At 46.1% G+C, this 128,889-nt stretch overlaps 4 protein-coding genes across 5 annotated transcripts; all 4 read right to left on the bottom strand.

Annotated features, from left to right (window-relative positions):
- Positions 1-34,244: 34,244 nt before the first annotated feature.
- On the bottom strand, positions 34,245-54,260 carry LOC142824858 (protein maestro-like). The gene is made up of 10 exons (XM_075916647.1): positions 54,046-54,260; positions 49,861-49,998; positions 49,541-49,652; positions 43,666-43,812; positions 42,483-42,665; positions 41,443-41,598; positions 40,276-40,410; positions 37,978-38,080; positions 36,939-37,004; positions 34,245-34,844 (listed from the first exon to the last, which is right to left on the bottom strand). The coding sequence occupies exons 1-10, from the start codon at positions 54,255-54,257 to the stop codon at positions 34,771-34,773; spliced, it is 1,326 nt and encodes a 441-aa protein (XP_075772762.1). The 5' UTR covers positions 54,258-54,260; the 3' UTR covers positions 34,245-34,770.
- A 398-nt stretch (positions 54,261-54,658) lies between these two features.
- Positions 54,659-77,771, bottom strand: LOC142824857 (maestro heat-like repeat-containing protein family member 2B). Of its 2 annotated transcripts, XM_075916646.1 has the most exons (15): positions 76,436-77,771; positions 72,897-73,004; positions 72,440-72,559; positions 72,056-72,178; positions 70,744-70,896; positions 69,107-69,229; positions 68,613-68,692; positions 68,018-68,153; positions 67,753-67,848; positions 66,799-66,903; positions 61,970-62,093; positions 60,467-60,576; positions 58,220-58,372; positions 56,388-56,542; positions 54,659-54,848 (listed from the first exon to the last, which is right to left on the bottom strand). In XM_075916646.1, exons 1-15 carry the CDS (start codon positions 76,460-76,462, stop codon positions 54,677-54,679), a joined length of 1,785 nt encoding a protein of 594 aa, XP_075772761.1. In that variant the 5' UTR covers positions 76,463-77,771; the 3' UTR covers positions 54,659-54,676. The 2 variants fall into 2 exon arrangements, with proteins under 2 accessions (XP_075772761.1, XP_075772760.1); XM_075916645.1 differs by lacking the exon at positions 76,436-77,771 and having other exon boundaries at positions 72,897-73,491.
- A 6,006-nt stretch (positions 77,772-83,777) lies between these two features.
- LOC142824852 (maestro heat-like repeat-containing protein family member 1) lies at positions 83,778-85,886 on the bottom strand. Its single transcript, XM_075916640.1, has 4 exons — positions 85,602-85,886; positions 84,789-84,933; positions 84,285-84,325; positions 83,778-83,960 (listed from the first exon to the last, which is right to left on the bottom strand). The coding sequence occupies exons 1-4, from the start codon at positions 85,653-85,655 to the stop codon at positions 83,778-83,780; spliced, it is 423 nt and encodes a 140-aa protein (XP_075772755.1). The 5' UTR covers positions 85,656-85,886.
- Positions 85,887-89,483: 3,597 nt separating this feature from the next.
- Positions 89,484-96,763, bottom strand: LOC142824851 (maestro heat-like repeat-containing protein family member 2B). Its single transcript, XM_075916639.1, has 5 exons — positions 96,617-96,763; positions 95,539-95,682; positions 90,481-90,573; positions 89,720-89,789; positions 89,484-89,605 (listed from the first exon to the last, which is right to left on the bottom strand). Exons 1-5 carry the CDS (start codon positions 96,698-96,700, stop codon positions 89,484-89,486), a joined length of 513 nt encoding a protein of 170 aa, XP_075772754.1. The 5' UTR covers positions 96,701-96,763.
- Positions 96,764-128,889: the final 32,126 nt, after the last annotated feature.

Raw genomic sequence — 128,889 nt, 5'->3', positions numbered from 1 at the left:
CAGCCACAGCTCCTTTTGCTATGACTGGCTAACCAGAGCCAAAGGGACCTGCAAGGCTCCGTGGCCTCAGTGCTGGTAAATTGTAGGGTAAACTGAGGCAGCCCTAAATGTGCTAGTAGGCCTCTAAACAGCATAACTCCATTCTAGGATTAAGGCCTGGGAACACCACAGTCAGGATAAGAACTGCAGACAGTAAAAGACCCTGGGCACCATAGCAACCACGTTCTAAAACACTCGAACTGGGTCTCAGTTGGTAACGTAACACATTTTGCTTGAGATAACATTCATAACATTTGCTTAAACTGTCTTGCTTCACTCCTAGATAATAAGCCTGAGAACCAAGTGCTGCACCAACTCAAGGCCATACCCGCCTCCTATAGCAACATCATCATCTATGGAGACTAAAATGTTATTACTGTTTTGCTGACATGTTTTGGCATTTGAACAATAACCACCTGTATATTAATTAACGAGCTGTTACTTTGCAATGGGAGGAGATATTATGTAATCTTGAGTAGTTCTATTGGCTTATGTGCTCATTTCGTCTTGCTGCTAGACCTATCAAATCATTTTTCCTCCGTCCACCTGCTGACTATATAATCTATTGTATTGTGTTAATTAACCAGTGTTCACCAGGGTAACCCCAGCGTGTCACGCCATCAGCTGATGTATAATAAATCCTCTGCTTGTTTTCACCTGCATCCAGAGTGTCCTGGCTTATTTCCAACATAAATAAACACACCGGCGCGTCCAGTTAGCAACTTTCTCAAAGTGGTTTCACGGATCACTTTGAGAAACACTGATCTAAGGTATTGATCAAATTCCCCCCAGGGATTTCCCTCTTGTTGCTCCTGTAATTCTACTCTAATTTTCCATATCTGATTCTCCCCAAAGAACTAGTCCTCTATTAAAGATACCTTTTGAACCTAAGTATCAGAGGGGTAGCCGTGTTAGTCTGAATCTGCAAAAGCGACGAGGAGTCCTGTGGCACCTTATAGACTAACTGAAGTGTAGGAGCATAAGCTTTCGTGGGCAAAGACCCACTTCGTCATTCTGCTCTCTTGGAATTCACACCTCCAGATCAGCTGCTAGAAGTGGGCCTCATCCTCCTTGATTGGATCCACCTGGTCATCTCCAGCCTGATCCTGGCCTGCATATTTATTCCTGCCTCTGGAAATTTCCACTACATGCATCTGACGAAGTGGGTCTTTGCCCATGCAAGCTTATGCTCCTACACTTCAGTTAGTCTATAAGGTGCCACAGGACTCCTCGTCTCTTTTGAACCTAGTTGCCTTTTGTCACCTGCCCCTACTCAACTTAGTTTAAAGCCCTTCTAATAAGATTGGTGAGTCACTGCATTAAGATATCCTTCCCTTTTGTGGTCAGATCCACCCCATCTCTTCCCAGCAAACCTCCTTCCTGCAACAGTATGCCATGACTAAGGAAGTCAAAACCTCCCATCCATCCATCTTCATCACACTATTATGTGGACATGCTTACCATTTAGTGTAAAAAGCAGAAAAAACACTCAGTGCAGGAAACAAGGGGACTGAAACTGAAGCTGTCAAGTTCACATGCTTCCATTTTCACTAACTGATACATCTGGATCTCTCAAGCTAGTGGGGATGTCCAAGGCAGAAAAATATTTCTGTAGATCAGCATGTGATTATTTGTATTGCGGTACTGCCTCATAGTCCCAGTCATAGGCCAGAATCTCATTGCCTTACGACCTGTACAAACTCAGAATAAGATGATCCTTAACTGTCATTAAGTAATATTTATTCACAGCACAACAGAGAAGATAATTAAGCAAGAAGATAAGCCTACTTTGACCAGGTACCAACATGAAACTAGTGTAATACTACTACATATTTAGGAAACTTTCTCCCTGATTCAGGGTCTGTCGTGGCTAAGCCCCAGTTCCATACCATTGTGCAAACTGGGGTCTTATACAACTGCGCTAGCTAGAAAGTGTACAGCAGTACAGTTCAAGAGTACTCCATATTTAATACATGCACAGGAGGTCACTTCCACAAGAAGCTAAGGGCATGGTCATCACAGAGAGACTTCCTGTCTCTGCTAGTTTTATGCATCCCTCACTGTCTACGCCTGCTCCATAAGTTCAGGCCTTTCAAAAACACCGCATCATGTACAGGTAACTGTAACAATGCTTGTTCGTTGTATCTGTTCACATGAGGGCAAGGCATCCAATATCAGTCCACTATGGGTGGATCAGCAATAGGAATAATGTTTGTGCATGTGACAAATAACCCCAGGACCACAGAACAGATTAAGGACACCAATATGTGTAGCAAAGTCATCACAAACACCATGCAGACGTCAGGGAACTCATAAGTTAGCATATAACCTTAATTCAGATCTTGGTGCAATAGTATATCCTCAAAAGGAAACTTTACTTATTAATTGGTTGTATTTTACTTATCAGTTGGTTGTATTTTACAAGATAAAAAGCTGAATCGTTGGTTGAATGTTAGTTTATTTGCCCCAGGGCCAGATTTTTACAAAAACAAGTCATGTGCACATACACAACTAAGAGTTCTGCAGCAACGCACACTGTCCTGCAGCAATTAGTAGTGGGATCCTGCCCTTAGCAAGTCCTGGGCTTACAATTCACATGCTTATCTCACTAATAGGTATCAATTGATCAGCCTGTACTGAATATGGCTTGACAATTTGCCATCACTCAAAACACATTACAGTCAGAGAGGATGATAAATATACCATTTATTCGCCATTATGTACAAAGTCCAACATGTCCAAGGAGGCAAGAAAACAAAACTGGTGAATACAGAAAAAACATTACAGCCTCTCTCCGAGTTACAGACCAAACACTTGGCTGTAACTCGATCAGTTTGTAACTTGGACCCCATTGAGTTACACGTGACCGCGCTGTTTGTAAGCGCGGGTCACATTCGTAACACGGGGACCGCCTTTACGACTGCTCCATGGGAGCTTTGGTCGTAAGTGCGAACGGTCGTAACTCGACCATTTGCAACTCGGGGAGCAGCTGTACTGCAAAAAATAGACTAATAGCAAGAAGCTTTTGTACAATGTGCAGTAAGATGCACACCTTAATCCCGCTCAGTGTTTGACTGACTCTAATTCAACCTAAGTTTTGTCAGAGTAGGGTATGAGGCCCAGATCTTCAAAGGTATTTAGACTAATTTCCATTGAAACCAATGGGAGCCAGAAATCTCAGTACCTGGGAGGATCTGAGCAAGGACGGCAGAATTTGATGCAACAACAATATGCATTTCTAGAGAGATTTTCCTTTTTAAATAATTTTACTAACTCTCTGATTCAAATATAAGCCATTATTAGCCAATAATTATATTTTTTCTATCCCTATTAGAGCACAGACAAATAGGAGAGTGGAAATAACATGATTTATTTAAAAGATTTTAACCAGGTTCTTTCATGGAAAAAAATTAAAAATCCAGCATTGTACAGATCACTCTGCTGAGATGTGAGCCAAATGACTTAAAGCAGAATTCCAATATTACTTCTCTTTTTTGAAAGTTTTCTCACAAACTCCTCAAAATATCTGCCTCCACCTAGTGGTGTGGGTTTGTTATTTATATTCCCTGTTGTAGAAATACATCAAATTATACTCCGCATGATTCTATGATTCTATCTGTAGGGACAGGGACAGGGACCGGGATAATCCTGGGAAGAGGCTCTTTTTTCCTTCACTACTCTATAGAGGTTCTTATACTGCTTGTTGTCAGCAAGACATGACAAGTCATTCTTCCGCTCTACTCTGCGCTGGTTAGGCCTCAGTTGGAGTATTGTGTCCAGTTCTGGGCACCACATTTCAAGAAAGATGTGGAGAAACTGGAGAGGGGCCAGAGAAGAGCAACAAGAATGATTAAAGGTCTAGAGAACATGACCTATGAAGGAAAGCTGAAAGAATTGGGTTTGTTTAGTTTAGAAAAGAGAAGACTGAGGGGGAACATGATAGCCGTTTTCAGGTATCTAAAAGGGTGTCATAAGGAGGAGGGAGAAAACTTGTTCATCTTGGCCTCTGAGGATAGAACAAGAAGCAATGGGCTTAAACTGCAGCAAGGGAGATTTAGGTTGGACATTAGGAAAAAGTTCCTAACTATCAGGGTAGTCAAACACTAGGGCTGTGTCTAGAATGCATCCTTTTTCCGTAAAAGGGATGCAAATTAGACACATCGCAATTGCAAATGAGGTGGGGATTTAAATCCCCCCTGCTTCATTTGCATAAACATGGCTGCTGCTTTTTTCCGGCTCGGAGCTTTGCCGGAGAAAAGCGCCAGTCTAGACGCGGATCTTTCGGAAAATAAAGCCTTTTCCAAAAGATCCCTTATACCTCTTTAAAAAAGGAATAAGGGATCTTTCGGAAAAGGCTTTATTTTCCGAAAGATCCCCGTCTAGACTGGCGCTTTTTTCGGCAAAGCTCCGAGCCAGAAAAAAGCGGCAGCCATGTTTATGCAAATGAAGCGGAGGTATTTAAATCCTCGCTTCATTTGCAATTGCGATGTGTCTAATTTGCATCCCCTTTACAGAAAAAGGATGCAGTCTAGACACAGCCTGGAAGAAATTGCCCAGGGAGGTTGTGGAATCCCCATCTCTGGAGATATTTAAGAGTAGGTTAAATGAATGTCTATCAGGGATGGTCTAGACAGTATTTGGTCTTTCCATGAGGGTAGGGGCCTGGATTCGATGACCTCTCGCGGTCCCTTCCAGTCCTAGTATTCTACGATTCTATGATTCTTTTCATCCATAAACATTTTTACAGACAAAGGGAACGTGATGCAATTGACCTGGCCTTGGGATCCCCTCCTGGAGGCCCTATGGTCTGACCATACCCTAGAGACACAATAGAAAAGTCCTCCAGACAGACTGGAGTGGCTGTGGGAGAAGCAACCAATCAGGGCCAGGAAAGTTCTATAAAAGCAGCTGAAAGACCAGTATCAGTCAGTGTCTCTGGAAGCCACAAGGTATGCAGAACCAGGAGACAGGCTGCCTGAGAGAGTGGCAGCACTGCAGACAGCTCCTTAGCTATGTCGAGACTGCAGGCTTCTTTCGAAAGAGCCGCTTTCGAAAGAGCGCGTCTAGACTACAATACGCGGATCGAAAAATCGATCCGCTTTTTCGAAAAAGAGCATCCAGACTGCTGGATGCTCTTTCGAAATTGAAAGCCACCCGGAACTGCTTCTGCCAGGGCATGGGGGCAGCATTTCCTTCTGGGTGCTGCCTGCCTGCCCTTTGCAGAGACGCGTGGTGAGAGGGACACTCCTGAACACCTGTTGCTCTGCTCCTGCAGCTGCCTTTGCTGTCCCTCGAGGAAGTAAGCAAGGCATTGCAGTGCTGGTTTGGAGTGCTCAGCTTCCTGGGACACCCCAGCAGCTTTTTTCTTTTGAGGTTTTTCGCTTTGAGACCCTTTTTTTTGGCATGGAGCCAGAGCTGCCCCTGGGCAGGCGATGGCCCCACACCACCATACTGCAGCTGTTGCTGCATCTGCATGACACTGTCATGAGGCTACTTCCCGAGCTGGACCCAGACCAGAGGTACGAGGGGCTCCTCCGTCAAGCAGCCGCACTGCCCTTGCCTCCAAACTTTTTCGTGGACAGGCGTGTTTGGAGGTTTGACACCAGCTCTGACTGGTGGGACCGGCTCGTGATGGAGATCTGGGATGACCAAGACTGGCTACGCAACTTCCGGATGCGAAAGACCACTTTCCAGGAGCTGTGTACCTGGCTCGCCCCTGCTCTGCAACGGCAAGACACCCACCTGCAGCCCGCCATCCCCCTGGAAAAGAGGATCGCCATTGCCCTCTGGAAGCTGGCAACCCCCGACAGCTACCGCTCCGTGGGACACCAATTTGGCGTGGGCAGGTCTACCGTAGGATCCATCCTGATGGAGGTAAATCATTGTCTGGGGACAGTCACAGTTTGGGGTGGGGGGAAGGGAGACTGTCAGGAAGGGCCAAGTGGAGTGGGAGTGGGAGGGAGCTCCTCCACTCACCCTGAATTGTTGGGGGGGGGGGTTCTGAGGAGGGGATTCCCGGGGTGTTTGAGAGGGAAGGTGGGCGGTGGGTTCTCCTCCTAAGAGATAAGGCACCCCTTCTAACATTTTGTTGTCTGTCTAGTTCTGCAGGTGGTGAGGGCCATCAATTCAGAGCTGCTCAACAGGCTCATCTGTCTACCAGATCTGGACAGCGTCATGGCCGGCTTTGCTGCCCTCGGCTTCCCGAATTGCGGAGGAGCGCTCGATGGGACACACATTGCAATCCGTGCACCGCCCCATCGAGCAGCCCAATTCATCAACAGAAAGGGCTACTTTTCTATGGTCCTCCAGGCCCTGGTCGACCATCGTGGCCAGTTTTCGGACATTTGTGTTGGGTGGTCAGGGCGGGCACACGATGCCCGGATCTTCAGGAACTCGTACCTCTACCGGAGGCTTCAGGCAGGAACATTTTTCCCGCATCGTGAGTTTGCGGTTGGGGATGTGCACATGCCGGTGTGCATAGTGGCTGATGCCGCCTATCCCCTGATGCCGTGGCTGATGAAGCCCTACACCGGCCACCTGGATGCGAGCAAGGAGCAGTTTAATGCTCACCTTAACCGGGTTCGCAACCAGGTGGAATGTGCGTTCGGACGTTTAAAAGGCAGATTCCGGTGCTTGCTCACACGCCTCGACATGGGGGAGAGCAACATCCCTGAGGTGGTGGCCGCGTGTTGCGTTCTCCATAACCTGGTGGAGAGGAAAGGGGATGCCTTCCTACCAGGGTGGGGTAGAGGTGCTGATGGCCAGGAGAGGCACTTTGCCCAGCCCCGGACAGCTGCCATCCGCCAGGCTCACCGGTCTGCTGTTGGCATCCAGGAGGCCCTCCGGGAGCAATTCTCCAGTGGAGGCCACTGACTCTACTGAGGGGCTTCTGCCTGGGGACTGGGCCCTGGCCCAATAGAAGCTTCCCTCCACAACCCATCTCCTGACCCTGTTTGGACACATCAGTAACACCAGGGTGTGTTGCAAAATAAAATGTTATGTTTAATTTTTGTACATATTCTCAAACAATAGTATAAATGTAGCAAACATAACAAATTTTTTTTTTCATTTTTGTTGTTGAAAACACTATTTACAATAAAGAAACATTTTGTTGAACCCTTTGTTTGTGCTTTACCTGGGGTGATGGGGGTGCTTGAAACCTGGAGGGGGGAAGGGGACTGGAAACCTGGAGGGGGGAAGGGGATCAGGTTGCACGGTGCTTGCCAGATTTCCCTCTCCTGCCTGGGCCTCGTGTTTGGGGTGCTCCACGGCTACGGGATCGGGTGGTGCACCTGTCGGTTGGCTGGCTGGGGTGCTCTTGGGACGTGGAAGCCTGGGGGAGAGGAGGGCCAGGGGGAGAGAGGGGCTGGGGAACTGGGGGGGCTGGGGGAGAGGGAGGTCCAAGGAGGGAAAGGGATGCTGTTGTGGAAGGGGGGTTTGGTGGGGTGGGGTCATGGGGTGCTGGAGGAGCAGGACCAGGCACAGGAGCAGGCAAGCCGCAGACCTCCCTGAGCGTGGCACACAGGGACGTGCACTGCAGGACCAGCTCGTCCATGAGCCGGTCACGCCAGCGATCCTCTGCCTCCGCCCTCTCTCTGAGGATGGAGTTCAGCTCCTGCACGGCCTCCACGTGCTGCCTGAGGATGTCCGCATAGACACGCCTGTGTCTGCGGCTCCCATGTCCCCGAGATGGAGATGGAGATGGAGGTGGGGCTGGGGTGCTGCGGCCCTCTTCCACGGCTGGTCCGGCTGTGGAGGAAAAAAAGAACACACAATCAGTCCTAAAAACTGGACTCTGTAGCACTTAAAATACTAACAGGATGGTTTATTAGGGGATGAGCTTTCCTGGGCCAGACCCACTTCCTCAGATCAGAGTAACACGGCTACATTTCTATCACAATCAGTCATGTGTGCAACAGCTGTCCAAAAGGGCATGCCCTCTCCCTTGAGACAGGGGAATCAGACATTCTGAAGGTTACACTGTGTGTGTGTGACCTGGGCATCAGCCTGAGCATGACAGGTTTCCCTTGTGCATCACCCACTGTGCACCCACCTACCTCCCCCCCCCCCCGGGTGTTACACAACCTCACTGCACTCACCTGCTGCTTCCTCTCCTGCGCCAGATGACGCCTGGGAGGCCTCTGGGGTCTGGGTGACTGGCTCCAGGGTGAGGGTCGCCGTCTCCTCACTGTCCTCCTCCTCTGGGACCATGTCCCCATCTCCAGACTGCTCTGGGTCCTGCTCGGGAGCGTCCACCATGGGGTCTGCCAATCCAGACTGTACGAACCGCCGTGGTGTGCGTGCTTCTCCACTGCCACCCAGGATCTGGTTCAGCTCGGGGTAGTAGGGGCAGTAGTGGGGGGCTGCCCCAGAACGGGAGCTCTCCTCCCTGGCTTTGACGTACCCCTGGCGCAGCTCTTTTACTTTGGAGCGCACCTGGTCCTGGGTGCGGGGGTAGTGGCCCTTCTGGGCCAGGGCTTCAGCCATGCGGCCATAAATATCTGCGTTTCGCCGCCGGCTTTTGAGGGCCTGTAAGGCCTCCTCCTCTCCCCAGAGCTCCAGCAGGCTCTTGATCTCTGCGCCAGACCAGGATGGTGCCCGGCGTTTGGAGCCCTTGGCTGGGTCCCCAGAAGGCTCTCTGGAAGGGCCAGGACGCTCTTGGGGCTGGGACATGCTGCAGCAAAGTAGCCATGTGCTCTGGCTCCTTCTCTGCAACAAGTGGCTGTGAGGGTGCCTGTCCCTTTAAGGAATGGCTGCAGCCAGGAACCACAGACATGCAACCCATGGCCCAGATTGTCCACCAGGGCTTCTTCCTGGAGGCCAATACTTTCGAAAAAAAGGGCTCCCCCCGTCCACACTCACTTACTTTCGACGGATCTCCCTCGAAAAAGGCGTTCTTCCTCGTAGAATTCGGTGTACCGCCGTTGAAAGAAAAGCCGCATTCTTTCGATTTACTTTCGAAAGAACGCGGCTTGAGTCTGGACGCAGGGGAAGTTCTTTCGAAAAAAGGCTACTTTTTTCGAAAAAACCCCTGAGTCTGGACACAGCTCTTGTGAAGAGCTATTAGCGAGTGCTGGACTGTGATGGGACTTTGAAATAAAGCCCTGAGGTAAGGGCAAAAATGCTGTATTTTGGTGGGGTAGCTCTGGGGACACCACTCTCTTTGAGTGGGGAACAAACTTGAAAGGACATAAGAAAGCTAACCAAGATAGGCGCCGATTAGATGTGTACCCTGGAAGGGGTTTTGATGAGCACACACAATGAGTGAGACTCGGCCAGAGACTGTGTCACCGAAGTCAGACAAGAGAGTGCAGGCACATGTGCTTAGCCAGAAGGGGTATGCTGCTCTGTTACAGAGAGCAGTCCAATATTGTCATTAATTCCTGTTCATGGCTTGTTCCTTCATTAAAACCAGTTGTGTCTCTGCATATGATGTCCTTTGTGGACCCCGGGTGAGGTGAAGGGACATGGCTTCGCACATAAGGGGTGTGGCACTCCCTGCCTCCGAGCTACCCAAAGTGTGTGGTGCTCCAGCAGCAATTTATAGGGTCTTGGGCTCTGGCTGCTGCTGCATTAGCAGCAGCCTTTATTGGAAAACTTGAAAGCCCCAAGCCCTCTCTATCCCTTCCCGCAAATCCCACTCCTGCTTCACCCCACTGGGTACTGAGACTAGGGCCAGGACACTCTGCTTCCCGGCCACCACAATAGTGAAGTAGAGCAACACAGCTGGGAGATGGTGGAGCACAGTAGGCTGTTGGTTGTTCCAGGTCCCACCACTGTGGTGTGTGCTTGGGGGCATGACCCCCTCTGACTGCCCTGTGCTAGATTTTCCCAGATAATTACCTGGGCACCATGGGTCCCATCCATCTGATGGTTGAGGCATCCACTGTGGGGCCTGGACAGCTCGGAGAGGCCTATATAACCGTGTCTCTCATGGGCCAATACAAACTGCCTCCTGTGTTGCATCATTTAATGAAGCATCTCTTGTACACAGGCAAGACTAGGAAGAGCTGACAATTACGCTTACCATTTTTCCCAACTGGATGGACTGGACGCCATTTACAGCAATGGTGTCCCATCCCTCTGGTCAGGAAAGATGATAACCCTAAGCTGACTCAATGCAATGGTAGCCACGTCAGGTGACAGAACAGTAGCACAAAAGAGTGGCAGGGGAAACTCAAAACAATATTTTTTTTAAAAAAAGAGAAAATTGAAAGTTTCAGCAACAAGACAAAAAACAGGAGAAAATGACTCAAGTGGAGAATTAGGTGGGAGTGAGGGAGTGTCATGTCTTTCTTAGTATACCTGCGGGGCAGGAAACCCTATTCAGACCTAAAGGGCAGACACCAAGTCTAAGGGCCCTATGCCCAGAACCTCAGAGGTATTTAGGCTCTTAGGGTATGCCTACACTGCAGTGTTTTTCCAGAATAACTGCCGTTAGTCCAGAAAAAAAGACTTGCGTCCATACTGCTATTGCATTCTTCTGACAAAAAGTTGAAAGAACGGAGGGGTTCTTTCACGAGGAAGACGTCTTTGTCTGAAAGAGCAGAAGAGGGAGTTCTTTTGAAAGAAGAGGCCTCCAGGAAATAGCACAGGTGCCCTGGTGGCCACTCCGTCCAAACTAATCAGAACTCTATAGTCCCTGTCTCCGGCCAGCTCTTAAAGCTGCAGGCACCTGGGACAACACTTGTGGCAGGGGGCTGGCCCAGAGAGCTGCACCTCACTGCGTGGCTGTGACTGCCACACTAATTGGGACCCATGGCCCAGCCACAAGCCTCCTGAGACCTCTCTGGCCCTCACAGGGAGCATGACCAGGGCTCCCAGGACTCAGCCAGAGGCCCAAAGAGGTTTGTGCCATCGTGGTCCGGGGCAGAGATCCTGGCCTTCCTGTAGGTGTGGGGTGACCAGGAGACCCTGCAGGATCTCGGCTCCCAGTGCACAACGCCGACATATACGGTCGAATGGCCAAGGCTCTGGCCACAAGAGGCCACCACTTCCAGAACCTCATACAAGTATGGAGCAAAGTGAAGGAGCTCTGCCAGGGCTATGCGAGGGCAAGGGAGCACAGCTCTCTCTCTGGGGCAGGACCCCACTCCTAGCCCTACTACGCTGAGCTCCACCACATCCTGGGGGGTGGTTCAGCCCCTTCCTCACCCTTGGTGGTGGACTTGGGGCTGGAGACGCTCATCTTTGCCAACCCAGGGCTCCCAGGCCAGGAGGAGGAAGAATCCGACGACGAGCTGGAGGAGGAGGAGGAGATGGCCAGCACAGTCACCCTCACCCTCAAGCCCGTACCCCAGGGCCTGGATGTCTTACACGCATTCTCTTAGGATGGGGAGGAATCATCAGGTGAGTGCTCTGTTTTTCACACACACAGGGCAGGGAAGGCGGGCGCAGAGGGGATGGGATGCAATCATCGCTTGGTCATCTTGGCCTGGATATTGTGCTACACTCCGTGCACATGGAACTACATGCAGTGCCAGTCTGCAACATGCAGCCCCAGGAGGCAGCCCCAAAGCACCTCCAGGCAGGGCCAGCCCGAGCCCTTTGGCACCCTGGGCCCAGGCATGCGGCGCCACCCCCAGGCGCAGGGTGCATGCGTGGGCCTGCCCCCGAGGGCGCTCGGCGCATGCGCGAGCTGGTCAAGGCCACTGGCGCGCAGCCCGGGGCCGCCCCCAGGATGCACAGCACATGCGCTGCCCAGCCTGGTCCGGCCAGCGCTGCTGGCACGCACGCCGGGCCGTGCAGGGCCCCGCAGCCATGGGTGGAAGGGTGCCGTTGGCCAGCGCCGCGGGGCCGGCGCTGCGGGATCCGGGCACGTGGCTCCTGATGGCAGCTGTAAGGGACGCCATGCACCCCTTACAGCTGCCATCAGGCGCCCCTCATCGGCTGGCGCCTTGGGCAGCTGCCCGGCTCACCCATGCCTCCATCCGGCCCTGTCCCCAGGGTCCTGTTCACGGGCTCTGGGGAGGCCACACACACATCTGACCCCTGTGGGAGATGCCCTCCCACCACTAACCACTGCTGGAAGCAGGCTGGGGACAAGTGCACACACATGGCTGCACACAGACTTAGGAGTGCCGCACACGGGAATGCCTGCACACTTGAGGCACCATCCACTTCCACGGACAGCGCTGGCAGGTGTGCGTGCAGCCCCCATGGAAGAGCAGACTGCTCCAGGCCCCTCTCCTGCCCATGGCATCCCACTGTAGCCGACCACTTCCCTTGCCCTGCCTGTCTGTGGGATGAGGATGGGGGGGAGCAAGAAGCATGGTCCCCTGGGCACCTCAGGGCCTCTGTGAGGCAGGGCCGATGTCCAGGCCACACATAGCCTTGCTCCAGGAACATTCCTGCCCTCTAGCCTGAGGACTCTTGTTCTCAGCTCACAGAGGAGGGCACGGACTCAGGGACAGTGTCTGCATGGATGACTGACCGCCTCTTCCTCTTTATTCTCCACAGCCAGACTAGCATCACTAATGGGCGATCACCGCCAGCTGAGGCAGCCGCCTGACCCTGGGGGAGCTACAAGTGCAGGAGGGTCCAGGGGGACCTGATGAGACAGCACGTGGTCATCCTCCAAGGCATGCAACGGATCCTGGCCCAGAAGGACCAGGAGGACGCTCAGGGGCCGTGTCTACATTTGCGAGATTTTGCGCAAAAACTTGCCGCCTGTCTACACTGGCCGCGAGTTCTTGCGCAAGAACTATGATGCGCCCGCTCAGGAATAAGCCCTCTTGAAGAAGTGTTCTTGCGCAAGAGGCCAGTGTAGACAGGCAACATGAATTTCTTGTACAAGAAATCTCGATGGCTAAAATGGCCATCGGAGCTTTCTTGCGCAAGAGAGCGTCTACACCGGCACGGATGCTTTTGCGCAAAAGCACATCTCTTGCACAAAAGTACATGCCAGTGTAGACGCTCTCTTGCACAAATACTTTAATGCAGAAACTCTTGCGTTAAAAGTATTTGTGCAAAATCTTGCCAATGTAGATGTAGCCAGGGTGTGTCTAGACTACAGGGTTTTTTCCAAAAAAGTGGCCTTTTTTTGAAAAAACTTCCCCTGCATCTAAACTGCTGCCATGTTCTTTTGAAAGTAAATCGAAAGACCATGGCTGGTTTTTTAACTATGGAAAACCTCGTTTTACGAGGAATAACGCCTTTTTTCAAAAGTGCTCTTTCAAAAAAAGGAACTATGTATTGCAAACTGTGCTTTCTCGAAAGAGAGCATCCAGACTGTCTCGGTGCTCTCTTTTGAAAAAGTGGCTTGCTTTTTCAAAAGTACCGGTTGTAGTCTAGATGCTCTTTCGAAAGAGGCTTGCAGTCTAGATGGGACCCAAATATGGGCTCAGATGGTGCAGCAGAGCCAAAGCATGTGTGCTACCATATATGAAATGATGGCACACCCAGCTCCTGTCCCTGTCCCTGTCCCCGCTGCTCCCACTGCCCTCCCTGCTCCAGCTTCTCCTGTTGTCCCAGGCCCCACCCACCCCCCGAGGTTGCCGAGGTCCTGAGACCTGAGGTGGCACTTCCAGCTGCACCACGCACCACTCCCAGCCCTGAGTCCCCCTCCTCCTTGGCCCTATCCAGGGAAGAAAAGGAGGAGTTGCACTATATGTAAGAGAGCACTATGACTGCTCTGAACTCCAGTATAAAGAGGGAGAAAAACCTGTTGAGAGTCTATGGGTTAAGTTTAAAGGAGCAAACAACAGCAGTGATGTTGTGGTTGGTGTCTGCTACAAGCCACCGAATCAGGTGGATGAGGTAGATGAGGCTTTCTTCGGACACCTGAGAGAAGCTTCCAGATCTCAGGCCCTGGTTCTTGTGGGGGACTTTAATCACCCTGACATCTGTTGGGAAACCAATATGGCAGTACACAGGCAATTCAGGAAGTTTTTGGACAATATTGGGGATAACTTCTTGACACAAGTGCTGAAGGATCCAACCAGGGGCCATGCTCAGCTTGACCGTCTGCTCACAAACAGGGAGAAACTAATAGGGGAAGTAGAGGTGGGTGACAACCTTGGAGGCAGTGATAATGAGATGGTAGATTTCAGGATCCTGACCAAAGGAAGAAAAGAGAGTAGTAAAATACACACCTTGGACTTCAAAAAAGCAGATTTTGACTCCCTCAGAGACCTGATGGGCAAAATCCCCTGGGATGCTAACATGAAGGGGAAAGGAGTCCAGTACAGCTGGCAGTATTTTAAAGAAGCCTTATTGAAGGCACAGAAAGTAACCATCCCGACACGTAGCAAGAGAGGCAAACATGGTAGGAGACCGGATTGGCTTACAGGGGAAATCCTTGGTAAACTTAAGCCCAAAAAGGAAGCTTACAAAAAGTGGAAACTTGGACAAATGACCAGGGAGAGCTATAAATGTATAGCTCAAGAATGCCGGGGGGTTATCAGGAAGGCGAAAGCGGAAATGGAATTGCGATTGGCTAAGGATGTGAAGGATAACAAGAAAGGTTTCTATAGGCATGTTAATAATAAGAAAGTGATCAGACAGGGTGTGCGGCCCCTACTGGATGAAGGAGGTAACCTAGTGACAGATGATGTGGGAAAAGCTGAAGTACTCAATGCTTTCTTTGCCTCTGTATTCACGGACAAGGTGGGCTCCCGGACTAATGCGCTAAATGACACAAGATGGGATGAAGATGGACAGCCCTTGGTGGGTAAAGAACAGGTTAGGAACTATTTAGAAAAGCTAAACGTACACAAATCCATGGGTCCAGACTTAATGCATCCGAGGGTACCGAAGGAGTTGGCAAATGTCATTGAGGAGTCTTTGGCCATTATCTTTGAAAAGTCGTGGAGGTCGGGAGAAATCCCGGATGATTGGAAAAAGGCAAATGTAGTGCCCATCTTCAAAAAAGGGAAGAAGGACGATCCAGGGAACTATAGGCTGGTCAGTCTTACCTCGGTTCCTGGAAAAATCATGGAAGGGATCCTTAAGGAATCCATTTGGAGATACTTGGAAGAGAGGAAACTGATTAGGAATAGTCAGCATGGATTCACAAAGGGCAAGTCATGCCTGACCAATCTGATTAGCTTCTATGATGAGGTAACTGGCTCTGTGGACGTGGGAAAGTCAGTGGATGTGATATACTTGACTTTAGCAAGGCTTTTGATACCGTCTCCCACAATATTCTTGCCAGCAAGTTAAGGGAATGTGGATTGGATAAATGGACGGTAAGACGGATAGAAAGATGGCTAGAAGGCCGGGCCCAGCGGGTAGTGATCAATGGCTCAATGTCAGGATGGTGGTTGGTTTCTAGCGGAGTGCCCCAAGGTTTGGTTCTAGGACCGGTTTTGCTCAATATCTTTATTAATGACCTGGATGAGGGGATGGATTGCACCCTCAGCAAGTTTGCAGATGTTACTAAACTAGGGGGAGAAGTAGATACGCTTGAGGGCAGAGAGAGGGTCCAGAGTGACTTAAACAAATTGGAGGATTGGGCCACAAGAAATCTGATGAGGTTCAACAAGACGGAAGAATCCAAAGCATAGTTACAAGCTGGGGACCAACCAGTTAAGTAGTAGTTCTGCAGAAAAGGACCTGGGGGTTACAGTGGATAAGAAGCTGGATATGAGTCAACAGTGTTCCCTTGTAGCCAAAAAGGCTAATGGCATATTAGGTTGCAATAAGAGGAGCATTGCCAGCAGATCCAGAGATGTCATTATTCCCCTTTATTCGGCTTTGGTGAGGCCACATGTGGAGTATTGTGTCCAATTCTGGGCCCCCCACTACAAAAAGGATGTGGACGCATTGGAGAGAGTCCAGCAGAGGGCAACCAAAATGATTAGGGGGCTGGAACATATGACTTATGAGGAGAGGATGAGGGAGTTGGGTCTGTTTACTCTGCAGAAGATAGGAGTGAGGGGGGATTTGATAGCAGCCTTCAACTTCCTGAAGGGAGGTTCCAAAGAGGCTGGAGAGAGGCTGTTCTCAGTAGTGACAGATGGCAGAACAAGGAGCAATGGTCTCAAGCTGTGGTGGGAGAGGTCCAGGTTGGATATTAGGAAAAACTATTTCACTAGGAGGGCAGTGAAGCCTGGAAGGGTATGTCTACACTAGACGTTAATTCGAACTAACTTAGTTCGAATTAGTTAATTCGAACTAAGCTAATTCGAACTAACTGATCTAGACTAAAAAACTAGTTCGAATTAGCATTTTGCTAATTCGAACTAGCATGTCCACATTAAGTGGAGCCTGAACCGGGCTTAAGGATGGCCGGAAGCAGTGCTGGCAGGGCATCAGAGGAGGAATTAGAGTGTGGAGATGCTTTCTCAGGCTAGCCGAGGGCTGTGCTTAAAGGGTCCCTACCTCCACGCCGGACAGACAGTTCTCAGGAGTGCCCCGCTTGCAGAGCAGTCCTGGCTTGGATTGCGTGGACTACCCACACTGAGCACATCACAGCACTCGGCCATCAGACCAGCTGCACTTGCCGCAGGCTGCCATCTGGGGGGGAGGGGGCAATTGGGGGGCTGCAGGAGAGCTTCCACCCCCAGAAGCCCGCAGAGCCAGCCCAGTCCTCCCCATCGGGGGCTCGTGCCCCATTCCTCCCTCACCTCCTTCCACTTACCCCTCCCTAGCCCCTCTTCTTGATGTACAAAATAAAGGACACGTGTCTTCCAAAATGGAATCTGTCTTTATTGAACAAAAGTGGGGGAGACCAGGAAAAGGAGGTGGGAGAGGGGAAGAGAGAGGGTGGGAGAGTGGAGGGCAACTACAATGATTAAGGGTTTGGAAAAGTCCCATATGAAGAGAGGCTAAAGAGACTGGAACTTTTCAGCTTAGAAAAGAGGAGAGGGAGGGGGGACAGGATAGAGGTCTCTAAAAGCAGGAGTGATGTGGAGAGGGTGCATACAGAAAAGTTCTTCATTAGTTCCCATACTAGAAGGACTAGAGGACACCAAAGGAAAGGAATGGGTAGCAGGCTTCAAACTAGTAACACAAAGTTGTTCTTCACAAAGCAGAGTCAACCTGTGGAACTCCTTGCTGCAGGAGGCTGTGAAGGCTACAACTAGAACAGAGTTTAAAGAGAAGTGAGATAAAGTGATGGAGGTTGGGTCCATGGAGTGATATTAGCCAGGGGGTAGGAGTGGTGTCCCTGCCCCAAGTTTGTGGAAGGCTGGAGATGGATGGCAGGAGAAAAATGGCTTGGTCATTGTTTCGGTCCATCTCCTCCAGGGTCCCTAATGTTGGCCACTGTCGGCAGACAGGCTATTGGGCTAGATGGACCTTTGGTCTGACCTAGTACGGCCATTGTGGGCTCAGGGTCAGGGGTCTCAGTGGACCACCTTGATTTTCATGCACACCTGCTCCTGGGTGGCCAGGCTGGCAGCTCTCATGCCCTAGACGGCCACTGTCCTGTGCCTAGTGCGGAGATCGTGGACGAGGTCCACGATGTCCGCACTAGCCTAGGCAGGTGCCCGCCTCTTGCGGTCCCGGGCAAGCTCCTTTGGAGCCGCCAGCCTGGTCCTGGGAAGAGGGGGAGGGCTGGGGGGCTCGATCCGTGCCAGGTGCAGGGTCTGCTAGCTGTGTGCTGGCAGGCTTGCACCTGGCACGGGCACCGTAGCCAGCCCGTACCCATTTAAAGAGTCCGGGGCCGGGAGGGGGGCAGACGAGTTTCCCTGGTGTTGGCCAGAGTGGCCACCAGGGAAAGCTGGGGAGGGCTAGCCTCCCACTAGTTCGAATTAAGGGGCTACACACCCCTTAATTCGAACTAGCTAGTTCGAGCTAGGCTTAATCCTCGTAAAATGAGGGTTTCCTAGTTCGAACTAAGCGCTCCGCTAGTTCGATTTAAATTCGAACTAACGGAGCGCTAGTGTAGCGCCTATGAAAGTTAGTTCAAACTAAAGTCCATTAGTTTGAACTAACTTTGTAGTGTAGACATACCCTTAGAGTTCTTTGAAGAGGTTAACAAACATGCGGACAAGGGGGATCCAGTAGATATAGTATACTTGGATTTTCAGAAAGCCTTTGACAAGGTCCCTCACCAAAGGCTCTTGGGTAAATTACATGGCCATGGGATAAGAGGGAAGGTCCTTTCTTGGATTGCGAACTAGTTAAAAGACAGGAAACAAAGGGTAGGAATAAATGGTAAATAAATGTTAGTTTGTGAGGTGCCACAAGATTCCTTGTTGTTTCTGCAGATACAGACTAACATAGTTACCTCTCTGAATCTTTATTTTGTAATTTATTTTTAATTACATTGGTGAAATTCCTAATGTGACTCTATAAAGACTAAGAAAATGCTTGCAACTATTAAAATATGCCAGTTACTTGCTGTTTGATGCACAAAGCTATTTTTAAAAAATTCCAGAATGTAATAGGTACTTTCCAGGCAGAAAAGAAAGAATCATCCCTGCTCCAAACAGCTAACAGTCTAAGCTTAGGTTATTGGACAAATAGACATTGAATTATAGATTCTTTACCATTCCTGCCAATCCTTTTTTGTGTGACTATTCTTTCTGCTTCCAAATCAAATTTAATACAACAAAAATTGCTTTCCAGAAAAAAAAATCGTATATAACGCTGGTATGGGTCTGTCACCATGAAATAAAGAGATTAGATGTCTATGTAGATCAGGGTCTTGCCTTGATCTGGCCCCAAGACTCAGGGTTCCCATCTTCCTTTTTTTTTTTTTTTTTTTTTTTTTTGCTTCTCTCTTGTGTGTAGTTCCCAGCTGGCTTTTCTGTGGGTCAATGGCCCCAACCCAACTGTAGATGATCAAGGAAGTACAAAATGAAATAGATAAAATATCAGATCTAGGTATAACGTAGGTAACATTTTCAGGAATGCACATCCTGTTGTGGTTTATTGCTTAATTTGATTATTGCAAAAAGATACTGCTGTATTTAGGCATTTTGTTTTATAGACAAAACTCACTTGCACTGCCATACCTCCATTAACAACAAATGACTGCAAATACGATAAGAAGATTGTGAATCCATAGGGTGAAAGACATTCTGCCCTATTGCTTAATTAGTGAGGGCTCAAGTGTTTCTCCAGTGTCATAGTAACAGGAGTGGTCTCAGAGAAGATTTTGGGGCCTTATTGCAATAGAATGTGCAGAAAGAGGATTTAGGGGAGGCTAGAGGATTTAGGGGAGAAGGTGGCCTCCTTACTAGCCCCCAAACTAGGCAAAGGACAAGCACACTGGCCCATATTCTCAAGATATTTAGGCACCTAATTCCCATTGAAATCCAAGGGGAGTTTGGCACTTAAATATCTTACACAAGCAGGGACAGTGCCTCCAAGCCTTCTTGAGGGAAGGTGACTACTAAACACCTTTCTAGAAGATGAGGCATGTAATGTAGTAAATAATGATGGTGAGAGACCAGCATTGCACAACATCTTGGCTGCATCTAGACTGGAAAGTTTTTCCACAAAACCATGTGCTTTTATGCAAAAACTTGCCAGCTGTCTACACTGGCCGCTTGATTTTGCGCAAAAGCACTGACGTCCTACAGTCCGAAATCAGTGCTTCTTGCACAAATGCTTTGATGTTCCCATTTGGGCAAAAGCCCTTTTCCGGAAATGTTTTTGCGCAAAAGGGCCAGTGTAGACAGCTAAAAACTGTTTTGAGCAATAAAGCCCCGATGGTAAAAATGGTGATCGGGGCTTTCTTGCACAAATCCGCATCTAGATTGGTACGGATGCTTTTCCGCAAAAAGTGCTTTTGTGGAAAAGCGTCCGTGCCAATCTAGACGCTCTTTTCCACAAATGCTTTTAACGGAAAAACTTTTCCGTTAAAAGCATTTGCAGAAAATCATGCCAGTCTAGACGTAGCCCTTCAGCAAAGGATTCAAATCAGTCTTGAGCTTAATTTAGTTAGAGCACAATGACACTCTCTGGTTCTGCTGGCAAAACAGACTATAAAGTTGACACCCTGTTACTTGTCACCTACAGAATCGAACAACAGTAGAACCTCAGAGTTACGGGCACAGTCTGGGAATGGAGATTATAACTGAAATATTCGTACTACTGAACAAAACAATATGGTTGTTCTTTCAAAAATGTACAACTGAGCACAGACCAGTATAACTTTGAAAATTTACTAGACAGAAGAAAAATGCTGCTTTTAATCATCTTAATGCACATGAACAAGCACAGAAACAATTTCCTTACCTTCTCATTTTCTTAAATTTCCCCCCTTTATTGTTTTAGTCCTAAACATTTTTCATGGTACTAGACTGTATTTTTTTTTGGGGGGGTGGTTTTTTGGGGTTTTTTTTTGTCCCTTCTGCTGCCTGATTGAACAGTTTCAGTTCCAAATGAGGTCTGGGGTTTGACTGGTAAGTTTGTAATTCTGGTGTTTGTAACTCTGAGGTTCTACTGTATTTCTAATTGTTAGATAGCTAGAAATGGGCATATCTGCTGAAAGAATGTGAGTTTGAGAAGACAGCTGTCTGAAAGCAGCAGTCCTTTCCCTCCCTGAGAATCCTTTGGTGTACAGTGAAAGTCAGTGTTAAGTTAATTTTTTTCCCCCAACATTACTATGAGGTGGTTTACACTAGAATATTAGATCAGTTTCACTACTTCAGACAGAGGTGTGAAGAATCCACACTTCTGAGTGGAGTGAGGTGACAGAACTAGCTACTGCCTCATGGGAGGGAGGATCACCTACTTTGGCACGGTAATCCCTTTGGTTGGCATAAGTAGTATCTACACTTACCTGCTACAACGGGTCTCCTGCAGTGGTGCCACTATAGTTTAAATGTAGACAAACTATTTAAAAGTGCCTCCACACTCATCTGTTCTGTCAATCTGTCCAGTCAAAGCAATAGTCACTTCCTTACTTCCCAAAATACATTTTTACCATCTTTAACACCAGGTACCACTGCAAAACCAATACAGATATGGGAGAGTCTAATGTGGCTGCCCCGGCTCATCCACTTCTAATGGAGCAGTTAATTAAGTTTCCTGTGCACGTGCTTAGCTTTTCCTTCCCAGCTCCAATAAAGACAATGAGCTTCTGTGGGTGTAACTGAACACACATAATGAAAACAATGGTATTGAATAAGTGTAGCAGAGTTATCATCAGACCTGCAAAGTCTTTATTACTGGAGACAATGAGCAAACTAGAAAGAACATAACCTGAGTTCCTATTCCAGGATAGAATTTGTATGGATGGCAATTAGGAAATAATATATGTACTCATAATTGGCATAAAACCGACATGAAAAACTTTTATTATTAACAACAGCATCCCAGTAATGCCTAGAGACCCCAGATAAGATCAGAGACTCATTCAGATAGGAATTGTGCAAATATGGAAACTACACCTCGCCTGAGGAACTTTCAATCTAAATAGATCAGCAGAAGTGAGGGAGAAAAGAAGCAATTTGATCCCTATTTTACAAATGAGGAACTGAGGCAGAGTCATTTAAGTAACTTAGTCTAGGTCACACAGGAACTTTGTAGCAAACCCAGGCATCAAACCCGGAAGGCCAGGAACAATGATTTAACCACATGCTCAGACTTCTTAGGTAGATTCACCATACTGAAAAAATGACCCCTCCCACGTCATTTATTTTAAACATAGATTTTGTTCAGTTCCATAAAATCTATGTGGGTTCTTGAAAGTCATGAGCTTCCAAAGGCTACTTCTACACTGTTCGTTTTTTGCAGAAAAGGAAATGCAAGTGAAGTGCTCATTAGCAAATCTTGCACTCTCATTTGCACATTCTCTTCCGATCCTTTTTGTGGAAGAGGTTTTTGAAAAAAAAACAAAAAACCCCACAGTGAATAGGAATAAGGGTTCTTGCGTAAAAGGTTTTTTTTTTTTTCCAAAAAATGGCCCCATTTACACTGCATTTTTTCCATAAAAACCTCTTCCGCATATGCAAATGAGAGTGTAAGATTTGCTAATGCACACTTCATTTGCATTTCCACTTCTGCAAAAAACGAATAGTGTAGACGTAGCCAAAAGGAAGCTTAAAAACCTGTTAAAAAGGGAAGAATCCTACGCACTGGGGTTATAATAGAGGAGATGTTTGCAACAAAGGGAGACAGTTTACATAGAAGCTGAAGTTAACCTATGGAATTCACTCTTGCAAGAAATAAGTCTGATCACAGACTTCTCCCCACTTGCAGCAAGAAATGCAAACTCATTTATTTGACTGAGCTGCTTGTGACAGATGCAATAATCACAAACAACAAAAAACCCATAAGCCAACTAAACATTTTCTCCTAAAAAAAAGAAAGAAACATTTTGCATACTGTGATAAGGATTAGAAAAACAAACAGAGTAATGAATAAGTGGCACCCCGTGTGAAGTTAATGCATGGGAAATCTTGTGGGGGTTGCCTCTGCTGAAATAAACTTGGTTAAGAATAGTTAGAGAGCACAAAAGCAAAAGTGAGTAAAAAAATTAACAGAATAAGTTCTTCATTTCAGCCTATGGAGGAAGTTCTGAAAATGAGTCACTTTAAACAGGACTCTTGAGTTAAACAGTACTTCAGCCTCTGTTTCAAATATTGCCAGCGCCTGCCTTTAAATATGGGACATTTGAGCCTACCGTAGGTGTGAAAGTAAAGTTCCTGCACCAGGGTTTTTCTAACTAACCTGACAGGTGTAAAAGGCGTGGTCAGGTAGAAAGTACTACCACTCCTTTCCTAAACTATCACTACACAAATCCCAACTGCAGGAATCAAATTTTCCCCCTTTAACATGGAAACTCAGGTCATTCAAGTAGCAGACTGGCAACCGTCCTCCACAGCACCTCAGAGCTATTCAGAGCACACAGGCAGGCGTAAGGGCAGGCAGCCCAGAATGAAGCACTAATAGAGCCAATAGCAGCCTCTGTCCTCATCAGGTCTGGGGTACAGGTTGGAGGAAGTGTCTTACAATCACCTGTATGTAACTGCCTCTCTGTCCATGCCTGCGTACTAACCAGACAAGTGGATCTCTCCTGGTGGTGCAGAGGTGAGCCCTTCCTCTTCAGTTTTCACAGCCAGAGAATGCACTCTCCTGGTCAACGAGAGGACCACATGTACTTTGCCCCGGGGGGCTGTGGAGCAAGTTCTTCAGCCGTCACCTAGGACTTTGTGTGGAAATGCTGGGGGAGAAGGACCCACTAGCAGTCCTTCTGGGATTTGGCTTCACATTGTGCTTTTCACAAGGAACCCATTCTGGAAACCATTCAGCATCTAGTTTAAGGCTAGTTTTTGCCCTCCTCTTATGTGGCCGTGCAAGAGACAGTAAGACCCTGTCTACTCTCAAATGGCCATGGAAAGGGCCACACAGAATGGCAGCCTCTATGCTGAGGGAAGTGCAAGGGCTAATGCAAAGATGATTTCCCCACAAACCTCAGGGAAAAATTCAGCAGAGGTGGGATAGGGAGAAAGTGAACTCATGCTTCCCTCCTCCCTGCATGTACCAGCAAATAAAGCCTACAGTACAGGGCAAAGAGGCTGCACCCCTTAAAGGGGTACGGTGCATCAGTGCTGCGTCTGAAGTGGTGCAGCTTCATTTGGCACCTAGTGTGTATAAGACCTGCTCCAAAGCTTACTGAAGACAATGGAAGTTTTTCTGTTTACTTCAGTGAACTTTGGAGCAGGCCTATAAAATGGATGAGCCTCATTTCAGGAAAGATCATAAGCATTCAATGAGTCTACCCTACCATTACTTAATTGTACGGGGTCCTAACTTACCACTTACCAGGCCCAAAGATGGAATGAAGACCAAACTGAGGGACACACAAATATTATTCATGTAGAACACTTACAATGTTGTGAGATTACTGTAATCAGCTCTACATCTAATCTCCCTCTTATGACTCTGCATTTGTAATCTTCGTCATCTCCAGCAATAAAAGTGGAAGGACAGAAAATTTGCCATTTGATGGGTATAAAGGCGAGATTGGAAGGTGAATGACAATTTTGCTCCGTGTAAAACTTCCAGCAGGCTCAGAATGTAGGAGCAGACTCTGAATATAATCTTCATAAATGGTCAATTTTTCATAAATAAAAATGTGAACTGTAGCTTTTCCTGGTGAATTTAATAAATGCAGATATGAAAAATATATTTGTCAGACTGAATACTCAGACAGCATAGCAAAAAGGATTGAATGTCTTAGCTATCAAAAGTCTTGTAATAACAGATGTACAGTATAATAAAGTTCACAAGTGGGCTAACAGAAACGTTTCTCATGATTTCATGACTTTTTATGGTAATTCTTTCTTCCGAGCATCAGCCAATACACTTGAGTCACTCTTGAACTCTTCATTAAGGACAGGGTCAAGTGTTGCCTAAAATACATGTATTCAGAACTTGTCTCAGTTCTCTCATCCAACACAATGACCAGTGAATATTCAACAGTGAATCACTAGATTCTACTTCACTTTTTCACATATCTGAAGAAGATTAAAAACACTGAATGACAAAATATAGAATGTATTGTATCAGAAATTATAGATACTTCCTAGTTCAATGGGAAAATGCTGATAGGCACTTTTGCCTACAGCACTAAAATTCCCTGCTCAGTCAGTGGGACTATTCAACAAGCATTGTTTCTCATAGAATGATTACTTACCAGCATAAAGATCCTAGGTATGAAGCTTTAGATGGCAAGGTCATGAGGTATTTTTATATAGGATTAAGATGCTTCATTGTGTGGAAAATAAATATTACAAAATAAATATTACAGAACAGCTTTTAGTCTAACATGCTATCGCTTTCAATAACTTTCATCTCCGAGGTTGAAATTTCCCAATTTGGGGCCAGACTTTCTATTGCCCTCAGTTTCCATTAAGTACAGCAGAGTGAGGGGTGCTAGTGAGCTGGTTGTGACTCCCTGATTCTCTGGTTCAGCTTTGGCCCTTGCCCCTGTAAGAGAATCCTAGATGCTGCTCTAATTAGTGTGGGCTAGTCATGGGCTTCATTGACCTTGGAATTTTTCTGATTTGTATGAGGAACAAGATCATTTCCCTGAATGACATTTCCTCAGAATGACAAGAGCACAACGTGGCTTACATCTGTCTTTTAAGTATCACCCATTTTCAGCTGTGCCAAAGCACAGCTCAGCCACAGGCATCTTTGTATTAGCTTCAGTCAGAATAAAATGGGGCCCTAGGGTCCCTCTTCTGCAGTTAAATACACGCTTAACTTTATGCATGTGAGTAGTTCCATGGTGAAATACAACAGATACCTCTTACGCAGTCACAGTGCCGGATACTGCTGGGAGGAGGGCTATTTCTCCTTGTGCTGCAGCTTAGCTCCATTGTCACTAAGCTGTGCACCCAAAATGCAACAGTACGCTGATATTTGGCTGAAGTACCCTATGAAAGAAATTCATCCATTGCTTGCTGTAGCATTCCATGGAGCGCAAATGAGGCCTGCTGCTCACTGAAATCCACCATAACTGAGTACGGCTCCTTACTCTTCCGTAGAAGCATCTGGGATTTTTTTCCACATAGGATCATTCTAGCTCCTTTATTTTATACTAAATAATCCTTTTTAAAGACTGATTCATCAGAGCTCATCAGATTTGAGGTCAAAAAACTTTAAGGGACTCCATAATCTTTCCACATATAGAAGTGGCCAGATTCAGAGCTTAGTTAAATCTGGACAAACCTTATTAGCATCACTAAATTTCCTCTGGATTTTCAGAATTTGTACTAGAATGCTTAAATAGAAACTTTCACACGGGCAGGTATTACAAAGCATGTAGTTTTCAGTGATTTCGCTCGCACGGCACTTACACTTATGTAGTCACGTCCTCTGCAGTCAATCAACACATGTAGACTAGATATCAAGCCAGAAGTGTGCTGCAATGTGCATTAATGGCACCAAGGTAATGTTGGAAAGCTGAGATTGGTCAGCAAGCAAATGTGTTGACTGAGGTTAAGAAAACTACCATCCCTCTGCCCCTGTGGTTTTTGCACCTGAATCATATGAAAGGAAGATAAAGAAAGTTGGCTGCTCTTAAATATCTCCAGAGATGGAGATTCCACAACCTCCCTAGGCAATTTATTCCAGTGTTTAACCACCCTGACAGTTAGGAAGTTTTCCTAATGTCTAACCTAAACTTTCTTTGCTGCAGGTTAAGCCCATTGTGTCTTCTCCTAGGCTACGTCTACACTGGCCCCTTTTCCGAAAGGGGCATGGTAATTTCAGAGATCATAACAGGGAAATCCGCGGGGGATTTAAATATCCCCCGCGGCATCTAAATAAAAATGTCCGCCGCTTTTTTCTGGCTTTTTTTGCCTCATTAGAGACAAACACAAATACAACAGAGCTTCTTTCCACTGTAGTCCAACGCAAGGGGGACTATTTTGGATTACAGTTTTATTTTAGGCTTCCAAGAAGTCTGAAAGGGGGAGAATGTGTGTGTATACGCACACATGCACATACTTTAGTTCCTCTCTCACTACAACTACAGGGCACCCCTCTTTCACAAAAGCCTATGCAACTGAAGCACCGATTAGCATATTGTCATGCTTCATTTGCATAATTCATTAGTGGCCATTTTTGCGCAAGAGTCTTTGTGCAAAAAAGAGCCATCTACACAGCTCCTTTTTGCACAAAAACACACTCTTGCGCAAGAGCTATTCTTTCTGAAAAAATTGAGAAGAATGGCTCTTGTGAAAGAGGGTGTTTTTGCCCAAAAAGGAGCTGTGTAGAGGGCTAGGCTACTTTTTGTGCAAAAGCCTCTTGCGCAAAAATGTCCCCTGATTAATTATGCAAATGAAGCAGGGAAATATGCTAGTTTGCATAGGCTTTTGTGCTAAAGAGATGCAGTGTAGACATACAAGTGTTAGTCCTCCTCTTAAGTGCTGTTTACACTAGTTTTTTATTTTGATAAAGCTATGTCCCTCGGTCGGCCGTGTGAAAAATCCTGACCCTTGAGAGTCATCTATACTAGCCAGTGTAGACTAGTGCTAGGTCAAGAGGAGACTTCTCCCATTGACCTAGCTACCCCTTCTTGGGGAGGTGATGTACCTCCACCAAGGAGAGAACTCCTATTACTGTGGGCGCTACTTATGCTGAAGTGCTACAGTGGTGCAGCTGTAGCATTCTGAGTGTAGCCAAACCCTTAAAGATTCATCCCCAAACATCCAATAGTATAATAATGTTGTACTGTCTTCCTGGGTTATGAATTTTTGACAACTGTCCTGCAAATCCTTGAATTCCAGCAAGAAATTGTAGCCCTTCCTATAGGCAGAAGAGGAGAGTCAACCTTTTCCATCCAACCTCCAGCTGAAGATCCAGACACCTCAGCCACTCTTACGGGAGATTCTAACAGAAGACACATTAAATTAGTTTACCAAATGAGAGGCTCAGTTTTTCAAAGCAGTGGTTCCCTAAAATCATGCACTTGAAGTAGTACAGATAGTGCAGGTAGCATAATCTATCCTTATTATTGCCCAATGCTGTCAATTCTAGGACCTTGCCTTCAGACGCTTATAACTTTGCAAAACTTAAGCCAGACATTTTCTCACTTGGTTTCAGCCTCAGGCTGAAATTTTGGAAAGTTTCAGAGAAGATGATTCAGCCATTGCTGAGAAAATGCCCTTCATGAGACAGAAGTCCATGGGAAAAAATAGTTTGCAATCATGGAATTAAAAACTGGACCATAATGTGCACACACATGGGAGCTGAGTTCATTGAACAGGCAATCTTAAGTGTGACATTTCCTACCTTTTGAATGTTTGACTTTGCAACCTTAACATCATTTTAGTCTCATTTTAATATATTATTATCTACAATGAATAAAAGCAAATTCTAAACTTCAAGATATGTAACTGTGTTTAAAATGAATCATTGTGTTAATTGATGACATATTAATTTCCTTTCCTATGCAGCACACGGCGACCAGTCTCCCTTTGATGGAAGGGGGGGGGGGAGGGGGGGAGTACTGGCTCATGCCTTTGCACCAAGCCCAGGGATAGGAGGAGATGCTCATTTTGATGAAGCTGATAAATGGTCACAAAATCATATAGGTAAAGTATTTCCTGTGCCCTTCGCAACAAATTCAGCTCCTTCTACACAAAGCCCTGGCGTTTTCTTCCTATAACTGTTCGTCCCTCTCTCTTATATATAATGTAACATACTTACCTTTGCCTGCCATAGCATATATATAAGGTCTGTATTCTGTGGAGCTTAAATCACATTACAAAAGTGGGAGAGCAATATTATCCTGGTGTTTTTGTAAGTTAGACACAACTTTAAGTGATTTGCCTATGGTCAAAAGGTGGGCCATTAACAAAAGGAGAGTCAGGAATAGATTGCAGGTTTCCTGACTTCCCATTCATGGCCTCTGAAAAATACTTACTAAAACATGGGAGAGCAGATAAACTTAAATTAAACCTATAGGATTTCATCACAATGAAAAGATGTGAATTCTTCTGCTTGTGATTCTCTGTTCCATTGTATGTTAACAATTCTTTTCCTCTTTTTTATATATGAAAAATTTAGGAACAAATTTGTTCCTTGTTGCTGCTCATGAATTTGGCCATTCTTTGGGACTGGGTCATACAAATGTTCAAGGTGCTCTGACGTACCCTATTTATCGCTACTGGGATCCAAACACCTGTAAGCTCCTTTTCCTCCTCCGTGTCTTGGCCAAACCCACATACGGCCAGACCTTCAAATATGTTCAAACCATGTTCATATATGTTATGGACTGTTATAAAGAGAATGTGATCAACTGTTCTCCATGTGGACTGAAAGTAGGAGAAGTAGCAATCAGCTTAATCTGCAGCAAGGGAGATTTAGGTTCAATATTAGGAGAAACTTTCTAAGTAACTATAAAAACAGTTAAGCTACGGAGTAGGCTTCAAAGGGAGGTTCTGGAATCTCCATCACTGCAGGTTTTTAAGAACCAGTTAGACAAAAGTGTGTAGGAATACTTGGTCCTGCCTCAGCACAGGGAGCTGGACTAGGGGGTCTTTCTAGGTCACTTCCACCCTGCATTTCTATGATTCTCTGTAGAGCTTAACTGGTGATCATCACAGCGAAACTGACCCTCCAGCCTTCACCCAGCTCCCGTCCAATGTGAATTATTAACAAATGAGCTGGTCCCTGATATAGAGAAGTCATAAGACCAGTGAGCCTAGCAGCCCTGTCAGTGATATCTCAGGACAGCCATTCCCTCATAGAACAGTGGGGGAAGCTAGGGGATCCAATCGTTCCTCCCTGATAAAGGTCTGCAAAGCACAAACAGGGACTTAGCTTAAAAAAGCAGAGATGCCTTCCCTCAATCACTATTACAGGCACCTATCCTAAGTCTGTAAGTAAACACATGGGCTACGTCTACATTGGCCCCTTTTCTGGAAGGGGCATGTTAATTTCAGAGGTCGTAATAGGGAAATCCGCGGGGGATTTAAATATCCCCCGCGGCATTTAAATAAAAATGTCCGCTGCTTTTTTCCAGCTTTTAGAAAAGACGGAAAAGAGCGTCTACACTGGCCCCGAACCTCCAGAAAAAACACCCTTTTCCGGAGGATCTTATTCCTACTTATTCAAAGTAGCATCTACACAGCCAAACTGCTATTTCGAAATTAATTTGAAATAGCGGAGCACTTATTCCAAATTTGGTAAACCTCATTCCATGAGGAATAAAGCCAAATTCAAAATAGCTATTTCGAAATAAGTGCTGTGTAAACACATCAAAATAGGGGGCCTCCAGCCTTCCCAGGGTGCCCTGGTGGCCACTCCAGCCTCAACCAAGATCACTCCTCTCCTTCCTCCCTCCCCGGAGCCTTTAGGGGTTGACTCTGGCCACAGTGTCTGTGCCAGTTCCAAGCCTGCCAGGCCAGAGCCAGCAGTCACTACCCCTGACCCATTGGCCCCCAAACATGAGCCAGCAAAGACTGGCAGCCAGCCCTCCACCACTCGCCAGGAGCAGTCTGCCAGCTCCCAGGAGCCTGACAGGGGCTGGAGAAGGCGGGCGCCTTCCTGGTCCAGGGTGGAGATCATGGACCTTATTCAGGTTTGGGGGGATTGGCCCCAATGTCCATGATCTCTGCGCTAGAGAGAGGAATGCGGCCATCAATGGCAGGATAGCTGCCAGCGTGGCACTAAAGGCCACATGTGAACCCAGGAGCAAGTTTGCGTGAAAATCAAGTTGGTCTGGAGAGCCCCCCCAACCCTGAGCCTTGACCTTCCCCTTCCCTTTCTTCCCCTTGCTTCCTCCCCCCAAGTTTTCACCCTCCCCTCTCCCCCCCTCTCTTCTCCCCTCTCCCACCTCCGTTCCCCAGTCTCACCAGAGTTTCATTCTCCCCCCTCTCCCCCGGGGTTTTGTTAAATAAAGATAGTTTGTGTTCATGAAAATACGTGTATTTTATTTGACATCAGGAAGGGGGGTTAGGGAGAGGTCAGTGGAAGGACGTGAGGGAGGAATGAGGCACAAGCCCCCAGTGGGGCAGACCAGAGAGGCTCTGAGGGCTCCTCAGGATGGAAGCTCACCCGCAGGGCCTCCTGGATACTGACAGCCCCCTGATGGACCTCTCAGATGGCAGCCTGCAGAAAGTTCAGACAGGTCCGCAGCAATGCGTCCATGAAAAGCACCAGAGTGCCCAGAGGCAGCTCTGGCTTCATGTTGCAGAGTGCTGTGATGTCCCGAGTGAAGGCAACCAGAGCACACAGAGACAAAATGGTTTCCTGTCCCTCATGGAGGTAGGCAAGCAAGCAGGGAAACCTGAGAACTGGCTGTCCAGGGGGGTGCCTTTAAGCACAGGCCTCAGACAGCCTCAGGCAGCAGCCACACGAAGTAACTCCTGACCTGATGCCCTGCCGGACCTGGTTCTGTCCGGCCTTAAATGCGATTCACCGTCCACTCAGTGTGGACGCGCTATTTCAAAATAGCAAAAGGCTATTTCAAAATGCATTTTGTGTGTAGACGCGCTATTTCGAAATAAGATATTTTGAAATAATGCTGTAGTGTAGACATACTCTGAAAGAAGAAATCAGGCCCCTGAGTAATTGAAACAGATACTTCAAAGAGTTTAATTGGAAACATGTGCACAGTAAATACAAACACTATATTATTTACAGGGGAGGGTTATTTACAGGTGACTGTTTGTGACACACAGCATGGCCAACACCTGAGAAATAAACTTAAAGAGTCATCAGCATTTGTACAATGCCCCTTAATAAATATAATAACATGGGTTGGGATTAAGCTGCTGGATATGGAATGGAAAACAATCTCCAAAACAGGAAACACCACAAGATTAGGGGAACTCCTATTACCTAATATAGTGAATTATCAGAAAGTGTCAATTCAACAGGGGAAAACACTGATCCCCTTCCCATATTCAGCCATCACAGGAAGATTCTCTCCCCACTGAGAACCACAGACAATGATATCCCAGACCCCCTCAGCCTTTTACCCTCCTTTGCTAACTGTTGTCTGGTGACTCCTCATAGGCCCAGAACCCAGGAGGGCAAGAGTAAAGTGCTGAGAGAGACTAGAAACCTAACTATTCAGGAAACTTTTTCTATAAGGTGGAGGATCATAGCCTCTAAATTTGGAGGACGAATGATATGTGCACAGTAAAAACAAACACTATATTATTTACAGGGGAGGGTTATTTACAGGTGACTGTTTGTGACACACAGCATGGCCAGCACCTGAGAAATAAACTTAAAGAGTCATCAGCATTTGTACAATGCCCCTTAATAAATATAATAACATGGGTTGGGATTAAGCTGCTGGATATGGAATGGAAAACAATCTCCAAAACAGGAAACACCACAAGATTAGGGGAACTCCTATTACCTAATATAGTGAATTATCAGAAAGTGTCAATTCAACAGGGGAAAACACTGATCCCCTTCCCATATTCAGCCATCACAGGAAGATTCTCTCCCCACTGAGAACCACAGACAATGATATCCCAGACCCCCTCAGCCTTTTACCCTCCTTTGCTTACTGTTGTCTGGTGACTCCTCATAGGCCCAGAACCCAGGAGGGCAAGAGTAAAGTGCTGAGAGAGACTAGAAACCTAACTATTCAGGAAACTTTTGCTATGAGGTGGAGGATCATAGCCTCTAAATTTGGAGGACGAATGATATCTGCTGAGTACCTTCTTTGAAGGGCAGAGTGTTCTGAACTCCCAATAACATCAGAGGGAGTTTGAGGACACTCAGCAACTTATGGGACTGGACAATACAAGCACAGTTAAAGGCCCTGGATATCTAAAGGAAATCACCAAAATCCACAGTTAGATGTTTAAATGCCAATTAAAGCCACCCTTAGTGAATTCCTCCCGCATGTGTAATCCCCTAAGTAGTATAAGGGCCCTACCATCAATCAAATGTTAGCCCTGCCCCCTGCCCCCGGAAGTCCCGCCCCCTGACCGCCAGAATTCCCTTCTCCCCTGTCACCGGAAGTCCGGCCACTGGATGGTAGTACATCCGGGTCAAGAGGGACAGCTGACCGGGTGTCATGTGACCCCCGTTAGGCCCGTCCCCTGTCACCGGAAGTCCCGCCCTTGGGGGTAATACATCCGGGGTCAAGAGGGGCAGGTGAGCGGAAGTAAGGAGTGTCATGTGACCCCTCTAAGGACTTGCCCCACCTCCCTCTACCAATCAGGAAGGGTTTTTCCCCTGTAGGACCGCCCCGCGAACCGCTTTGACCAATCGGGGGGGCAGTTCTGGGATCCGATGACTCGCCGAGCAGTGGGTCGTGTGACCCCTCTAAGAACTTGCCCCGCTGCCCTCTACCAATCAGGAGGGGGTTTTTCCCTGTAGGACCGCCCCGCGAACTCCTTTGACCAATTGGGGGGCAGTTTTGGGACCGGATGACCCGCCCAGCAGTGGGTTGTGTGACCCCTCTAAGAACTCACCCCGCCTCCCTCTACCAATCAGGAGGGTTTTTTCCCTGTAGGACCGCCCCACGAATTGCTTTGACCAATCCGGAGAGTGCAGTTCCGGGACCCGTTGACCAGACCGGAGGCGGGTCGTGTGACCCCTCTAAGAGCTTCCCGTGACACCCTTTGCCAATCAGAGCATAGAACTTCCCCGTAAGTTCTAGCACCACACAAAAGAGGCCCTCTTGTTCCAAGAGCACGTGTTTCAGAGAGCGTGCAAACGCTGAGCGGAAACATGGCTTCTTTCACCAACTTTGTTTTGGTGCCGAGAAGAAAGCGCTACATCAGCGACAGTTCCGAGGAGGAAGGAGAAGTTGAAGGGAGCCCTTTGGCCCAGCCGCTGATGGATACACCAATATCTGACGCCGAAACCCAACCGCTCACGATGCAGCCAGACAAGCTAGATGGCCTGGAGGAAGAAGGTGCCCATGGCTCCCAGGAGTCGGACAAGACGCATGGAAAAGAAGCCAAATAGGTAAATGAAAGATCGAAGTTGGGGCATCATGGGGTTAGGAAACCGGGATTTTGAAAACTTTAAAAAAAAAATGACCAGAGCGTCTTACATTATTTCTTTCTGGCAATCTTTTGACAGCTTGATGATGCCTTTCTAGCTGACCGTCAGACCCGGGACAGCATTGCATCGGACGAGGAAGACGAACCGGGCCCACCTTGTTTTTGCTCAATACTGATACAAAGCATTGAAGAGAACGCCAAGGATGATACTGGTGTATCCAATAGCAGAGGGGGCAAAGGGCCCCTTTTCGCCTCTCCCTTGTCCTCGGAACTGTTGCTGATGTGGCGCTTTCTTCTCATGTGGTGGAAGGCCCTCGTCACCAAAACAAACTCCAAACTTCTGGTGGGGGTGGTGAAGGAGTCCATGTTTCCGCTCAGCGTTTGCACGCTCTCTGAAACACGCGCTCTTGGAACAAGATGGCCTCTTTTGTGTGGCGCTAGAACTTATGGGGAAGTGCTATGCTCTGATTGACAGAGGGTGTCACGGGAAGCTCTTAGAGGGGTCACACGACCAGCTTCCGGTCTGGTCAACGGGTCCCAGAACTGCACCCCCCAAATGGTGAAAGCGATTTGTGGGGCGGTCCTACAGGGAAAAAAACCTTCCTGATTGGTAGAGGGAGGGAGGGTGAGTTCTTAGAGGGGTCACACAACCCACTGCTGGGCGGGTCATCCGGTCCCGGAACTGCCCCCCGATTGGTCAAAGCAGTTCACGAGGCGGTCCTACAGGGAAAAAACCCCTCCTGATTGGTGGAGGGAGGTGGGGCGAGTTCTTAGAGGGGTCACATGACCCACTTCTGGGCGGGTCATCCGGTCCCGGAATTGCCCCCCCATTGGTCAAAGCGGTTCGCGGGGCGGTCCTACGGGGAAAGCCCTTCCTGATTGGTAGAGGGAGGTGGGGCAAGTCCTTAGAGGGGTCACATGACACCCCTTACTTCCGGTCACCTGCCCCTCTTGACCCCGGATGTATTACCCCCAAGGGCGGGACTTCCGGTGACAGGGGACGGGCCTAACGGGGGTCACATGACATCCTTTTTACTTCCGGTCACCTGTCCCTCTCGACCCGGATGTACTACCCTCCAGGGGCGGGACTGCCGGTGACAAGGGAGAAGGGACTTCCGGGGAGTCGGGGGGGGGGGGACTTCCGGATTCAGGGGGCGGAGCTAATGTTTGATTGATGGTAGGGCCCTTATACTACTCCCTTACCCCATAGAGAGCTAGCAGATATATCGTTCAGTCACTGTAGCTGGCCGCATACCACCAAGCTGAAACAGAAGCTGGCACAGACAGAGCACATTGTTCTCCAGCAATCCCCAGTGAAGCAATTGATGTGACAAGGTAGCAGGAGCTCTTCGTTCTATTTGTCTGTGCTTCAGTCCCCGAGCACTCATCCAGGTCAGATGTCTCTTAGGACCTGAGTTGCCACCAGCTGGACAATGGGACTTGGGTCATTCTGTAGGACCTGGAGAGCTGGAATTACAGAGAATATGACTCACTTTTCATATAGTCACCTATGCCTGCAGTAGCTGGAGATTTAGTACCAGTGAGTACCAAGCTACAGCAGCTCTCTGTCCAAACAAAGCTTTAGGTTCCTCCATTGGGATCCTTCCAAGCTCCAAACTGAGATGGAGGAGGGGGGAGAGGGGAGACCCTGACCCTACCAGAAACTCATCCAATTGGAAGGTGCTCCATTGACTCAATAGCTTCTGCTTTTAAGTTATTTTACATCTCCTGACAGAAATAAATCTGATGGTGTGGAGTTTGGGGTAGCAAAAAGTGGCTCCCAGGGAGCCGATGGAGCCCAAAGAGTGGATCACACAGGTTGGGAAGAGGCATTGCCAGGATAGCCAGGAGATGCACTGACTTATATCACACTGGCTGCAGTTTCCTCCAGGTACGTCTACACCACAAAGTTAATTCAAAATAACAGCTGTTATTTTGAATTAACTTTAATAGCATCTATACATGCAAACCGCTATTTCGAAATTAATTCGAAATAGCAGAGCGCTTAATTCAAATTTGGTAAACCTCATTCTACGAGGAGTAACACCAAATTTGAAATAGCTATTTCAAATTAAGTGCTGTGTAGACAATTAATTCAAAATAGGGGGCCTCCAGCCCTTCCCAGGGAGCCCTGGTGGCCACTCTGGGCACAACCAGGAAAACTTCCTCTCCTCTCCCCCTGGCCCCAGAGCCATTAAAGGAATAGACCCTGGCCCGTGCCAGATCCAAGCCTACCAGCCAAGAGCCAGCAGTGGCCACCGGGGCCCCTGAGCCAGTAGCCACAAAACGTGAGCCAGCAAGGCACTGGCAGCCAACCCTCCACTGCTCCTCAGGAGCAGTCTGCCAGCACCCAGGAGCCTGACAGGGGCTGGAGAAGGCGGGTGCCTTCCTGGTCCAGGGTGGAGATCATGGACCTTATTCAGGTTTGGGAGGGATGCCCCAGCATCCATGATCTCCGCACTAGACAGAGGAACACGGCCGTCAATGGCAGGATAGCTGCCAGCCTGGCCACCAAAGGCCACATGCGAACCCAGGAGCAGGTTTGCATGACAATCAAGTTGGTGCGGTGAGACCCCCAACCTTGGGCCCTGATCTTCCCTTCTCCTTTCTTCCCTTTGCTTCTCCCTTCCAACTTCCTCCTCCCAGGTTTCACCCTCCCCTCTCCCACCCACTCTATTCCTCTCTCCCACCTCCTTTTCCCAGTCTCCCCAGAGGTTCACCCTGTTGTTCAATAAACCCAGTTTCTATTTTTGAACATACATGTCTTTTATTTGACATCAGGAAGGGAGGCTAGGGAGGAGTAAGTAGATGGACGTGAGGGAGGAATGGGGCACGAGCCCCCGGTGGGGAGGACCGGGGTGGCTCTGAGGGCTCCTCGGGGTGGACACTCTCCTGCAGGGCCTCCTGGATCCTGACAGCCCCCCGATGGACTCCCCGGACGGTAGCCTGCAGCAAGTGCAGCTGGGCTGATGGCAACAACCCTACGAGACGCACCGGTGTGCCCAGGGGCAGCTCTGGCTCCATGTGGCCGAGTGCTGTGGTGTCCCGAGTGCAGGCACTCAGGGCACTCCAAGACAGGACTGCTTTGCTGTCCCTCATCGGGGTAGACAAGCGAGCGGGGAACCCAAGAACTGTCTGTTCGGGGTGGGGGTAGGGTCCCGTGAAGCACGGAGCTCAGTTAGCCTGAGGCAGCAGCCCCACACACTATGTCCTAACCCGATGCCCTGCCAGCACTGGTTCCGGCCAGCCTGAACTTCGGTTCAGGGTCCACTCAGTGTAGACACGCTATTTCAAAATAACAAAATGCTATTTTGAAATAGGTTTTGTGTATAGATGCATAATTCGAATTAGCTTATTTCAAATTAACTATTTCGAATTAAGTTAACTTGAATTAACGCTGTAGTGTAGACGTACCTCTTTCAGAGCAGACTAAAGCTGAATCTGTCCTTTGATGTGTGGCTGATGCACTTCACACCTGTGGTATCAGTTACTGCTTGCTTGTCAGCTAAATTTCTTTATAACTCACTAATGAATAGGATTTCACCTGTATTTGTTACTTACAGGTCAACAGATGTTCCATGTCCAGCCATTTCATATTCTTGGTGTCCGTATGTTCCAGGATGATGCCTAAATAAGCAGTGTAAAATAAACATCAATAAAAAACCTTCTCTTGTTAAGTGCAAGGTGATAACATTGGCCCTTTGGCTTCTATTGTGAGTCTAAGGTGAGCTGTAGGCAAGACAATACTAGAAAAGTTTAGCGTCCACACTGAAGAGAATAAGAGAAAAAAATTAAGAATGTTTACATAAAACCTCATTTGCTTTAAACAATCTATGTTCCTCTTGCCACTGCTGTCAGTTATTGGAGATATACTAGGATAGTGTATTAATCTAGTGGTGTGAACAAAGGGGCTGGGGCCAGGAATAAGTGCGTACTAAGCAAGGATCTCACCTGGATAAATTAATTAGGCCACACTGCTTGCCTGGCTTGCATGGGTGTGCTAAGGAAAGGATGGCACAGGGCCAAAGGGGAGGAATCTAGTGCTTCCTGGGCAAGGCAATCAGGAACCTGCAACAGCAGGCACTGTGTGGCGGTGGGCTGCCTACCTCCCAGTGATGAAGCACCAGTAAGGAACAGTGAACAACACTGAGCTTAGGTCTATAGTTTGAGTCCACACTAACTCTGACTACTAAAAATAGAGTGCAGGTAAGATGACAGAAGCAGTCGGAGGAGCTAGCCACCTTGAGAACAGACTTTTGGGTTTGGATGGGATCATCCTTGGAATAGTTAACCCCTCCTGCTACTCCTGCCACAGCTACTCTATTTTTAGCACACTAGTTTGATCGGAGAATAAACATACCCTACGTGACAGTGTGCCAGCCTCTGCTACTAAATGACTGCGCCATCTCAAAGCATTCAATTGCAAATTACAAATTCCTCCTAACACCACACTGAAGAAGTAGGAGAACATTAACATCTCCATTTATGCATGAGAAGTCACAGCACGGAGAGATTAATAGTAGCTCAGTGCTGCACACAGGGACTTTTTCTGTCTACCTCAAAGGGAATACTAAAAGGGACACGGCACACTTTCTCTCACCAGCTAACTTGGCTGCAGCTGCCCGGATCTCTTCCCAGCTGCTGCGGAAGTATCTGATGGTGCTTTTGTAAAAGTTCTCCAGTAGCTCAGCCTTCTCTTTGGCCTAGAGAAAATCAGGGACACATGAGCTCTCTCTGGCTAGAAATGCCCTTTGACTGCCAACACATGCCTTTACAAACCACAAGTAAACAGTCTGTGTTCCTCTTGCCACTGCTGTCAGTTATTGGATTCACTCAGACTTTTTTTTTAATTTAAACAAGTAAATAGAAGAAACGACAGGAGGCTGTGTAGAAGTGGGGAAAGTGGGAATCTATGGCAGATTTACATTCCTCTCACCCTCAGTCCTGTATCCCACTCTAATAGGGTACGTCTACACTCCAATGTTAATTCGAACTAACTTAGTTCGAATTACTTAATTCGAACTAAGCTAATTCAAACTAACGGATCTAGACTAAAAAACTAGTTCGAATTAGCATTTTACTAATTCGAACTAGCATGTCCACATTAAGTGGACCCTGAACCGGGCTTAAGGATGGCCGGAAGCAGTGCCGGCAGGGCATCAGAGGAGGACTTAGAGTGTGGAGATGCTGTCTCAGGCTAGCCGAGGGCTGTGCTTAAAGGGTCCCAACCCCCACCCCGGACAGACAGTTCTCAGGGGTGCCCCGCTTGCAAAGCAGTCTTGGCTTGGAGTGCCCGGAGTACCCACACTGGGCACATCACAGCACTTGGCCATCAGACCGGCTGCACTTGCCGCAGCCTGCCATCTGGGGAGATGGGGCAATTGGGGGGCTGCAGGAGAGCTTCCACCCCAAAAGCCCGCAGAGCCAGCCCAGTCCTCCCCATCGGGGGTGCGTACCCCATTCCTCCCTCAACTCCTTCCCCTTACCCTTCCCTAGCCCCTCTTCTTGATGTACAAAATAAAGGACAATTGTGTTCAAAAATGGAATCTGTCTTTATTGAACAAAACTGGGGGAGACTGGGAAAAGGGGGTGGGAGAGGGGAGGGCAACTAAAATGATCAGGGGTTGGGAACAGGTCTCATATGAAGAGAGGCTAAAGAGACTGGGACTGTTCAGCTTAGAAAAGAGGAGACGGAGGGGGGACAGGATAGAGGTCTCTAAAAGCAGGAGTTGGGTGGAGAGGGTGCATACAGAAAAGTTCTTCATTAGTTCCCATAAAGAAGGACTAGAGGACACCAAAGGAAAGGAATGGGTAACAGGCTTCAAACTAGTAACAGAAAGTTGTTCTTCACAAAGCACAGAGTCAACCTGTGGAACTCCTTGCTGCAGGAGGCTGTGAAGGCTACAACTAGAACAGAGTTTAAAGGGAAGTGAGATCAAGCCATGGAGGTTGGGTCCATGGAGTGGTATTAGCCAGGGGGTAGGAGAGGTGTCCCTGCCCAAAGTTTGTGGAAGGCTGGAGAGGGATGGCACGAGACAAATGGCTTGGTCACTGTTTTCGGTCCATCCCCTCCAGGGTCCCTAGGGTTGGCCGCTGTCGGCAGACAGGCTACGGGATAGATGAACCTTTGGTCTGACCCAGGATGGCCATTGTATGCTCAGGGCTCAGGGTCGTGGGGTCTCAGTGGACCACCTTGATTTTCATGCACTCCTGCTCCTGGGTGGCCAGGCTGGCAGCTCTCCTGCCCTAGCCGGCCACCTTCCTGTGCCTAGTGCGGAGATCGTGGACGAGGTCCACGATGTCCGCACTAGCCCAGGAGGGAGCCCGCCTTTTGCGGTCCCGGGCAAGCTCCCAGGACCCGCCAGCCTGGTCCCGGGAAGAGGGGGAGGGCTGGGGGGCATCGGGTGGGTGGCTCGATCCGCACCAGGTGCAGGATCTGCTGTCTGGGTGCTGGCAGGCTTGCACCTGGCACGGGCACCGTAGCCATCCCATGCCCCTTTAAGGGGTCCGGGGCCGGGAGGGGGGCATAGAGTTTCCCTGGTGTTGGCCGGAGTGGCCACCAGGGAAACCTGGGGAGGGCTAGCCTCCCACTAGTTCGCATTAAGGGGCTACACAGCCCTTAATTCGAACTAGTAAGTTTGAACTAGGCTTAATCCTCGTGGAATGAGGATTACCTAGTTCGAACTAAGCGCTCCGCTAGTTCGAATTAAATTCAAACTAACGGAGCGCTAGTGTAGCGCCTATGAAAGTTAGTTCGAACTAACGTCCGTTAGTTCAAACTAACTTTGTAGCGTAGACATACCCATAGATACTTACATTGCCCATCACACATTCCCCCTGCTTCTACATCACAAGCCTATGCTGTCAATAATCTCATATAATTCTATAGGTCACTCACAAGGTGTCTGCAGATATCCATCTGGAGCTCCTCAGGGTTCAGCTCGGTTCTCCAACTAAGATGCTCATTAAGTATAGTTTGGAGCCTCTTCAGTCCCAAAAATGGGGCACAGAGATGAAATGTAGCTCTGCACTCCTGAAAAAGAGGGTTGCACCAGTGAATTGTTCCATAACACGTATTGTGCTCATTCAAATGGAACTCATGTCCTTGACTGCTCATCTACCCCAAGAATAAAAGGGATTCCCCTGAAGTAATAGACAGAAAATATGCCAGCATGACTTTAATAGGGGGAAAGGGATTCTACTTCTGGAGTATTGCATCCAATTCTGGGCACCCCATTACTTAAAAAATGTTGATACATTGGAGAAAGTCCAACGGAGGGCAACAAAAATGATTAGGAGGCTGGAACACATGATTTACAAGGAGAGGCTGAGGGATTTGGGATAATTTAGTCTTCAGAAGAGAAGAGTGAGGGGAGCTTTGATAGAAGGCTTTAACTACCTGAAGGGGGATTTCAAAGAGGATGGAGAGAGGCTGTTCTCAGTGGTACTAGATGACTGAATGAGGAGCAATGGTCTCAAGTTACAGTGGGGGAGGTCTAGGTTGGATAGTCGGAAAAACTATTTTACTAGGAAGGTGGTGAAGCACTGGAATGGGTTACCTAGGGAGGCAACGGAACCTCTAAATCTAGAGTTTTCAAGTCCTAGCTTGACAAAGCCCTGGCTGGGATTGTTTAGTTGTGGCTGGTCCTGTTTTGGGCAGGAGGTTGGACTCAGTGACCTCCTGAGGTCTCCTCCAAACCTATGGTTCTATGATTTTATAATACTGAAAACTGGAGATAGCAGCAATGTTTTTTCAGAACAGATGTAGCTATGAAAGCTGCTTCACTAGGCATAGCTGTGATCTTTCCTCTGTTGTGGGGAGGCAGGAACGTGGGGTGCAGAGATAGGCAGGAATGAACTCTTGGGATCAGACCCATGACCTATCCTGAACTCCAGTGAGACAACCCTGGCTGCTAAGGACCAGCCTGTCTGGGATTGACTCAAAAGGAGGGCAATGAACTGAGGGAAGAATTTAGGTCTCCACTGCAGGAAGGAATAGCAGAGCTCCCCTGGCAACAGGAGGAAGATTCTTTTTGCTTAGTATTTAAGTCACTGTCATTCTTACCATTGAAACTTCAGGGCTTGGATCTTGCAGGTGCAGCAGAAGCGTGACCCAGCTCTGTCTAACCTGCTTGGCAAAATAGTCCTTCCATTTTCTCTTTGCAGAGCCGGCCAGGATACCAAACAGGACAAAGGCCAATGCACGAAGAGTGTTGTCCTTCTATAGCCAAGAAAGCCACACAGGTTGGTAACGAAGAGATAACCACATCATGTATCTAGCACAGCTGTCTCTTCTACATTAGAGTAGAGTGATTCCAACTACAGAAGTTTAGAAGAACTGGAATTAATCAAGTTTGGGCCAAATGTGTTGATTCTTCAAAATACTTTGAAGACAGTTCAATTTTGACAAAATTCTTCCAGAAGCCAAGTAGGGGTACTTGGTCAGCTTCTTGGTGACCCATCTAGCAGGCTAACTGAGATCTTGGGCTTCCTGGCCCTCACCTTCAGAACAGCCTGTTTGGCAGGCTGACAAGGAGCCAGGAAATGTGTACCCTGGCACCTCTAATTCCCAGTGCTTCCAGGTTCCCTGTCTCCAGCATAGTCTGCCAGTAGACTGCCCTCAGGCAAGGCTCCCAGTAGAGCTGGGTTGAGAATAGTATTACTGTTTCACAAAGAGATTTGAAATTTGGGCTGGGGGGTGTGTCCCCCAAATAGGAACAAAACCAAAATTTGAAATCTCAAACTTCTCTGCAAAATGGAATAATTTCAACCAGGTGACATAAAAATCGTATGGAGCAGGCCCAAAACAGTCCATTACACCCTGTATGCCCATTTTCCTTGTTATGCAGCTACCTAATCTAGTATTCATACTTCCTTTGCCATTCTCATTGGAAATAAAGATGAACAGAAGGGTGAGACTGAAGGAGCAGGGATGGCATCCTCATTTTCTTAATTCTCTGCTCCGCCATAAAACACATCTCTTCCCTAAGGCCTAAAATCACTTCATTCTGACATGAACAATGCCCAGTGAGGACACATCATGCATTGTAAATGGAGCCTCATCAATGTCAGCTGAACTGGGGTTGAAGGCTTCTGTTCACGTACATTATCGAAGTACTTCCGGATCTGTATGGTGAGGTCTCTGAAGGAAGAACCTATGTCCTTCCCTTTCAGCTCCTTCAGGACTTTGGCCAGTGCCTTCATGCATTCGATAATGATTTCAAAACTGAAAGTCTCTTCTAAAGTCCTGATCAGTGTCTCCAGAAGAAACTTCTTGTACTTTTTCACCTGTTCAGACATATGACATTAAAAAACACTTTCCACTAACCACATTTCTAATATGTTTTTTTAGCAATTATGAAGCAGTGGGAATTTCATCTGCCCCCTAGTGACCTATAGCTATATTTTACATCAGGTACTAGCTACAATAAGCCAAACTCTGTGCCATATTACACCTATGTAATCCTATTAGATTTCTAATTACTTAGATTTGAAGGCCAAAAGGGACCATTGTGACCTCCTTCACAACACAGAACCTCCCCAAAATAATGTCTGTTTGACTAGAGCACCTCTTTTAGAAAAACAGCCCATCTTGTTTTTAAAGTTGCTACTGATAGAGAACCCACCACAACCCTTGGTAAATGGTTCCAATGATTAAAATTACCATTAAAATGTATGCCTTACTATCAGTCTGAATTAGTTTAGCTTCATTCCTCCCCCCCCCCCCCCCCCATTGAATCTAAAGGCACATTTTCTAGCCCTTTGAAAATTCTTGTGACTCTTCTCCAATTTATCAGCATCCTTCTTGAATTGCAGGCATGATCTTGACATAGTATTCTAACAGTTCTCACACCAGTGCCATAAGCAGAGGTAAAATAACTTCTTTATTCTTATTCAGAATCCCTCTGTCTATGCCTCCGAGGATCACCTCAGCTCTTTTGGTCACAGCTTTGTACTGGGCGCTTACGTTCAGCTGATTATCTATCATGATTTGAGTTTTTTAGTGTCTCTGTTTCCTGGAATAGAATCTCTCATCTTGGAAGTATGGCCTACACTCTTCATTCCTAGGAGTATACATTTACATATGATCATATTAAGTACATATTGTTTCCTTATGCCCAGCTTACCAAGGGAACCAACCTGCTGTGTATTGACTGCAAAGAGGTTACAGGGGTATGAGAGAGCAGAAGTTGGCCTAGTGCATTGTGCATGGCCTCTGTAAATCCTGAGCAATTGTTTCCTTTAGTTTCTCTAGTTATGCTGCATTGTATTCAGTATTCTATCTTACCTTCTCAGGTGCCCCATAGACTACATTTCCCAGGCCTCTTACAGCCATTCGACGGACAATCCAGTAGTTGTCCTCTAACCTTTCTTCTAAGATGTGTAAGACAGACTTAAGCAACTTCTTCTCCCTGAGTATGGGATCAGTCATTAGCTGAAATAAAATCAACATGTCCATTAGCTCTAATATGTTCATTAAGATAGCGAATATAATTTGAGGAGACACGTAATACACTGTAATTTATTATTCTATATGAATGAGTACTGTGTTAAAAACATGGATTTTTCCTTTTAGGCACTATAATGGGTGATTGCTCATCCCTTGAGAGCCTCTCAGTGACTGCATTTGATACCACAGTCCTTTTCTCGCCCAGGTGCATCCTGCCAGTCGATCTTAGTGAGTCTTCCATGGCTCAGCCCTCTGGCCAAGTCCCAAAGTCCAAACAAATGCCTTTTAGGTCCTGTTGCCCTCACTAGGGTCTTCAGCCCCAACTCTGGACCCTTTATATTCTGTTCTTTGTTCAACCTCTCCATAAGCCCTGTCCCCTTCATCGGGTTTATGCCACTGGGGAACCTGGGCCTGCCCACTACTCTTGGTTCCAACCTAGAAATAGCAGCGAGTCATTGCTTCATTTCAGTTCATTGCTACTTTTTCCTTGGGTTCTTCCTATGGGGCCACTTTCAGTTTCTCCCTCAAATTATATGTTTAAGGCTCGTAAGGACTCTCTCTCTGCAAATTCAGCTTCAGAAAATGCTGCCTGAAATAAACCCCTGTGAATTGGTTTGGCCAGAGAATAGCATCCTTTCTTGGCCCTCCACTTCCTGAAAGAAACTGACCTAATAAAGCCCTGTAGCTCCATATATCTGAGCCAGCTGGGCTCTGATTGGCAGCTTTCATGAGGCCTCTCTAGGCAGACCTTGAAAACCCACGTTTGTGACTCCTTTCCTAGGTGGGGTGTAGAAAGATTTTGGGGCACAAACAGATTCCTAGAACCACCAGATGAGCCTCTAAAATAGCGACTTAGCGTAAATGTGAAATATGACACAGACGTTATAGCAAGGCTGTGGAGAGGGAGGATGCTCCAGTAGTTAGCAGCCTAGGACTTAGGAGGTTCCAGTTCAATTTCCTGCACCCTCAAAGACTTCCTAGATGATGTTGGGCAAGTCACTTAGGCCTTCTGTGCATCAGTTTCCTCTTTGCAAAATGGGACTAATAGTGTTTCCCTGCCTCACAGGGGTATTGTAGGGATACATACTTTTAAAGAGTTTTGAGGCACTCAGATACTACATTATCATTTTGAAGTACTCAGATAATACAAGTTTCTAAAAGGATGTTTTAAGGAAGATGGAGAAAAATTGTTCTCCTTGGCCTCTAAGGATAGGATAAGAAGCAATGAGCTTAAATTACATCAAGGGAGGTTTAGGTTGGACAGCAGGAAAAACGTCCTGCCTGTCAGGGTGGTTAAACCCTGCAATAAATTGCCTCAGGAGGTTGTGGAATCTGCATCACTAGAAATATTTAAGAGCAGGTTAGACAAACACCTGTCAGGGATGATCTAGACTGTGCTTGGTCCTGCCGTGATGGCTGGGGATTGGACTCGAAGACCTCTCAAGATCCCTTCCAGTTCGAATGTTCTATGAATCTATTATTCTACATTAATGAGAATCTAAGATAGATGTTAATGTATTTGTATGTTGCTTATTTTATAGTATTAGGACACTAGATTCATTTAGAAGATTTGCTGAGCTAGACCAAAATCAGGAGCTGTTGGTTAGTATTAGCCCTAGGAATTGTCAGAAAAGGTCTAGTAACTCAAATTCTATGGCTACATCTACATTGGCATGATTTTGCGCAAAAGCAGCTGCCTGTCTACACTGGCGGGGAGTTCTTGCGCAAGAACACTGACATTCTAATGTCTAAAATCAGTGCTTCTTGCGCAAAAACTATGATGCTCCTGCTCAGGAAAAAGCCCTCCTGTGCAACTGTTCTTGCGCAAGAGGCCAGTGTAGACAGGCCACATTAATTTCTTGTGCAAGAAAGCCCAATGGCTAAAATGGCCATCGGAGCTTTCTTGCGCAAGAGAGCGTCTACACTGGCACGGATGATTTTGCACAAAAGCGCCTCTTAGCGCAACAGCACATGCCAGTGTAGACGCTCTCTTGCGCAAATATTCTAACGCAAAAACTCTCACGTTAAAAGTATGGGTATGTCTACACTACAAAGTTAATTCGAACTAACAGCCGTTAGTTCGAATTAACTTTAATAGCGGCTATACATACAAACTGCTAGTTCGAATTTCAATCGAACTAGCGGAGCGCTTAATTCGAACTAGGTAAACCTCATTCTACGAGGAGTAACGCCTCGTTCGAATTAAGTAGTTCAAATTAAGGGCTGTGTAGCCACTTAATTCGAACTAGTTGGAGGCTAACCCTAATCAGGTTGCCCTGATGGCCACTCTGGGCCAAACCAGGGAAACTTTTCTGCCCCTCTCTCAGCCCCAGAGCCCTTAAAGGGGCACGGTTTGGCTACAGTGCCTGTGCCAGTTGCAAGCCTGCCAGCACCCAGCCAGCAGACCCTGCACCTGGCATGGCATGAGCCAGCCACCCGCTGCCACCCAGCCCTCCGCCTCTTCCCAGGACCAGGTTGGCGGCTCCTAGGAGCCTGCCCAGGGCCACAAGAGGCAGGCGCCCGCGTGGTCTAGTGCGGAGATCGTGGACATTATCGAGGTTTGGGGGGGAGGCCTCCAGCGTCCACGACCTCCACACTAGGCACAGGAATGCAGCCGTCTAGGGCAGGATAGCTGCCAGCCTGGCCACCAAAGGCCACATCCAAATCCAGGAGCAGGTTTGCATGAAAATCAAGTTGTTCCAGTGAGACCCCCGACCCTGAGCCCTGCGCTTAGAACATAAGAACATAAGAATGGCCGTACTGAGTCAGACCAAAGGTCCATCTAGTCCAGTAGCCTGTCTGCCGACAGCGGCCAACACCAGGTACCCCAGAGGGGATGGACCGAAGACAATGACCAAGCGATTTGTCTCGTGCCATCCATCTTCAGCCTTCCACAAACAGAGGCCAGGGACACCATTCCTACCCCCTGGCTAATAGCACTCCACGGACCCAACCTCCATGAATTTATCTAACTTCTCTTTAAACTCTGTTATAGTTCTAGGCTTCACAGCCTCCTGTGGCAAGGAGTTCCACAGGTTGACTATAAGAAGAACTTTGTGTGAAGAAGAACTTTCTTTTATTAGTTTTAAACCTGATGTCCATTCATTTCATTTGGTGTCCTCTAGTCCTTATATTATGGGAACTAATGAAGAACTTTTCTTTATGCACCCTCTCCACACCACTCATGATTTTATAGACCTCTATCATATCCCCCCTCAGTCTCCTCTTTTCTAAGCTGAAAAGTCCCAGTCTCTTTAGCCTCTCTTCATATGGGACCTGTTCCAAACCCCTAATCATTGTACTTGCCCTTTTCTGAACCCTTTCCAAGGCCATATCTTTTTTGAGGTGAGAAGACCACATCTGTACACAGTTCTGAAGATATGGCGTACCATAGTTTTATACTTCCCCTCCTCCTTCTTCCCCTGGCTTCCCCCTTCCAGCTCCCTCCTCCCAGGTTTCCACCTCCCCTCTCCCACCCTCTTTCTTCCCCTCTCCCACCTCCTTTTCCCAGTCCCCCAGAGGTTAACTCACCCCCCCCCCCCCGCCTCCAGTTTTGTTAAATAAAGAGGGTATGTCTACACTACAAAGTTAGTTCGAACTAACGGACGTTAGTTCGAACTAACTTTAATAGGTGCTACACTAGCGCTCCGCTAGTTCGAATTTGAATCGAACTAGCGGAGCGCTTAGTTCGAACTAGGTAAACCTCATTTTACGAGGACTAACGCCTAGTTCGAACTAGCTAGTTCGAACTAAGGGCTGTGTAGCCCTTTAGTTCGAACTAGTGGGAGGCTAGCCCTCCCCAGGTTTCCCTGGTGGCCACTCTGGCCAACACCAGGGAAACTCTATGCCCCCCTCCCAGCCTCGGCCCCCTTAAAGGGGCACGGGCTGGCTACGGTGCCCGTGCCAGGTGCAAGCCTGCCAGCACCCAGCTAGCAGACCCTGCACCTGGCACGGCACAGAGCCACCCACCCGATGTCCCCCAGCCCACCCCCTCTTGCCGGGACCAGGCTGGCGGCTCCTGGGAGCATGCCCTGGACCGCAAGAGGCGGGCACCTTCCTGGGCTAGTGCGGACATCGTGGACCTCGTCCACGATCTCCGCACTAGGCACAGGAAAGTGGCCGTCTAGGGCAGGAGAGCTGCCAGTCTGGCCACCCAGGAGCAGGTGTGCATGAAAATCAAGGGGGTCCACTGAGACCCCCGACACTGAGCCCTGAGCTTACAATGGCCGTTCTGGGTCAGACCAAAGGTCCATCTAGCCCAGTAGCCTGTCTGCCAACAGCGGCCAACCCTAGGGACCCTGGAGGGGATGGACCGAAGACAGTGACCAAGCCATTTGTCTCGTGCCATCCCTCTCCAGCCTTCCACAAACTTTGGGCAGGGACACCACTCCTACCCCCTGGCTAATATCACTCCATGGACCCACCTCCATGACTTGATCTCACTTCCCTTTCAACTCTGTTCTAGTTCTAGCCTTCACAGCCTCCTGCAGCAAGGAGTTCTGCAGGTTAACTATTTGCTTTGTGAAGAACAACTTTCTCTTACTAGTTTCAAGCCTGCTACCCATTCCTTTCCTTTGGTGTCCTCTAGTCCTTCTTTATGGGAACTCAGGAAGAACTTTTCTGAATGCACCCTCTCCACCCAACTCCTGCTTTTAGAGACCTCTATCCTGTCCCCGCTCCGTCTCCTCTTTTCTAAGCTGAACAGTCCCAGTCTCTGTAGCCTTTCTTCATCTGGGACCTGTTCCCAACCCCTGATCGTGTTAGTTGCCCTCCCTTGTCCCAGCCTTTCTCTTCCCCTCTCCCACCTCCTTTTCCCAGTCTCCCCAGTTTTATTCAATAAAGACAGAGTCAATGTTGGAAGAAACGGTATCTTTATTTTGTACATCAATAAGAAGGGGGGCTAGGGAAGGGTAAGTGGAAGGAGGTGAGGGAGGAATGGGGTAACGAGCCCCCGATGGGGAGGACTGGGCTGGCTCTGCGGGCTTCTAGGGGTGGAAGCTCTCCTGCAGCCCCCCAATTGCCCCCTCTGCCCAGATGGCAGCCTGCGGCAAGTGCAGCCGGGCTGATGGCCGAGTGGTGTGATGTGCCCAGTGTGGGTACTCCGGGCAATCCAAGCCAGGACTGCTTTGCAAGTAGGGTACCCCTCAGAACTGTCTGTCCGGGGTGGGGGTCGGGACCCTTTAAGCACAGCCCTCGGCTAGCCTGAGGAAGCAGCTCCACACCTTAAGTCCTAACCTGATGCCCTGACGGCACTGGTTCTGGCCAGCCTTAACTTCGGTTCAGGGTCCACTCAATGTGGACATGCTATTTCGAATTAGCAAAATGCTAATTCGAATTAGTTTTTAGGTCTAGATGCACTCATTTGAATGAGCTTATTTCAAATTAACTAATTCGAATTAAGTTAAATTGAATTAGTGCTGTAGGTTAGACATACCTTATTTGCGCAAAATCTTGCCAATGTAGACGTAGCCTATCTATATCTTTCTCACTCTCTCTTAACCAGCAACTAGAATAGGCAGCTAGGCCAGGCTAGTATAGACCCCAAAAATAACAAAGAGAAAATGATTAAGAAAGGTGTAATGAAGTTCCTTGTGAGATTTCCTTACAAAGGACACATTCTACTATCTAAAATGAATTCCTATGAAGTGAACTGTACAACTCCTCAGAGAAAGGTAAACAACAGATAACAGCCTAATGGTGGAACTGCTCATACCTGAGCAAAGAAAGCTGTGCTGGTGCCTCGCTGATTTTCTGATGGGGAATTTACCCAGGGGAGGAGGCTCTGTATGATCTCCACTGTTATTAGTCCAGATCTTTGCAGAACACTGGAAGACAAAAGGAACCACTTATGGGGCAGACTGTGCACTTCAAAAGCTTAGCTGCTATGACCATACAACTCTAAAACCTACGCATGGAAGCTCTGTGTTTCTCACCCAGGACACCCCACACAAAGCTATACCTGAAAGTTCCCTGTCAGTCACTCTATTTGTTGCCGATCCCTGAGGATGAAATGCTGTCTCCTAGATCTCTTACCTCACCAGCAAACACACCCCCTCGTGGTGAGTCTGCGGATTTTCAAGAAGCATCCAAGTTCTCTGCTTCCAGAGTGTTCTTATCAGCTTCTCATTCACAGCCTTGAAAAGCACAGCCTCTAATGCTTCAATAGAAAGCCTGGGGGAAAAGAGGCACAGAACTGTAGTAACCAATAGAAAGGCACAGCCTAAGCAGTCAGGAAACCCCAGTTACTTGTCAGGGCTGTTGTTCATTGACAGTTCATCCATTGACAGTATCCTGGGGACCACTGTTTTTGGAAGGACTTAATTCCAGGAGGTATTTCAGTCTCATACATCTCATATTACTAGTGTTGCTATGGACAACATTTTGCAGTCACTTTCTCCTATCTGCAAGGCGTATGGGCACTAGCACAGTACAGTAATATGGAAAAAATTCACAATCAGACCCCAAAAGCTGGGACACAGAGAGATTAGTGATCACTAATGGATATTTTGGGGGCCTATCTCCAGCGAGATGTGACAGGGTGCTGAGAGCTTGTACTTGGGGTCAGCACTCTGGTAACTACTAGTACTAATTAGCTTCCCCAGAGAAAGCCTAATTGGATAGAAATGTACCTGATTGCCTGGCTAGAGTGGGGCTATAGAATCAACAAACCTATTATCCCATTAATAAGGAATCTGCCTAAAGGGACACACAGAGGAGTGTTTGAGGGAAACAGAGAGCAAAAGAGACAAATGCTAGGAGAGCCTTTCAAAGGGAGTTCTCTGAATGGAAACACTTTCCCTCCATCTGGAGGAGGGACTAGAAAGCTGAGATATAATGTAACGGTGCTATGCATGGACAGGCGGATTAAAACACTGCACATAGTCTACACATCGGTATGTACAGACAAGAAAGTCTCAACACGGGCAACGACTCCTCCGAAGTTTGGAGAGTTTTATGACAGGAAATGGAAACCAGCCACAGAAGGTAGCGTTCTGCAAAGTGGGGCCTGAAAATAACCCTGATGTAGTTTTGGCTACCCTTAAAAGAGCAGCAGGTGGACCTGCGAGACACAGAGCAATGTGTGCCCTTCAACTGACACCACACAGCAGTGCGGATGGGAGGAGCTGCTGGTGCAGGACACTGGTTCCCAGGCATGACAGGGCCATGCGCCTCTCTGTTGGTCACAATGGCTCTTGGGAGCAGAGCCCTGTGGATGTGCAGAACCCAATGTCTATCTGCAGATCTCCGTGTCCAGGGGTAGATGTTTGTATTCGCGCAGGGCTCTAACCATTTTTTGCCTGTATTCTAACTCATTATCACTGACATCTCTGTTCTTTGATAATATACCAGTTCTTGTTTTCCCTATAAATACATCTAAGTGTTGTATGTTTTCCAGAGCTGAGTTCTAAAGTATAAGTGTAAGCAGGGGCTGAACTACTGCTTGCAATCAGCCAGCGAAAAGGAGAGACTACACCACATTTTGGGGGTGGGCATGCTCACTCAAATTGTTTAGCCCTGTAAGATAATTAACTGTTGATATGTAAATACAGGCCTGTCTGATAATTAACTGCTTCATGCTGGGATGGGGAAGGAATCTGGGGTGTGGTTATATAAATCCAATTCAGCCAGGGCTCATGGAGGACTGGTTGTCAGAATGGAATGTGATGTATTGTAACTAATTTGGCTGTTGTGGGGTCACAAACCATGCTACCCCTAAATGTAGGAACTGTAAAATATGACACCAGTGCTTGCAGGAGAGACACCATCATTGTAAGGGGTCTCAGATAAACAAGCCTCCCCCTTCCAGAGCTGAGTGAACTGAGTTGGGGACAAAGGGCTTGAGCCAGCCTGCTTCATGCCTGCCAGGTGTCAGCTGTAAGGCTGGTTCAACCTGTCTCTCTCCTTCCCCCCCCCCCCCCCCCCCCGCCTTCTAAGGGTAGACCTAAAGCAGACTCCATTAGGAGTCTTTTTGTTATTCCAGTGGAAGCTGGAATCTTTTTGCCAGCCTAGGTGGTAGCTAAAGAGTTGAAATCACTAAGAGCTGAAGTCACTGGTTTGGCCTGGAGCCAGACCCATTGCGGCCAGCAGAGGGGCTGGTGGGAGAGACCAGAGGGTGGCCAGCAGGGCAGCTGGAGAGGAGCAGTGGCAGGCAGCCAGCAGAGCGGCTGGTGGAGCAGCAGACCACAAGAGCAGCACGAAGGTGGCATGGCCTCAGGCTCAATGGGTGGAGTCATCAGGGTGATGTGTCTGGGACTGTACTGACAGAGCTGTAAGTGGGGCGTTTGAAGTGGGGTATGGAGAAAGTTTGGGTAGGTGAATGGGACCCTTACATTGTTGGACTAGTGAGCCTGAGGGGCAAAGGACATTGCTCAATCCATTTGAGCTGGGATGGTTACTCGTGGGTTGGTTATGAACTCTGGCTGTGGTATTTTCCCAAGCTAATGCCATGTGACCTCTCTCTCTCTCTCTCTTTCATTAAAAGTTTCTTTTCTACACTCAGACTCTGTGCTTGCAAGTGGGGAAGCATTGCCTCTCAGAGGCGTCCAGAGGTGTGTGAATTTCCCAAGCTACTGAGTGGGGGCTCAAGACTGTTGTGTGTGAGATGGATGAAAAGGGAGTGTGTTTGTGTGTGTGGGGGGGGGGGGAGGTTATTTGTTGTGTGCTGAGCTTGTGTTTCTCTGTTTGGTTTAGTTTGGTGTTTGTTTGTTTGTTTGTTTGTTTGTTTGTTTGTTTGTTTGAAGGAGCTTCTAAAAGGTTTGAAATCTAGAAGCCTATGTTAATTGGCTGAGCCTCAGTCGGGGGAGGGGCTACCAGAGCTATATAAGCCTGTGAGTCCGCGAACAGGGAGCTTGGAGAGGGACTTTGGAGTGGGAGTTTAGAGGGCACTAGTGACTTCTGATCTTCTTTAAACCTAACTTTTATAATAATCTATATTCCAGAGATTTAATAAGCCCAGTTTTTACTTAAATTTATTCATAAAAAAATGGAGACAGAAGCCCAGCAGCAGAGTGGGGGCTATCCTGTTTATTACGTCGAGTGTAACATGTATGATTACCTGCCCTGTGGGCGAGTGGCGTATGTGTGCACCTGTTGCAAGGAGCTCCTGGCCCTCAGAGACCGAGTTCGGGCTTTGGAGGCCAGGGTGGCTGAACTGGAGGAGCTAACAGAGGTAGAGAGCTATGTTGATGAGACTTTCCAGGACACTGTAGTACTGTCCCACCTCCAGTCTGAGAGTCCCAGTGCTCTTAAGGAGGATGAAAGTCTCAAGGGAACAGAGAATTCAATGGGAGCAGAGGGAAACCATCCCGTAGTTGGGACCCTCCTTCCCGAGGATGTTGCGGTATCCTCTCGCACCAACGATACCTCTGAGGGGGAGGGAATGCCAGATGTTAGGAAGAGGCAGGTGTTAGTAGTGGGTGATTCGATCGTTAGAAACATAGATAGTTGGGTTTGTGATGACCAGGAGAACTGTATGGTCACTTGACTGCCTGGTGCAAAGGTTGCGGATCTCTCGAGGTATCTAGATAGTGCTGGGGAGGAGCCGGTGGTCGTGGTACATGTAGGTATCAATGACATAGGGAAGGGTAGGAGAGATGTCCTGGAGGCCAAATTTAGGTTGCTAGGAAAGAGACTGAAATCCAGGACCTCTATGGTGGCATTCTTGGAAATGCTTCCAGTTCCACGCGCAGGACCAGGTAGGCAGGCAAAGCTTCAGAGTCTCAATGCGTGGATGAGACGATGGTGTAGGGAAGAGGGGTTTGGATTTATCAGGAACTGGGGACACTTTTGGGAGAGGGGGAGCCTATACAGGAAGGATGGGCTCCACCTAAACCAGGGTGGAACCAGACTACTGGCACTAAACATTAAAAGGCCGTAGAGCAGTTTTTAAACTAAGAGATGGGGGAACGCTGATTGGTGCGGAGATGCACGTACATCGCAGGGAGACTTCTCTTAGAGGAGAATCCGTTGATAGAGATTCTCTAAGCTGTAGTCAGAAAGAGAGGACAAAGAGACTGAGGCCTGAGGAGGCCTAGATAGTAGTGTTTGTATTGCCAGAGGTTGGTGGTTTCAGGGAACTGACCTATAGCAAGCACAAACAAGACTTTCTCATATTAAAAGCAGGTGATGGTAAGGTGCCTCATAACCCTGAGAACTCCTGGGGAGTGTCACACAAATGGACTGGGATTCTCTTTGTTTTGCTCCCTTTCTTCTAATTACCTGCAAGGGTTGCCCTCACATAGTTGTTGTCCTTTTCTGAATAACCTCCTTCGGCTGCTCATCCTGGGCAAAGGCATCTTTTGTCCTAGAGTTTGGCTGATCTGCTGCAGGAGAACAGTAAACAACTCCGGGAACAGCTCCTGCACAGTTTTGCTCAGCTGCAATGCTGACACCACTTCAAAGATGGCACATGTTGCCTGAAAGGAGAGCATGGTAAAAGAAGAGGTCTCTTCCTAACACTATCACACTCTCTCCCCTTCTGATACCTGCTGGACTAAATTCTCACTCCTGTCACTAACTTGATGAATGACCGAGAGCAATTCACTCCATGTGTGCCTTAGCGTCCCATAGCTGTAAAAATGTGTACGACCTATCAAAGCATGTTGTGAGTTGTACAAAACATCTGCAAAGCACTGTAAGAAATCTGATTCAAAGACTTTCTAATTGCCAGATAGTATTAAGTGAATCAGCCACATACTCTAAATCTGCCATCTGTTGTTCCACAGAAAGCACAGCTGGAATCCAGGAAACAGTACTTCAGAAAAGAAGTGCCCATATGACAATATTATACCACTCATCTAGCTTTCCATCAGCATGTTTGTCACAAGGCAGAGAAATACATGTCTGTCGTCTAACTTACTGTGAGAGGTTCAGCAGCTGCTAAATGCAGGTCAATTTTTGTCTCTGAGGTCATCCTTCCTTCTTGGCTTGTTGGAGTCTTTATTTTTTCTATTAGGACCTTTAGGACTTGAGGGGCGAGCAAGGGATCTGTCCCCAGAGATCTCCACAGCTCAGTGGTGTCACTGCAATTTAACATAAGTTATATGTGACCCCCTGGAGACTTTTGTGGCTCTGACTATATGCATCATATTCAAGTAAAGAACACATTTTCTCCTTGACTATGATCAGGGCTCACCAACCGCGCTGTCCGGCGAACTGTGCATGCACAGATCGTTCTGCGCATGCACAGGTCGCCCGAACCCGGCTCTTCCAGGTTACAATCTACACGCCATGGGTGAGTAGATTGTATTATTTGTCAAGCCCTGCCTATGATGAGCAAGTTCAGAGTGCTGTCCTCCTTATATGGTCCTCATGTTTTACATATTGAGTTTCTAGTTACAGAACTAAGTTAAGTTACATTTCAGGTTACATTTCTACAGTGCATGACTATTTTGGGATCCTGGAGGTATCCCGAAATAGCTACCCCACATTTACACAAGCAGCCCGTTATTTTGAAATATTTTTCAAAATAATGGGCACACTATTTTGCCATCCCAAGAAACTTTGTTGCATGAGGGATAAGGGATGGCTTGAAATAGCGCATTATTTCGACATTTGGTGCTGTGTAGAAGCACCACATTACAAAATAGGCTATGCAAAATATGATACGCAATTTGCGGAGTGCAAATTGTGCATCTTATTTCAAGTTTAGGGTGCTGTATAGACACAACCCTAGTCTTACTGCACCATAACCATTAATGCTAGACTTCAGAAGGAAAGGACACAGAGCTCTAATCACAGTTCCTGTTTTCCTACTTCTCAGTAGATATGGAATCATGAGCATATGATGCCCAAAGATCTGGGGCCTGGGAGACAAGTTGAAGAAAGAAAAATGATCTTCCTACTAACTGGATGTACAACTACGAGAACAAATATTTGTGGCTAGCCCATGACCTCTTCACAAATGGCATTCCCTGGCCTCTATTTGCCAGAATGGGCATGTTCTGTTCACTCCCTATGGGGCACCTGGCATTGGCCACTGTCTGAAGACAGGATCCTGGGCTAGATGGACATTTGGTCTGACCCACTACAGCCGTTCTTATGTTCTTAGATTCCAGCACTGATGACTGATAATTCAGCTAGGGATGTTTGAATGAAATGATAGATATGCTTACCGCCCTGTCTTTAAGTACCAAGAATGACAACTCCATTCCAGCAGCCATACCCTTGCTGATACCAAAAGCCTGGTACCCTATCCTGGCTAATCAGCCAGGAATTTGGATTTGAAGCTTTCATGCTACCAGAAAACGAACAGTCACTGGCAATTTCCAGGGTGATGTTAGTTCAGGGGTCTGGAGAGGCAAAAATCCACTCCAGTGATGCCAGTAAAGGGAAGTCTTTAGGATGCCAAAGCAACTATTAATTAATGGAAACAGAATGACACTTAATTTCTCCCTGCACCCACCTTGACATGGTCTTGGACCTTTCTGCAGAAAGACCCAAGCTATTAACCTTTAGGAATTATCTCAAACTGTCTGTGGCTTAAATGAAGCCTTACATCTTCCAGTGAAGCCGTGGGATCCATGGTTACCAAAATGAACACTGTAAGGAGCAGTATATACCTGTCCATCGGCAGATGTTTGATGAGGAGGCTGAAGATCACTGCCTCTAGGTGATGGTGAGCAAGAATGGACACTGACTCCACCAGGAACTGCCTCAAGCTACCCTGCTTGATGGTAGGCATATAAATATATATTCTACTCAGGATATCTGACACCTGGACAGAATAAAACCAGAAAAAATGTCCCTTTTCCATTCTCTCCATTCATTCTGCAGAACCAAAACGTTTATTTAGTCGTTTAGCAATTTGCTGTTCTTGTAGAAAATCCTCCCTTCAAAAAACAAGTATTTAGACATGGCTGCATAGATTTAACCCACAAAAATTATACATATCTCTGCCCATACCTGGCTGCAACACCGGGTTGAGACATGCTGAGGCCCGAAGCTATGTCAAGTTAAAGAGGCCTCATTGCATTTCCAAAAAAAACATGTATTATTCTAACAGAAAGGAAAATGAAAATAGAAATAATAAAGTTATCTATCTATCTATCTATCTATCTATGGGTATGTCTACACTACCCCGCTAGTTCGAACTAGCGGGGTAATGTATGCATACCGCACTTGCTAATGAAGCCCGGGATTTGAATTTCCCGGGCTTCATTAGCATAAGCGGGGAGCCGCCATTTTTAAATCCCCGCTGCTTCGAACCCCGTGTAGCGCGGCTACACGGGGCTCGAACTAGGTAGTTCGGACTAGGGTGCCTATTCCAAACTACCGGTACACCTCGTTTCACGAGGAGTAACGGTAGTTCGGAATAGGACCCTAGTCCGAACTACCTAGTTCGAGCCCTGTGTAGCCGCGCTACACGGGGTTCGAAGCAGCGGGGATTTAAAAATGGCGGCTCCCCGCTTATGCTAATGAAGCCCGGGAAATTCAAATCCCGGGCTTCATTAGCAAGTGCGGTATGCATACATTACCCCGCTAGTTCGAACTAGCGGGGTAGTGTAGACATACCCTCTCTATCTATCTATCTATCTATCTATCTATCTATCTATCTATCTGTACATAGGCAAAGAGGCAAGTAAAAACTAGCAATTTTGGGGTATTTTTAGAGACCCCTCATTATCTGAGGCCCTAAGATGTAGTTCACTTAGCTTGTCTCTTGGGGCCGGATATTCTCTTTTTGCATTTTACTCGGAGTCTAATTTTTCCAAGCCTTTCATGGCTGGAAACTGTGACAACAAGATAGACAAATAATCAAGCATCTTCCTTTTCACTTGGGGTATGGCTACACTAGCTTGTTAGTTCGAGCTAGGTAGGGTAATGAGGGCAAGCAGAGTTGCAAATGAAGCCCAGGATTTAAATATCCCGGGCTTCATTTGCATGTTCCCGGGTGCTGCCATTTTAAAATCCCCCTTAATCCGAACACCATGCCCGCGGCTACACAAGGCACGGAGTAGGTAGTTCTAATTAAAGATCCTAATTCCATGAGGGGTAACGGTAGTTCGAATTAGGATCTTTAATTTGAACTACCTAGTCCATGCCGCATGTAGCCGCGGGCACGGAGTTCGAACTAAGGGGGATTTAAAAATGGTGGCGCCAGGGAACATGCAAAGGAAGCCCGGGATATTTAAATCTCGGGCTTCATTTGCAACTCCGCTTGCCCTCATTACCCTACCCAACTCGAACTAACGAGCTAGTGCAGATGTATCGTTAGATTATCTCTGTCTTCTGCTGTTGATTCCCTCATTGCCTGACTCAGGATAGGAACACAGATGGAATTACCTTCCAATCACAGGGGGAGAAACAGCAAGACTTGTGTTCACTGCAAATGATGGCAAAGACCTGAAAGCCTGCAGGTTAGCCAGAAAAACCTCTCCAGCTTCTATTTTACCTCATCCAGCATGGCACCTCCACACTCCTTCAGGATGATTTTCATCCACAGACCGGCTGCTGTGGCACAGGAGGGGCTAGCAGACAGCATACCATCCAGTATGGCCTCAATAAAATCTGTGGCTTGTTCAGAGGGAAAGTACTTACTAACCACCTGTGGACAGATCAAAACCAGGAAAGATTGCAATGATAGTCGGCTCCAGTACTTTTAAGAAAGGAGGCCTAAGAGCTGTATAGGAAAATAATGTATTCATCAGCAAATTGCTAATTGGGCTCATATCTGGCAAGGCAGTTGCAATTAAAATTTTCTCTGTAATCTTTCTAGCTACCACATCTCTATTCTACACTAATAATATCAGGTTAGATCTTAGGTTATACAGTTAGCACAACATTGTATGGGACAAACAGGATGTAAATTTCCAGTTTATATTCTATGATGTACATGACATCTTTTCACAAATTATAAAAGTATGCAATGAGATGCATGCACACAAATATAGGTTCAGGTAAACACACAAGGTGCCAAGACTGGTTTCTCAGCTTGATGTCCCGCTCACATATTTTCCCCCTGGATGGATGGATGGATGGATGGATGGATGTGCGCGCGCACATGCATGGGCATGTTCATGCAACTGTCTGGAATCTGTTTTTTACATGGCATTCATAGCATATACCTATGAAAAGCATGTTACTGATTACCCACGAATGCCTCACTCCCATAGCTCGCTCCAAGTGTGGAAAGACATCACAAAAGCATAAAACAATCATAGAATCATAGAATACTAGGACTGGAAGGGACCTTGAGAGGTCATCGAGTCCAATCCCCTGCCCTCATGGCAGGACCAAATACTGTCTAGACCATCCCTGATAGACATTTATCTAACCTACTCCTAAATATCTCCAGAGATGGAGATTCCACAACCTCCCTGGGCAATTTATTCCAGTGTTTGACTACCCTGACAATTAGGAACTTTTTCCTAATGTCCAATCTAAATCTCCCTTGCTGCAGTTTAAGCCCATTGCTTCTTGTTCTATCCCCATAGGCCAAGATGAACAAGTTTTCTCCCTCCTCCTTATGGCACCCTTTTAGATATCTGAAAACTGCTATCATGTTCCCCCTCGATCTTCTCTTTTCTAAACTAAACAAACCTAATTCCTTCAGCCTTCCCTCATAGGTCATGTTCTCTAGACCTTTAATCATTCTCGTTGCTCTTCTCTGGACCCTCTCCAATTTCTCCACATCTTTCTTGAAATGCGGTGCTCAGAACTGAACACAATACTCCAATTGAGGCCTAACCAGCGCAGAGTAGAGCGGAAGAATGACTTCTCATGTCTTGCTCACAACACCCCTGTTAGTGCATCCCAGAATCATGTTTGCTTTCTTTGCAACGGCATCACACTGCTGACTCATATTCAACTTGTGGTCCACTATAACCCCTAGATCTCTTTCTGCCGTACTCCTTCCCAGACAGTCGCTTCCCATTCTGTATGTATGAAACTGATTGTTCCTTCCTAAGTGGAGAACTTGGCATTTGTCTTAAACTTCATCCTATTTACCTCAGTCCATTTCTCCAATTTGTCCAAGTCATTTTGAATTATGACCCTATCCTGCAGATTAGTCGCAACCCCTCCCAGCTTGGTATCGTCTGCAAACTTAATAAGCGTACTTTCTATACCAATATCTAAATCGTTGATGAAGATATTGAACAAAGCCGGTCCCAAAACAGACCCCTGTGGAACCCCACTTGTTATGCCTTTCCAGCAGGATTGTGAACCATTAATAACTACTCTCTGAGTATGGTTATCCAGCGAGTTATGCACCCACCTTATAGTAGCCCCATCTAAGTTGTATTTACCTAGTTTATTGATAAGAATATCATGCGAGACTGTATCAAATGCCTTACTAAAGTCTAGGTATAGCACATCCACCACTTCTCCCTTATCCACAAGACTCGTTATCCTATCAAAGAAAACTATCAGATTGGTTTGACATGATTTGTTCTTTACAAATCCAGGCTGGCTGTTCCCTATCACCTTGACACTTTCCAAGTGTTTACAGACGATTTCCTTAATTACTTGCTCCATTATCTTCCCAGGCACAGAAGTTAAACTAACTGGTCTGTAGTTTCCTGGGTTGTTCTTATTTCCCTTTTTATAGATGGGCACTATATTTGCCCTTTTCCAGTCCTCTGGACAAGGGAAAATGAATGGTGCACAACCATTAGGACAGTCACCTAGTGTCTGTTACCTTAGCCATTTTGCAAGAGGTTTGAAACAGAGCCTCAGGGTCTGGAGTTGTTAGTGCCTCACGGAGACATCTCAGCTCCTCGTCTGCTGATCCCAGGTTTGTGCACTGACCTAGGATAGAGAAAAGGAGAAAAAGTATGGCAACATTTAATAAAACGGAACCTCTGATCCATAGATAATCATACAGGAGGATCTATGGGGTATGTTATTACCAGCTGTGTGTGAAATTTTGGCCCCACTAAAGCCAATGACGAAATTCTTGTTGACTTGAATGGAGTCAGAATTTTACCGTCAGGCTATGTCTAGACTACATCCCTTTTTCGGAAAAGGGATGTAAATTAGATGTATCGCAATTCCTAATGAAGCGGGGATTTAAATCTCCCCCGCTTCATTAGCATAAAAATGGCTGCAGCTTTTTTCGGCACGGAGCTTTGCCGGAGAAAAGCGCCAGTCTAGATGCTGATCTTGCGGAAAATTAAGCCTTTCCCGAAAGATCCCTTATCCCTCCGAAAAAGGGATGTAGTCTAGACGTAGCCCCTATGTCTGAAAGTTAACAGTAATGGCATGTGATTCATTCTGATTCATACAGGGTTAAACAGGCACTGTATTCTGTGTGGAGCCTTTTTCTCTGTATATCTGGTTTCAGTAGCCACTCTGCTCTCAGTATTTAAATCTAATCTCATAGTCAAGCAGAACTCATGTAGATTGATCTGAGGTTCTGATTTGGAGGAGAATTCCTCCACTGAACTCTCATTGTAAAAGAGATGGGGCTGACCAAAAGCTTAGGTAGGAAACCCAGGCTCTTCGCTCACTTCTAAATCATGAACTGTTTCTTTAAGGGAAAGCTGTCCTGCTCTGTCATCTCCCTCTCCCCACCCCACTCTGCAGAGGGGGGGGGGCATATGGGCATATGGCAGGGGAGAGAGTGTGTGTGAGACAATGTGTGTGTGTGTGTGTGTGTATGTGAGAGAGAGAGAGAGAGAGGGACATGCTGGCTGCCAGAGAAATCTTAGAAACAGTGCACTGCCTCTTTAGATAGGCACTCTGTTAATCACCTGGAGCAGCACTATTGTATGTGTTCCTCTCCCCAAACTCTGCTCTGCAGAGATGATGACAGGAGCAAAGGAGTCACCCTGACTTCTGCACGCCTCCCTGCTCACCTCCCCTCCACACACTACTAGGAGCAGATAGGATGGAGCAAGGTCGGAGAGGGGCAGCTGAACACATGCTGCTGGCATGCTTGCTAATCAGCTGAGCGCTCCAGACAGAAATTCTGGGGAGAAGGGCAGATCTGGCCTGTGTGCTATATTTTGCCCATCCTCTAATATTTGCAGATTATTTATTATTTGTGCAGTTCTCTTCCAGCAATGTACTTACAAGGCCCCAATCATTCTGTTATATAAGTGTCGCTAACAAGACAGAAAGAATTACAGATGGAAAAAAGGGTCATTACAACAATGAAAGAAAGTGAAGGGTTACTTACACCTGCTCATGGTCTCCTCACCTTGTATATTGAGAAGACAGTTGATACAGTCAACCACCAACTGACGCGATGTTGTTACTGAAGCACAGGTATATGGTGCTAATAGCCCAATCAGATATCCAAACTGATGAAAAGTTTCCTGAGGCTAATTTAAAAAGAATGAAGAATGAAAGTTCTCCGGCTATACTGGACATTATTTGCCTTCCTTATTGTGAACTCCATTACTGTACCTGGGTACGGCACATTGGAAAACATAATCCTTATTGTACATGCAAATTGATGGGGTCTAAATTAGCTGTAGCACTCAAGAAAAATCTCAGAGTCATTGTGGATAGTCCTCTAAAAACATCTGTTCAACACGCAGCTGCACTTAAAAATGCTAATGGTATGTTAGGAACCACTAGGAAAAGGGATGAATAATAATATGATAAATAATAAGAAATTAGCAGTAGGGATATATTACCGACCACCTGACCAGGACAGCGATACTGACATTGAAATGCTGAGGGAGATTAGAGAGGCTACCAAAATAAAGAACTCTATAATAATGGGGGATTTTAATTACCGCCATATTGACTGGATACATGTCACCTCAGGAAGAGAAGCAGAGATAAAATTTCTCAATGGCTTAAATGACTGCTTCTTGGAACCCACAAGGGGAGAGGCAATTCTCGATTTAGTCCTGAGTGGAGTGCAGGATCAGGTCCAGGATATAACCGTTACCGGACCGCTTGGGAATAGTGACCATAATATAATAACATTCAACATTCCTGTGGTGGGAAGAACACCTCAGCAGTCCAGCACCCTGGCATTTAATTTCAAAAAGGGGAATTACACAAAAATGAGGAGGTTAGTGAAACAGAAATTAAAAGGCACAGTGACTAGAGCAAAGTCCCTGAAAGCTGCATGGAAACTTTTTAAAGACACCATAACAGGGGCCCAACTTAAATGTATACCCCAAATTAAAAAACATAGCAAGAGACCTAAAAAAGAGTCACCGCGGCTTAACCACCATGTAAAAGAAGCAGTGAGGGACAAAAAGGTATCTTTTCAGAAGTGGAAGTCCAGTCCTAGTGAGATAAATAGAAAGGAACATAAACACTGTCAAATCAAGTGTAAAAATGTAATAAGAAAAGCAAAAAAAGATTTTGAGGAACAGCTAGCCAAAAACTCAAAAAGAAATAACAAAATGTTTTTTAAGTACATTAGAAGCAGGAAGCCTGCTAAAAAAACTGAGGGTCCCCTAGATGATTGAGCTATAAAAGAAGCAATCAAGGACGATAAAGCCATTGCGAAGAAACTAAATGATTTCTTTGCTTCAGTCTTCACGGCTGAGGACGTTGGGGAGATTCCTGAATCTGCACCGTCCTTTGTGGGTGATGAATCTGAGGAACTGTCCCGGATTGAAGTGTCTTTAGAGGAGGTTTTGGAACAAATAGAAAAACTTAATGTTAACAAATCTCCGGGACCGGATGGCATTCATCCAAGGGTTCTAAAAGAACTCAAATGGGAAATTGGTGAGCTATTATCTGTAGTTTGTAACCTATCCTTTAAATCGGCTTCCGTACCTAATGACTGGAAGGTAGCTAACGTGACACCAATATTTAAAAAGGGCTCTAGAGGCGATCCTGGCAATTACAGACCGGTAAGTCTAACTTCAGTACTGGGCAAATTAGTAGAAACAATAGTAAAGAATAAAATTGTGAAGCATGTAGAAGAGCATAATTTATTGGACAAAAGTCAACATGGTTTCTGTAAAAGGAAATCCGGTCTTACTAATCTGTTAGAGTTCTTTGAAGGGGTCAACAAACATGCAGACAAGGGGGATCCAGTAGATATAGTATACTTGGATTTTCAGAAAGCCTTTGACAAGGTCCCTCACCAAAGGCTCTTGTGTAAATTACATGGCCATGGGATAAGAGGGAAGGCCCTTTCTTGGATTGAGAACTGGTTAAATGACAGGAAACAAAGGGTAGGAATAAATGGTAAATTTTCAGATTGGAGAGGGGTAACTAGTGGTGTACCCCAAGGGTCAGTCCTGGGACCAATCCTTTTCAACTTATTCATAAATGATCTGGAGAAAGGGGTAAGCAGTGAGGTGGTAAAGTTTGCAGATGATACAAAACTGTTTAGGATAGTCAAGACAGAAGCAGACTGTGAGGGACTCCAAGAAGATCTCACCAAACTGAGTGATTGGGCAACAAAATGGCAAATGAAATTTAATGTGGATAAATGTAAAGTAATGCACATCGGGAAAAATAACCCCAACTATACATACAGTATGATGGGGGCTAATTTGGCTACGACAAATCAGGAAAGGGATCTTGGAGTTATTGTGGACAGTTCTCTGAAAACTTCCACGCAGTGTGCAGCAGCGGTCAAAAAGGCAAATAGGATGTTGGGAATTATTAAGAAAGGGATAGAAAATAAGACCCAGAATATCTTACTACCCCTGTATAAAACTATGGTACGCCCACATCTTGAATACTGTGTACAGATGTGGTCTCCTCACCTCAAAAAAGATATTTTGGCCTTGGAAAGGGTTCAGAAAAGGGCAACTAAAATGATTAGGGGTTTGGAACGGGTCCCATATGAGGAGAGGTTAAAGCGACTGGGACTTTTCAGTTTAGAAAAGAGGAGACTGAGGGGGGATATGATAGAGGTCTATAAAATCATGAGTGGTGTGGAGAGGGCTGATAAAGAAAAGTTATTTATTAGTTCCCTAAATAGAAGAACTAGAGGACACCAAATGAAATTAATGGGTAGCAGGTTTAAAACTAATAAAAGAAAGTTCTTCTTCACACAGCGTGTAGTCAACCTGTGGAACTCCTTGCCAGATCAGGTTGTGAAGGCTAGGACTATAATAGAGTTTAAAGAGAAGCTAGATAATTTCATGGAGGCTAGGTGCATGAAAGGCTATTAGCCAAGGGATAAAATGGTGTCCTTGGCCTCTGTTTGTCAGAGGCTGGAGAGGGATGGCAGGAGACAAATCGCTTGATCACTGTCTTCGGTCCACCCTCTCTGGGGCACCTGGTGCTGGCCACTGTCGGTAGACAGGATATTGGGCTAGATGGACCTTTGGTCTGACCCAGTACGGCCGTTTTTATGTTCTTATGTTCTTATGTTCTTATCATGCCACTGTTTCAAATCCATGGTACACCCACACCTTGAATACTGCAAGCAATTGTAGTCCTCCAACTTAAATAAAGTTAGGTTATAATTGGAAAAAGTTCAGAGAAAAGCAACAAAAATGATATGGGATATGGGATAACTCATACAAGGAGAAGTTAAAAGGACTGGGACCATTCATCTTAGAAAAGAGATGCTTACAGGGGGGTATGATAGAGCCATATAAGATGATCAGAGATGCATGATATGGGTGTCCCTATATCTCTGACTGCCTGGGGCTGGGACTGGACAACAGGGGAGAGATCACTCAACAATTGCCTTGTTCTGTTTGTTCCCTCTGATGCATATAACACCCACCACTGTCAGAAGACAGGATACATGAACCATTTGTCTGGGGGATCCAGAATGGCCATTCATGTTTTATGTTCTTATCTGATTAAATAGAAATAGAAATTCAACTTTAACAGCCTGAGAGTATAAGAAGGCATCTATGACACTGACACAGCCAACCTATGTGTGACCCACAATAACTTAACAAGCGGCACTGCAATTGTATCAAGACAAGTCACTTATATGTTATTTCAAAGGGTGTGTCTAGACTACTGAGTTTTGTCGACAAAACTATACCTGCGTCTACACTACCGCTGAGTTCTGTCGACATAACGTCGACAGAACTCAGCAGTTTTGTCGACGCTGGTAAACCTCATTTTACGAGGCATAACACCTTCTGTCGACAGATTTCTGTCGACAGAAGGTGTTATTGCATGTAGGGTTGTGTCTAGACTACAGGGTTTTGTTGACAAAGCAGATGGTATCACCCATTTACCAGTGTATGCATAGGAAATAGAAAATTAACTTCAAAACAAAGCACGACAGGAGATCTGCATGACCTATTCTTTCTCAGGGAGAGATCCTGCTTAGACAATTTCTGTGAGGAGGCTTGCCAACCGGCTAGAATAACTATAAAAGACAAGCTATGGGACTGATCTTCTCTCTCCAGTCTGCTTAAACTTTGAACAGGGGACGTGTAAGCCATAGGACATAGATCTTCCAAATAATTATTTGGAATAGTCTGGGAAATGCATGGAAAAACTAACAGCCTTTGCATCTAAACTGGCTTTGGATGTTGACCGGTTAGCATGATTCCAGAGAGACTTTTACAAGCCAGCCGTTTATTCCACCATGGTTGTGATCCTGAACTATGAAAAGTGAAAGTCATTTTAACAAATATCTATCACTTAGCCATTTGTAACTCTCTTCTTTTTCCTTTTAACAACAAATTTGATATTCAGTTATTAAGGATTGGCTGATATTTAGGGAAGACCTGTGATTCATATTAACCTAAGGATAAGTGTCTAGTCCTTTGTGATTGGTGATTATATTAGACTTAGTTGTCTAGATGGGAACCAAGATCTGGAATGCCTAAAGGGTACTATTGTTTGGTATTTTGTTAACCAGAGTAGAAGCTCTTTTCTTACTGGTTTGGTGAATCTAATTATAAAATCACTCGTCTGGGGAACTGCCTGCCCTGTTTCTTACAGTCTGGCCTGAGTGCTGTCACAGCACTCTTATGGAAACCTTTCTCTTATGGAAGCAGAGGGATCTTAGTCACTTTGAGGCCCCAGCTGCAGGCCTAGTAGAATTTCTCATGCATTCACGTTGAATGTCAGATTTGATTTAAGTGGGGAAGTCAGCTCAAGGAAGAGTAGAACTATACTCACTGTGCTATTAACTATCTCCTGATAGGCAGTTAGCAGCCAGACACTGGCCTGCAAGGCCCTTTCTCTCTCCCACTCCTTCTCTGAACTGAGCCAGGTCTCTAGTAGCTGTTGGCAAAGCAGGAGAATGGACAAAGTTAGTACCAGAAAATCCCTCCCAAACGTTTCTTTTAAATAGGTTTGATTGTCACTAAAATCCCTCTCCAAAGCATTTAACTTCCATATAGCAAAAGATTTATATGTCTCCAAAAAGAGACCCTTGTATATACAAGTCCCAGGGACCAGATTCACCTCTGGTGTACATAACTCCATCAAAGCCAAAGGAGTTACATGAGAGATGAGTCTGGCTCTGTGTATGTGAGGGCTTCTGTAGACTGTCTGATGGCAGCTGTCTAGCACACTGCATGCAGTTTGGGGTCCGGTGCTGTGTTCTCTTTCCTGGACAGCTTCTCCCATGCTGAGTGGCAAATGACAGAGAGGAGCAGAGAAGTCTCCCCAGCCCAGCTCCTTTTATAACTTTATTTTCATACCAACGTTGCACCTAAGTCCCCTCCCCTCAGCTCTTCAAACTATTCTGTTTATGTCTGAAGAGCAGGAAGTCTTTGGTGAATGAGTTTCCATACACAGAGCTTAACTCAATACTAATTCATTCCTTTTACAAGAGGTGATCAGTTCTCACTGGTCCTCTTGAATTTGGTTACTGCACTGATGATTTTCTTTCCTGTCCATGTAGTGTTAACTATACTGGAAAAACTAGATCTCAGTCCACCACTGGCATAAAATGGAACAGCTCCCATGGATTTCAATGGGACACATTCCCACTTACTTCAGGAAAAAATTGATGCTTTCTCCCTAAAATTCACCCGCTGCGGAAAATTCCTCCACAACAGAAGCTTGAGCATCATCCCTGCTATAACACAAGAAACAATTATCACCCTGGTCCTATGGGCTACTCACATGAAACATTTCCTGGAACCAGTCTGGGGTTGGTTCTTCCTCAAGCAGGATCTTCATTAGCTCACTAAGGGCTTCGAAGGAGCACTCATACATCAACTGAAACCAGAAGAGAAGGAGTGAGGCTCAACACCAGATAATTTCTGCAGGAGGTGGAGGTGAAGTTAGCCATGACTTTGCAGGGAGGCCATGTGTGGCTGCTATCACCCAGTGCTTGCTGGGCAGAGATCTCAGTGGAGTCTGCCAGAGGGGAATTGGTGTCATATACCTCTATGTGCAGAGTATCCTCTAGTTTCTTGCCTTCCTCTTTCATCTTCTCCAAGGGAGGAAGGGGAAATACACTTTTAAAACACAGATCAAGGATCTCACGGTTTTCCTCCAGGGTCAGAGATGGTTTGAGTTTGCTGTCAGAAGACAGAAAGAGAAGTCACGTGTTAGATTCAATACCATAGCCAAGTAAAACATGGGTTAAATGAATAAAGATTATCCCAATCTAGAACCCCAAATGCAAACAGCCCTTCACTTTGCAGCTGTGCACCTCTTTGTACCTCTGTTAATTATTTGCTCATCTAGAAGTAAAGCTAAAACTTCAATTCCCTTTTTAGAGGAATCCACCAGCTTCCTTCCCCCTGCCAGCTAGCCAGACACCTCCATCCCCACCTGAACTCTTCTCCGTAGTATGGCATGCCCCACAACCTCCACTCTTGTGCCTTTCAAGCACAAATCTCCAAACAGACATGACGCATTCAAACCCTCAAAACAAAAACACCATGTGAGCATCAGCCTGCTCCCAACCCGACACTCATGAATTAACAAATGAGAAGACATCACAGTGCCAAGAAATATGGCATAGAATATCCTACCACAGCTGTCCAATCGCAAACATTGCCTCGTAACGAACTGGAGACACCAGGGAATCCAATGGTTCCTTTTTAATGAAGTCCTGAAATGCATGAACAGAGACATAAAAATAGGAAGTGGGTTTGAAAGGCAGAGAAGCCTCCCCCTCACCTTCTGAAACAGGGCTTTATGCCAGACCTGTAAGAAACAGACACTGTTTCAGTGGCTCTCTGCCTCAGAAATGGACCGTAGAGACATCTGCTATACACAGGTCAGCAAGCTGTATCCTGGCAACTCATCAGACACTATCCATTCCTTCCAGTTACAGCCCACAATATGCCAGCATCCCGGCCAAGCACAGTGGACCCAGCATTCTGGGTGCCAGGCAGGTAAATCATGACACTGCAGTAGTATAGCTACAGCCAATGGAAAGAATAACATCTACCCGGACAATCAGTCTCATTACATAATAACAAAATCCCTGGTAGCTCAGGCTTCAAAGTTCCTAATCACTCACCATCATGTAATCAAGGAGCTCCAGTTTGTAAGAGAATTCAAATGCCTGGGAGTCTCCAGTCTTCAAAACTGCACAGCTAATCTCTGTTGCATTCTGGATGAGGGTTGATTTCAGGTCCATGTCCTACATTTCCAGGAAAAACAAGAGGATGTGGGTGAGAAACTGAGAGAATCAGATTCCAGAAGAGTAGAAATTAGATCTAGTCTCAGGAGAAGTGTCTGCAGACCCCAGAAGACAGAGAACCCCAGCTCTACACCCATCTGAGAAAAAGAAAAGGCCCAGGTTGATCAAGTAAACCCAGGTCCATTTACACAGAGTAGTCATGACTCCTGCTTGATGTGGGAGGGAAAACAAATTTTATGCAATTTAAACAAGAAACTTGTGCATAGTAAATGCACAAGATACGAGGGCAGATTATTTAGAATTTAACTTGTTCGCAACATTGATCCCCAACACCTGAAAAACAAAATGTAAAACCGCTACTAGCAATTTCTATTGTGCCACATTATGCACATTCTACAAATATCCTGGTTAATGAACATGAAGTAGAGAGAAATCACTATTACTGACTCTTCCAAAAAAGCAGGAAATGTGCCCAGTCTGGGTGTGTTGCAGTGGACAATATCAGGGGCCATAGTTCTTAATATTTGTATTTGTGAACTACTGGAAAATGTCAACTTGGTTCATTTGTGATCAACTTTTTTTGACAATGAGAGTCTCAGTTAGGCTAAATCTAGACTGCAAAGTCTGAAAAAGATACGCAAAGTATGAATCTTTCTCTGCTTTTCTTTCAAAAAAGGCTTTTTCGAAATTTGGAAAAACCTGCTCTTTCAAGCCATCCCTTCCTTCCTCATAAATCAAGGTTTACAGGGATGGTGAAAGAACGCATCCACTTTTCCAAAAAGTGGATGCGGTATTGCTTTTCTGGGATACCTCTGGGATCCCGGAAAAGTACTGCAGCCTAGACATAGCCTTAGACAGAGTAGAATGGAATGGCAAAGTGATGTGGAGAGATTAGAACTATGCACTGAGACCAAAATCAGGGCTGGCAAGTGGACAGCCATATATCTAAGGAGCAGAAATAATGAGCAGGCAGACAAATAGGAAGACAGATATGGGGAAAGGGAAGTAGATAGTCCAAGAAACAGTGATAGCAAATAAACTAAATACAAGCACTATTCCAAAAAGTCCCTTAACCCTCGTGGAACAAGGTTTACAGGGATGTTGGGATAGTGAGCCCGTTAGATTTCAAAATAACGGGCGCACTCAAAAGATGCGGAATAGCTATTTCGGGATACTTCTGATACCCTGAAATAGGTTCACAGTGTAAACATAGCCTTAGAGTGTTATACTGCACAGCCTGAGTGTGACTGCATCTGAAATACTATGTAACTGTGACCTAGAGAATTTCAGAAGAACACAGAAAAACTAGAGAAAATACAAACAACAGCAACAAATAAGATATTTGTTACAGCTCACACTCCATCCATGAAGGTTTTAGATTTGATGCACATGACAAACGGTTGTTCAAAGGAGATTTTTAGAAAAATAAGCCCTCTCTTAGGAAACTCAGGTCCAGTGGAGGCACTGATCTAACTTCAGAGTAATATCCCCAACACTTATGCAAAAACTCTTACTTGGCAACCGGTTCTATAATGGTGTAGGATGTTCTCTGTGATGTCTGCCTCCACCCGAGACAGAAGTTGCTCTTTTGGAGCATGCATAGCCACTTTGCTGTATGTCAGCATCAGCGTGCTGCGGGTCTTGGCTCTTTTCCCATGATGGTAGTCCTGGACAATTGGAAATGTCACAAGAGACAATTACTTCTGATTCATTTTGCCTTGAAATTCTGATCTGTTGCTGACTGAGGAATTGCTTTTGGCAGCGATAATAGCTTGTACTTGAAAAATGTATTTAAGCCAAACCATAACTGCGTGAGGCACAGAGGTATTGGTGTCTCAAACATACTGATTGGATAATTCTGACACAGAGAGCCCAAAGTTTTGACCCTACCCCAGTGAAATAAATGGGAGATTTGTCATTGACACTGATAGGCACAGAATTAGGTGCTAAATGATATGCCTAAATCTGCACAGTGAGTAAACAGCAAATCTGGCAATGGTGGCCAAGAGACCTAATATGCTGTTTTATCCTCTGGATAAATGGTTCTCAACCAAAGGTACGCAGAAGTTTTCGAGGAGGACAGATCAGATCATTTCGATATTTGCCTAGTTTTAGAGCAGGCTACCTAAAAAGCACTAGCAAAGTTACAAACTAAAATTTCATACACACAATGACCTATTTACACTGCTCTATATACTGCACATTGAAATGTAAGGAACATATTTATATTTAAATTAATTTATTTATGAAATGGCGTATGGCATATGAAAATGGGAAATTAAGCAATTTTTCAGTAATAGTGTGTTGTGACACTTTTTTGTAGTTTTATGCCTGATTTTCTAAGAAAGAAGGTTTAAAATGAGGTGAAACTTGGGGCACACTAGACAACTCAGATTTCTAAAATGGGTATATTAGTGTGGAAAGTTTTAGAACCGCTGCTCTAGAGCACAGGGTCCATAACAGTTGTCCAGAGAGCAGGTTGGTTAGTCACATGTTGCTTGCAACACCTCCTCCTTTACAGCTACTAACCTGGATTGAAAAAACAGCTACAAATACATTCAACACTTTTCCATATAATTAACTGGTATAGTTCCTACACACTGTGCATAGGAGAGGCATTCAAGCCATGAAACATCAGATGCTAAAAATCAGTTGAGAGAGCCACGGATCCAGACTGTGCTCCTCTCTGCTTAAATGTAAGCATCACACAGAGCACATCCATTGGGGGACAGGGTTAGCTGACCAATGAGACTCTACCGGGGGCAGGAGATACTGTCTCTAGTTTAGAGGGAGAGGAAGTTTGAGAGAACCCCCTGGCTCCTTTACCTTCAGGTGACCAATAAACCCAGAAATCGTAAGTTTATCCATTGCTGCCCCAAACTCCTGCAGTGTGTTCAAGATGAGGTCCAAGTGGCTCTCGGCAGAGAATGAAAGGATGGAAATGACTCCCTGTTACTCAAGAAAAATATTGGTTAGTGAATCTGACCAGGTGCCCAATAGACCCCCACAAGTCAATTCCTTTCACCCAAAGTAGTGTAAAGTGCCAATTAGGCCTGAGACCTATGGGAGGGGGGAGCAAAGGGTGAGTGAAATAGCAACAAAGAGGACATGAAGCAAAATGGCATCTGTCCCAGGACAACTGAGAGCTGAGTTGCCCAGGGGACATTCAGCGGGTACATGATAAGGTAGGGAGAGGGACAGGGTCCTTACCAGTCTATCAGGGGCTTCCATGTAATCTGTTGTCTTCAGAAACTTCTGAATCTGTGATTTAATATGGACCGGGTCCTGACAAACTGCCAAGCAAATTCCTAGTGCCTTATACAGGAAACACTGAAAGAAAGAGGCCAGCATTGAGATATCAAGAACACCACATGCTTGTCAGTATAGAACCAACCCAGCAACACACACTGACACAGGAAAAAACAACCGAGCCAAGACCAAGCACCCCTGCTGCAGACACATCCCATCATCTTCCACCACCCAGTTAGGGAACAATTCAGTACCAATAGCTGCTCCAAGCAAATGCCAGCAGGGGAAGAGCAGGGAACAAGCAAACACAAATTTTATACACAAAAAAACCAATGAAGCAGAGAGAAGTCTCATGCAGCCCTCCAACAAGAATTCCAAGAGCAATTAACTAGAAACTAAACCTTAACAGAGAACAAACCTTCTCTTTGGAGGGGCTGGCATAGCCGGCCATCTGCTGGCTCAACTCAGAGCTTAGCTGGCTGCTCCAGGCATTGTCATTTATCTGCTCCAGAGATGTTCTGAGGAACTGTGTGTAAAACAAGAGCTGGTTTATTGAAAGAATTTTTGGTTGGGGCTTGAGAGTTTTTTCCCTTCCTTGTTCTCTGTTGTAACCATTCCAATATTCAGGTGTCATAGAAAGATTATTTCCCTATTGAGAACTATGAGCATTGACAACCCAGACTTCCTCTGCCGGTTGTTCTTTAACCTTTGCCTTATGATTCTGCTCAGTCCCCAAACTCAGATGCACAGCAAATTGGAGAATGAGATCTGACCATTGATTTTATAGCAGACAGAGGATAGGTCTAGTGAACTTTGATCAATGGGCCATCATTAACAAAGAGCCAAGCACCTTCTCTGAAGTGCTACAGACTCTTCATAACACTTTCTGCGGGTATGCAGGGTTGTGAGGTATCTCACTACCACCTGCCCTTGGCATGAGGAAGCATTCTCTATGCCTGCCAGGTGTCAGCTCCTGACTCTGCCAGACACAGGAAATGCAAGCACACCCTTCTCACCCGGACCCAGCGTTGCTGTCCTGCAGATAAGCAATAGGCATGCTTCAATCATCACACCCTCTACATATTCCCAGAAGGTCCAGCCCCTGTTCCACTGGACACTCCCAGAATTCACAGGTTTACTACTTACCACCTTACTATTTTCACCTCAGCATCACTGATCCATTTAACACACCGCTCTTAGGTGCATATACAGTGAAAATAAGTAGAGTTTCATTCACAAAGAATGGAAATTTGAGAAGCAGCAAGCAGAATTAATGTAAACAAAGATTACGTAAAAGTAAAATCACCACACACTTCCTAAAGGTTAAACTTAGATAACCAAACATTCCTCTGTCTCACAAAGGATAGCTCTCCCAGCTTGAAGCACCCAGACCAAATGTGATCCTCCTAAGTCAAGCAAGTTGGCAGCTTATTCCCTAGATGAAGGATAACTGGTACAGGATACCTCTGGACCTCCCAAAATAGTTTCAAGCATCTCACTAGTAAACAGGTATCCCCTATTGTTTGGTTTTCTTGGATAGAGTCGCCTCTGGAGACTTTGCAATCACTTAATTAGAATTTTCTCAGTCAATTAACATCCATTGTGAATAATTACTCAGTCTACATACAGCCAGACAAAGTTGCTTTTCACCTTCTGGTGACCAGCCTCAACTCATAGACCTCAAAAGCATAAATTTTCAGTATACATCCAGAAGTAGTATTCCCTCTAAGGCTACGTCTAGACTGCAAGCCTCTTTTGAAAGAGAACATCTAGACTGCAACCACTTATTTCAAAAAAGCGAGCCGTTTTTTTGAAAGAGAGCACCCAGGCAATCTGGATGCTCTCTTTCGAAAAAGCTCCATTTGCATTCAATAAAGCCTTTTTTCGAAAAAGCCCCATTTGCATTCAATAACACCTCTTTTCAAAAAAAGGCTTTATTCCTTTTAAAATGAGGTTTACCGCGGTCGAAAAAACGGCTGCATTCTTTCAATTTAATTTCAAAAGAATGCAGTGGCAGTCTATATGCAGAGGAAGTTTTTCAAAAAAAAGGCCACTTTTTTCGAAAAAACCCTGTAGTCTAGACACACCCTGAGATTTCCGATCCATGAACGGAATGAGTTTTGTCTTGTGCGCTGCTGTGGCACCTACCAGTTATTAACATACATATATATACTGTATATATATATGCAGTCTTTTTCTTTCTTCAGACTGCCATCATATTCTCTCAAATCATAACTTTTTAAAAAGTGTGCAGAAAAGAAATGTCTGTTCTTTTTAAAGTTTGCAAAACATTATGGTGATACTTAAAATAGTGTGCATTCTAACCTACTTGAAAAAGCACATTTGTACAATTTAAAAAAAACCTCTTAAAACCCCCAAAGCAGTTGAAATTTTAAAAATTCAGGTTTTTTCAGAGAGCTGTAGTTGTGAAGACTCTTTAAAATGTGAAGCAAGTGCAACTAAGAGACATGGTGATAGCTGCACGTATTTTCAGAAAATCATAAAAAATAGCTCTGCTACACATGAATTGCCTTATTTGGGTCAATCATGAATTAAGTTGGATGCCCAATGATGATATTTAAATGTATTCATTGGTTATTGTGTTGCTCATACAAAGCATGTAATATAGTAGGACATCAGTCAGTCTATTCTGAAAGGCACTTCACTTTGGTCTTAGGAGTGAGTGGCAGCTGGTTACCGTAATTTATGTCTTCAATTTGACCTGTAAAGCCATCAAACCAGAAAGAAGGAACAGAGCCTGAGGGACTCTTGATCCCTACCAAGAGAAGCCAATCCCTCAGGGCCCAACAGAACTGACGAAACTGGGTTTCTGTGCCCAAAGTATCCAGTACAAGCCAATTCAGGAGCCAAGCTTGAGTAGCTCAGCAGAGCCCATACGTCGCAACACGAGGAAATTAAACCCAAGATGCTTGCCAGATCCCACTGCAGTATCCAAACTCCACTGAAGGGATAGCAGAGGACTGAGGTATTTGTGATGTTACTTGTTTGTGATGAAGGTGATTGGTCCTGCCTCAGCTTATTACTGGAAAGTTAGGAGAAAGCCACCCAAACAGCCGCTGCTGGCAGCCAAAGCCACCCAAACAGCCGCTGCTGGCAGCCACCACTGGCCACGCGGCTCGAGCCCCGGCCGTCCAAGCAGCTACCCCTGGCCACCTGGCCCCACCAACGGGGCCATGGTGGCCTGTCCACTCCAGCTGGAACTGGAGCAGCGAAAGCCTCACCATGCCCTGGCTCCAGCCGGAGCAAACAGGGGCAGGGCAGCCTGCTTGCCATCATGCAGCCCTGCTAAACTGCCTCTGTCACCACTCACCTTCCGATCCAGCAGGACAGTGAGAGGAGAGTGCTGCTGCGTGGCTCTGCAGGCGAGGTGTGTGGGCTTAAAATTTGTTGTGCGTGGCCATGCAGACACGCAGCTTGTAAGGCCTGTCCAGAAGGCCTTATATATTATCCATCCAGACATTTTGCAATGATTATGATGATCAGTGTGGCCAGCAGAGGCTTTACATGATACTCTTTGATGAACTGAAATGTAGAGATCAGCTCTAGAGGATCCTGGTAATTCTATGCACCCCGCTACCTCTGTCAGTTTCCAAAGTCATACCCTCAACTCCCATTGAAGTCAGCAGGAGATCCAAATTTTGAACAGCAGCCAGGTTATACTGGAAACCTCACAAGAGAGCCTTCATGGAGACATATATAGGTCCCTGCTGACCTACCGTCCATCCAGTTCCTTCATGCCAGCCTACTCTGACAGTGGGGAGGGGTGGGATTTGGAAAGGACATGACCACACATCTCGCACAGCAGTTACAAAAAGGTAGGTAACTGGTTTGTTTCTTTTTCGAGGGCTTGCTCATGTCTATTCCGATAGATGACACCCAAGCAGTTCCCATGGAGGAGGGAGCCAGAATTAATTGAAACATCACATCACCCCTTACCTGTTGGGTGATGGTGTGGTGTGACATGACGGTGCAAATAGAGGAACACGTTGCTGCCCTGCAAATATCCTCAATGGGAATCTGTAGGAGGAACGCTGCCAAAGATGCCTGTGCTCTGGTGGAGTGAGCTGATGGCGCTGGAATTTTGGCAAAGTAATAACAGGAAATATCCACAATGAAATATACTGGGATGAGATGAGAAGTCCCTTCATTCCTTCAGCCATGACAATAAAGAGCTGTGGTGATTTACAAAATGGCTTTGTGCATTCAGCGTAGAAGGCTAGGGTAGGGTCTGTCTGACACATGGTTGGCATGATGTTTTGGGAAGAAAACCAAGAGGAAAATGTCCTGGTTTAGATGGAAGAGGGAGACAACCTTGGGTAGGAACACCAGATGCGGACAGAGCTGCACTTTGTCCTTACAAATGACAGTGTATGGAAACTCATAGGTAAAGGCCCGGAGCTCTGAGACCTAACTAGCCAAGGTTATAGCCACCACAAAGACCACCTTCCAAGAGAGGCAAGCTAGAGGGCAGATTGCTAGGAGCTCAGACAGCAGTCCCATAAGTCTAGAGAGGACCAGGTTAAGGTCCCACTGTGAAATGGGGATGTCTGACCTGGGGATACAGCCTCTCCAAACCCTTAAGGAAACATCCCAGCATAGCATTGCTGAACAGAGATCTTTCCCCAGCCCCAGGATGGAAGGCAAATAACCACTACGTGGACGTTAATGGATGACAGTGTCAGTCCCTGGCACTGGTTAAGGTATAAAAAGTAGTCAAGCACAAGGGAGATGGAGGTTTCTTGTAGGGGGATGTACTTTTCGAGGGACCAAACTGAAAATCACTTCCAGATTGTTAGGTATGTTGCCCAAGGGGAGGGTTGCCTCCTGCCCAACAGAACCTTTCTAATGGAGTCTGAGCACTGTAGCTCGAGCTGGTTTAACCATGGAGTTTCTGCACCATGAAATGGAGGTGCCCCGGGTGAGGGTGCTGTAACTGGTGATGGTCCTCGGTGATGAAATCAGGATATGGAGCAGAAGGATTATCGGTCTGTCTACAAATTGGTTCACCAGGCTGCTGAGCCTATGCTGCTGCAGCTACACTGCTGCTATGAGGATGAGTTCCGCCTTGTCCTGCCAGATCTTGAGGAGAACCTTGTGTACTAGAGGAAAGAGCAGAGACATGTACACCAGGTGACTGGACCACGATATCTTGATTGCATCTGCTACCGATCCACAACTGTGGGTCTGGAAGGAACAGAACTGGATGCACTTATTGTTGCTCCTTGTGGCAACCAGGCCCATTTAGGGATAACACCAACTTTGGAAGACAGAAAGGACAATATCTGTCCTGAGGAACCATTCACGGGTGTTGACTGAGCAGCTGAAATGGTCTTGTAGGTTTTTTTGCATCCCTGACGGTAAGAGGCGAACAGGTAGATGTGGTGATCTACACCGAAGTCCCACAGGTGAAGGGGTTCCAGGCATAGAAGAGAGAAGCAAGCACCGCCTTGTTGGTTTATGCAGGGCATCACTGTGGTGTTGTCTGTCAGTAATGAGACACACCTGCCCTGCAGTTGGGGAAGGAAGGCGAGGTGAACTGCCCTGAGCCCTCTGACACCAATGTGCAGCAGTAGTTCTGATTGTGACCACAGGCCCTTAGTTCTGAGCTGCCCAGGTATGTCCCCGCAGCCTGTATCCAATGCGTCCAGGACCAGAGAAAGAGAGTTGGGATTGGCAAAGGGCACTCCCTCACAGACCCCTGAGGTTGAAGCCACCAGTTGAGATATTCTAGATTAGAACTAAGGTGAGAAGGGTGACCAAATTATGCAACAAATCCTTGTTGGGCTTGTACACTAACCAGGCCTTTAAAAGGCAAAGCCACAGCGTGGCATGCTATAGGACAAATTTGCAGGCCTCCATGTGCCCAAGAAGCCTCATGTAGCTCCTTTCTGCAGTGGTGGTGAACCACTGGAGGCTGCCAATGAGGTCTATGATGGTGTGAAACTGGGATTTGGGCAGGAAGACTCTTGCCCACGTGGAGTCTAGAACTCTGTCTCTTGTGTCGGGAGGGACCAGTGTGGACTTAGGTACATTCAGAATGAGACCTAGGTCACTAGAAGTGGCTTACATCAACACCCCAGGATCGAGAGCCTGTTTCTAAACTTGGCCATTGATGAGTCAGTCACCCAAGTACGGGAAGATCTGTACCCAATTTTTGTTCAGGAAGGCTGCCACTGCACTCCTATGCACTTTGTGAATAGAGGTGGGGTCATGGAGAGACTGAATGGGAGCAGAATGAATTGGTAATGCAGGGCTGTTGAGTACAAATCTCAGGAATTTGCTGTGTGCGGAGATGATTGAAATATGGAAGTACGTATCCTTCAAATCGAGGGTGGCATTCCAGTCCCCCGGGTCTAGGTAGGGGATAATGGTGGCCAGAGAGGCCATATGAAACTTGAACCTTCTTATGAATGTGTTGATGTTTCGAAGGTCCAGAATGGACCTGAGCCCACTGTTGCCCTTGGGGATAAGGAAATATCAGGAGTAGAAACTCCTGTCCCTGAACTCCTGAGGAACCCCCTCTATCGCCGCCAGTGTAAGGAGCCATTGCACCTCCTCGACAAAGAGTTACTTGTTAAAGAGTCCCTGAAGAGGGATGTGACAGGTGGGTGGGAGGGTAGGCGGGTAACGAACTAGACAGAATATCCCACTTCTACTGTGCTCAGCATCCAGAAATCTGTGGTGATCTGATCCGGTGCCAGCTCCAGAACTGGAGGTAGAAGTGCAGACTCTATAAGCAGGAGTTTCAAGTGCCAGTCTCTTTCTTCCTTTGTTCTGGGCATAAAGCCTTTGCAAATGATGCACTTATTTAGCAGATGGCCTCCACCTAAGCACGTGAAGCAAGCAGCATGCAAGTCCTCTCTGGACCTAGTCTAGCCTCAGGAGTCACAGTGCTTAAATCCCTAGGGTTGCTACATGCCCCATGAATGGGGAGAATGGAAAACAAAAAGAGGAAACCCCCCCCCCAAGGAAATTTACTATTGACTACTAAAAATGCTAATTATTACACTGAAATGACAATTAAGTCAGAACAACGTACAATAACTACAGCAAGAGATGCCTTGCAAAACATGAAATCAAATTCTCCAAAGACCATCACTGGCGGTAGGAAGGACCTGGACGGCTGATCAGCTCAGGAGGGATCAACATACATTGCTCACCCTGAAAGCGCCACTCCAGAAGTTTCCAAATCTGATCCAACAGTACTGCTAGTAAAAAAGCTACGTCTATATTGGCATGATTTTCCGGAAATGCTTTTAACAGAAAAGTTTTCCGTTAAAAGCATTTTCGGAAAAGAGCTTCTAGATTGGCACGGACGCTTTTCCGCAAAAGCACTTTTTGTGGAAAAGTGTCTGTGGCAAATCTAGACGTGCTTTTCCGCAAAAAAGCCCCAATCGCCATTTTCGCGATCGGGGCTTTTTTGCGGAAAACAAATCTCTGCTGTCTACACTGGCCCTTTTGAGCAAAAGGTTTTCGGAAAAAGACTTTTGCCCGAACGGGAGCAGCACAGTATTTCGGCAAAAGACCTGACAATCTTACATGAGATCGTCAGTGCTTTTGCGGCAATTCAAGCGGCCAGTGTAGACAGCTGGCAAGTTTTTCCCCAAAAGCAGATGATTTTGCAGAAAAACCTGCCAGTCTAGACACAGCCCTAGTGATTGTGTGCATGGAACATGCACACACGTATTGGAATGGACAGGAGCAAGCACTTGAAGAAGAATGGAAAATTCTGGTGAGTAATCCAGAATTTCCCCAGACCTTCTCAGGCTTATCTGTCACTAAGTTCTTTCATTTCGTTTTCAGCACTTGCCACAAAAATGTTCCTTGTCTCGATTTACACGAGACTGTAAAGACCTCTAACTAGAAAAAGATACATGAGAAAGTCACCAAACCTTGTCTTGTCTTTGCTGCTTTTTAGGTTTTCACATCATAGATTTTCTTTTGAATGTAAAAAGTAAGAAAGACTCCTTTACGAGTACCCCAGTGATGCACTACCATCATTAGCATGCTGGTTTTCAGGTTAAGTTCTGTGTCATTCCCAGTGGTACTATGAAGCTATTTATAATTATAGCAGTCTGAAAAATGGTAAGTCTGTTTCGCAAAACAGGTGGGATTTTTTGTTTGTTTGTTTTCTTGATTTTCAATGCCACAAACAAAAAGTGAAAAACTAAAACCATTTTTCAGTTCTTTGTTTTCTCCTTTTCTTACCCCTCATCACCATCCCTTTTTTCCCTCTTCCATTTTCTGATTGAAAAGAGGATAAAAAAAGAAATAAACAGGAAAACTACTGAAACCCCCTCCCCCCCATCCGTTTAAAAAAAACCTAAATATTTTCTGTTTGGGTTGGGGTTGTTTTGTTTTTGGTCGAAAGATAATACAAAATAAAAAGTTTCCATGAAAATGTTTTTGAAAAAAAACCCCATATTTCATCAAACAAACATTGCAAATAAAATGATTTGTCCAACTCTGCTAATAATGAATAATTTATAATTAATTCTTTCCCAGCTGATACATTTGGGTGCGGGGATGTATGCTAATACATCTGAAAGTCATCCTGTACCTGAAGCAGCATGTGCTCCCACTGTTCGTGGTTCAGAGAATTCTCTGTGTTTCCTATAAAGCAGGAGGCAAAACAACAGTGTAATTTACAACAGCAAGAATAGCTGTCCCCAATATACCCTCTGCAGTCAATCTTCTTAAAACTACCTGAGCTTTCAATGATAAAAGGGACCGATGCCAATGTAACATACCTGGGATTTCAATGATAAAAAGGACTGATGCCAAAGTTCTCTACTGGGCTAAGAACAAGTATCATTTTTATTCAGAGTCAGTCAACCCACGAGGAGCGAGATGCTGGACACTCCATAGGATACTTTGGGGTTGCCACCCCAGCTCCTACTTTGGGAGAGCCCATGGTGGCCACCTCAGTTGTCCTATGGATGGGTCCAAGAGAGACCCAGCAGCCTGCTCTGCCCTGCCCCACCCTGCCACACTGCCCTCTCCCAGCCTGCTGTGTGCATTGTATCTGTGGCAGTAGGAAGCAAGGTGCCCCGGCTCCAAGGCAATGCGCTTCCCATGGCCACGGCGATGCTGGGAGAGGGCTGTGGGGCAAAGAAGCGGGCTGCCGAGCCATTGTCACTCCTGTTGCTTTGGTGATTTTGAAGGCAGGAGCCCATCCTACTGCCATCCTGCACCAGGACCCCCCAGTAATCCCTCAGCTCAGAAGAGGGGGCTTCAGCAGCAGGGCAGAGCAGGGGCAGAAAGGGATAGGGTAGGGCAAAACAGGGGCAGAGTTTGGAGAAAAGGTGAAGCAGAGGCAAGGTAGGGCCTGGGGCTGGTGGGCTGCCCTAAGCCTCGCCCCTGGGGAGTGTCCCAAGCCCTACAACCCCTGACAGCCCTGCTCCTAATTACTTTTGACTTCAATGGGAGCTGAGGGCACTGGACGTCTCATCAAACTATTTAGCACTAGGGACATTAAATATCGTTTAATCGACTAATTGACTAGTTGATGAATTTTCCATCGACTAGTTGATTAGTCACTAAGCGGGGGAGCCGCAGCAGGGTTAGCTCTCAGTCCCGGCAGCTAACCCTGCTGCGGCTCTACCTTTAAAGTGTATTAAGAGCTGACAGGCTCTTAATACATATAAAAGGCTGAAGCGCGAGCCGGGATACCTGACTGCTGGCTCACGCTAGCTCTCCCCTGCTGAGCTTCTGATTTTTTAATGTATTAAGAGATGGCAGGCTCTTAATACATTTAAAAAGCAGAGTCGCAGCATCTGGGATGGAGCACAAGTCAGGAATAAGCTGATTTCCGGCTCGCATCCAGTACCCGCTACTACCCTGTCTCCTGCGGAGATGGTGCTTGGGGGAAACCAGCTTTTAAGCCGGCTCTCCCCAGCACTGGCTCCTGCTCCCCCCACTTGCTGTCGCTGCTAGATGCAGCAAGAGGGGGGGAAGCAACTGGTCAAGGAACTAGTCATGTATCCGATAAGCTTTTGCTTATCAGATAGTCAACTAGTTACTTACATTCCTATTTAGAACATCAGAAAACTGGACTTAAATATGCATGCACATTTTTCCTGCATAATACAAGATTCTGACTTGATCCTAAACTTGTGTAGCTTTACTGAAGTCAGTGGAATTATACTGATTTACATCGACTAAGAATCTGGCCCTGTTTCTGAACAGCCGGCTCTAACTTACCCTTCTTTAATGTCTGCAGAACATAGTGCTGTGGACTCTGTACAGAAACAGCAGCCAGGGAAGATACAGCTCTTTTTTTTTTAATAGCAAGCCCACTTGAAAATTGTCGGGTCCAATATATATCAGAAACACATTGGGATTGTGCGTCACTTAGGGTATACCTACACTAACCACTGGATCAACAGGCAGCGATTGATCCAGAAAGGGTCAATTTATTGCCTCTAGTATATATGCGATATATTGACCACCAAGTACTCTCCTATCAACTCCAGAATTCCACCAGAATGAGGACAGTAGGTAGAGTTGACAGGAAAGCATCTGGTAAGTAGATCTAAGTGTATCGATTTCAGATACATTATTCACATAACTGAAGTTGTGCAACTTAGCTTGCTGGCTCACAGTTACATAGTACAGAGACTATATTGTCCTAGCTTTGTCACTATAACCATATTGACATAACCCCGTAGTATAGACCCAACCAACGCTAAATTTTTTCCCACTGATGTCAATAGTTTCATACGACTGTAAAATTGGTGAAAGACATCAGGCCTACAATACGTAGATTACACATTATATGTAGGGCACCCACTTGGTCAACGTAGCTTTGTTGTGACAGGCATGGATTCTATCGCTAATATATGGATTAAGTTTCCTAACAGAAAGAAAAACTGTGGATTTTTAAATTGAACTAATCTTGACAAGAAACATAGGCTGAGTCTAGACTGGCAAGTTTTTCTGCAAAATCATCTGCTCTTGAGGAAAAACTTGCCAGCTGTCTACACTGGCCGCTTGAATTTCCGCAAGAACACTGATGATCTCATGTAAGATTATCACCTAGCTAAGATCAGGAAGATACTGCTGTAAAATGGTCATTCAACTGAAACCTTCCTGGCCTGATTCCATCCTAAGTGGTTGGCCCCCGGTTTGACACTGGAGTTAGCTCACTGGTTCACAATTGTAGACAAATTTTGTGAGGTGTCTAGAACCCCAGTTTCAATTCCACACTATTCCCACGGACTGAAACATGCATGGCACCACACATGTCAATAGGAATCTGCATTTTCTGCTTTCTCTTCTATCCTCCATGGACCACGTCACTCCCAACTAGCACTTTACCTTCAAGGTGCTGCAGCAGAGCTGGAATCTTTACTCCCCACATCTCACCCACTGCTGCATGGATATTTTGGTGCAAGGCTTTTAGCAGCTGCAAGACAGAATATCCGTGTCCTTCTCTTTCATAAGGAGATGAGGCTACAACCTGTCAATGAGGGAGAAAGCACAGGCTAAGTTCTGCAGCAAGATACCAGCTTGTTCCTGAAGGAGGAAATATTTCAGATTCTCTCACTGTGGAGACTACACACTGTAGAGCTGCTGCTTCTACTGCAGTGACTTCCTAAAGAAGAAAGTATTCTAACTAGCATGAGGGTGTAGAACAGTGTGTCTCTGTCTGATCGGGGAGGGTGGAGAGAGACCCAATCATACACATTCTTCAGCCTAAAGCATTTAGCTGGAAAACTGATTTTTATACTTAACTGTTCCACTTCACATTTCTCAGAAAACCTGTCCTCCATGGTCTACTTACCAGGAGTCGTGCCAGCAATCCCTGAGGTGTAGGGAGTTTCCCTGGGAAAAGAAATAGAAGATCATTAATTATGCCAGACTTTGGAGAATCCCGCTGATGTTGTTCACCTAGCCATTTCCAATGTGCCCACCAGCGTTGCATGCAGCTGATAATATTTGCATTTCCATAGTGTTTTCAGGCAGAGCATCTCAAAAGTGTTTTACAAACATGAGTTAATTCCTCCTCATAGCACCTCTAAGAAACTGGCGTTAATTAGTCCTCAATTTCACAAGTGGGAAAGCTGAGAGAGAGCAAGTGATTTCCCCAATGTTAGATCAGAATTTTGGTGGTGATCTGGAACCAGAACCCCCAATTTCTAGCTCCCTCCCATTGCCATGTTTTAATCCCAAGATCATCCTGCATTCCTTTTAGTCTCTTGACTGAAGATGAGAGAATTGGAACAGGCTGAATCTGGTCATTTCATAGTGGCTGGTGAGAATAAATGAAAGAGTTTCTGTTATAAACCTTGTCCACTATAGTCCAGGCAAGCAGCTTTTCCTCCTTCTTGCATCTTTTTCTCAGCCATTTCCTGGAGGCATCTGCAGAGAGGCTTCAAAGTGCCAGTATACTGAGTTGGCACCACATACGTTAAAAGCCTCGGCCATAACACCTGCACAGAAGAGCAAGACAGTTCAACACTTGGCTATTTTCATTCCCCCACCTCCTACTGGCTGAATCCTTCTGTCATGCACCTTCTCCATTTAGTCATCACTGACCCTTCCCTATCTCGTTACCTTATCTCGATCTCACTTTCTCCTCCCCTCCGCCATCATCTCACTCTATCTGTCCCAGTGATCCCTCTCTCTACATTTTAAGTACACTGCCTTGTTTGGAGATCATTAGCAATCTGGTTCTCATCCGGAGATGAATCATCTTTCCCTGCATTATAAAGCTACTTAGACAGCACCATAAATTCATCCTGCACTTTTCAGACATACAGAAGGCACAATCACGGCCCCAATAACTGTTTAAATACAGGATCACCAAGTCTACATTTCCAAGGGATTCATGGGGAATCTAAGGAGACGTTGCACTCAGGCAATCGTGGTAATTAACAGAAGACCACTGCATTATGGTTCCTTCCAGTGAAGTTCCTTTTTATTTTGTCTGTACTGTGAATCGCTTCCTCCATGATACAGAGGTCCCATCATCTCTGACATGAACTTGACATGCTGTACCTCCATTATCCTGACTGGCAAGAAGCTTCCTTATGGAGAGGTACAGTAGATATACGGAAGAATGTCTTTATTTCAGAAGCAGTAGCAACATGTCACTTACTTGGGTCATTCCAGTGACTGATATGTCCAGGCCTTGCAGGATGTGAATGCACATAGTTTGGATAGTGCTTTCTTCCTGAACATCCTGGGAGGGAAGTTTTGTCCCCTGCTATGAGATAGATACATAGAATTTACTAGCTAGTGGGAAAACACTGGCTGTAGAAGCGGTGTCTATTTCTTACAAAGCCTTTCTGAATATTGACCTAGGAGAGCTTTTCCATTGCATTAGGAGTGCACAAATCATAAAATCATGGATTAAGGATGGAAGGGACCTCAGGAGGTCATATAGTCCAACCCCCTGCTCAAAGCAGGGCCAGCCCCAACTAAATTATTCCAGCCATGGCTTTGCCAAGCCTGGCATTAAAAACCTCGAATGATGGAGATTCTTAAGGGAAGAGAATAACAGAAACACCTAACTGGTGGGTCAGAACCCAGGCTTAGGAAAACCCCAGCACAAGGGGACACAAAGAAGATGGAGAGAGGCTGTTCTCAGTAGTGACAGATGACAGAACAAGAAGCAGTGGTCTCAAGTTGTGTGTGGGGGGGTGGATCTTAGGAAAAACGATTTCACGAGGAGGGTGGTGAAGCACCGGAATGGGTTACTGAGGGAGGTGGTGAGATCTCCATCCCTAGAGGTTTTTCAGTCCCAGCTTGACAAAGCCCTGGCTGAGATGATTTAGTTGGAATTGGTTCTGCTTTTAGCACGTTCTATGATTCTATAAAAGAGTTCCCTGAACAGTATTCATTTTTTGAAAAATTTTCAAAAAAGAACATTTCTTCTTTTTATCTCTGAGGAGAGCCACTCAGACTCTGCCCAGTGGAAATAAATATGCAGAACCTAGAGGGAGCCATTCTGTTTGTTCTGATGCCCCAAGCAGCTTGATCATTCTGTGCATAGTGAATGTGAGTCTATCTATAGGCTAAATTCTGTTCTTCCTTACACCAAACTAAATATTGATCAGCTCTACTGATTTCAGTTTAAATAAGAGCAAATGTGGCCTGATGAGAAAGAGTTGCCTCCTACTTTCTTTGAGATGGGTAGCATGAAAAAGAGGCAGTTGGTGAGTACTGCCATAAGCTCCCACTTCGTAGCTAAAGGGCCAGGCAGAGCTAAGATCCTCAACAACTTACTGTAAAGTTAATGTATATCATGGATCCCATCATGGAACTCTGTGTCTGGAGTCCATGACTCTGCCCATAGCTGGAAATACCCATTGAAAAGATTTTGAACTAGTACACATAGAACAGAGTATGAAGTGTGCAGCAAACTTTTCCAGGTTCTAGACATCTTGATGTAGGCTGCATAACTTCAGTGTTTTGCTAATAGTTGATGTATGCTTCAGCAGCCACAGGATTGGGCACCAGTGTGTTCTTTGGAGAGTCTATTTATAAAAAAGATGTGCTTCCTTATACAAGAGCATTTCACTGAAAGATTGTGTTGTCAGAATTTTCACTGACTTGCCCAAGGTCTAAGGAATGTAGGTCGCACTGTCAGATGTAAATATCCAGAATCAGATTCTGGTCTCTGTTACACTTGTGTAAATCCAAAATAATGCCACTGAAGTCAGGGGCATTACCCTGGCTTTACACGAATATCACTGATCAGATTCTAGCTCTAATCCTTCAGTCCAGCTGCATCCTTGAGCATCCAAAGCTCCCACTGAAGTCAAGGGGAACAATCAGCATGCCAGAATGGCAGAACTGAGTCCTAAGTGTTAAGAACTCTCCTTACCAGATTTCTGGTGGACACATCGAACTCTCTGAAAACGTATGCAACCATATCCCCTGCTGCACAATTCTCCACACTTCCTGAACTGAGCAGCTTCAGGACAAAATGGAGAGCTGCCATCCTCACCTGCAAGGGTAGAGATTATGCACGAGTTATTATTATCCCTTCTGCATGCAATATGAGACAGGATATGAGAGTCCTTTTGCTTTTGCTTTTATCTCTTTGGAATGGTGGCTGAAGTACAAATGATTAACACATCCGTTATGTAAATTCCTTGCAACACTGGCTACAGAAGTACCATGCAAATGCCAGTTTTCACTTTCAGGTGACACTGTAATTAGGAAAAAGGCAGCATTTTCTCCTATAAATGTAAACAAACTTGTTTGTCTTAGTGTCTGGCTGAACAAGAAGTAGGTCTGAATGGACTTGTAGACTCTAAAGTTTTACATTGTTTTGTTACAGTTAACAAAAAATATCTACATTTGTAAGTTGCATTTTCACGCTAAAGAGATTGCTCTACATCACTTGTATGAGATGAATTGAAAAATAGTATTTCTTTTGTCATTTTTACAATGCAAATGTTTGTTATAAAAATAATATAAAGTGCATAGTACACACTTGTCATTGTGTTGTAATTGAAATCAATATATTTGAAAATGTAAAAAACCACAAAAATATTTCATAAATTTCAATTTTTAATCCCATTAATTTTTAGTTAACTGTGATTAATTGAAACCCTATTAATAATCTCAGCCTAAAAATGTGTCTCATTGCCAGACTCTCCACTGAGTGAAATACTTCCCAGATATTAACAGCAATACCACTATTCCACACACAATCTTACCTTAGCACTCTGATCACTGAGAGCAGATTGCACTGCCTTCACAATCAGAAACTTTCTAACTCTTGTCTCAGGCACTGAAAGATAAGGAGAAGTGTGCAGTATAGTATATCTTTGTTCCAAACACTCATGCTCCACATTAGAATGTGTCCTGGGCCCTATTTAAGAGTACTACCAAGCTTCACTCGTATACAGAATCAGCGGGGAAAATATAGGACCAGGCTCTGATCTCAGTTACACCAGTCTAAGTCTGAAGTATTTCCACTTCTGTAAATAGCACCATCATACTATCCTGATGGAAATATTGTAAGAGAGTTAGACAAATGGAGGTCAGTGAAGTTAGTCTGTGTTTACCACCAGTATAGCAGAATTCGGAATCTATTCTAGAGTGTCTAATACTTATTCAGTCAGGAGTACTATTTTGTTTTTATCTCATTATTATTAACATGCATCCGCCACAAGATTACATTTGTATTTGAACCTTGAAAATATCTTAGGCTACATTCAGCACTTAATTAACCCTGTTGATTTCTGTGTGACCACATGGGAGTAACTTAGAGCAGCACTGGGTCCCTTTAGTGAATTTCCAACCCTCTGGTGAGCATGCAGCTAAAAGGGTGTCGCAAGGAGAAGGGAGAAAAATTGTTCTCTTTGGCCTCTGATGATAGGACAAGAAACAATGGGCTTAAATTGCAGCAAGGGAGGTTTAGGTTGGACATTAGGAAAAACGTCCCAACTGTTAGGTTGGTTAAACACTGTGAAAAATTGCCAAGGGAAGTTGTGGAATCTCCACCACTGGAGTATTTAAGAGCAGATTGGATAGACACCTATCAGGGATGATCTAGACAGTGCTTGGTCCTGCCATGAGGGCAGGGGACTGGACTTGATGACCTCTCAAGATCCCTTCCAGTTCTAATAATCTATGACTATATGACTCTATGTGTTACAGCAGGAGCAGATGACCATTTTGCGGGGCTCCGGGCAGCATAATGCCGCGGGGCCCCCCCTTTGCCACGGCGCATGCACAGTGACGTCATGTGCATGCGCGGTGGCACCACGGCGCGTGCGCGGGGCTTTTTGAAGCGCGGGACCCGGGGCGGCCACCCCGCTCGCCCTGCCCTATATCCGCCCCTGTGTTACAGATCCTCTGTGCCCCATTTGCAGAGATCATGAGTATGTTATAGCCCTACCATGCCTGCAAAGCCTTGGGTCTTTAGATCAACCTATAGCAGCTCATGCTTTTAGCTCTGGATGTCCCCAACTCAACCCCCAGCACGATGGCGATGATCGCAGCAGTCACAGTTACTCCTGTGTTACTTACAGTCAGCACCAATAATAGCTGTGAGCAGATTCAGGGATGCCACACGAACAGTCTCATTCTTAATCTTCAGCTGCGAGTGCAGAAAAGCTATGAGGTCATCAGGAGAAGAACGGGCTGCAAAGGAAGAAATCACATCCTCACTAACAACTGAAAGCTCATTCTTACCACACCTACAAAAGAAGGAAGTTACAAGGAAACTACTGTGTAATTTGGAGTCTCTTCCCCTACCTAGCAGTAGGATACAATAGCACAGCTCCATTTGATTTTCCATGATGAGCTGCTGAGTTGGAGAACAGATCTGTGGGAAGAAGAGAAGTGATCAAAGGAAAACTAATCAGAACAAGCAACTGAAAAGAAGATGCTCAATTAATTTCTAAGCACTCACTTCCTACCTTTCCAAATAGGGCTCTGAACCCAAAATAAATGGTACTGACTGCACAACAAGAATCAGAAACAATGACCGATGCATTGGATAACAGAAGTTCCTGCTTTCAAAGTGTTTTTAGCAGCAGAGCTAATTGAATCAAGACTTGATCCTTGGTAACTGGTTCAAATGGTTAATTATTCCACCATAAAAATGTAGGCCTTATTTCCAGTCTGAATTTGTCCAGCTTCATTTTCTAGTTATTGGCTCACGTTATGCCTTTCTCTGCTAGATTATTACATATGTTTCCCCACATAGATATTATAGACTGCAATTAAGTCACCCTGTCACAGGCTAGGTCCTCCCCATTTGGATGGGATCAGTTTTTACTATATAACTCTAACTCCCTCTAATAACTGGCTTATGCTAAAATTGCTTTACAAACTGAGCTGGATTTTAGCTAATAAAATGAGACCACTATCTGCTTATTCTTAAGCCAGCAGAAACCAATAAGGCATAAGAAGGTCTCCGAGCTCTTCACTAGCATTCAAAAGATGTTTATTGTTAATATGCTTCAGATCTGCTGTGCTTAAGCTCAAGTGATACAAGAAGAAGTTCCCCTCACCCGGTTGTGCAGAGCACTGCAGATGGCTTGAAATTTCCTTTTAGGTAGAAGGATCTTATATTCACCAGAGACTTCCAAGAGCTGCCTCAGACTCTACAACAGAGGGTGAAAGTTAGAAGGTGGGCATACAAAGGAGCAATATTCAATGACTGAAGCAGGTTCATGGAATTCATAGATTCCAAGGCCAAAAGGGATGATTGTCATCAACTAGTCAGGCCTTCTGTATGACACAGGCCTTAGAAATTGCCAAAATAATTCCTAAAGCAGAACTTTCAGAAAAAAATCCAATCTTGATTTTAAAATGATCACCTTGACTCTTGGAAAATGGTTTGAATGGCTAATATCCCACCACTGAAAAGGTAGACCTTATTTCCCATCTGAATGTATCCTGTTTCAGTTTGTAGCCACTGGATCATGTCATGCCTTTCTCTGCTAGGTCATTACATATATTTCCCCATGCAGATATTATAGACTGTAAGTAAGTCACCTGTCACAGGGTAGGTCCACCCTGTTTGGATGGTATCAGGTTGTGGAGGACTTAAAGAACTAAGGCAGCCCAAGTGGCCTAGCCTCCCCAACCACCATAGCAGGCCTGGTTCTTAGAGCAGCATTGCCTAATAGTCAGGGTCAGTGCAGCAGCCCTTTGATGAGGCTCTTCAGCTCAATGACCCAAGCCCTTCTAGGTACGACCGTTCAACCTAGTGCTCAACTACTCTTTGGGGCAAACCAGTGTTGCCTAGTGGCCAGCCCTTCTCCACCAGGCTCTACCTACTCCACAGGGTCCCAGCCTAGGGCCTTGTCTTGCAGCTCAATGGGGTTTCTTCCAAAACATGCAGAGTCAAAGTCTAATACCTCAACTCAATAATGCTTAGTTCACATAGATTACTTCCCACCATTCTTCTGCAGCAGGTCATCTCAGTAACTCCGTGGTCTCTCCTCCATCTGTGGCATTGGATGGTTGTGGGGAGGGAAGGGGGGTCAACTGGAACCACAGGCTGGCTGGTTTCTGCATCCTAGGGCACTGTCAGTCCCTCCACAAAAGCCTGCAAAGCACCTCTGCTCCCTTCAGCTGTCAGCCTAGACAGAACTGAGCTGCTCCCTTTTATATCCTGGTTTCCTGGTTCCAGTTGGAGCATTCCCAGCAAGTATGAAGGGGCATAGCCCACAGATCATGATTAGCTCCCGCTGAACCATGCATGGTGGGTATCCTCTGTCACAAACACTCCCCCTTAAGAGGGTGTCCATTGGTGGACCTTCCTCTTCATCGTCTCCTTCCACTTGGGAGAAGTCTGTGTTTGCATAAGCCTTCCCTGGCCCAGTGTAACATACAGAAGTCATAGGGTTGGAGCGGGAAGTACTACCTCATGATTGAGGCACTGGTGTCCTTCATGTTATTAATCCATCTGAGGGATGCGTGGTTGGTGACCAGTTGAAAGGGCTTCCCCAGTACATAATATCCCAGACTAAAAAACTAGTTCGAAATAGCGTTTTGCTAATTCGAACTAGCATGTCCACATTAAGTGGACCCTGAACGGGGGTTAAGGATGGCCGGAAGCAGTGCCGGAAGGGCATCAGATGAGGACTTAGAGCATGGAGCTGCTGCCTCAGGCAAGCTGAGGGCTGTGCTTAAAGGGACCCAACCCCCACCCCGGACAGACAGTGCTCAGGGGTGCCCCGCTTGCAAAGCAGTCCTGGCTTGGAGAGCCCTGAGTGCCCACACTGGGCACATCACACCACTCGGCCATCAGCCCGGCTGTACTTGCCGCAGGCTGCCATCTGGGGAGAGGGAGCAATTGGGGGGCTGCAGGAGAGCGTCCACCCCCAGAAGCCCGCAGAGCCAGCCCATCGGGAGCTCGTACCCCATTCCTCCCTCACCTCCTTCCACTTACCCCTCCCTAGCCCCCCTTCCTGATGTACTTGTGGTCAAAAATAGAATCTCTCTTTACTGAACAAAACTCGGGGAGACTGGGAAAAGGGGGTGGGAGAGGGGAAGAGAGAGGGTGGGAGAGGGGAGGGCAACTACAATGATCAGAGGTTTGGAACAAGTGATGGAGGGTGGGTCCATGGAGTGCTATTAGCCAGGGGGTAGGAGTGGTGTCCCTGCCCAAGGTTTGTGGAAGGCTGGAGAGGGATGGCACGAGACAAATGGCTGGGTCACTGTCTTCGGTCCATCCCCTCCAGGGTCCCTAGGGTTGGCCGCTGTCGGCAGACAGGCTACTGGGCTAGATGGACCTTTGGTATGACCCAGTATGGCCATTGTAAGCTCAGGGTCAGGGTCGGGGGTCTCAGTGGACCACCTTCATTTTCATGCACACCTGCTCCTGGGTGGCCAGGCTGGCAGCTCTCGTGCCCTAGACGGCCACTTTCCTGTGCCTAGTGCGGAGGTCGTGGACGAGGTCCACGATGTCCGCACTAAACCAGGCGGGTGCCCGCCTCTTGCGGTCCTGGGCAGGCTCCCGAGGGCCGCCAGCCTGGGAAGAGGGAGAGGGCTGGGTGGCAGCGGGTGGCTGGCTCGAGCCGTGCCAGGTGCAGGGTCTGCTAGCTGGGTGCTGGCAGGCTTGCACCTGGCACGGGCACCGTAGCCAGCCCGTTCCCCTTTCAGGGGTCCGGGGCGGGGAGGGGGGCAGACGAGTTTCCCTGGTGTTGGCCAGAGTGGCCACCAGGGAAAGCTGGGGAGGGCTAGCCTCCCACTAGTTCGAATTAAGGGGCTACACACCCCTTAATTCGAACTAGTAAATTCGAACTAGGCTTAGTCCTCGTACAATGAGATTTACCTAGTTCGAACTAAGTGCGCCGCTAGTTCGAATTAAGTTCGAACTAGCGGAGCACTAGTGTAGCGCCTATCAAAGTTAATTCGAACTAACATCCGTTAGTTCGAATTAACTTTGTAGTGTAGACATACCCCCAGGGTGTAGATCACCCACTTGATGGCCAGGGCCTCCCTTGCTATAGTAGGGCAGCAGGTCTCTCAGGAGAACAGCTTGCAGCTGAGATAAAGGATCTGGTGCTCCTTCCCACCTACTTCTTGAGATAGTACCACTCCTGGTCCTACCTCCGAGACCTCCATTTGAAGGATAGAAGGCTTTGTGAAGTTGGATGGGATAGGACCAGCTCTTGGTTCAGCTGCTTTCACAGGGCCTGGAAGGCTTCCTCACAGTCTTCTGATTACTGGACTTTCTGTGATTGGGTGTTCTTCATCAGGTCCAATAATAGGGTGCCCAGTGTGATGAAGTTGGGTACTAAGCAGCCACTGTGTCTGAAGTATTGTGGCACCTGTTTCTTTGTCATGGAGGTGGGGCAGTCACACAAGCCTTAGACCTTATTTATCAAGGAGCTATAGTTTTCCCCTTCCTACTGTGTTCACTAAGATGGCACTTGGCTGGATTCACAGTGAGTCCTGCATCTATTGGGGCTTACAATACCTTGCTAAGATGTCAGGGGTGTTCCCCCCAGCTGGTGCTGTGGATGACAATATTCTTAATGCACACGGCTGTATATTGCATATATGTTTGCAATATTTGGTTCATGAGCTGCTGAAAAGTGGCTGAGACTCTGTGCAGCCCAAATGGCATCTTGCTGAATTGCTATAAGCCAAGCAGGGTGTGGAAGGCACTCTTCTCACAGGAAGCCGGTATCAGGGGTATCTACCAATATCTGTTGGTCAGTTCTAGTGTGGAAATGAACTTTGCATTTCCCACTGTATTCCTCCTTGAGATTTCTCCATGTATGCATCCCAGTATCACTTCAGCTTTTTTGGCCACCGCATCGCATTTGTAGGTCATGTTCAGCTGAGTATTCACCAAGTTTCCCAAAATATTTTTCAGAGTTACTGCTTCTCAGGAAGCATCCCTCAACATGTATGTATCACCTAGATGCATCTATTTACATTCAGCCATATTTAAATGCACATTTATTGTTAGCATCCAGTTTACCAAATGATCTATATCACTCTGAATCAGTGAGTTGTCCTTTCCATTATTTACCACTCCCCAATTTTTATTTCATCTGCCAATTTTATCAATGATGATTTTATGTTCTCTTCCAGGCTATTGATAATGAGATGACAGTCTAACTCCTTCCTGTACCTACACACTTTTCTTCTTTGCTGCTTGAAGCTTTCAGGATATCTCTGATGAAATCTACATATTTTACTACATTTAGGCTCTTGTGTAGTCCTCTGATACTTTTAGTCAAGTCTATGAGGCATTGATTCCCTCAAAGTCATGGGTATTCCAGTCCCAAAAGCAACCACATATTCTGGACCAGAAAGCCAACATAGATTGGGAGTAAACCATGGGGGAAGTGGGGAGGGGGGAAGGGCAGCAGGGTTGTGGCCCTGGATTTGCTGCTTGGCTTGTACTGAGCCAGCTCACATAGACTGAGCATGCTAAATCATACTACTGAAGCCAACTCCCCTCACTCCATCCTCTCACTATCAGCAGACAAGAGTTACCTTGGTCATGTGATACTGAGGGTAGATGAAATGAGAGAGACAAGGTGGGTGAAAAAATATCTTTAATTATATTATCTCACCCACCTTGTCTCTCTAATATCCTTGAACCAACACAGCTACAACAGCCCTGTACACAACGGTAGATGAAATAGACAGTGATTTTATATCTATCTAGTTATATAATCTAAAGCAATGCACTTGAGGCCTTCTTAGTATTAATTTTCAGCTACTGGCCGTTTACTTAATACTGCCCAGAGACAACACACAGCAGCCCCTGCTCTGAGGAGTTTATTTATAATCTAAAAGAGAGACACAGAGTTGATAGGATGTACCAGTAAATCACAAGGAGGGAGTATCTTATGGGGGGGAGGGGCAGGTGTTTTGTTTCTTACCTCCTTAGCATCTCCAGGAAACAGAAGATACTTTTCATGAGAGGCTTTTACCTACAAAACTTGTCACCTGGGTCACCATGTCTATAAAATCAAGACTTGTGTGTTTATCTATTATCTAACAAGTCACTATGTAGACCAGGAAACGCCACTGGTAGCAGCTAGTGCAGTTCACCTATGCGCACACATTGATAGTTATTTTAATAAGTATCTCACCTTGGTGGCATGAAAAACATTAACATCCTCTTTATATTGCTCAAGGAGCCATGGGATCTGTTCGAACACCTGATCTTGATACTCTTCTTTATGCAGGAGGAGGCTCATCATGGGACCAAGGGCTTTGATGATGGCCTGCTTGAGCTACAAAGAGACACAGAATTTATGTTCCTACAAATTCATTCAATATCATGCAATGGGCCCATCTTTTCTACGTCTGATGAGTGCAATTTCCCTTTTCCACTGTTGAAACAGCCCTATCTCAATATTTCCTGGTAAAGAATTAAGACTCATGGGCTACGTCTACACTGGCATGATTTTCCGAAAATGCTTTTAACGGAAAAGTTTTCTGTTAAAAGCATTTTCGGAAAAGCACGTCTAGATTGGCAGGATGCTTTTCCGCAAAAGCACTTTTTGCGGAAAAGCGTCCGTGGCCAATCTAGACACGCTTTTCCGCAAAAAAGCCCCAATCGCCATTTTCGCGATCGGGGCTTTTTTTGGGGAAAACACTACTGTGCTGTCTACACTGGCCCTTTTGCGCAAAAGTCTTTCGGAAAAGGACTTTTGCCTGAACGGGAGCAGCATAATCTTTCCGGAAAACCACTGACGATCTTACATGAGATCGTCAGTGCTTTTCCGGAAATTCAAGCAGCCAGTGTACACAGCTGGCAAGTTTTTCCAGTCTAGACACAGCTATGATGTTGGTTTCAGAATTATATTCTAGTGCACCTCACAACTTTCCCAAGTGGGATATTTCCCCAGATTAGTATGCACACTATACCAACTCATTCCTGCTGTAACTCTACTGGAACTGAATAGACATCTGCCAGGAATGAATTTAGCCCATTCTCCTGTATTCATCTGCATGTCAGGTGACAAAACTGGAATCTATGTACACTATGTACAGACAGAATTTCCAGGAGCTTGTGACATTATAATCTTTTTTAAATGTTTTACATCATACTCTGTTCTATCCCAAAGAACCTGCCATTGAACTCCATCATCACAAAGAATGCCATACACAGAGAATTTAACAATACAATTTCTCATAATGGTTTAGAAAACCTACAATTCTCACCTCCAAATCTTTACATGTGGTCCATTTGCTTGTCACATGACGATAGAGGGGAAGAATTTGATCACAGAATTGAGATTTACCCATTCTGGGAAATGGGCACTTTTCCCAGTTACTAAAATATACATTTACTGCCCTTGACCATTTTTCCAGAACTGCATGGAAGGAAAAAAGACAGGCAATATGAAAAGGATGCAATAGTAATAAGGATACATTGCTTCATCAGTGAAGACACCCAGGCTTGTAGTTTATTACAATTCCATGCCCAATTCAGGAACAGCTGATGAAATCCAATAACAGTTTTGAATTATTTCTCTTCCCTCCTTTCCATTTCTTGTTTCTCAAAAGGCTTTCTTCTCTTTTGCCTCTCTCCATCTCTTTTTAATTCCCATCATTTGAAAACATATTTTTTCTCCCTTGTTACCTCTTAATTAGAGCTGATTGAAAAGGTAGTTTAAATTAAATTAAAAGTGTTTACTCTTGTTTTTTTCAAAATTTCAAATTACAAAGATCATTCACATGTTTCAAAAATCAACAAATTTCAGCCACCTTTTTAGCTGCACAAAAACACTGAACACATCCTGATTAAAACTGTCATTGACATTTTTCAGTTTAATATTCCATCAAATTGGAAACAAATATGAAACATATAATAAAAAAACCAAAATATTTTGACCAGCTGTTTTCTGAATGATTCATGTCCTCTGCAGTTATTGCTTATTTAGCCCTAAAACTGTATGATTTCCTATTGGGTTACAGTTTGTCTGAAAGATGTTCAGTGCCCCTAACTCCTATTAGCTATACTGAGATTTGACAGCATTTTGCCCTAAAATTAGATGCACCCCCTGCCCTTGAAAGGAAAATTAAGGCTCAATCCCATGTTCTATGACGCTGATGGCAAAATTCCCATTTATCTCAAAGGTGCAGGATTAGGCCCTTAGGCCTGATCTACACTAAAGGGGAAAGTTGACTTAAGGTACGCAACTCCAGCTATGTTAATTATGTAGCTGGAGTTGACGTATCTTAAATCGTGTTTTCAGACTGTCCACACAGTGGAAGGTTGACAGGAGTGTTATTCCTCATGAGAAGCAGGACTACCGGTGCCAACGGGAGCACCCACTCAGTTCGAATTAGTGGGTCTTCACTAGACCTGCTTATTTGGACCCTGGTGATCAACTGCAGCAGCATTGATCTTCTGCATAGTGTAGACGTGGCCTTACTTGAGCATCAACTAAAAAGCAAAGGAAGAGAGAAGTGGAGAAGACCAGAGGACAGAGAAAGAGGGTGAAAGGAGATGATAATTAAGAAACTAAAGAGGAGGAATGGGTGGAGGGGTGGAAAACGGGAAATTTTTAAATGTAATTCAATCTGTTGCCTGCACATTCTCCCCCAGGAGTTTCCTGGCACATGGGCAGCATCAGCTTTTGTTTATTTTTAAAATATCCACAAGTCATAAAGTGCCTGAACTTACAAATGCTCAGCACCTCCAGCAAAGTAAGGAGCACTCTCAACTCCACTGAGTGCCACAGGAGCATGAGGACTCAGCCCCTGGTACAATCCAGTTCAGAGCCTGTTTGTAAACGATCAGTCACTTAACTCTGTACCAAGGCCCCTAAATATCCATTTTGGACATCTACAATAAGTGCTGGCACTTACCACCACAAAATGCTTGCCTCAGCCTGCTCTCGTCGACTAACATCCGCATGGAGCTCATGCCGTACAGGGTCATTCCCACAAAAGGAATGCACTTGAGTGCTGAAAAGAAGGACCAGAAGAAAAGGAAGACAGACAATTGACTGTTATCTGCCTTCTTACTATCGCATTTAGAAACACCGCTGGGTCGGATGCTATGGGCTCCTAGGTCATTTTGTGCTGCGTACACAAATGATAAGGCAGCAGTAAAAAATCAGTGGGGGATTTACCCTGAGGAGGAGCATTCTCCACCAATGTGCAGCTGTGCCGGATGTCCAATCCTCTCCCAGAGTAGGAGAGAGAGCACTGGGGAGGGATGAGAAATGGAATGGAGAAGAGCTCCACTAGACCTGATTTTCCTCAATCCTGTCCTTTAAGAACTTCAAATGGGGCATAAGAGCTTGCACCTTGGTGTGGATAGCTCATGGTCTAGCAACTAGAACCAGCCACAGCAGTTCATCTCATGCCCCCCAAATAGCACTTTGTGTAGCTGTACAGAGCGTGAACCTCTGTCCTTAAATGGAAGACAATAACTTTGAAACAAAAGATGGAAGTTGACATACTATAGGCTGATGATAGGTTGCCCAGTGTAATCAAAGTGAACTCGTCAGACAGCTCCAGTGGTTTCAGATGACATTGAAGCTCATACATCACCTCATTGAAATAGCAGCGTGCCAGAGCCACTAATGTGTTGCTCGCTGCCACTTTTAGTTCATTTGTTGCTTCCTTAAAAAATACAAAAAGAGAGAGACTGAAGTGATTAAAGCCAACTATACCAGCCAATGCTGCTCAAATGAATCAAGTTTTTATTTCTGTTTTCCACCCAACTTTCTGTGAACAGAATCATTAGTCATAAATAATCATTGAATCGTTTGGCTAAACACTTGTCAGCCTTTCAGTTGTTTGCAAGCTGCTTAGACTATTCGCTATTAGCTATTTGTGGTGGATGATTGGCTATCATAGTGACATGATATTTTTCCCTCAGAGGAGGTGGGCAGCTTCAAGATATTCAGAGAATTTTCCTGAATAAACTATACCCTAAATCCAAATACTGCTTCTTTTGGAAATAGCTCAGATTCTGTTTTAAGGTTTCATCCTGCTGCTTAACACCATAGTATCAGAGCACCTTCCACAGAAAATCAGTATCAATAATGAAATCCCTAGTAGACTTCACAAAAAACTTGCTTGTTAAGAAACGGTAGGCCTCTCTGCATCTGATATATGTCACAATATCCTGACCTTACAAAGCACTTAAGCACATGTGTAACTTGAACAAGATGAAACTAGTCACATGCTGCTTAGGACCTGGGATTTCTGGAGGACGGTGTGGGGATCTATGGGCCCCTAGCAGTCATTAATCCTGGAGTTTCAGTATATAGTTTACAAAAAATGTTTTAATTAGTTTAAGCTTTCATTCCTGTCATTAGCATATAGGGAAAACTAACTTACCTGAGTATCAGAGGGGTAGCCGTGTTAGTCTGAATCTGCAAAAGCAGTAAAGTGGGACTTTGACCACAAAAGCTTATGCTCCAACACTTCCGTTAGTCTAACTTACCTGAGTCTCTCTCATGTGGTTTGAGGCAAGTGTTATTATTTTGCTCAGTAGCCTTCTCTCTAGGACCTGGGCATCCTGCTGTAATACTTTCTCCAGGATACAGTAAATGTCTACTCTGTTTTTCTGGGGACAAAACATAAAAGAACAATTGGGGAAAATGTTTCCTTGATGACAATATAGTAATGCTATAAGCTAATATAGTAACGCAATATAGTAACACTTACGCTAATAAGCTTCTGCCCAAAAGAGTTTACAATCTAAACATGAAACAACCAGCCCAGGCTAAAAGAGCAGATCAATAGCCAGGAAAATAATTCAGGTCTTCTGATTCACTATCTGGAGTCCTCTCCACTAGACCACACTGATTCCACAGCCTGCATACTCACTCAAGTAACCCCTTGTCTTCATTTGTGTAAAACTTGCTATGCCCTCCACAATCACCCCAGCTAGCAGCACTTCAGAAGAAGCTGAGCAATTCACAAATTTTTTAATCAGAATAAGGGCCCTGCACTGCCCCCTTATCTAATTTTGTTTATTATTGTTGTTATTATTATGATGATTATTGTTATTGTTGTTGTTATTATTATTAGCATCTTGCCCTTTTTTATCCACTCCAGGCAGAATTTGTAAATACAATTATAAAATACCCAACTCCTGCAGTAAATCTTCTGCAGCTTTTAGGGAAAATTAGCTCAGGAGTTAGCTCTACATTGACAGTAGCACACTTGAAGGTCTCTTTTATGGGGTCCATCAAAGTTGAAATTCACAGATGATACTAAATATGGAGGAGTTGTAGGTATGAGTTGTGACAGAGAAATAATAAAGAGGGGCACAGAGAAATTAGAAACCTGAGCAGAACAAGACTGATTTCAGAGAACTGCAAACTAGCGCACCTAGAGAGGGGGTCAATATAACTGACATAATGAGAGGGAGAAAAGTGGGAAACAACAAGTGACCTGGAGTGACAGTGAAAAAAAAAGACAGCCATCTGGGCTGGGTTTGTTACATACAGGAATCTTGTCATAAAGCAGGAAGTTTCTCATTGTTCATCTGAGGTGTGACTGCTTCTGGCTTATTTCACTTTTTTGGCACCACATTCCCCAGAAAAGATCAACAGCTTGGAAGTAATTCAGGAGAAAATTTTAAAAAGTGCAGGGAGGCCAGCAGAACTGACTTTTAAATAGAGACCTGCAACCTCTATGGGATCTGACCTCATGCATCAGGGTGAGGTTGGGTGGGTGTAGGGGAGCCTGCCTTGACAGTAAATGGCCATGTCTCCCTTTAACACGTGCGGATCTCTAACAAGCAAAACCCAGGCCTGTCTCAAGTCTGGTGAACATAAACATGCAGGCAAGGTCATGGGAGAAGCTGTGAGAGGAAGGAATGTTTTGCATAACAATGCAGATGAAGCGTGGTACCTGAGACCATGTCAAGAACACATGGCAAGCAATCTTGTACAGGTACTTCTGTTTCTGATAACCACAAATTACAGATGCAGCCATACAACTGTCAACTATGCACATAGCAGCAACATCCTGAGTGACAAGATGTACTCCAGATAGGGTATTGGGCATGTTACATATCCTACACAATACGTAATCAATTGGTAAGTATTATTAGAACAACCAAGTCTCGCTTTGCTATAAAATGGGCTTAGTAAGAACAATCAGTGGGAGGGAATGAGCAGGATTGACCCACAGATACTGCTCGATGTAACTAGAAGTAAATAGGCCCTTCACACCGGTGAGCCAGTGCATGGTGTTCCAATGCATGGGAAGAAAAGGAACCCTGACCTCCTGCCTGCTATTGTAGGTAGCATATGGGTGAAGTGTAAGTGAACTAGTCTTTATTATTGTATTATAGTAGCTCTTTTATTAATTGCTTTTGCATTGCTTTGCACTATATTATTGCTTTAGAATGTATGGCATTTAAGGTTTAAATTGTGTAGTAATTGTTTTTAAGGCTTGTAAAACTTAAACAACTGTAATAACTGCTTAAAGCTTGCAATAAATAAGAAAGTGGTTAAGTACCCCTGGAGTGTCCCGGTTTCTCTTGGATGTAAAATAAATCGAATCACATCACACTGGGAAAACAACTGGACTCCCGTGGGCTCAGATCAGGTCAGCTCTCCTCCACAGAGTCAGCACAACCATGACTGCCTACTCCAGCCAGCCACCACCTCCTTGCTGCATAGCATGCACTGTGGAGTGAGGATGCTTAGGAGTCAGTGTTTCCTACCCTGCAGCACATACATTGCACAGCAGAGAGCAGTATCAGAGACATAAAATTTAGACTTTAACATCAGGAAAAATGCCCCAGCTATACGACATCTATCAGGTTATTATATAGTCTTCATTGGAAAGTGGTGGAAACCCAGTCACTAGGAGCTTTTAAAATTGGTTTGGCCCCAAAAAATGAAAAAGGCACTGCTGGGAAATTGGATGATCCAACAAGCCTTTCACATCTGTCTCCTGTGAGTCTATAACTCTGAATTCAGGCAGCTGAAGGTGTGAACTGCCTGCTAAGGTCATAAAGCACTTTGGAATGTTCAAAGCCAATGGTTGGCTACACATTCCAGTGGTTGTGCTTTTAAAGGATGCAGCTGAAAACTGCTATCACTGCTCTAGTGGGGAGAGGCTCTGCCTCTTTCCATTCATTTTTAAATGTAAGGAGGATTTTCAATTGAAAATCATAATTGATAACTTATGAATACAAGAGCCCCACACTATTCAAGCGAGCCAGAAATGAACTGCTTGTCTTGGCTTCCTGGTACTTGAAACTAAAATGCCTTCTGTGTTGACCCTTAATAGAGAAATGGACTTTGCTGGATGCGAGTATTAATAAAGGAAAAAGGGGTTTGGATTATTTAAGAACCCTTCAAAGCTATATCCCAATCATATGTCATTATAATTAAGAAGTGTTGTCTTGGATTTAGAGCAGAGAGTCAGTTCACATGGGTTTTATTCACCATTCTTCTACTAACTCACTATGTGGTGTTGAGCAAGTTATTTAATTCCCCATGACACAGCCCATCAGTAAATAGGGAAGTTTATCACTCTCCCAAAGGTGCTGTAAAACCTAATTCATGAGTAAGTAGGTAAGTGCTTTGAGGTTTTTGGATGAAGATGCTAAAGGAGGACAAAATACTGCTATAAGAGATTATAGATACCCCTACAGTGCACTTTTATAATATACAGCCCATGTACTCCAGTGTGTACAAAAGGACAGTGCTCCTCTGAGTGTCTCTTTATTATATCATCCTGACCTGTAACAGAATTTTGCATGATGAGTTTTGCATGAAGACAGAAGGGTAAATACTGATTACACTGAAGGTGGGCTGAGCCAAGTTCTGTATTGAATTACTTCCATGAAGTCAAACAGAATTTGGAGTGGAAACATGGAAAACAGATGTGATTTGATGAAACTGCCCTACCTCATCCTGCTGAAGTTTTTCTAGCAGAACAGTCACAACGACAGCCAGTTTGGTCTCAGCTATCTTGACAATCTGAAGGGCAATAGTGGCCTTATCTTGATCGTCCATATGGTCCAGGAGTAAAACAACCTCGCTGTAAACAACTGAAATTAAAGGAAAGGATTCTGCTGGTTATCATTGATATTGGGATTCGGTGCTTGTGTCTTTAATTCACTATCTAGTAAAGACTCTGTAGGAGACCAGACATGGTGATAAGTGGACCTGGGAGTCATGCAAATCCTTTTCTTCCCTCATGGTGACCATGTCTGTTTGCAGAACTATTGTGGGGGGACGGATTATAATAAGGAAAAGCTGCTCCTTTTAAATAAGATCCCCACATAAAATCATCTTTTCCACCTTTACTATTAATTTAGGCATTTTGCTAGCACACAGAATAATTTATAGCCAAGATTTTTAAAACTGGGTGCCTAAACTAAAACTCCTAAATCCATATTAACACGCCTACATCCTGATTCAGCAACTTAATCACATGCCTAACTCTATGCCAACAAATAAATCTAAAGTTAAACACGTGCATGCTGAAGTGTTTTGCTAAGCCAGGGTGTCATTTCCAAAAGTGCTGAGCACCCAGAATTACCTATGGATAGTGCAAAGAACTTCTAGGGGTTCAGTATCTCTTGAAAATCAAGCCACTTTTTAAAGACCCCACTGTATGAATTTAGAAGTCAAACTTTATGCACTCTGTTTTGAAAAAAAGGCTTCAGTTTTATTTTATGGTAATTTAAATACTTGCAGAGAAGACACACGGACTAGGTATTTGTCCAGTTGCCTCTAGAGACCCTAAAAGATTTTCCCCCAATGCACAACATAAGAACATAAGAACGGCCGTACTGGGTCAGACCAAAGGTCCATCTAGCCCAGTATCCTGTCTGCTGTGTTGACATACCCTTCAGGAGTGACAATTTTTAGTCCAAGACAAGTTTTGGTTTCAGCATAGGGTTGCTAGGTGAAACGTAATGGTTTGTGACATACAGAAGATTAAAGTACATGATCTAATGACCTACCACCCTTAAACTCTATGGGTACGTCTACACTACAGCGCTAGTTCGAACTAACTTAGTTCGAATTAGTTAATTCGAACTAAGCTAGTTCGAACTAACGCATCTAGAACTAAAAACTAGTTCGAACTAGCGTTTTGCTAGTTCGAACTAGCAAGTCCACATTGAGTGGACTCTGAACAGGGCTTAAGGATGGCCGGAAGCAGTGCCGGCAGGGCATAAAAGGAGGACTTAGAGCATGGAGATGCTGTCTCAGGCTAGCCGAGGGCTGCGCTTAAAGGGTCCCGACCCCCACCCCGGACACACAGTTCTAAGGGGTGCCCCGCTTGCAAAGAAGTTCTGGCTTGGAGTGCCCGGAGTACCCACACTGGGCACATCACACCACTCGGCCATCAGCCCGGCTGCACTTGCCGCAGGCTGCCATCTGGGGAGAGGGAGTAATTGGGGGGCTGCAGGAGAGCTTCCACCCCCAGAAGCCCGCAGAGCCAGCCCAGTCCTCCCCATCGGGGGCTCGTACCCCATTCCTCCCTCACCTCCTTCCACTTACCCTTCCCTAGACCCCCTTCTTATTGATGTACAAAATAAAGATAACGTTTCTTCCAACATTGACTCTGTCTTTATTGAAAAAAACTAGGGGAGACTGGGAAAAGGAGGTGGGAGAGGGGAAGAGAAAGGCTGGGAGAAGGGAGGGCAACTAACATGATCAGGGGTTGGGAACAGGTCCCAGATGAAGAAAGGCTACAGAGACTGGGACTGTTCAGCTTAGAAAAGAGGAGACGGAGGGGGGACAGGATAGAGGTCTCTAAAACTAGGGGTTGGGTGGAGAGGGTGCATTCAGAAAAGTTCTTTCTGAGTTCCCATAAAGAAGGACTAGAGGACACCAAAGGAAAGGAATGGGTAGCAGGCTTCAAACTAGTAAGAGAAAGTTGTTGTTCTTCCCAAAGCAATTAGTTAACCTGTGGAACTCCTTGCTGCAGGAGGCTGTGAAGGCTACAACTAGAACAGAGTTTAAAGAGAAGTGAGATCAATTCATGGAGGTTGGGTCCATGGAGTAGTCTTAGCCAGGGGGTAGGAGTGGTGTCCCTGCCCAAAGTTTGTGGAAGGCTGGAGAGGGATGGCACGAGACAAATGGCTTGGTCACTGTCTTCGGTCCATCCCCTCCAGGGTCCCTAGGGTTGGCCGCTGTCGGCAGACAGGCTACTGGGCTAGATGGACCTTTGGTCTGACCCAGGACGGCCATTCTAAGCTCAGGGCTCAGGGTCGGGGGTCTTAGTGGACCCCCTTGATTTTCATGCACTCCTGCTCCTGGGTGGCCAGGCTGGCAGCTCTCCTGCCCTAGCCGGCCACTTTCCTGTGCCTAGTGCAGAGATCGTGGACGAGGTCCACGATGTCCGCACTAGCCCAGGAAGGTGCCCGCCTCTTGCGGTCCAGGGCAAGCTCCCGGGAGCCGCCAGCCTGGTCCCGGCAAGGGGGGGTGGGCTGGGGGGCATCGGATGGGTGGCTCTGTGCCGTGCCAGGTGCAGGGTCTGCTAGCTGGGTGCTGGCAGGCTTGCACCTGGCACGGGCACCGTATCCAGCCCGTGCCCCTTTAAGGGGTCCGGGGCCGGGAGGGGGGCATAGAGTTTCCCTGGTGTTGGCCAGAGTGGCCACCAGGGAAACCTGGGGAGGGCTAGCCTCCCACTAGTTCGAACTAAAGGGCTACACAGCCCTTAGTTCGAACTAGCTAGTTCGAACTAGGCATTAGTCCTCGTAAAATGAGGTTTACCTAGTTCGAACTAAGCGCTCCGCTAGTTCGATTCAAATTCGAACTAGCGGAGCGCTAGTGTAGCACCTATTAAAGTTAGTTCGAACTAACGTCTGTTAGTTCGAACTAACTTTGTAGTGTAGACATACCCTATGAAACTGTGAAATAGTTGATGTATTAATAAAATCAGGATTTTATCTCCTATGTGTGTCTCAGCAGAAATTCTCCTGGAGACTTAATATTTAACAAGAAATCTGAAATGCCATATTTATCTGTCTCCATTGTAACAGCATTCCAAGGCATGGAGGAGGAATTGATCAGAATTTACCCTTCCCATGAAAGATTGCTCAAGATTAGGCGATTACCCATCCTTACCCTTCGATTCCAACACCCAGATGCAGATGGAATCAGAACTGTAACTTACATTGCCCATACAGTTGCAATAGTAATGGTGTAGGATTAAGAGCACTAGTGTTGCTAAGAAACGCTTGGTTATCCTCCATTTAATATGCTAGCTATCCACTTAATATCTTAAGTAGACAGCAGGTACATCTAGACTGCAGAGTTTGTCCAGGATACCAGAGATATCCCAGAAAAGCTCTGCCACGTCCAAGGAATGCGTCTGCTTTTCCAAAAAAATATTGGAAAAGCAGACATGTTTTTTCAGCATCTTTGTAAACCTCGTTCTACGAGGAAGAAGGGATGTTCTGAAAGAGGCTTTTTTTCTGACATTTGGCCCAGTGTAGATGGGCCAACTGTCAGAAAAGCCTCTTTCAGAAGAAAAGTGATAGAACTTTGTAGTCTAGACACAGTCAGCTAGAAGAGAAGTCCTTCTGTGTTTTCTCTTCTAATTTCTCCCATCTCTGATGCTTTGCACCACCAGATTTTGGCTCCAAGGATGCAGAAGCCATAAAATAAGGACCCATATTAAACATAAAACAACTGGAGAAAGGAAAGAAGACCTTCCCCATAACATCCAAGAGTGACACAGGTTGTCAGGAAAGTTTCCAGGTTCAGAGGCTGTAGGCCAGTCCTTCAACTCAAGTCAATTAAAAGGGAAGTCAGCAGAGGCTCACTGGATTTACAGCAGCTAATGATCTGGTCATATAAATGGAGAATATTACACGTTTCTATGCACCCATGCTCTTGAATGTGTATGTGTGGATACAGGTTGGATATAAAAAATACAATAGTGACCCTTACCTCTATCAATTACCTCCTGTTCACTCACAAATGTATTCATGGTTTAGTCTTTCCTCAACACCTTCTCTCAATCCTTTCTCCAACTAGCTCCAGTACTGAGAGATAGATGGCCTCTCAGTCTGTCAACCAGAACTTCCAGTTGAAATTACACAAGCACTATTGTGACATCCTTGTGACCAAAGCAAATTCCATAAACTGTTGATGACCAGGTAGGCACACAGGGACTCTGTCACTGTGCTGGAGAGAACTATGGTTAAGATGACCTGTCACCTGTCCATGACTTTTACTAAAAATGGCCCTAAATAAATTTTAGGTGCTGGGGATAGGCAGCGCTCCAGCAGACTCCACTGCTCTGAGAGCAGGCTGGGGTGCCACTACTACTTCCACTCCAGGTGGGGGAACTGCCCAGGGTACCCTGACTACTCTCCAACCAATGCTCCAGCACAGCATCTGGCCCCAGGGATGCCCTGAGATGTACCACGCCAACTACTGTGGAAATCACAAAGGTCCCAGAAAGTCCCAGAATCCATGATTTCTGTGGCAGAAATGTAGCCGTGTTAGTCTCGTGTAGCTGAAACAAAAACCAGGACTATGTAGAACTTTAAAGACTAACAAGATGGTTTATTAGATGATGAGCTTTCTTGGGCCAGACCCACTTCCTCAGATCAAATAGTGGAAGAAAATTGGCACAACCATATATACCAAAGGATACAATCAAAACAATGAACACATGAAATTTGATTTGTCCTTTTCATATGTGTTCATTTTTTTGATTGTATCCTTTGGTATATATGGTTGTGTCAATTTTCTTCCACTATTTGATCTGAGGAAGTGGGTCTGGCCCACGGAAGCTCATCACCTAATAGACCATCTTGTTAGTCTTTAAAGTGCTACATAGTCCTGTTTTTTGTTTCATGATTTCTGTGACCTCCATGAATGATTCACAGCCTTATTCATAATCACTTTCACCCAAATAGGCCTCTACCTACAGGTTCACAACCATCTCCTCCCTGTTGGTCAGAATCAATTCTTAAATGCCTATGCCCTGGGTTACTTCCTTCAGTTTCTGAAACAAAGCATTGTCCCCATGACATTCCAAGAACTTATTGGATATTTTGTGTTTTCCCATATTACTTTTCCCACTGATGTCTAGGTAGGTAAAGTCCCTCATTACTATTAGGGCCTGTGTTCTGGATATTTGTTCTAGAAATGCCTCATCTCCCTCCTCCACCTGGTTTGGATGTGTTTTCCCCACTTCGTCTTTACCCAGAGACTTTCAGCTGGTCTGCCTCTTGCCTCTTTCTGGAACTCAGAACAAGTGTACAAGACAACACCACCTCCCTTTTATTCCTACATGCTCTTCCTGAACAAGATGTACCCATCTATGCCAATACTGCACTTATGAGATTTATCCCATCAAGTATCTGAGATGCCACTTAAGCTCAGTTATGACGTGTCTATTAGTACTCCCAATTCTGACTGCTTAGTCCTGTTATTCCTTGAATTTGTGAGCAGACGTCTAAAGCAGTGATACTCAAAATGGTCCATGAAACCACTTTGAGAAAACTGCTAACTGGCTACACTGGTGTGTTTATTTACTGGTGCCGCAGCCACAAAGCCTCATGGCTCCCATTGGATCCGATTTGCTGTTTGCAGCCAAAGGGAGCCATGGGAAGCAGCAGCCACAGCTCCTTTTGCTATGACTGGCTCAATTGAGCCAAAGGGACCTGCAAGGCTCCGTGGCCTCAGTGCTGGTAAATAAACACACCGGCGCGGCCGGTTAGCAACTTTCTCAAAGTGGTTTCACGGACCACTTTGAGAAACACTGATCTAAGGTATTGATCAAATTCCCCCCAGGGATTTCCCTCTTGTTGCTCCTGTAATTCTACTCTAATTTTCCATATCTGATTCTCCCCAAAGAACTAGTCCTCTATTAAAGATACCTTTTGAACCTAGTTGCCTTTTGTCACCTGCCCCTACTCAACTTAGTTTAAAGCCCTTCTAATAAGATTGGTGAGTCACTGCATTAAGATGTCCTTCCTTTTTGTGGTCAGATCCACCCCATCTCTTCCCAGCAAACCTCCTTCCTGCAACAGTATGCCATGACTGAGGAAGTCAAAATCTCCCATCCATCCATCCATCCTCATCACACTATTGTGTGGACATGCTTACCATTTAGTGTAAAGAGCAGAAAAAAACACTCAGTGCAGGAAACAAGGAGACTCAAACTGAAGCTGTCAAGTTCACATGCTTCCATTTTCAGTAACTGATCCATCTGGATCTCTCAAGTTAGTGGGGATGTCCAAGGCAGAAAAATATTTCTGTAGATCAGCATGTGAGTATTTGTATTGCGGTACTGCCTCATAGTCCCAGTCATAGGCCAGAATCTCATTGCCTTAGGACCTGTACAAACTCAGAATAAGATGGTCCTTAACTGTCATTAAGTAATATTTATTCACAGCACAACAGAGAAGATAATTAAGCAAGAAGATAAGCCTACTTTGACCAGGTACCAACATGAAACTAGTGTAATACTACTACATATTTAGGAAACTTTCTCCCTGATTCAGGGTCTGTCGTGGCTAAGCCCCAGTTCCATACCATTGTGCAAACTGGGGTCTTATACAACTGCGCTAGATAGAAAGTGTACAGCAGTACAGTTCAAGAGTACTCCATATTTAATACATGCACAGGAGGCCACTTCCTCAAGAAGCTAAGGGCATGGTCAGCACAGAGAGACTTCCTGTCTCTGCTAGTTTTACGCATCCCTCACTGTCTACACCTGCTCCATAAGTTCAGGCCTTTCAAAAACACCGCATCATGTACAGGTAACTGTAACAATGCTTGTTCGTTGTATCTGTTCACATGAGGGCAAGGCATCCAATATCAGTCCACTATGGGTGGATCAGCAATAGGAATAATGTTTGTGCATGTGACAAAGAACCCCAGGACCACAGAACAGATTAAGGACACCAATGTGTGTGGCAAAGTCATCACAAACACCGTGCAGACGTCAGGGAGCTCATAAGTTAGCATATAACCTTAATTCAGATCTTGGTGCAATAGTATATCCTCAAAAGGAAACTTTCCTTATTAATTGGTTGTATTTTACTTATCAGTTGGTTGTATTTTACAAGATAAAAAGCTGAATCGTTGGTTGAATGTTAGTTTATGTGCCCCAGGGCCAGATTTTTACAAAAACAAGTCATGTGCACATACACAACTAAGAGTTCTGCAGCAACGCACACTGTCCTGCAGCAATTAGTAGTGGGATCCTGCCCTTAGCAAGTCCTGGGCTTACAATTCACAGGCTTATCTCACTAATGAGTATCAATTGATCAGCCTGTACTGAATATGGCTTGACAATTTGCCATCACTCAAAACACATTACAGTCAGAGAGGATGATAAATATACCATTTATTCACCATTATGTACAAAGTCCAACATGTCCAAGGAGGCAAGAAAACAAAACTGGTGAATACAGAAAAAACATTACAGCCTCTCTCCGAGTTACAGACCAAACACTTGGCTGTAACTCGATCAGTTTGTAACTTGGACCCCATTGAGTTACACGTGACCGCGCTGTTTGTAAGCGTGGGTCACATTCGTAACTCAGGGACCGCCTTTACGACTGCTCCATGGGAGCTTTGGTCGTAAGTGCGAACGGTCGTAACTCGACCATTCGCAACTCGGGGAGCAGCTGTACTGCAAAAAATAGACTGATAGCAAGAAGCTTTTGTACAATGTGCAGTAAGATGCACACCTTAATCCCGCTCAGTGTTTGACTGACTCTAATTCAACCTAAGTTTTGTCAGAGTAGGGTATGAGGCCCAGATCCTCAAAGGTATTTAGACTAATTTCCATTGAAACCAATGGGAGCCAGGAACCTCAATACCTGGGAGGATCTGAGCAAGGATGGCAGAATTTGATGCAACAACAATATGCATTTCTAGAGAGATTTTCTTTTTTAAATAATTTTACTAACTCTCTGATTCAAATATAAGCCATTATTAGCAAATAATTATATTTTTTCTATCCCTATAAGAGCACAGACAAATAGGAGAGTGGAAATAACATGATTTATTTAAAAGATTTTAACCAGGTTCTTTCATGGAAAAAAATTAAAGATCCAGCTCTGTACAGATCACTCTACTGAGATGTGAGCCAAATGACTTAAAGCAGAATTCCAATCTTACTTCTCTTTTTTGAAAGTTTTCTCACAAACTCCTCAAAATATCTGCCTCCACCTAGTGGTGTGGGTTTGCATAACTTTTGTTATTTATATTCCCTGTTGTAGAAATACATCAAATTATACTCCGCATGATTCTATGATTCTGTCTGTAGGGACAGGGACAGGGACAGGGACAGGGATAATCCTGGGAAGAGGCTCTTTTTTCCTTCACTACTCTATAGAGGTTCTTATACTGCTTGTTGTCAGCAAGACATGAGAAGTCATTCTTCCGCTCTACTCTGCGCTGGTTAGGCCTCAGTTGGAGTATTGTGTCCAGTTCTGGGCACCATATTTCAAGAAAGATGTGGAGAAACTGGAGAGGGTCCAGAGAAGAGCAACAAGAATGATTAAGCAATGGGCTTAGACTGCAGCAAGGGAGATTTAGGTTGGACATTAGGAAAAAGTTCCTAACTATCAGGGTAGTCAAACACTAGGGCTGTGTCTAGAATGCATCCTTTTTCCGTAAAAGGGATGCAAATTAGACACATCACAATTGCAAATGAAGTGGGGATTTAAATCCCCCCCACTTCATTTGCATAAACATGGCTGCCGCTTTTTTCTGGCTCGGAGCTTTGCCGGAAAAAAGTGCCAGTCTAGATGCGGATCTTTCGGAAAATAAAGCCTTTTCCAAAAGATCCGTTATACCTCTTAAAAAAAGGAATAAGGGATCTTTCGGAAAAGGCTTTATTTTCCGAAAGATCCCCGTCTAGACTGGCGCTTTTTCCGGCAAAGCTCCGAGCCAGAAAAAAGCGGCAGCCATGATTATGCAAATGAAGCAGGGGGGATTTAAATCCCCGCTTCATTTGCAATTGCGATGTGTCTAATTTGCATCCCTTTTACGGAAAAAGGATGCAGTCTAGACACAGCCTGGAAGAAATTGCCCAGGGAGGTTGTGGAATCCCCATCTCTGGAGATATATAAGAGTAGGTTAAATGAATGTCTATCAGGGATGGTCTAGACAGTATTTGGTCTTTCCATGAGGGTAGGGGCCTGGATTCGATGACCTCTCAAGGTCCCTTCATCCATAAACATTTTTACAGACAAAGGGAACGTGATGCAATTGACCTGACCTTGGGATCCCCTCCCGGAGGCCCTATGGTCCGACCATACCCTGCCTAGAGAGACAATAGAAAAGTCCTCCAGGCAGACTGGAGTGGCTGTGGGAGAAGCAACCAATCAGGGCCAGGAAAGTCCTATAAAAGCAGCTGAAAGACCAGTATCAGTCAGTGTCTCTGGAGGCCACAAGGTATGCAGAACCAGGAGACAGGCTGCCTGAGAGAGTGGCAGCACTGCAGACAGCTCCTTGTGAAGAGCTATTGGTGAGTGCTGGACTGTGATGGGACTTTGAAAGAAAGCCCTGAGGTAAGGGCAAAAATGCTGTATTTTGGTGGGGTAGCTCTGGGGACACCACTCTCTTTGAGTGGGGAACAAACTTGAAAGGACATAAGAGAGCTACCCAAGATAGGCGCCGATTAGATGTGTACCCTGGAAGGGGTTTTGATGAGCACACACAATGAGTGAGACTCGGCCAGAGACTGTGTCACCGAAGTCAGACAAGAGAGTGCAGGCACATGTGCTTAGCCAGAAGGGGTACTCAAGAGAGGTGAATGCTGCTCTGTTACAGAGAGCAGTCCAATATGCACATAAGGGGTGTGGCGCTCCCTGCCTCCGAGCTACCCAAAGTGTGTGGTGCTCCAGCAGCAATTTATAGGGTCTTGGGCTCTGGCTGCTGCTGCATTAGCAGCAGCCCTTATTGGAAAACTTGAGAGCCCCAAGCCCTCTCTATCCCTTCCCCCAAATCCCACTCCTGCTTCACCCCACTGGGTACTGAGACTAGGGCCAGGACACTCTGCTTCCCGGCCACCACCATAGTGAAGTAGAGCAACCCAGCTGGGAGATGGTGGAGCACAGTAGGCTGTTGGTTGTTCCAGTTCCCACCACTGTGGTGTGTGCTTAGGGGCATGACCCCCTCTGACCGCCCTGTGCTAGATTTCCCCAGATAATTCCCTGGGCACCATGGGTCCCATCCATCAGATGGTTGAGACATCCACTGTGGGGCCTGGACAGCTCGCATGGGCCAATACAAACTGCCCCCTGTGTTTCATCATTTAATGAAGCATCTCTTGTAAACAGGCAAGACTAGGAAGAGCTGACAATTACGCTTACCATTGTTCCCAACTGGATGGACTGGACGCCATTCACAGCGATGGTGTCCCATCCCTCTGCTCAGGAACGATGATAACCCTAAGCTGACTCAATGCAATGGTAGCCACGTCAGCTGACAGAACAGTAGCACAAAAGAGTGGCAGGGGAAACTCAGAACAATATTTTTTTTTAAAAAAGAGAAAATTGAAAGTTTCAGCAACAAGACAAAAAACAGGAGAAAATGACTCAAGTGGAGAATTAGGTGGGAGTGAGGGAGTGAGGGTCCGTCTACACTACAGCGCTAATTCGAACTAACTTAGTTCGAATTAGTTAATTCGAACTAAGGTAATTCGAACTAACGCATCTAGAACTAAAAACTAGTTCGAATTAGCGTTTTGCTAATTCGAACTAGCATGTCCATATTGAGTGGGCCCTGAACAGGGCTTCAGGATGGCCGGAAGCAGTGCCGGCAGGGCTTCAGAGGAGGACTTAGAGCATGGAGCTGCTGTCTCAGGCTAGCCGAGGGCTGCGCTTAAAGGGACCCGACCCCCACCCCGGACAGACAGTTCTCAGGGGAGCCCTGCTTGAAAACCAGTCCTGGCTTGGAGTGCCCGGAGTGCCCACACTGGGCACATCACACCACTCGGCCATCAGACTGGCTGCACTTGCCGCAGGCTACCATCTGGGGAGAGGGAGCAATTGGGGGGCTGCAGGAGAGCTTCCACCCCCAGAAGTCCGCAGAGCCAGCCCAGTCCTCCCCATCGGGGGCTCGTACCCCATTCCTCCCTCACCTCCTTCCACTTACCCCTCCCTAGCCCCCCTTCCTGATGTACAAAATAAAGATAACGTTTCTTCCAACATGGACTCCGTCTTTATTGAACAAAACTGGGGGAGACTGGGAAAAGGAGGTGGGAGAGGGGAAGAGAAAGGCTGGGAGAGGGGAGGGCAAGTAACATGATCAGGGGTTGGGAACAGGACCCAGATGAAGAAAGGCTACAGAGACTGGGACTGTTCAGCTTAGAAAAGAGCAGATGGAGCGGGGACAGGATAGAGGTCTCTAAAAGCAGGGGTTGGGTGGAGAGGATGCATTCAGAAAAGTTCTTCCTGAGTTCCCCTAAAGAAGGACTAGAGGACACGAAAGGAAAGGACTGGGTAGCAGGCTTGAAACTCGTAAGAGAAAGTTGTTGTTGTTGACAAAGCAAAGAGTTAACCTGTGGAACTCCTTGCTGCAGGAGGCTGTGACGGCTACAACTAGAACAGAGTTTAAAGGGAAGTGAGTTCAAGTCATGGAGGTTGGGTCCATGCAGTAGTCTTAGCCAGGGGGTAGGAGTGGTGTCCCTGCCCAAAGTTTGTGGAAGACTGGAGAGGGATGGAACGAGACAAATGGCTTGGTCACTGTCTTCGGTCCATCCCCTCCAGGGTCCCTAGGGTTGGCCGCTGTCGGCAGACAGGCTACTGGGCTAGATGGACCTTTGGTCTGACCCAGGACGGCCATTGTAAGCTCAGGGCTCAGGGTCGGGGGTCTCAGTGGACCCCCTTGATTATCATGCACACCTGCTCCTGGGTGGCCAGGCTGGCAGCTCTCCTGCCCTAGCTGGCCACTTTCCTGTGCCTAGTGGGGAGATCGTGGACGAGATCCACGATGTCCGCACTAGCCCAGGAAGGTGCCCGCCTCTTGCGGTCCAGGGCAAGCTCCCGGGAGCCGCCAGCCTGGTCCCGGGAAGAGGGGGTGGGCTGGGGGACATCGGGTGGGTGGCTCTGTGCCATGCCAGGTACAGGGTCTTCCAGCTGGGTGCTGGCAGGCTTGCACCTGGCACGGGCACTGTAGCCAGCCTGTGCCCCTTTAAAGGGTCCGGGGCCGGGAGGGGGGCATAGAGTTTCCCTGGTGTTCGCCAGAGTGGCCACCAGGGAAAGCTGGGGAGGGCTAGCCTCCCACTAGTTCGAATTAAGGGGCTACACAGCCCTTAATTCGAACTAGTAAGTTCGAACTAGGCTTAATCCTCGTAAAATGAGGTTTTCCTAGTTCGAACTAAGCGCTCCGCTAGTTCGATTCAAATTCGAACTAGCGGAGCGCTAGTGTAGCGGCTATGAATGTTAGTTCGAACTAACATTGTAGTGTATTCATACCCTGAGGGAGTCTTTCTTAGTATACCTGCGGGGCAGGAAACCCTATTCAGACCTAAAGGGCAGACACCAAGTCTAAGGGCCTTATCCCCAGAACCTCAGAGGTATTTAGGCTCTTAGGGTATGCCTGCACTGCAGTGTTTTTCCAGAATAACTGCCGTTAGTCCAGAAAAAAAGACTTGCAGCCATACTGCTATTGCATTCTTTTGACAAAAAGTTGAAAGAACGGAGGGGTTCTTTCACGAGGAAGACGTCTTTGTCTGAAAGAGCAGAAGAGGGAGTTCTTTTGAAAGAAGAGGCCTCCAGGAAATAGCACAGGTGCCCTGGTGGCCACCCCGTCCAAACTAATCAGAACTCTATAGTCCCTGTCTCCGGCCAGCTCTTAAAGCTGCAGGCACCTGGGACAACACTTGTGGCAGGGGGCTGGCCCAGAGAGCTCAGCCAGAGGCCAAAGAGGTTTGTGCCATTGTGGTCCGGGGCAGAGATCCTGGCCTTCCTGTAGGTGTGGGGTGAGCAGGAGACCCTGCAGGATCTCGGCTCCCAGTGGCACAACGCCGACATATACGGTCGGATGGCCGAGGCTCTGGCCACAAGAGGCCACCACTTCCAGAACCTCATACAAGTATGGAGCAAAGTGAAGGAGCTCTGCCAGGGCTATGCGAGGGCAAGGGAGCACAGCTCTCTCTCTAGGGCAGGACCCCACTCCTAGCCCTACTACGCTGAGCTCCACTACATCCTGGGGGGTGGTTCAGCCCCTTCCTCACCCCTGGTGGTGGACTTGAGGCTGGAGACGCTCATCTTTGCCAACCCAGGGCTCCCAGGCCAGGAGGAGGAGGAATCCGACGACGAGCTGGAGGAGGAGGAGGAGACGGCCAGCACAGTCACCCTCACCCTCAAGCCCGTACCCCAGGGCCCGGATGTCTTAAACGCATTCTCTGAGCACGGGGAGGAATCATCAGGTGAGTGCTCTGTTTTTCACACACACAGGGCAGGGAAGGCGGGCGCAGAGGGGATGGGATGCAATCATCGCTTGGTCATCTTGGCCTGGATATTGTGCTACGCTCCGTGCACGTGGAACTACATGCAGTGCCAGTCTGCAACATGCAGCCCCAGGAGGCAGCCCCAAAGCACCTCCAGGCAGGGCTGGCCCGAGCCCTTTGGCACCCTGGGCCCAGGCATGCGGCGCCACCCCCAGGCGCAGGGTGCATGTGTGGGCCCGCCCCCCAGGGTGCTCGGCGCATGCGCGAGCTGGTCACGGCCATTGGCGCGCAGCCCGGGGCCTGCCCCCAGGGTGCACAGTACATGCGCTGCCCAGCCTGGCCCAGCCAGCGCTGCTGGCACGCACGCCGGGCCGTGCAGGGCCCCGCAGCCATGGGTGGAAGGGTGCTGTTGGCCAGCGCCGCGGGGCCGGCGCTGCGGGATCCGGGCACGTGGCTCCTAATGGCAGCTGTAAGGGAAACCCCTTACAGCTGCCATCAGGCGCCCCTCATCGGTTGGCGCCTTGGGCAGCTGCCCGGCTCACCCATGCCTCCATCTGGCCCTGTCCCCAGGGTCCTATTCACGGGCTCTGGGGAGGCCACACACACATCTGACCCCTGGGGGAGATGGGGAGATGCCCTCCCACCACTAACCACTGCTGGAAGCAGGCTGGGGACAAGTGCACACACATGGCTGCACACAGACTTAGGAGTGCTGCACACGACGCACGGGAATGCCTGCACACTTGAGGCACCACCCACTTCCACGGACAGCGCTGGCAGGTGTGCGTGCAGCCCCCATGGAAGAGCAGACTGCTCCAGGCCCCTCTCCTGCCCATGGCATCCCACTGTGGCCGACCACTTCCCTTGCCCTGCCTGTCTGTGGGATGAGGATGGGGGGGAGCAAGAAGCATGGTCCCCTGGGCACCTCAGGGCCTCTGTGAGGCAGGGCCGATGTCCAGGCCACACATAGCCTTGCTCCTGGAACATTCCTGCCCTCTAGCCTGAGGACTCTTGTTCTCAGCTCACAGAGGAGAGTACGGACTCAGGGACAGTGTCTGCATGGATGACTGACCGCCTCTTCCTCTTTATTCTCCACAGCCGGACTAGCGTCACTAATGGGCGATCACCGCCAGCTGAGGCAGCCGCCTGACCCTGGGGGAGCTACAAGTGCAGGAGGGTCCAGGGGGACCTGATGAGACAGCACATGGTCATCCTCCAAGGCATGCAACAGATCCTGGCCCAGAAGGACCAGGAGGATGCTCAGGGGCTGTGTCTACATTTGCAAGATTTTGCGCAAAAACTTGCCGCCTGTCTATACTGGCCGCGAGTTCTTGCGCAAGAACTATGATGGCCATCGGAGCTTTCTTGCGCAAGAGAGCGTCTACACCGGCACGGATGCTTTTGCGCAAAAGCACATCTCTTGCACAAAAGTACATGCCAGTGTAGACGCTCTCTTGCACAAATACTTTAACGCAAAAACTCTTGCGTTAAAAGTATTTGTGCAAAATCTTGCCAATGTAGATGTAGACAGGGTGTGTCTAGACTACAGGGTTCTTTCAAAAAAAGTGGCCTTTTTTTGAAAAATCTTCCCCTGCATCTAAACTGCTGCCATGTTCTTTTGAAAGTAAATCGAAAGACCATGGCTGGTTTTTTAACTATGGAAAACCTCGTTTTACGAGGAATAACGCCTTTTTTCAAAAGTGCTCTTTCAAAAAAAGGCACTATGTATTGCAAACTGTGCTTTTTCGAAAGAGAGCATCCAGACTGTCTCGGTGCTCTCTTTTGAAAAAGTGGCTTGCTTTTTCAAAAGTACCGGTTGTAGTCTAGATGCTCTTTCGAAAGAGGCTTGCAGTCTAGATGGGACCCAAATATGGGCTCAGATGGTGCAGCAGAGCCAAAACATGTGTGCTACCATATATGAAATGATGGCACACCCAGCAACTGTCCCTGTCCCTGTCCCTGTCCCTGGACTCCCTCAGAGACCTGATGGGCAGAATCCCCTGGGATGCTAACATGAAGGGGAAAGGAGTCCAGGACAGCTGGCAGTATTTTAAAGAAGCCTTATTGAAGGCACAGAAAGTAACCATCCCGACACGTAGCAAGAGAGGCAAACATGGTAGGAGACCGGATTGGCTTACAGGGGAGATCCTTGGTAAACTTAAGCCCAAAAAGGAAGCTTACAAAAAGTGGAAACTTGGACAAATGACCAGGGAGAGCTATAAATGTATAGCTCAAGAATGCCGGGGGGTTATCAGGAAGGCGAAAGCGGAAATGGAATTGCGATTGGCTAAGTATGTGAAGGATAACAAGAAAGGTTTCTACAGGCATGTTAATAATAAGAAAGTGATCAGACAGGGTGTGCGGCCTCTACTGGATGAAGGAGGTAACCTAGTGACAGATGATGTGGGGAAAGCTGAAGTACTCAATGCTTTCTTTGCCTCTGTATTCACGGACAAGGTGGGCTCCTGGACTAATGCGCTAAATGACACAAGATGGGATGAAGATGGACAGCCCTTGGTGGGTAAAGAACAGGTTAGGAACTATTTAGAAAAGCTAAACGTACACAAATCCATGGGTCCAGACTTAATGCATCCGAGGGTACCGAAGGAGTTGGCAAATGTCATTGAGGAGCCTTTGGCCATTATCTTTGAAAAGTCGTGGAGGTTGGGAGAAATCCCGGATGATTGGAAAAAGGCAAATGTAGTGCCCATCTTCAAAAAAGGGAAGAAGGACGATCCAGGGAACTATAGGCCGGTCAGTCTTACCTCGGTTCCTGGAAAAATCATGGAAGGGATCCTTAAGGAATCCATTTGGAGATACTTGGAAGAGAGGAAACTGATTAGGAATAGTCAGCATGGATTCACAAAGGGCAAGTCATGCCTGACCAATCTGATTAGCTTCTATGATGAGGTAACTGGCTCTGTGGACGTGGGAAAGTCAGTGGATGTGATATACTTGACTTTAGCAAGGCTTTTGATACCGTCTCCCACAATATTCTTGCCAGCAAGTTAAGGGAATGTGGATTGGATAAATGAACGGTAAGATGGATAGAAAGATGGCTAGAAGGCCGGGCCCAGCGGGTAGTGATCAATGGCTCAATGTCAGGATGGTGGTTGGTTTCTAGCGGAGTGCCCCAAGGTTTGGTTCTAGGACCGGTTTTGTTCAATATCTTTATTAATGACCTGGATGAGGGGATGGATTGCACCCTCAGCAAGTTTGCAGATGATACTAAACTAGCGGGAGAAGTAGATACGCTTGAGGGCAGAGAGAGGGTCCAGAGTGACTTAAACAAATTGGAGGATTGGGCCACAAGAAATCTGATGAGGTTCAACAAGACGGAAGAATCCAAAGCATAGTTACAAGCTGGGGACCAACCAGTTAAGTAGTAGTTCTGCAGAAAAGGACCTGGGGGTTACAGTGGATAAGAAGCTGGATATGAGTCAACGGTGTTCCCTTGTAGCCAAAAAGGCTAATGGCATATTAGGTTGCAATAAGAGGAGCATTGCCAGCAGATCCAGAGATGTCATTATTCCCCTTTATTCGGCTTTGGGGAGGCCACATCTGGAGTATTGTGTCCAATTCTGGGCCCCCCACTACAAAAAGGACGTGGACGCATTGGAGAGAGTCCAGCAGAGGGCAACCAAAATGATTAGGGGGCTGGAGCATATGACTTATGAGGAGAGGATGAGGGAGTTGGGTCAGTTTAGTCTGCAGAAGATAGGAGTGAGGGGGGATTTGATAGCAGCCTTCAACTTCCTGAAGGGAGGTTCCAAAGAGGCTGGAGAGAGGCTGTTCTCAGTAGTGACAGATGGCAGAACAAGGAGCAATGGTCTCAAGCTGTGGTGGGAGAGGTCCAGGTTGGATATTAGGAAAAACTATTTCACTAGGAGGGCAGTGAAGCCTGGAAGGGTACGTCTACACTAGAACGTTAATTCGAACTAAGCTAATTCGAACTAACGGATCTAGACTAAAACACTAGTTCGAATTAGCATTTTGCTAATTCGAACTAGCATGTCCACATTAAGTGGACCCTGAAGCAGGCTTAAGGATGGCCGGAAGCAGTGCTGGCAGGGCATCAGAGGAGGAATTAGAGTGTGGAGATGCTTTCTCAGGCTAGCCGAGGGCTGTGCTTAAAGGGTCCCTACCCCCACCCCGGACAGACAGTTCTCAGGAGTGCCCCGCTTGCAGAGCAGTCCTGGCTTGGATTGCGTGGACTACTGTCAGCCGACGGTCAGGGCAGTGAGTCCCTTATGACCGGCTGAAGTTCTTTTTAAATTGTGCTTGGTTCTGTTACAGCAACTGAAGGAGTCAGGTTAAAGCTTAAACAGTTACTATTTTATTGTTACAGAGTAAACTTAGTTGTTAAATGCTACTACTGTGTTACAGATAACACAGACACTACAAAGGACAGGACAGAAATTACACTAATAAGTCACTTACAGGTACCATGAAACCCTTTGGTTCTCTGAGCTCTTATTAAATGCATGCAAAATAGACACATAGCAGGTATATATTCTCACCCCTGCGTTCCAGACTTGGCATGGCCAGCGTCTTTCTCTCAATCCCTCGGGAAGAAGTAGGGCGAGGTTGGGCGTCCCACAGACCTCGGGAGACAATCAATACCTGCCAGCAGGTATAGATGATTGGAGCTCAAATGGGGTGGGCTGCTGAACCTCTTTTATACCCCTTGAGTCATGAAGGCTTCTTCCTAGGCTCAAGTGGCCAATTAGGAAAAATGGCTTTGAATGCCAAGTTTCCCACGAAGGGTGCAAAGCATAATTTACACCTGGGAAAATGCAGACAATGGGCACCTCTGGTATGTGATGGGCAAAGATTCCTCTCCTGGGACAGTGCAGGCGTGTCAATTACTGGTACTAGCCATCAGGGCGACGGGAGGTCCCGGGTCGTCAGCTAGCCCATTTACTGTCTGGTTTCTGTTTATGGTAGAGTCAGGGACAGGCAGCACACCTGCGTTCCCAGGGCATCAAAGGCTGACTGCCTTTCTCTTGCTCTCTGGGGGGGCGGGGGGGGGGAAACAAGATGGGGTTTGTGGAAAAACAAGATGGGGTTTGTGTCTGGCTACATTCCACCCCCTTGACACGCCTCACTATGTCCCAGAACGCAAGATGGCGGTGATGCCAGCACCCTTTGCCCTCCTTGGAGGAAGCTAAAATCGCCCTATCAGCAGGGTCTGATCAGATAATTTGGATCAAGGGATTGATTAGGATCGCTTCCCAACGCCATATACCAGATTTGTGCAGAGGAGGTAGCAGTGTACACAAAATGCCTAACAATACATAGTCCTAGGTGTTGGGCTAGACAATCTAGCCATGAGGCTTTACATTTTTAGTTACAGCATGTCTTATCCCATACCGTTTGTTGCCACTTCCCTTGCCTCCCCCCTTAGCCTCCCCCCAGAGTTATTTAGAGGATTGCGGTAGTCGCTGTCATCGAACCATACCGGTCCCCATCGGAAGATGTCACTTTGTTTCACCAGTCATTTGGGCTGAGAGGGACAAACTCGATTCCCAGTCCAGTAGAGGAGTCAAGTAAGGTGTTCTGGTACAGCAGTAGCAGTTGGGATGAGGAAGAAGACCATGGCGAGTTGGAGTGCCATGTCTCATTTCAATAGTCTGTAACTAACAACAGTGGTTGCAAGCGCTACAACAGCAAGCGGTGTATATATATATACAAAAGTTCATGGTGGTTTCCCGGATCCACACCAGCATTGGGAGGGATCCATCCCACTGGAGCACTGTTCAGGGTCATTGCCTCAGTTTCCTGTGATAAAACATAAGGTTCGCCGGTCTTGGATACAATCCAAGCCTCAGTAATGGTTATTGGTGTTAGCCCAGCATCTGCAGTGGTCCAGACTCCTTTTCCCTTTAGGAGTGCAGTAAATGGGTTTGTGTTCCCAAACTGGGGTGTTGGGACCAGGGCTATTAAGTGGTTTAGTCCCATGACTGTAAACAACCCTGTTGCCACTGGGGTTGAGTAAGCAAAACCAATTCCTGAAACAATTTTTACTCCAGTTAAAACATACTCCCACCCTTGCTTACTGCTGGGCGGTGGACCAATATACTCTACTTGCCAGGTTGCCCATAGCATTTTTCCATCTCTTAGCCTGGCAAATCATTGCCTTTCTGTTATATGTTTCTGAGTTCAGCACATAGGGTGCAAGCGTGTACCAGATTTCTGGCTTGTTTGTGGGTGATAGGCCACCCCCTGGCATGTGCCTGCCGCACCAGCTTATCGCTCTCTGTGTGTCCCAAGGTTTCATGTAGCCAAATGTACAGGCGTTCCCAATCCACCTAGACAGCAAAAATTTGTACTGCTGCATCTGCTAGGTTATTTAGCTGTGCAGCTAGAGTATTATTCTTTTGGACACATGACTTATGCTTAAGGCATGTGGGGTTGCATGCTGGTATATCCATTTCCAATATTCCAATCTCCAAACAGGTTTTCCTATTTCCCAGTTATTATTCTTCCAATTAGTTATCCACTGGGTGGCTCCAGCCCATACAGCATAGGAGTTAATGTAGATGGTACTGGCCCCTGCCTCACAAGCTAATTGATTGCTGCCAGCTCTGCAAGCTGAGCTGTTCCTTCTATGTTTGTGGACAGGGGTGCAGTGGATGTGTCTGCTGAAACAGCAACAGCCTTCCCTGTCCACTTTCCTTTGAACTAGCCAGGCAGCCTGTATTCACATATAATGTTGAATTTAAAAGCAAGCCAAAAGTGTTATCAACTCAGCCTTGAAAGAGACAGTTAAGTTTTAAAGCTTGAGTTTTTAAACTAATAAGTTGGTTTCTAGAAAGTTAAATGTCCTTAAAAGTTGAATGCCCAACACAAGCACTAACTAATTTGTGCCTTGTCTGTTTGCAATTTTAAGCAAGAGGACATTATCCAAAACAAAATAAAACTAGTTCATTTGAAACCCACAAAATAGGGTTACAATATATAGAGCTCATTCTTTATGCAGTTAACCAATTAAGTTTCAGTAGAATCCTTAATTTTCCTTTGCAGATTTAACAAAGGTGTCCATAGACAAAATGTTTACATTTGATTGTTTCTTTGCCTACATGATTTGCACAGTGCTTAAGGAAGAGGCTGCAAAGAAACAAGGTGTCATTTTAAAACAAGATTTCCCTTTACATATTACAACCACCACTTAGTTCCTTCCACACTCCCATGGAGTCCACCTTTATCTTCACATTCCCTCAAATCACTTGCTTTGTCCTTTCAAAGAAAATGTTTCTCATTCCTAGTAACTTTCCAATGTTTGCTCTACTTTCCTTATTCCTTCAACTATGCCCATAGGGCTCCAAACTTTTTGCTTTCCCCTTCTTATGGTCCATCCTAATTCCTGCTAAATGACTTTTTACAATGACACATGTTTGTCTACTATTAATTTGGTAAGGAGGGTGAGCTTGTTTACTAAGCCTCATACCTCCTGGTCCTTTTCTTAAACATATTCCTGAGGGAAGAAAAAAAAATAAATCTGAGAGTTGCTTTAACTCTCAGCACCCATCCTTAAGGGAATCTAGCTCTGTCTGGGTACTGAGGGACATGCATTTCTACCTCTCCACTTCTGCAGCAGAGGGTTTTACATTTTTGCAGTTTTTACTCATTCTATAGTGTACATGGCATGTTACAGGAAAGTGTGCAATCTTTGTTTACAACACTACTTAGCCACATTAAACTTTGCATAGAGTGTAACTCTTTCTTTATGCTTACAGTTTTTTTGTACCTTCATTAAACAACTTGGACTAAAATGGTCTTACTGAAAATAAACCAAACCAATTTGTTTTAAACCTACAAACAAACAAGATTACTGGACCTTAAAACTTCATTTATTTACACTATATATATATATCTACACAGAGTTACACATACATTCTCGCCGAACCTTTCTTACACTACTTCTACATAGCTGTACAACAATTACATTCCCTTTTTATTCATTGGGGTAGTTCAGTTCCAATAGAACCCTCTCCCTTTAGAGTTCTTTTAGCAGTCTCTCTAATCAAATGTTCAGATTTGAGTCAAATTTGCCTGGGTTATTTACAGACATTCCTTTGGAAAAAGGGCCCATTTTTCCTTCAGAATGACTGTAAAGAAACCACAGTTTTCTATCTACACCATTTTAGCATTTGCACAACTGCTCAATTCTCTCCATTCTCTGCAGAGTTTAAATTTTCTGTTTCTCTTTTCTTAAAACACTTTCTTATCTCTAAAATAAAAACTGGCCTTGTTTCAGATATTACACTTGTAAGTATGTTTAAGGATTTAGATTTCCAGTACTTACAGCCTTTTTCTCAGTTCTCCACAAGGCTTTCAATCTTATCTGTTACCTGCCTGCTTGTCTGGGCCTGATCCTGTTTTCCTTTTCTGCCTGCTTGCCTGGGCCTGATCCTGTTTTCCATTTCTGCCTGCTTGTCTGGGCCTGATCCTGTTTTTCTTGCTAAATGGAAAGTGGCTCCTTTCCACAGACTCAGGCTTTGTCCCATTCTTTAGCTTGCAGGCAGTTCTATACTTACAGAAGTGCACCCACAACTCCTCAGGATTTCCCCAATCCTCTTCTAACATTTCTCTATCCAATTTTGGGTTGCCCCAACCTTCCTGGGCAAACCCTTTCTCTATACCACTAAAATCCATGTCTATCATGACAGGCTTCATGTTGCTGTATGTGAACCAGTAGCACAATCCTGCCGACTACGCCAATTCTGTCAGCCGACGGTCAGGGCAGTGAGTCCCTTATGACCGGCTGAAGTTCTTTTTAAATTGTGCTTGGTTCTGTTACAGCAACTGAAGGAGTCAGGTTAAAGCTTAAACAGTTACTATTTTATTGTTACAGGGTAAACTTAGTTGTTAAATGCTACTACTGTGTTACAGATAACACAGACACTACAAAGGACAGGACAGAAATTACACTAATAAGTCACTTACAGGTACCATGAAACCCTTTGGTTCTCTGAGCTCTTATTAAATGCATGCAAAATAGACACATAGCAGGTATATATTCTCACCCCTGCGTTCCAGACTTGGCATGGCCAGCGTCTTTCTCTCAATCCCTCGGGAAGAAGTAGGGCGAGGTTGGGCGTCCCACAGACCTCGGGAGACAATCAATACCTGCCAGCAGGTATAGATGATTGGAGCTCAAATGGGGTGGGCTGCTGAACCTCTTTTATACCCCTTGGGTCATGAAGGCTTCTTCCTAGCCTCAAGTGGCCAATTAGGAAAAATGGCTTTGAATGCCAAGTTTCCCACGAAGGGTGCAAAGCATAATTTACACCTGGGAAAATGCAGACAATGGGCACCTCTGGTATGTGATGGGCGAAGATTCCTCTCCTGGGACAGTGCAGGCGTGTCAATTACTGGTACTAGCCATCAGGGCGACGGGAGGTCCCGGGTCGTCAGCTAGCCCATTTACTGTCTGGTTTCTGATTATGGTAGAGTCAGGGACAGGCAGCACACCTGCGTTCCCAGGGCATCAAAGGCTGACTGCCTTTCTCTTGCTCTCTGGGGGGGGGGGGGGGAGAAACAAGATGGGGTTTGTGGAAAAACAAGGTGGGGTTTGTGTCTGGTTACAACTACCCACACTGAGCACATCACAGCACTCGGCCATCAGACCGGCTGCACTTGCCGCAGGCTGCCATCTGGGGAGAGGGGGCAATTGGGGGGCCTCAGGAGAGCTTCCACCCCCAGAAGCCCGCAGAGCCAGCCCAGTCCTCCCCATCGGGGGCTCGTGCCCCATTCCTCCCTCACCTCCTTCCACTTACCCCTCCCTAGCCCCTCTTCTTGATGTACAAAATAAAGGACACGTGTCTTCCAAAATGGAATCTGTCTTTATTGAACAAAAGTGGGGGAGACCAGGAAAAGGAGGTGGGAGAGGGGAAGAGAGAGGGTGGGAGAGTGGAGGGCAACTACAATGATTAAGGGTTTGGAAAAGTCCCATATGAAGAGAGGCTAAAGACACTGGAACTTTTCAGCTTAGAAAAGAGGAGAGGGAGGGGGGACAGAATAGAGGTCTCTAAAAGCAGGAGTGATGTGGAGAGGGTGCATACAGAAAAGTTCTTCATTAGTTCCCATACTAGAAGGACTAGAGGACACCAAAGGAAAGGAATGGGTAGCAGGCTTCAAACTAGTAACTCAAAGTTGTTCTTCACAAAGCAAAGAGTCAACCTGTGGAACTCCTTGCTGCAGGAGGCTGTGAAGGCTACAACTAGAACAGAGTTTAAAGAGAAGTGAGATAAAGTGATGGAGGTTGAGTCCATGGAGTGGTATTAGCCAGGGGGTAGGAGTGGTGTCCCTGCCCCAAGTTTGTGGAAGGCTGGAGATGGATGGCAGGAGAAAAATGGCTTGGTCATTGTTTCGGTCCATCTCCTCCAGGGTCCCTAGTGTTGGCCACTGTCGGCAGACAGGCTATTGGGCTAGATGGACCTTTGGTCTGACCTAGTACGGCCATTGTGGGCTCAGGGTCAGGGGTCTCAGTGGACCACCTTGATTTTCATGCACACCTGCTCCTGGGTGGCCAGGCTGGCAGCTCTCGTGCCCTAGACGGCCACTGTCCTGTGCCTAGTGCGGAGATCGTGGACGAGGTCCACGATGTCCGCACTAGCCCAGGCAGGTGCCCGCCTCTTGCGGTCCCGGGCAAGCTCCCGGGAGCCGTCAGCCTGGTCCTGGGAAGAGGGGGAGGGCTGGGGGGCTCGATCCGTGCCAGGTGCAGGGTCTGCTAGCTGGGTGCTGGCAGGCTTGCACCTGGCACGGGCACTGTAGCCAGCCCATACCCCTTTAAAGAGTCCGGGGCCGGGAGGGGGGCAGACGAGTTTCCCTGGTGTTGGCCAGAGTGGCCAGCAGGGAAAGCTGGGGAGGGCTAGCCTCTCACTATTTCGAATTAAGGGGCTACACACCCCTTAATTGGAACTAGCTAGTTCGAGTTTATTAAAAGAATAAATTAAAATGGTGTAACCAGATCTCCGAATGAAAAATCCTGCAGCCACATACTAAAAGTTCCATAGCACTCTCAATATTCACCTTAGCAAGCCACACACTTTGTCTCTTAATAGACAAGCCCAGATCCTCTAGGGTAGGAGTTAGGCCCCTACAGAACTTTCAGGCTTTGGGCCTCTGTGGCTGATTCTGACTATTCCGTATTTGCCAGAGTCTGTCATTTATTTTTGCATTATTATTAATGGTATTGCGGTCATGCCTACAGCCCCAGCCTTAGCCCCCACTGTACTAAGCACTGTATAAACACAGAATCAAAAGGATTCTCATGACCCAAATAACATACTGTCTTTATTTTAGACAAACAGATTTATTTGGACATATGTTTTCGTGGGCAAAGACACACATCTGATGAAGTGGGTCTTTGCCCACGAAAGTGTATGCCCAAATAAATGTTAGTTTGTGAGGTGCCACAAGACTCCTTGTTGTTTCTGCAGATACAGACTAACATAGTTACCCCTCTGAATCTTTATTTTGTAATTTATTTTTAATTACATTGGTGAAATTCCTAATGTGACTCTATAAAGACTAAGAAAATGCTTGCAACTTTTAAAATATGCCAGTTACTTGCTGTTTGTTGCACAAAGCTATTTTTAAAAAATTCCAGTATGTAATAGGTACTTTCCAGGCAGAAAAGAAAGAATCATCCCTGCTCCAAACAGCTAACAGTCTAAGCTTAGGTTATTGGACAAATAGACATTGAATTATAGATTCTTTACCATTCCTGCCAATCCTTTTTTGTGTGGCTATTCTTTCTGCTTCCAAATCAAATTTAATACAACAAAAATTGCTTTCCAGAAAAAAAAAATCGTATATAACGCTGGTATGGGTCTGTCACCATGAAATAAAGAGATTAGATGTCTATGTAGATCAGGGTCTTGCCTTGATCTGGCCCCAAGACTCAGGGTTCCCATCTTCCTTTTTTTTTTTTTTTTTTTTTTTTTGCTTCTCTCTTGTGTGTAGTTCCCAGCTGGCTTTTCTGTGGGTCAATGGCCCCAACCCAACTGTAGATGATCAAGGAAGTACAAAATGAAATAGATAAAATATTAAATCTAGGTATAACGTAGGTAACATTTTCAGGAATGCACATCCTGTTGTGG

Source organism: Pelodiscus sinensis, unplaced genomic scaffold (genome assembly GCF_049634645.1).
Source record: "Pelodiscus sinensis isolate JC-2024 unplaced genomic scaffold, ASM4963464v1 ctg44, whole genome shotgun sequence".
NCBI classification, from domain to species: Eukaryota; Metazoa; Chordata; order Testudines; family Trionychidae; genus Pelodiscus; species Pelodiscus sinensis.
The sequence above is the reverse complement of the archived record's forward strand: the minus strand, read 5'-3'. Positions and strand labels throughout refer to the sequence as shown.

Bases quoted from the DNA above. Each gene is read 5' to 3' on its own strand.
- LOC142824858 (XM_075916647.1), bottom strand. From the start codon at position 54,257: ATGCTCTCCTTTCAGGCAACATGTGCCATCTTTGAAGTGGTGTCAGCA. The intron at 49,653-49,860 runs GTAAGAGATCTA...TTTGTCTTCCAG, and splicing joins GGGGTGTGTTTGCTGGTGAG to TGTTCTGCAAAGATCTGGAC. The intron at 38,081-40,275 runs GTGAGTGACCTA...GATTTTCTCTAG, and splicing joins TGGATATCTGCAGACACCTT to GCCAAAGAGAAGGCTGAGCT.
- LOC142824851 (XM_075916639.1), bottom strand. From the start codon at position 96,700: ATGGGTAAATCTCAATTCTGTGATCAAATTCTTCCCCTCTATCGTCAT. The intron at 90,574-95,538 runs GTGAGATACTTA...CCTCTGTTGTAG, and splicing joins ATGTTTTTCATGCCACCAAG to AGTCTGAGGCAGCTCTTGGA. The intron at 89,606-89,719 runs GTAGGGGAAGAG...CTTCCTTTGCAG, and splicing joins CTATTGTATCCTACTGCTAG to CCCGTTCTTCTCCTGATGAC.
- LOC142824852 (XM_075916640.1), bottom strand. From the start codon at position 85,655: ATGTGCATTCACATCCTGCAAGGCCTGGACATATCAGTCACTGGAATG. The intron at 84,934-85,601 runs GTAAGTGACATG...TCTTCTGTGCAG, and splicing joins CAGTCACTGGAATGACCCAA to GTGTTATGGCCGAGGCTTTT. The intron at 83,961-84,284 runs GTAAGTAGACCA...CCTCATTGACAG, and splicing joins GATTGCTGGCACGACTCCTG to GTTGTAGCCTCATCTCCTTA.
- LOC142824857 (XM_075916645.1), bottom strand. From the start codon at position 73,112: ATGACACCTGAATATTGGAATGGTTACAACAGAGAACAAGGAAGGGAA. The intron at 67,849-68,017 runs GTATATGACACC...TTCTGGTTTCAG, and splicing joins AGGATACTCTGCACATAGAG to TTGATGTATGAGTGCTCCTT. The intron at 54,849-56,387 runs GTATATACTGCT...GTTAAATTGCAG, and splicing joins AAACATCTGCCGATGGACAG to TGACACCACTGAGCTGTGGA.